General features: G+C 47.5%; 1 protein-coding gene across 4 annotated transcripts; it reads right to left on the bottom strand.

Annotated features, from left to right (window-relative positions):
- Positions 1–69,782: 69,782 nt before the first annotated feature.
- On the bottom strand, positions 69,783–137,873 carry FBXW11 (F-box and WD repeat domain containing 11). Of its 4 annotated transcripts, XM_077786723.1 has the most exons (16): positions 137,783–137,868; positions 129,653–129,732; positions 127,220–127,325; positions 122,200–122,301; positions 104,143–104,205; positions 92,007–92,232; positions 88,649–88,835; positions 87,719–87,809; positions 80,414–80,551; positions 79,776–79,894; positions 78,997–79,246; positions 77,907–78,025; positions 77,296–77,406; positions 76,692–76,770; positions 75,085–75,273; positions 69,783–72,111 (listed from the first exon to the last, which is right to left on the bottom strand). In XM_077786723.1, the coding sequence occupies exons 4-15, from the start codon at positions 122,248–122,250 to the stop codon at positions 75,112–75,114; spliced, it is 1,596 nt and encodes a 531-aa protein (XP_077642849.1). In that variant the 5' UTR covers positions 122,251–122,301; positions 127,220–127,325; positions 129,653–129,732; positions 137,783–137,868; the 3' UTR covers positions 69,783–72,111; positions 75,085–75,111. The 4 variants fall into 4 exon arrangements, with proteins under 4 accessions (XP_077642849.1, XP_021400539.1, XP_021400541.1 ...); XM_021544864.2 differs by lacking the exons at positions 127,220–127,325; positions 129,653–129,732 and having other exon boundaries at positions 137,783–137,873; XM_021544866.2 differs by lacking the exons at positions 122,200–122,301; positions 127,220–127,325.
- Positions 137,874–144,179: the final 6,306 nt, after the last annotated feature.

The following is a 144,179-nucleotide window of genomic DNA, read 5'->3' as shown; positions in this document are numbered from 1 at the left end:
AAAGTCAAGGGACCTGCCCGAGAGATCCAGTTCCTGGGAGTGAAATGGCAAGACGGACGGCGCCAGATTCCCACTGAGGTCATCAACAAGAGCACAGCTATGTCCCCACCAACCAGCAAAAAGGAAACACAAGCTTTCCTAGGTACCATAGGTTTCTGAAGAATGCACATTCCCGAGTATAGCCAGATTGTGAGCCCTCTTTATCTGGTTACCCGAAAGAAGAATGATTTCCACTGGGGCCCTGAGCAGCAACAAGCCTTCACCCAGATCAAGCAGGAGATCACTCATGCTGTAGCCCTTGGCCCAGTCAGGACGGGACCAGAGGTCAAGAATGTGCTCTACTCTGCAGCCGGGAACCATGGGTTGTCCTGGAGCCTTTGGCAGAAAGTGCCTGGGGAGACTCGAGGCCGACCACTGGGATTCTGAAGCCAAAGTTACAGAGGGTCTGAAGCCAACTACACTCCCACAGAGAAGGAAATCTTGGCTGCCTTTGAAGGAGTTCAAGCCGCCTCGGAGGTAATTGGCACAGAAGCACAACTCCTCCTGGCACCCCGACTACCGGTGCTGGGGTGGATGTTTAAAGGAAAGGTTCCTACTACCCACCATGCCACTGACGCCACATGGAGCAAATGGATTGCCCTCATCACTCAGCGCGCCCGTATTGGAAACCTGAATCGCCCTGGGATTTTGGAGATAATTACGAACTGGCCAGAAGGTGAAAACTTTGGTCTCACTGATGATGAGGAGCAGGTACAAGTGACAAGAGCTGAAGAAGCTCCACCATACAACCAACTACCAGCAGAGGAGACCTGCTACGCTCTTTTCACTGACGGTTCCTGTCGCATCGTAGGGATGAACCGGAAGTGGAAAGCAGCCGTATGGAGCCCCACACGCCAAGTTGCACAAGCTACCGAAGGAGAAGGTGGTTCAAGCCAACTCGCTGAACTCAAGGCCGTTCAGCTGGCTCTGGACATTGCTGAAAGGGAGAAGTGGCCAAAGCTCTACCTTTATACTGATTCATGGATGGTAGCCAATGCTCTGTGGGGCTGGCTGGGAAGGTGGAGGAAGGCCAACTGGCAACGTAGAGGAAAGGCAATGTGGGCTGCTGATATATGGAAAGACATTGCCTCTCGGGTGGAAAAGCTAACGGTGAAAGTCCGTCATGTAGATGCCCATGTCCCCAAAAGTCGGGCTAATGAGGAGCACCAAAACAACGAGCAGGTAGATCAGGCAGCAAAAATAGAGGTGTCAAAGATAGACTTAGATTGGCACCATAAGGGGGAGTTGTTCCTGGCTCGATGGGCTCATGATGCCTCAGGTCATCAGGGCAGAGATGCCACCTACAAGTGGGCACGAGACCGAGGGGTGGGTCTAACCATGGACAGTGTTTCCCAGGTTATCCATGACTGTGAGACGTGTGCTGCCATCAAACAGGCCAAGAGAGTGAAGCCCCTATGGTATGGTGGGCAGTGGTCCAAGTACAAGTATGGGGAGGCCTGGCAGATTGACTACATCACACTGCCCCAGACACGCCAAGGCAAGCGCTACGTGCTGACCATGGTAGAAGCCACCACTGGATGGCTGGAGACTTTCCCTGTACCTCATGCCACTGCCCAGAACACCATCTTAGGCTTGGAAAAGCAAGTCCTGTGGAGACACGGCACACCTGAGAGAATTGAGTCTGACAACGGCACCCATTTCAAGAACAGCCTTATCAACACCTGGGCCAGAGAACATGGTATCGAATGGATATATCATATTCCCTATCATGCTCCAGCTGCCGGCAAAGTTGAACGGCGCAACGGACTCCTTAAGACTGCCCTGAAGGCACTTGGTGGGGGAACATTTAGAAACTGGGAAATTAACCTGGCAAAAGCAACCTGGATGGTCAACACCCGAGGGTCTGTCAATCGAGCTGGCCCTGCCCAGTCAGAACCCTTACACACAGTAGATGGAGATAAGGTCCCTGTAGTACATATGAAAGGTATTTTAGGGAAAACTGATTGGATTAATCCCACCTCAGGCAAAGACCAACCCATTCGTGGGATTGTCTTTGCTCAAGGACCTGGTTACACTTGGTGGGTAATGCAGAAAGATGGGGAGACCTGCTGTGTACCACAGGGAAACTTGGTCTTAAGTGAGAACTGGGTGTAAGATTTCATTGTGTGCAGATGGAAATAGAATAAGGGGTGGATAATGTCCTGGTTTGTAAGATAAGCTTGTATTCTATTTGCCATCTGTTGGAGGTTGGGCAGGTTTGTTATCTCTTCCAAGAACAATGGTTTGCTTAAAAGAGGTAATGGTTTGTTAATGGGCCATTGACTGACTCACTGCAGGCCTGGTAACGGTAACACCATCCCATTGTGAGATGCTCCACCCAGATGGGGAAGCCAAGCACTCTTTTATTGTATAAAGGGGTACCTTTTGGGGGACAGAGCAGCTCTCTCTTTGCGGGATTCCCAGAGAAGCAGCTGGAGCATGGTGAGGCGGCGGTGGCGGAGCTCGGAGGCAGCCCCGGCGCAGAGGAAGACCGGCCCAACTGCCACCAGATTCTTCAGAGAAAACTATACCCTTCTAAAGGTCACCACTTCAGCTGCAATTCATCAGCCACTGCAAGAGGAGCAGCTATTATTTCAACCGGACTGCTACCAACACCCTGAATCCTCAGGTTGTGGACTTTATCACTAGTTTTGTTTGTACCGATTGCATTTACTTTTTAAATTGTTATCTAGTTTTCTCCTAGTAAAGAATTGTTAATCCCATTCCCATATCTTTGCCTAAGAGCATTTTAATTTAAAAATCCTAGTAATTCGGAGGGAGGGGGTTTACCTTCTCCATTGCACGGGAGGCTTTTGCCCTCCTTCACAGACTCCAGTCTTGTCAAACCAAGACAGAGAGGATTCTTTCTCAGGGACTGCAGTGACAGGACAAGGGGGAATGGGATCAAACTGCAAGAGTTGGAAGAGATTTGATGATGGGAAGAAGTTCTTTACTGCGAGGGTGCCTGTCCCTGACACAGGGACCAGTGCAGAGAGGCTGTGCATGCCCCATCCCCAGGAACATCCAAGGCCAGGCTGGACAGGCTCCAGAGCAACCTGGTGTGGTGGCAGGTTGCTCAGGTTGAAACCAGATAATCCTTAGGGGCCCTTGCAAGCCAAACCATTCAAGGATTTGATCATTCCATGGTCCCCATCTCCCCATGTGGAGTGGCCCTGAAACTTCTGTGACATCACAGCTCCCAGAGTGTTCCAGGTGGAAGGTCCAGGACCTGGAACGCAGCACAGCAGACACTTCACCTGCGGCCAACGGTCAGAGCCCACTCGCCCTTCGCTCTGCCCGTCGGTGCTGAGCTCTGGCTGCTGCCTGGGCTTTTCCTGCTGCCTGCACTGAAGCCAATCCCAGCAGGATGTGCACTGCTGCCCCAGTGCAGGTACACTGCCAGGCCAGGGACGGGCACCCTGCTTGGGCAGGCTGCAGCCATGTGGGAATGGATGGTGTGGGACAGGAAGCCCACCAAGAGATTGTGCTGCCTCTTGCAGATTGCCATCGACACCGTGGAGGAGATGGAAGTGGACACAGTGCTGGACAGGGAAGAAATGATGGAGGTGGACATGGAAGAGACGGCTGAGGACATGGAAGTTGATGAGGAGGACAACATCGAGGAGATGGAAGTGGATGAGGAGGATGAGGAGGAGCCCATGGTCCTTGGCTGAAGATGGAGCCCCAGGAGCAGGACAAGCCGATGCCTCCCATGCCCTGCCCACAGGCAGAGTGTGTCCCCTGACGCCAGGCTGGGGCTGGGCTGGATGGCCCCGCTCGGGGACACGGTGCCCACAGGGGGCCCTGGATTGTGGAGGCACAAGCAGCACCCCTGGCCTGCCCTGCGCTTGCCTGGGGCCGTGCCAGCCCTGCCAGCCCTGCCAGCCCCTGGGCCCAGCTCCCAGCCCAGCTGGGCCCAGTGCTGGCACCAGAGTCCAGCACTGCTGCTGCTCCATTTCCTCCACGATTGGTGGACATGATGGCCACAGTTGTGACCCCTTTGTAAATATGTTCTGAAGACCCAAGCTTTTCTGTATATACGTTTTGAAGTTTGTTAGGCTATAGGATCCCATGTAAATATGTTTTGAAGATGGTTGCTGTTATAAGGATTGTTACAATAAAACATGTTTGTAAATCCAAGGTTTTGCCGATCTTTGGAGAAGAGATACTGTTAATTTTCAAAAGCTCACTTCTCTTTGCAATTCCTTTGGGCACAGGCAGCGTTTGCGCAGTTGTGGTTTCCAGTTGTTCTGGGTTCCCGGGGCTGGAGGTGCCTGGGGGGGCTGGCACGGCCACCCCAGGGCTGGGGTCCCTGTGCACAGGGGCTCCCACTGACACCACTCCTGGCACTGGGCACTGCTGGGCTTCCTGGGCAGGGACAGGGCAGGGCCCCCAGGAGCAGAGCTGTCCCCAGCAGAGAGGGGGCTCTGACAGCACTGGCCCCTGCAGCAATGCCCCCAGGCAGGCAGGAACCCTTCAGCCACCCTCGCTGCTGCAGCCACGGGGACTCCTGGCCCGAGAGCCGGCATCGGGCCACAGGGATGCAAAATCCACCTTCGTGCCCTGAAGGCCATGGCAGCCTTGGGAACTGTGGCACCTGGATCTGGGGGGCTGCAGGGGCTGGTGTTTAAGGCTTGCAGCCTCCAAAGGCTCCGGGCTTTGCTCCCCAGCCTGCTTTGCACTGCCCTGGGCCCGGATTGCTCCAGAGACAAAAGCCAAGCCAGGGCATCCTCAGCCTTCCCCCACTGCTGCTGCTGCCAGCGGCCACTGGCCCCTGTCCCCTACTCGGGGGCCAGCTGCAGGGGCAGGGCAGGCTGTGCTGGGCAGGGCCGGGGGGCTTTGGGCCCTGTGGCTGCTGCTGCTGGGGGCCAGGAGCCCAACAGGGCCCTGAGCTCAGCCCCTGCCCGGCCAGCTGCCCTCAGAGCCCCACACTGCCCAGGCATCCCCAGCACAGGGGGCTGTGGCTAATCCCACACAATCCTGGCGAGAAATTCCCCACAGGAACTAAACCAAGGGTTCTAGGGCAAAGTCAGCACCCGCTGACATTTAAAGCCCCTTTACAGAGGTGGCTGCAGGGCTGGGGTGATCTCCAGGACCTCTGGCAGTGCCCGGTGCGCAGCTGAGGCTGTGGGGCTGCTCCCAGCGGGACACAGCACCGGGCTCAAGCCAGCCCTCAGCCCTCACAGCTGATGCCAAGGGAGAGGCTCAGAAAGCAACTTCACACCTCTTGCTGCAGATATTTCAAAGCACTAAATGCCATTCAGAGAAGCCACCGTGCCAATTTCCTTTCGGCGTCCAGGCATGAGAAGCCATGAAGGTGCCACTGAATGTGCACTCAGGGCACTTCCACTGCCATCCCAAAGGGATCACAAAGGACAGGGCTCTGCTGTCAGCGCTGCTGAGCTCCTAACCCAGCAACCCAGTCTCAGCAAGAGGCAGTAATTGACTGCACCAGGGACACTGGCCGCTCATAAAAGGCATCAATCCCACAGCCCACCTAACACAAAGCCTGGCATATCTAACTTTTCCTTCTTCTCTCTTCCCTGCCGTCACTTTCCCTATATTCTCTGTCTGGGAGCTTGGCTTTTCTCTCTCCTGTCTGCAGGTTCAGCCGCACGTGTAACCCTGCAGCAACAGCCTGAAATACCAGGGAATGGGAGAGGATCCTTTGTCAGGAACTGCAGTGACAGGACAAGGGGGAATGGGATCAAACTGCAAGAGTTGGAAGAGATTTGATGATGGGAAGAAGTTCTTTACTGCGAGGGTGCCTGTCCCTGACACAGGGACCAGTGCAGAGAGGCTGTGCATGCCCCATCCCCAGGAACATCCAAGGCCAGGCTGGACAGGCTCCAGAGCAACCTGGTGTGGTGGCAGGTTGCTCAGGTTGAAACCAGATAATCCTTAGGGGCCCTTGCAAGCCAAACCATTCAAGGATTTGATCATTCCATGGTCCCCATCTCCCCATGTGGAGTGGCCCTGAAACTTCTGTGACATCACAGCTCCCAGAGTGTTCCAGGTGGAAGGTCCAGGACCTGGAACGCAGCACAGCAGACACTTCACCTGCGGCCAACGGTCAGAGCCCACTCGCCCTTCGCTCTGCCCGTCGGTGCTGAGCTCTGGCTGCTGCCTGGGCTTTTCCTGCTGCCTGCACTGAAGCCAATCCCAGCAGGATGTGCACTGCTGCCCCAGTGCAGGTACACTGCCAGGCCAGGGACGGGCACCCTGCTTGGGCAGGCTGCAGCCATGTGGGAATGGATGGTGTGGGACAGGAAGCCCACCAAGAGATTGTGCTGCCTCTTGCAGATTGCCATCGACACCGTGGAGGAGATGGAAGTGGACACAGTGCTGGACAGGGAAGAAATGATGGACGTGGACATGGAAGAGACGGCTGAGGACATGGAAGTCGATGAGGAGGACAACATCGAGGAGATGGAAGTGGATGAGGAGGATGAGGAGGAGCCCATGGTCCTTGGCTGAAGATGGAGCCCCAGGAGCAGGACAAGCCGATGCCTCCCATGCCCTGCCCACAGGCAGAGTGTGTCCCCTGACGCCAGGCTGGGGCTGGGCTGGATGGCCCCGCTCGGGGACACGGTGCCCACAGGGGGCCCTGGATTGTGCTGGCACAAGCAGCACCCCTGGCCTGCCCTGTGCTTGCCTGGGGCCGTGCCAGCCCTGCCAGCCCTGCCAGCCCCTGGGCCCAGCTCCCAGCCCAGCTGGGCCCAGTGCTGGCACCAGAGTCCAGCACTGCTGCTGCTCCATTTCCTCCACGATTGGTGGACATGATGGCCACAGTTGTGACCCCTTTGTAAATATGTTCTGAAGACCCAAGCTTTTCTGTATATACGTTTTGAAGTTTGTTAGGCTATAGGATCCCATGTAAATATGTTTTGAAGATTGTTGCTGTTATAAGGATTGTTACAATAAAACATGTTTGTAAATCCAAGGTTTTGCCGATCTTTGGAGAAGAGATACTGTTAATTTTCAAAAGCTCACTTCTCTTTGCAATTCCTTTGGGCACAGGCAGCGTTTGCGCAGTTGTGGTTTCCAGTTGTTCTGGGTTCCCGGGGCTGGAGGTGCCTGGGGGGGCTGGCACGGCCACCCCGGGGCTGGGGTCCCTGTGCACAGGGGCTCCCACTGACACCACTCCTGGCACTGGGCACTGCTGGGCTTCCTGGGCAGGGACAGGGCAGGGCCCCCAGGAGCAGAGCTGTCCCCAGCAGAGAGGGGGCTCTGACAGCACTGGCCCCTGCAGCAATGCCCCCAGGCAGGCAGGAACCCTTCAGCCACCCTCGCTGCTGCAGCCACGGGGACTCCTGGCCCGAGAGCCGGCATCGGGCCACAGGGATGCAAAATCCACCTTCGTGCCCTGAAGGCCATGGCAGCCTTGGGAACTGTGGCACCTGGATCTGGGGGGCTGCAGGGGCTGGTGTTTAAGGCTTGCAGCCTCCAAAGGCTCCGGGCTTTGCTCCCCAGCCTGCTTTGCACTGCCCTGGGCCCGGATTGCTCCAGAGACAAAAGCCAAGCCAGGGCATCCTCAGCCTGCCCCCACTGCTGCTGCTGCCAGCGGCCACTGGCCCCTGTCCCCTACTCGGGGGCCAGCTGCAGGGGCAGGGCAGGCTGTGCTGGGCAGGGCCGGGGGGCTTTGGGCCCTGTGGCTGCTGCTGCTGGGGGCCAGGAGCCCAACAGGGCCCCGAGCTCAGCCCCTGCCCGGCCAGCTGCCCTCAGAGCCCCACACTGCCCAGGCATCCCCAGCACAGGGGGCTGTGGCTAATCCCACACAATCCTGGCGAGAAATTCCCCACAGGAACAAAACCAAGGGTTCTAGGGCAAAGTCAGCACCCGCTGACATTTAAAGCCCCTTTACAGAGGTGGCTGCAGGGCTGGGGTGATCTCCAGGACCTCTGGCAGTGCCCCGTGCGCAGCTGAGGCTGTGGGGCTGCTCCCAGCGGGACACAGCACCGGGCTCAAGCCAGCCCTCAGCCCTCACAGCTGATGCCAAGGGAGAGGCTCAGAAAGCAACTTCACACCTCTTGCTGCAGATATTTCAAAGCACTAAATGCCATTCAGAGAAGCCACCGTGCCAATTTCCTTTCGGCGTCCAGGCATGAGAAGCCATGAAGGTGCCACTGAATGTGCACTCAGGGCACTTCCACTGCCATCCCAAAGGGATCACAAAGGACAGGGCTCTGCTGTCAGCGCTGCTGAGCTCCTAACCCAGCAACCCAGTCTCAGCAAGAGGCAGTAATTGACTGCACCAGGGACACTGGCCGCTCATAAAAGGCATCAATCCCACAGCCCACCTAACACAAAGCCTGGCATATCTAACTTTTCCTTCTTCTCTCTTCCCTGCCGTCACTTTCCCTATATTCTCTGTCTGGGAGCTTGGCTTTTCTCTCTCCTGTCTGCAGGTTCAGCCGCACGTGTAACCCTGCAGCAACAGCCTGAAATACCAGGGAATGGGAGAGGATCCTTTGTCAGGAACTGCAGTGACAGGACAAGGGGGAATGGGATCAAACTGCAAGAGTTGGAAGAGATTTGATGATGGGAAGAAGTTCTTTACTGCGAGGGTGCCTGTCCCTGACACAGGGACCAGTGCAGAGAGGCTGTGCATGCCCCATCCCCAGGAACATCCAAGGCCAGGCTGGACAGGCTCCAGAGCAACCTGGTGTGGTGGCAGGTTGCTCAGGTTGAAACCAGATAATCCTTAGGGGCCCTTGCAAGCCAAACTATTCAAGGATTTGATCATTCCATGGTCCCCATCTCTCCATGTGAAGTGGCCCTGAAACTTCTGTGACATCACAGCTCCCAGAGTGTTCCAGGTGGAAGGTCCAGGACCTGGAACGCAGCACAGCAGACACTTCACCTGCGGCCAACGGTCAGAGCCCACTCGCCCTTCGCTCTGCCCGTCGGTGCTGAGCTCTGGCTGCTGCCTGGGCTTTTCCTGCTGCCTGCACTGAAGCCAATCCCAGCAGGATGTGCACTGCTGCCCCAGTGCAGGTACACTGCCAGGCCAGGGACGGACACCCTGCTTGGGCAGGCTGCAGCCATGTGGGAATGGATGGTGTGGGACAGGAAGCCCACCAAGAGATTGTGCTGCCTCTTGCAGACTGCCATCGACACCGTGGAGGAGATGGAAGTGGACACAGTGCTGGACAGGGAAGAAATGATGGACGTGGACATGGAAGAGACGGCTGAGGACATGGAAGTTGATGAGGAGGACAACATCGAGGAGATGGAAGTGGATGAGGAGGATGAGGAGGAGCCCATGGTCCTTGGCTGAAGATGGAGCCCCAGGAGCAGGACAAGCCGATGCCTCCCATGCCCTGCCCACAGGCAGAGTGTGTCCCCTTCGCCGGGCTGGGGCTGGGCTGGATGGCCCCGCTCGGGGACACGGTGCCCACAGGGGGCCCTGGATTGTGGAGGCACAAGCAGCACCCCTGGCCTGCCCTGCGCTTGCCTGGGGCCGTGCCAGCCCTGCCAGCCCTGCCAGCCCCTGGGCCCAGCTCCCAGCCCAGCTGGGCCCAGTGCTGGCACCAGAGTCCAGCACTGCTGCTGCTCCATTTCCTCCACGAGTGGTGGAGATGATGGCCACAGTTGTGACCCCTTTGTAAATATGTTCTGAAGAACCAAGCTTTTCTGTATATACGTTTTGAAGTTTGTTAGGCTATAGGATCCCATGTAAATATGTTTTGAAGATTGTTGCTGTTATAAGGATTGTTACAATAAAACATGTTTGTAAATCCAAGGTTTTGCCGATCTTTGGAGAAGAGATCCTGTTAATTTTCAAAAGCTCACTTCTCTTTGCAATTCCTTTGGGCACAGGCAGCGTTTGCGCAGTTGTGGTTTCCAGTTGTTCTGGGTTCCCGGGGCTGGAGGTGCCTGGGGGGGCTGGCACGGCCACCCCGGGGCTGGGGTCCCTGTGCACAGGGGCTCCCACTGACACCACTCCTGGCACTGGGCACTGCTGGGCTTCCTGGGCAGGGACAGGGCAGGGCCCCCAGGAGCAGAGCTGTCCCCAGCAGAGAGGGGGCTCTGACAGCACTGGCCCCTGCAGCAATGCCCCCAGGCAGGCAGGAACCCTTCAGCCACCCTCGCTGCTGCAGCCACGGGGACTCCTGGCCCGAGAGCCGGCATCGGGCCACAGGGATGCAAAATCCACCTTCGTGCTCTGAAGGCCATGGCAGCCTTGGGAACTGTGGCACCTGGATCTGGGGGGCTGCAGGGGCTGGTGTTTAAGGCTTGCAGCCTCCAAAGGCTCCGGGCTTTGCTCCCCAGCCTGCTTTGCACTGCCCTGGGCCCGGATTGCTCCAGAGACAAAAGCCAAGCCAGGGCATCCTCAGCCTGCCCCCACTGCTGCTGCTGCCAGCGGCCACTGGCCCCTGTCCCCTCCTCGGGGGCCAGCTGCAGGGGCAGGGCAGGCTGTGCTGTGCAGGGCCGGGGGGCTTTGGGCCCTGGGGCTGCTGCTGCTGGGGGCCAGGAGCCCAACAGGGCCCCGAGCTCAGCCCCTGCCCGGCCAGCTGCCCTCAGAGCCCCACACTGCCCAGGCATCCCCAGCACAGGGGGCTGTGGCTAATCCCACGCAATCCTGGCGAGAAATTCCCCACAGGAACTAAACCAAGGGTTCCAGGGCAAAGTCAGCACCCGCTGACATTTAAAGCCCCTTTACAGAGGTGGCTGCAGGGCTGGGGTGATCTCCAGGACCTCTGGCAGTGCCCGGTGCGCAGCTGAGGCTGTGGGGCTGCTCCCAGCGGGACACAGCACCGGGCTCAGGCCAGCCCTCAGCCCCCACAGCTGATGCCAAGGGAGAGGCTCAGAAAGCAACTTCACACCTCTTGCTGCAGATATTTCAAAGCACTAAATGCCATTCAGAGAAGCCACCGTGCCAATTTCCTTTCGGCGTCCAGGCATGAGAAGCCATGAAGGTGCCACTGAATGTGCACTCAGGGCACTCCCACTGCCATCCCAAAGGGATCACAAAGGACAGGGCTCTGCTGTCAGCGCTGCTGAGCTCCTAACCCAGCAACCCAGTCTCAGCAAGAGGCAGTAATTGACTGCACCAGGGACACTGGCCGCTCATAAAAGGCATCAATCCCACAGCCCACCTAACACAAAGCCTGGCATATCTAACTTTTCCTTCTTCTCTCTTCCCTGCCGTCACTTTCCCTATATTCTCTGTCTGGGAGCTTGGCTTTTCTCTCTCCTGTCTGCAGGTTCAGCCGCACGTGTAACCCTGCAGCAACAGCCTGAAATACCAGGGAATGGGAGAGGATCCTTTGTCAGGAACTGCAGTGACAGGACAAGGGGGAATGGGATCAAACTGCAAGAGTTGGAAGAGATTTGATGATGGGAAGAAGTTCTTTACTGCAAGGGTGCCTGTCCCTGACACAGGGACCAGTGCAGAGAGGCTGTGCATGCCCCATCCCCAGGAACATCCAAGGCCAGGCTGGACAGGCTCCAGAGCAACCTGGTGTGGTGGCAGGTTGCTCAGGTTGAAACCAGATAATCCTTAGGGGCCCTTGCAAGCCAAACCATTCAAGGATTTGATCATTCCATGGTCCCCATCTCCCCATGTGGAGTGGCCCTGAAACCTCTGTGACATCACAGCTCCCAGAGTGTTCCAGGTGGAAGGTCCAGGACCTGGAACGCAGCACAGCAGACACTTCACCTGCGGCCAACGGTCAGAGCCCACTCGCCCTTCGCTCTGCCCGTCGGTGCTGAGCTCTGGCTGCTGCCTGGGCTTTTCCTGCTGCCTGCACTGAAGCCAATCCCAGCAGGATGTGCACTGCTGCCCCAGTGCAGGTACACTGCCAGGCCAGGGACGGGCACCCTGCTTGGGCAGGCTGCAGCCATGTGGGAATGGATGGTGTGGGACAGGAAGCCCACCAAGAGATTGTGCTGCCTCTTGCAGATTGCCATCGACACCGTGGAGGAGATGGAAGTGGACACAGTGCTGGACAGGGAAGAAATGATGGACGTGGACATGGAAGAGACGGCTGAGGACATGGAAGTTGATGAGGAGGACAACATCGAGGAGATGGAAGTGGATGAGGAGGATGAGGAGGAGCCCATGGTCCTTGGCTGAAGATGGAGCCCCAGGAGCAGGACAAGCCGATGCCTCCCATGCCCTGCCCACAGGCAGAGTGTGTCCCCTGACGCCAGGCTGGGGCTGGGCTGGATGGCCCCGCTCGGGGACTCGGTGCCCACAGGGGGCCCTGGATTGTGGAGGCACAAGCAGCACCCCTGGCCTGCCCTGCGCTTGCCTGGGGCCGTGCCAGCCCTGCCAGCCCTGCCAGCCCCTGGGCCCAGCTCCCAGCCCAGCTGGGCCCAGTGCTGGCACCAGAGTCCAGCACTGCTGCTGCTCCATTTCCTCCACGAGTGGTGGAGATGATGGCCACAGTTGTGACCCCTTTGTAAATATGTTCTGAAGAACCAAGCTTTTCTGTATATACGTTTTGAAGTTTGTTAGGCTATAGGATCCCATGTAAATATGTTTTGAAGATTGTTGCTGTTATAAGGATTGTTACAATAAAACATGTTTGTAAATCCAAGGTTTTGCCGATCTTTGGAGAAGAGATACTGTTAATTTTCAAAAGCTCACTTCTCTTTGCAATTCCTTTGGGCACAGGCAGCGTTTGCGCAGTTGTGGTTTCCAGTTGTTCTGGGTTCCCGGGGCTGGAGGTGCCTGGGGGGGCTGGCACGGCCACCCCGGGGCTGGGGTCCCTGTGCACAGGGGCTCCCACTGACACCACTCCTGGCACTGGGCACTGCTGGGCTTCCTGGGCAGGGACAGGGCAGGGCCCCCAGGAGCAGAGCTGTCCCCAGCAGAGAGGGGGCTCTGACAGCACTGGCCCCTGCAGCAATGCCCCCAGGCAGGCAGGAACCCTTCAGCCACCCTCGCTGCTGCAGCCACGGGGACTCCTGGCCCGAGAGACGGCATCGGGCCACAGGGATGCAAAATCCACCTTCGTGCCCTGAAGGCCATGGCAGCCTTGGCAACTGTGGCACCTGGATCTGGGGGGCTGCAGGGGCTGGTGTTTAAGGCTTGCAGCCTCCAAAGGCTCTGGGCTTTGCTCCCCAGCCTGCTTTGTACTGCCCTGGGCCCGGATTGCTCCAGAGACAAAAGCCAAGCCAGGGCATCCTCAGCCTGCCCCCACTGCTGCTGCTGCCAGCGGCCACTGGCCCCTGTCCCCTCCTCGGGGGCCAGCTGCAGGGGCAGGGCAGGCTGTGCTGTGCAGGGCCGGGGGGCTTTGGGCCCTGGGGCTGCTGCTGCTGGGGGCCAGGAGCCCAACAGGGCCCCGAGCTCAGCCCCTGCCCGGCCAGCTGCCCTCAGAGCCCCACACTGCCCAGGCATCCCCAGCACAGGGGGCTGTGGCTAATCCCACGCAATCCTGGCGAGAAATTCCCCACAGGAACTAAACCAAGGGTTCCAGGGCAAAGTCAGCACCCGCTGACATTTAAAGCCCCTTTACAGAGGTGGCTGCAGGGCTGGGGTGATCTCCAGGACCTCTGGCAGTGCCCGGTGCGCAGCTGAGGCTGTGGGGCTGCTCCCAGCGGGACACAGCACCGGGCTCAGGCCAGCCCTCAGCCCTCACAGCTGATGCCAAGGGAGAGGCTCAGAAAGCAACTTCACACCTCTTGCTGCAGATATTTCAAAGCACTAAATGCCATTCAGAGAAGCCACCGTGCCAATTTCCTTTCGGCGTCCAGGCATGAGAAGCCATGAAGGTGCCACTGAATGTGCACTCAGGGCACTCCCACTGCCATCCCAAAGGGATCACAAAGGACAGGGCTCTGCTGTCAGCGCTGCTGAGCTCCTAACCCAGCAACCCAGTCTCAGCAAGAGGCAGTAATTGACTGCACCAGGGACACTGGCCGCTCATAAAAGGCATCAATCCCACAGCCCACCTAACACAAAGCCTGGCATATCTAACTTTTCCTTCTTCTCTCTTCCCTGCCGTCACTTTCCCTATATTCTCTGTCTGGGAGCTTGGCTTTTCTCTCTCCTGTCTGCAGGTTCAGCCGCACGTGTAACCCTGCAGGAACAGCCTGAAATAGCAGGGTATGGGAGAGTGTCCTGGTTTGTAAGATAAGCTTGTATTCTATTTGCCATCTGTTGGAGGTTGGGCAGGTTTGTTATCTCTTCCAAGAACAATGGTTTGCTCCGAAGAGGTAATGGTTTGTTAATGGGCCATTGACTGACTCTCTGCAGGGCTGGAAACGGTAACACCATCCCATTGTGAGATGCTCCACCCAGATGGGGAAGCCAAGCACTCTTTTATTGTATAAAGTGGTTCCTTTTGGGGGACAGAGCAGCTCTTGCTTTGCGGGATTCTCAGAGCAGCGGCCGGAGTGCGGTGAGGCGGCGGCGGCGGAGCTCGGAGGCAGCCCCGGCGCAGAGGAAGACCGGCCCAACTGCCACCAGATCTTCAGAGAAAACTATACCCTTCTAAAGATCACCACTTCAGCTGCAATTCATCAGCCACTGCAAGACGAGCAGCTATCATTTCAACCGGACTGCTACCAACACCCTGAATCCTCAGGTTGTGGACTTTATCACTAGTTTTGTTTGTACCGATTGCATTTACTTTTTAAATTGTTATCTAGTTTTCTCCTAGTAAAGAATTGTTACTTCCATTCCCATATCTTTGCCTGAGAGCCTTTTAATTTAAAAATCCTAGTACTTTGGAGGGAGGGGGTTTACCTTCTCCATTGCACGGGAGGCTTTTGCCCTCCTTCACAGACTCCTGTCTTGTCAAACCAAGACAGATTTTGGCGCATCAACGTGGGGCTCAAGGGCATTGAGAGGGAAAAAGGATTAACAGTTCTTAAGTAATTTGTTTTTTGTTTTGTGTAGAAACATCTTAAGCATCAGCATGTGGTCTAGTTTACCTTGGTTTGGGTGGCATGTGCTCTGTGCAGGTGTCTCAGGAAACATCACAGAGGAGAAAACTAGGAAATACATGTCATAAATACACTTATTATGTTAATTAATTTGATTTTTATTAAAGTGTTATTATATATATATGTGTGTGTGCATATATAGTATTCGCAAAGAATAAATTACAGTAAGTGTTGTTTGTGGAGTAAAGCATTCTCTTGGAAAGAGCAGCAAATTCTGACACAGCTTTTCCATCTGAGGATACCAACCAGGCACTTCTCTGAGCAGTTGTGTGCAGAACATATGTGTTATAAATACTGGCACCTTTGTTTTATCCTTTCTGGCTCACTAATGAATGGGATTTTTTTAAGAACTCTGTTTTCAGAGTACAAAATTTCTATCCCTGAAACTCTGCACTGCTGAGCATCCACTGTTTATTTGTACAGTTTTTAGTGTAACTGAGTCACATCAAAAAGGATTCCGGGTTCTGGAATAATTATAAAATACACAGCACATAGTGGCAGGGAAAATGCAGTGAATTAATATAATTATATTCCAGCTATTTTCCATCTACATTTCTTGAAAAAACTGCTATTAAAGACGTGTTTTCTTTCAGTTGTTTTAGCATCTTCCTTGTCCTGGAACCTTACTTAAGATTTCTATTTGCTTTTCCTCATTTTTGTAATGCTGCAGAAACTTGGCCAAAGCACCTTTTAACGTCAGCCAGGTCTGTGTTTTGCAGCTCTGTGTAGCTGCAGCATTTAAAGGCTGTCCAGTATCCCATGGCAACTGCTGAGAGTTATTAGCTGCTCTGCAAAGTTGGTGATTCCCTGTCTAATTGAGGAGAAAGAAGCTGTGAGTTGGGAGCAAAGATGGTTCATTTTATGACCTCTGTCCTTCAAGTGTTCCATAAAATTATCCTGCCACTTCTGGATGCTATAAACTCACTCTGCTTGGATGTGCCTCCAGTTCCCCCTGACCCCAGCACTGCCCTCGAGGGAGGCTCTGTTCCATTTCCTCCCACCCAGCAACCCAAACCCACCCACAGTACCCAAAGCACACAGTGTATAATCACACAGTGACCCTTGTTCCAGTTCTAGGAATAGGACAATAATTCCTGTTAATTACTAGCAATTTCTACATACACTGATTAACTGATTTTTTTCTGTTTACAATTCCTTGGAAGAGATGCACCCTGTGGTGGCAGAGCATAAATGGAACTGAATCCCTGGAGAGCTGCTGGGGTCTTTTTCCCAGAACACAAAGTATCCCCAGAGCAATCCCTGTGCCCCACTCCACATCTTTATCCACCAGAATATTCTTGAGTTGAATGGCCTGAACTGCTCCCTCTCAGTTTGCTCCTCAGATGCTCCATTTGTGTAGCAGGTTTGTCCCTACAAACCCCCCAGCCCCAGACTCCCCTGCCCCTGCACGCTTTGGAGCTCTATTTTCACTCACAATTAACTTTAACAACTTATCACTCATCCACACTGGGCTTAAAGTTTTATGTTTAGTTTTATGTAAAGTTATATTCACTCCCCCCAAGCCAACTCCAGCACCTCTTTAAAGTTCAGCCAATTTTCCTTCATAGGCCATTTTCTAATAAACAGTGCCAGTCTACTGCACTTAATCTGTTCCGCATTTTATCTGATTGGAAGCTTTAGAAGCTCAATTCACCTGTTTTTACATCAGACCTCCTACCACAGATCAAACCCCTCTCTACCCTGAGTGGGTCACAAAATGTCTTCCCAATGTAGAAAATCCAAACAGTCTCTTCAATTTCTTTACTTATTGTTTGCAATAGAACAGTCCCAACATACTAAATAAAGGGAATTTATTTATATTTACAACATACTGACAAGTTTTGTGTAAATGCAGTGCAAACCACATAAAGGTGGCAACCTCATCAAGTCATCAATCTGGATTCCCGCAATCTACCTGCTCTAGGTAAATAGTTTTCCATTTAAAAAAATCATTGCCCCAGAAATCCCTCATTAAACAAGGAATTACCCAGATAGGAATATACCACCCAGCAGTTAATTCTTACTTTTCTACAAGGAAAACATTTCTATTTTCAACAAGGTCTGGGCAAAGTTTGCTGAGTGCCAGTCCTGGCCTGTATCCCAGGACCCTGGGATGCCCTTTGCTCCCGCCTGTGCTGTGGGGAGGAGTCAGAGAGTCCCTGAATCACTGAGGTTGGAAAAGACCTCCAGGACCATAGAGTCCAAGCTGTCCAACCCAAAATCAGGCTCCAGTAAGGAGGGGGTTCACTTGTGCTGTTTGCTCATCTGAAGGCAGAATGCAGGAGGGTCTGAGGAGTGTTCTAGCCATAATGGTGTTTATTTTGAGGAAAAGTTACTGCAGGTGTTTATGTGGGTAATTTTTGTAAAAATGTCTTTTTCAGAGCGCATGGAAAAATACTCTATCAGGCAGAAGAGAAATTCCTCGTGCAGGTATAAATGCTGGGAACCCCATTATTTTAGCAGTGACAGTCCATATGCACCTGCTGACAGCTGATTTGCCTGCACTGCCTGTTCTGGGAGGTACCTGAGCCTCAGGAAGCTGCAGAGGGAGCAGGGATGTGCTCCCTGACTCTCCATCCTACATCTGCATTGCCATCTGCAGCAGCCACGAGCAGCATTCCCACTCCCCTGCCCGCAGATCCCACAGCCTTTGCTGACCACTTGGGGCTGCTCCTCACCCCACAGCTCGCTGGGCTGACCTTCAGGGGCAGGCTGAGAGAAGCAGCCTGAGAGGGAATTTATGACATCACGTTGACAAATCGTAATTGCAGTGTCACAGCCAGCAATGCAGAAATGGAAAGCAGGCTGGGATGGCCATCCCAGAACCATCCCATCCCAGTATCAGCTGGCACAGGCCCAGAATGCCCAGTTTCCCCCTGCTCTCTCCCCTCAAGCCCATCAGCATCACCCGTGGTGAGCAGGTGAACCCAGAGCAGGGCTGAGCCCAGGTCTGAGATTCCTCCCTGGACATCCCTTCCCTGGGTGTACCCTGGAGTTTAAATGTGGCCCAGATGTGACCGGGCACATGGCACGGGCCAAGCCTGCACTCCAAGGTGGCACAGGGCCCCTGGAGAGGGAACGCCAGAAGCCAAGCAAATTCCTGTGCCATGGCAGCACTGCCTGTCATGGGAAGCAAAGCTGTCACCCAGAAAAGCAAAGCCCAGTAAGATTTTGGGATGGAAGAGTGGCTCTGGTCCCAGCACGAGTCTCTACTGCCCTGTCTAGGTCCTCCCTTTGTTCCCAGGCTGTGAGAGCTGACTATGGGCTTTGATACCTCCTGCAGGGTGAAGTTATCCAACAATTATTGAAATCAATTAGCGAGCTTCGTTTCCATTTCAACATCTAGCAGCGTCAGGAGCTTTCCGAGAGTCTGCTTCTTCTCAGGGTCTTTTTCCCCCAGCATGTTCTTAATTATAGCCCATGCTAATTTTAACGAGTTGTCTGCCTTCAGTTCTGCGTGACTGTAATGTTCTCCAGCTGATTTTCAAAAATCAGAAGGTTTTAACTTTTCAAGCTGCCTTTTCAACAAAAACAGCTGCCCACTAAACAGCCTGGCAGCCGGCCCTGCTCTGCAAACTGCAGCACTCTGCATTCCAGGCAGGGGAATTCCTGAGCCCTCTGCACCCCGGGACGGATCCCTGAGCCCTCTGCACCCCGGGATGGATCCAAGCAGGGCTGCCAGAATGCTCCAGGGCATTAACCCCTGCTCTGCTGGACTGCACCACACGAACACACCTGAGCTTCACAGCACTGCGTTTTTCACCTTCCTGGGCTCAGGAGCACGAGAGGCATTGATCCTCAGAGATGACAATTCCCAAAATTGTTTTGAAAGAAAATTTCCCAGGGTTTTCCACTAAGGTTTATAAAAGAGAAATATGCACTTAGAAACTTAATTATTCATAGAATAGTAGAATTAATCAGAGAATGGTTTGGGTTAGAAGGGACCCTAAAACTTATCCCATTCTACCCCCTGCCATGTGCAGGGACACCTCCCACTGTCCCAGGCTGTTCCAAACCCTGTCCAGGCTGCCCTGGGACACTGCCAGGGATCCAGGGGCAGCCACAGCTGCTCTGGGCACCCTGTGCCAGGGCCTCCCCATCTTCCCAGGGGAATTTTTTTTTTTTTTCTAACCTGTAATCTAAACTGACTCTCAGTTTGAACCATGCTCCCCTTGTCCTGCCACTGCAAGCTCTTGTAAATTGTCTCTCCATCCTTACAATGGAGAGAAAGGACCTCAAAAGGGATTTAACCAGAGCTGGAACAGATTTTCTATCTGCAGTCAATTCTTGTCCCTTTGTATAAACACAGAGCAGCCACCAAACTCCTCCTCCTCTGCCATCAGTGCCTCAGACTGATGGGAAGCTCCAGCATTACAAATTAATGAATGATTTATTGGCTTGTCATTATGCATGGCTATAAAACATTAGCATGCCTTAAATAAGTAAAAACATTTTTGCAGCTGCTGCAAATGTTTCATTCCTAGCTGTAAGCTTGGCCCAGAGCACGGGGCCCTGTGCCTCAGTGCCAAATTCACAGTGAAGTAATTAGCACGTTAAAAAACCCACACCTAATGCAGTGCTCTGCAGCCAAGGCTTTCACAGGAACACTGCTGATAGCTACCCACAAACACAAATGTTTCCCAGGCTGCTCCATCCAGACAGGTAACTCTATCCCTCATCCCAAAGGTGTGGAAGAGCAAGGATGAAGTGTTACAGAATGGGAGTGACGTTGGATGTTACAGATGTGTAAAACAGCTGGGCAAATGATGTCATTAAAAATACTTTGCCACCTCTGCTACTTGCTGTTGTTATTAAAAGCAGACATTAAGTTTCTTTACCCGATCATTCTGTGTGAACCTGTTGTGTCAAGTGCTGCAGTCCTTCTGCTCCTAATTACCAGAGATAACCTGCAGCTGCTCCCAAAAACTCCTCCCCAGCTTTGAACTCTCCGTGCTGCAGCACAGATATGCTTTGCTGCTGAAATGCACATTTGTATCTGGAGAGCAGAGCCTTCTGAAGAGCCCAGAGGTGCTCCACTCTAAACCCAAGGTCCATGGAGCATGCATGGACATGGAACATTAAATGGAAACGCAACTATAAACATGGTTTCTTTCCATCTCTGAGTCACAAACACAGAGAAAATTTCCAGGTCAAGTCTTCAGGCTGCTCCATTCCTCATGCAGAAGTCAACCAAACCTCCACTGATCTTCTTGGGACTCCAAAGCCCGTTCCTAAAATCCAACAGGAATATCTCAGTGGCTTTTAAAACACACCTATTAATAAAGAGGAAACCAAGTACATCCTTAGGGGCCTTAAATATTGGCCTTGTCTTAGGTTCCAAGGGTGTCACCTCTCCATTGTAGGATGTCTAAGCTCTCCTGGGAGACCACCAAGATCAGCTTCCCTGTTATTCTCCTAATTGCTGCAGAGTTTTCAGATCAGCTCCCTGTGGCTCAGCCTTAGCAACACATTTGGTGCGTTCAAAAGGGACAAATCAGGTCTGTGTGGAGAATTGAGCCTCCTCTCACAAGTGCATTTTGCTCCTTCTTAATTTAGTCATGACAGTAGCCCAAGACACCCCTGGGAAAGATTGGGATTATTAATTTAGCCAGTGCCTCCTCAGTACCAGCCCATGAGATCCAGTTAACAGGCAGGAGTTCTCTGCTGGGCTCTCTGTCCATACACTCTATATTTTCTTTCCAATAACAACATAGTTCTCCTGGACTGTTGTTAAAGTGGTAAAAAAAAAAAAAACAAAAAAACAAAAAAAAAAAACCCTGAGATATTAGTAAACATGTATAATAGTAGACTATTTTATAATCCTATTAAATTTCAGTAGGTTTTCTCTAACTCCAGCTGGCAGCACTACAACTGTTTTACTCAAGTGTGCAGCAGGAGATGAAGGCAATGAACCAGCCACTCAAGTGTCTCTTTATAATGACTGGCAGCGGACCCAAAACATGCAAAAAAAATGAATGTAATTAGCCAGTGTTGGGACTACTAAAGAATGATCCCACCCAGATGGTAAAAGGAGGGATAAATTGGTGTGTTTACATTTATTAAATAGGCATATTCCCTCTGCTTTGACATTACAGCCAGACTTTAAAAATTCCTACTGGATTTGAGCTCATGGATTCATACAATGTCTTGTAACCACATGGGATCACATCCTTTGCTGCCACACCTCCACCTAGACTGGATGCTAATTTACATCCCACTAAGAGCTGAAGAGGAAAGGACAGGAGTTGCTTGGCTTTAAATGGCCTTTGGAAAAGACGAGAGGTAGAGACATTTCTAGAAAAATGCCAAGAATGGCTTTTTGGTGTTGTTGTTTTCCTCTGTTTTCAGGGAGAAGCCTTTTTAACTTGCAGTTTGTGGTCGGCTGGACAGCAGCACAGCAGCTCCTCTTGTCATGGGAAATAAGTCACTGCTCTTGGAAGGCTGGAGCTGCTGCTGAGCATTCCAATCCAGGAGCATCCTCACTGACAGCCCAGCTCAGAGGGCTGAACTCCTACGTGAAGAGGGAGTGAGAGTCTCCTGGCCTGGTTTGGATAACCTCTGAAACATCCAGATGCTGCTCCAAATCCCCTTGGCCTGGAAACCAGGCTGGCAAACTCTCACAAGCAGTCTGATATTTTTTTCCTCCTTGGCAAGTTTTCCAAAGCTTCCCCGTTTTGGCTGGGATGGCAATCCCACAAGAATGGTCTTCCTCACGTATTCCAGAAGTTTCCTTTCCAGTCCCACCTCAGGCTGGGGTGTGGTGGAGCAGGCGGAAAAGACAAAATATGAGCCCCTGCTTGATCCCACAAGAGCCTGGATGTTCTCCCTGTGTTCCCTGGCTGGAGGCTCAGTCCCTGTAAAGAACAGCCTCTCACAACAAACCTTGCTGGAACTATCCAGTCAAGCATTTATATACATTTATATGCATTTATAGTCTTTCCATCATTAAGGTTTCTGAGACCATTACAACCAAACTGGGTTGTCTTAAAAAGACCATCCTGGGGTTTTAGACTTAAAGGTTCTGATTTTGCCTCTCCCCTCCCTTCAGGGAAAGTCCCACTGCATCCTAAAGATGCCTCCTGCAGTGGTATTTACAGGTGTACATTGCACCCGTGGCTAGAACCTGCAGAGGAGACTAGAGGAGCTTTAAGTCCCTTCCCACCGAGGCCATCCCAAGATTCTGTGATGCACCAGGACCCCATTGCAGCCCCTGGGTTCCTGCAGGATAAACCTGCTGGGGCCACAGGCTGGGTGAAGCACTTCACTGCAAGGAGGGTGTACAAAGCATCCCAAAATATTTCTCCACTCAAATCTGCCTGTGTTCCCTACAGTAATTTTTTGCTTTTTCAAAATTTTGATTCAAAAGCTTCTCACCATGGCACACAAATATCTCAGAGAACTTTTGTTCATACAATAAAATGCAGGGCTTTGTCTCTTTTTTATATGTTTAATTTTTATTATTTTAAGCAGTGAGGACCATTATCATCAGCTCTTCACTCATGCTGGCAATCTGTAATGTGTTCTCATCATATTCACGTTTCTTTTTTGAGTGCCAGAAAAGGCATTCTTCCCACCAACTGAAAAACACACCATGTGTTTCCCTGTGCCTTCGGTAGCATATGAGAACTTGTTAAAAAAAACCTGCCAGCATTAGGGACTCTGATTGCAGAAGTGAAAAGAACTTCTTCAAATTCCTTCTCCATATTTTTCAAATGTGGGAAATTTGGCAAGCCCCAGAAACTGTTCTCAAAACTTCACAGATTTCCTTGCTGACCCCAACAGTTGTTTTTTATCTTTCTGAATTGGCCTTTCAGTTGCTGCAAAGGCATAATTCATGGAGTGATGAGAAAAATTACATCAATTGAGGAATCACTAAAGCAGCACAAGCAAATGAGCAGAGCTTATTTTAGGGGATAGTCCTGTTTATCTCAGAGACTGAATATTTGACATCACCTTTATAAACATTTTATTCCTTCTCTCTGGCTGGCTTAGGACACAAAGCTCAGAGGTTAAGCAGAAATAACTATACTCTGTGAAGGATGCACAGCAATTTAACCAGCACTTCAACATGTGCTTTAACTTTGAACATGTGTTCAAAGCCCCTGATCTCTGTGGGACTGAAGGACACGCTTAAGAGCTTTGCAGAGCAGGGAATGGTTATGGGATTACACATCCATTTAGGGCTGGTGTGTGTGCTCCAGTGCCTCTCAGCACAAACAGCAGATAAAGAGCCCAACAGCTCAAACAATCAAAGTGCTTAAGTTCTGTGTTCAGAAATATTTTCCATAATACCTGGCATTACAGAGAGGATGTAGGTCCTAATCTGTTCTCATTTTTCCTCAGCCATCTGTTGCTTCTTGGATTTACAACTTTTAAAACAGACTGACAAATTAAGGAAATTCCTGTCTAATTAACATTGAGACTTTCAGCCTTATCTGTGGCTTTTCACTGCTGTTAGCACAGGAAAGACATTCCCACTATCTAAATAAGCTAACTTTTCCCAGGCATTGCCGTGTCCTTTGAACATTCATTTTAGACTGCTGAGAGTGGGGGGGAGTTTAACAAGGCACTTTAGAAATCAAGCTGAGCTTCTGTAAGAACACAGGCCATGCCATGGCAGATGGATGGGGATGGGTTGTTGATTTGGGGTTGTTTGTGGGGTTTCTTTCACTGGAAAGGAACACAGGATAACAAAAGATGCATCAGCAGAGCTGTTCTTCTCAGGTACACCGGGAGCAAAAGATGATCCGAAACCAAAGCTGGGTGCAGAGAGCAGAACCCCACAGCTCCTTCACCACCTGGTGTCACCCTCAGGACAGCCAGCTCTCCTCTGGGATTAGGGATTTACTGTCCCAATTCCCTTCCTGCTGCATGAAGCAAACAGGCCAGATCCTTTCCCAGCTCCACTCCCTTCCCTGCACATGCTCCAGCCCCTCGAGGTCTTTCTTGAAGTGAGGGACAAGTTTAGAAGAAAACATTTCCACAAAGTTTCACCTGACTCTATCGAACAACAATTAATATATCTGACTCCGGTTTCTTCACTGTATTCTATTGGCAGAAATATTTAAGGGCATTAAAAACAAGAACACTGCTCTGTGTCCATAGAAAGGGGATTTTTACATTGAAAATTATGTTCTTTATAAACCAAAACATGTTCAATCAGGCATTTTGAATAACCAAATGAAAGCAACTCTAAAGAACTGATAGACAAATACTATTATATAAATCAGTGAGAGAATTGAAATTTACACTTATCTGAAGCAATTAAACATTTCTAATGTATACAGCAGAGAATAAAATGTGGTTTTCACTGCAAGAACAGAGAGTGCACTGAAAAGAATAACAGCAACATTTTCTAAAGTGCCCTCATGACCTTAGAATCAAAACTGATTTTTTGAGTAAAATTATATTTTCCCCACCTCTGTCAACTGAAAAATTAGACTTTGACTCTTAAGTTCAAAACTGGTATTTAATCTGTCCTAAAGTCTCACTGAGAAGTCAGAAGAAAACACTACCTGAATTGTATTAAATGTTTTTCCCTGTACAAAACTGGTGACTAAAGGCAAAGCAGCACAGGCTGGGTTGTTTGTGTCTCCCCCTGACGTGAGCAGCCCTGCAGGGCTCAGCCACAACCTGTGCTGCTCCTGCCTGGGGCACACCAGGACAGGATCCAGCTGGGGCTGGAAATCCCAGCTGGAATGGGATAACCTGGCACTGCTCAGCATCTCTTTCATTTCTGGTCCAAGATCCCACAGAAGGGATTGCCCATGGTTTAATAAAACAATGAAATAGGGCAAAAATTTCACACCTCAGTTATCCTCAAAAAAGAGGAGGGATTTCAAGGGGATTCTCTATATATAGAGAATAAAAATGACAAATCTCCTCTGGCCACATCTCTGCTTAGATTTCTGCCAGATTTGGTCACCCCATGTTAAAGCAGAAAGATAGAAAGAAAAACAGAGTGTCAGAAGGTCTGGTGTGTGTTAAAGGCACTTCACTCAATGAATGGAGCAGCAGGATATGACAGATTTTTATAAGAAACAAATGGAAAATGCTATTTAAAGGAGGGAAGGCAAAGCTGGGCTATTTAAAAGTGCCACAAGGCTAGGAAGGTGCATTTAATGCAGCAGAGACTGGGAGAGGATTCCTGGCAGAGACACAAATTACGGGTGTGGACAAGAAGGTCAGCAAAGGGTAAATGTGCAGGAAACTGCTCGAGACTCCAAACAAACTCCCTGCTGTGGTTTGCTCCTGTTAGTGCTGGTACAATGACAATTTTTCATGAATATTGAGAAAGCAAGTTCACAAATAAGCCCTGAGAGTGTAAAGCAAAGGCAGGAAGGGTTATTTTGGTAACTGTGCTCTGGGACGGTTTGGTTCTCTATGTAAGGAAACACAAGTGTGTGAGAGCTGTCACTCAGCCCAGGAACAACCTGCAGATCCCACTGTGCACACACACTTGGAGTCATTCCTGTGCTGAAGTTCCCTGGCCAAAAAAAAAAAAAAAAAAAATCAATAGAGCCTCTGTAGGCACAAGTTATTTTTTAGATAATTTTGGTGGTATTTCTTTGTACAAAGGGATGGAAGTGTGAGTTTTCCCACACTTTTTTTATTTTTCCAAGTGATCACTTGACCAGTAGTGTAATGAAGCAGTTATTGTTATTTAAACCATGGTAAAGTTGAATATCCCAAGCTGAGACCTCACTACACACTAATGTCTGCTGAGTTTATCTAACAGATACAGAGGGGTCATACAGGGTGGGTGGGGGGAAATTCTGACATGGAAAGAGAGATAAGCCTGGTAACCTGGTTATATCCATTCAGCGCCACACTGGCAATAAATACACAATAAAATAAATACAATAAATAAGACCTGCACATTAAGGGATAAAGGACAGCCCTGGGTATCCACTGAGCTTTCCACTCTTATCTCTCCTGTTAGAGCAGGGACTCACAGGTGGCTGCTGAGTTTTCTCCTTTTGTGCTTTTCCTTGGCAGGTGAAGAACCACATGCTGTTTTCCCCTTGGCTGCTCCCTCTTTACAAATAACACAGGCTCTAAACCAGATAAACTCATGGGTGCACCTGGTGGTGCATGGTCTCTCACCTTCATAAAGTTCTTTGTTGCTCTGAAGAGGTGGAACTTCACTGACCTGCTGCTCACTGCACTTCATCAGAGAACCTTATTAACCTGCTACTTGGCTCTCCTGTTCACCACTCATGGAGTGAAAACAGAAGACTGAGGAGAGTACTTTGCTTTTTATTCAATTTTACTTAGATGGTAATTTCTCCCAAATCATTTATCCAGGCAAACTAACAAGTGCATTGATGGATTTTAAAAAAACCAACCCAACCTCTTGAGGCAGCAGCCCTGCAGGGTCAAGTTCTTCTGCTGCTGCTCACAGGTTGAGGTGAGTGGAGGGTGGCCTGTCCCCATGTCACCATTCCCACCATCAGGAATGATGGTGAGCCCTGGAACACAGCCCCGGGGGTATTCCAGCCAAACTGGCTCTGAGGAGGAAGGCAGCTCAGTTTGTTCCTGAGCTCTTGCCCCGATGGTTTCCAGTGCAGGGTATTTCTGACTCTACTGAACAGCAGAGTCAGGAGCAGCCCACCTCTCAATTGATTTACCGTGAAAAAAGAGTCACGGAGCAGAAAACTAATCAGCTTCTGACTGCAAATGAGGTATCTGGAGAGTCACTGGGAGGAAAATAAAGTAGTTACTACTCCATTTCATGATTATATGTTCAAGGACTCTGGCAAGTGCTGCTTCTGCATTGAAACACAATGTGTTTCCGCTTTTTACTCTCTTTTTTTTAATCTCTCTATATCCTTCTAATTAAGCAAACTTTCACTAAGCAGAGAGAAATTGTATGACACATTAGTTCCAGAAGATGCATCAGTAGTGGCTGCAACTTCTTCATATTAAGCAGATGTTGTTTTTAAAGTTTCCCTCCCTTTTGTCTTCTGTAGCTCCCAGCAGACTCCACTGGCTTTGAGCAATCACCAGACGAGTTCATTTTGCCATTTGCAAAGCACACAGAGGGTGCACTCCACATTCTGGGCAATTAGGAACAGACACACAGCACTGAGCCGTTCCCTCTAGATCGTGTTTGTGCTTTGTATTTTCATCAGCAGCCACACGTCATTCCACGCAGCCCCGGCAGGCTCCCGAAAGGAGCTGGGTCCCTTACAGGAGACAATGTAAGCTTTGGGCTTGATTGGAGCAGGTCGCGCTCTGAAGCCTCCAAACTCACTTCAAAATGCTTCCTGCCTGTGCCAGAAGCTGCTTTTGAAGTGCTGTGCCCAAGCCACAGGCGCTGCGGTGCCAGGATGCTGCAGCAGGAAGCGTGTCAGCAATATTGCCCAAAACCAGGCTGGGCAGAGGCAGGGAGGGTGCGGACGGCCCGGCTCTAGGAGCAGATCGGGGATGGGTCCCATGACATCTATTCAACTGTCGAGATCAAACAAGGCTTTTCTCTTTCATATTTTTGGCCCTGCATGTGAGAGCATGCTGCAATATCGTGCTTTTAAAAGTGGAATGTGCCGGAAATCATATTTGAGAGGTCTGGCATTTACAGTATTTTTACGAAGTTCTCCTTCCCCTTTTGCTTTTCATCTGTTTTCTACAATTTTTTTCAGTATGCTTTTCCTTCTAAATTATTGCTTTATTTTTTCTATTTTTAAAATAAGAAATATTTTCAGAATTTTTAATGTAATGCACATGAAAATTAGCAATGGACAAACCTCAAGCTCTTTAGAGGTCTAATCTGGCTGGGAGAAACATCCAGAAGTTCAGAGGCTTATCCAAAGCTAATCTGAAGATTTCCAAACCACTTCAGTCTAGACAGAGCTATAGGAACCTGCTGGCTCAGGACCCCACTACGGGCTGGGCTTGCCTCTCCCTGGCTGCTCCCTCCTGAGCATCCAGGAGCAACTGTGAACAATTCCCTGCTAACGAGCACACGAGGTGTGCAAACACACCCTTTCCTCCAGGCAAGACCTGGCTCTCGGGACACTGCTCCACAAAACAAACAGATGTTTGGTTCCACTGGAAATGGCTTAAAACATCCGCCAGAGGCATTTGCTTATCAAAAATGCTTTGGCAGATTTAAGCTCCGCAGTGTGATTAAAATTTATCACCCCCCTTCATCTGAATCACAGAATGGTTTGGGCTGGAAGGGACCTTAGAGCTCATCCTGTGCCAGGGCAGGGACACCTCCCACTGTCCCAGGCTGCTCCCAGCCCTGTCCAGCCTGGCCTTGGGCACTGCCAGGGATCCAGGGGCAGCCACAGCTGCTCTGGGCACCTGTGCCAGGGCCTGCCCACCCTGCCAGGGAACAATTCCTAATTCCCAATCTCCCATCCATCCCTGCCCTCTGGCAGTGGGAAGGCATTCCTCGTTGTCCTCACACTCCATCCGTTGTAAGTCATCTCTCTCCATGTTCCTTGTAGCTTCTTCTGGGTGGGGAAGCCAGGCAGGAGGGTGAGGATGAGGAAGGACTCACCTGGAGCGGGCACATACAAGGTGACACAGCTCATAGCTCAAATTCCACAATGATTACGAGGTTTTACTTCAATATTCTGTCCTAGGCAACGTTTACTTCAGAACTCCCTGAGCTAATAGTGCTGAATGTATAAAAACACCTCTGAGAGCTCCTTAGCTGATGAACCTTTAAAATTAGGACCCATTATACCTCAAATAACCTACAGTTAATCACCAGAACTGCATCCAGCAGACATCCCATGGCTGGATTCTGAAATGAGGCCAGAGTTCTCTGAGCTTTGGCAACATTTCTGGTTATGCACTAAAGCACAAGGACCTTTTACCACCTGGATTCAAAGGCTGTCCCAAAGGCTTTGATTAGGATTTTTAGTTAGACTAGGAGAGACAAGGGGCCAAAATGAGAATGTGCTTTTCTTGAGGCTTTCACATTCTCCTCAGTGTTCAGTTATCAACAATGCCCATCAGCCAGCTGCCAGGCCTGTGAGACCAGCAAGACAAAAAGCTCTGCATCTTGCTCCAATAATCCAGAAAAATGCCATATATTGGATTAAACAATAGCCAAACATCTCAAATCTGCTTAAGCAAATGACAAATAAGACCATTCCTGTATTCATTTACATCCATTCAAATTCAGAGGAAAGGGACTGGTACGACAGACTCACAAAATTCTTTTTCATTTCAGAAAAAACCCTATAACTCAGAAGAGCAAAGGGCTGGAATCCAAACCCTTCTACTCATGCTGTCACCCGGAAAGCACATTTCCTCCTTGCTCCTGGCCAAATTCTCTTTATCAAAGAGATTTGCTCAAGCTTTCCTTGGAAAAGAACTCAACCTCTAAAAGAATTTTGGTTGTATTTAGGCAATTTTACCCAAAGAATTTGATACTCGGTGTTAAAAAAGGAGATCCTTGGGCAAATTCAGACATTTGTCCACAGGGAGATAATGAGATGCTGGAAATGGTAAAATTTACTTCAATTATGTTCTGATTATTTAAAAAACAAACAAACAAACCCACAGAGCTCACTACTACTCATTTTACCTTTTTTTCTCCCTTTTCCCTTGGGCCAATGACCTCTTCCAAAACCCAGCCCATACGTCAATTTTCCAAGACAGCTCCAGTGCTGCTGTGTGTGGATTTGCTGCTGGTTTATTCCCTCTCTTGGGAATCAGGAACTGTCTGTCCAGCTCTAATTGTTCTCTGTGCTGTATCAGGGTGAACTTTAGGAACTGCAGAGCTCTCCAGCCCTTCCATCTGCAGGTGGTGCCATGCACAGAACCCCAAGTGTGGCTGCAGAGCTCCCAGGACCGTGTGGGGATTCTCTGACACTCAGACGTTCTGGAAGAGAAACCTCCAACACTGGCCAGAAGCCTAGTGGAATTCACTGAGCGTTTGGGTTGGGTTTTTCTTCTCAGAAAAAGTATTTTAAACATTTTTCATTTTTCCAAATATCGACTCAGCTTCCGTTCTCCTTTTGCTAAGGCTTTTCCTCTGAAGTGGATAACGGCGTTATGTCTGATCCTGAAATTCCAAACTGAATTTGGAATTCCACACCCAGGGCATGGCTTCCCAGAACAGCCACTGGAAGAGCACTTGGCTTTCTCAGGAAGAGGTAATTTGGATGTCTGGGTATGTCTTGGAGCATGTCAGGCAGCAGAACTGCCCGTCCTGCCTGTCCAGCCACACTGGTCCACAGTCCAGGAATCCCTTTCCCAGCTCACTGTGTGGAAATATCAGTGAGAGGATTCCTGCCATGGATGGAGACGTTGCTCCCCATGGAGGAAGGAAGGAATCACCAGTTCCCAAATCCTCAGGCTGCAAACACACCCAGTCCCTGCCTGTGAATGAAACAACTTCCACGGGGTCAAGTCCTCTCCTACTCTGAGTAGTAAAAGCATGAGTCCAAATGCGATGAAAAACAGTGAAAAACATCATTTTATGGATGTTTTTTTTTTTTTTGTGGGATGTGACTCCTCTCCAGCCCCACTTTGCAAGATTCTTCCAGGTGCCTCCTGCTCGCAGCACAGGGTGGCTCTGCCAGGGGCACTGAGGTCACTTGTGCACCAGGGGCAGCTGAGGGAGCTGGGAAGGGGCTCAGCCTGGAGAAAAGGAGACTCAGGGGGGATCTTCTGGCTCTGCACAGCTCCTGACAGGAGGGGACAGCCAGGGGCCTTTTCAGAATACATTGGCAAATAATGGAATAAGACTTGCAGACTCCAAGGAAGTGCTGAATGCAGAGGAAAGGCTTTTGCCTTGTTTTTTGCAGATCTCCAGGGCTGTACTCTCAGATCAGAATTGTGATTTCCATGCACAGTTTTAGGTTTTCTGCCTTTTCCTTTAAAAGAAGAATGATAGCTCTTCCATATCCACTTGAAAATATTCAAACTGACAGAAAAGCAGTTTGAAGAGAGAAAAACAGTGAGATGAGATGAATTAACAGCACCAGAGGTATTCACAACCTCCACAGGTACAAAATACTCTCATACAATCTGTCCATTGTCTTTAAAACTAAACTGGTATCTTATTGATTGATCCCAGATGGAAAAAAGCCCACACTAATCTACATCTGGTACAAGTCTGCTCAACAAAATATTGATGAGGAAGAGCTTTCCCTCTGACTCGAGAGCACAATGAAAGTGTGATTATAAGCAAGGAAATGTGGTACATCCCAGAGAACACATGTTGGGTTTGTGATGGATTGTGTGTGACACTAATCCCCAAACACAGCCATCAGAGCATGGACCAGGCACTGGAGCAGAGCAGGAAAGGAAACGAGGAGAACCTTTCTGGTGCACTGAAATCATAGGCTTTGCACATAATCTTGCAATTTGCTACCTTCTCAAATTCCCCCCACTCCCTTGCCAAGACAAATCAGGGAACATCCATGGAACCAGAGCCCTGCAGCAGAGACCTGGGGTGTTCTCCCTAAATGGGAAATTCACTGAGTCTCTATACTGGCTCTTGAGAACTATGAAGTGGATTCTCTCCAAACTGGAACTCGTCGTTGCATGTCTGAGGTCTATTCCAGCTTCCCAGAGAGGTGCAAGCTGGCTGATTGGTCTCTATAAAGTCAAGGCAGAAATGGAGCACAATGTCCCATGTGAAAAAAAGCTTCATCACAAAATACAAGTTTTGAAGAATGATTTCCAAAGCTGATTTTAATCCACCTTTTGCTGCTGGATTTTGGTATATTCTAATCGTCGCTGATTTAATTATGGTTCTCAAACACTTCAGAGCTGACCTTCCGCCCTCTGCCATTTCTGTCCAGGCCGTTGGAAGACAAGATGTTGTTTTACAAAGAGAAATTCTACAAACAGAATTTTACAAAGAGAGTTTTGCAAAGAGAAAAAGCGATAAGCCACTACTGAAAACGAGAGCTGGCCAGAAAAGCTTTGAGATGAACCTTCCTGGCTCCTGTGAATGAGTTTGGTGGACCCAGCAGTGGGAGAAGCTCTGGTCCCCACCACCCATCCCACACCTCTTGACACTCTAACAGCTCAAAGTGCCAGAGCACACTGGTTCTGCTTACAGGGAAAAGGGGAGGCCCAGAGCCTCTCTCAGCTGGGGAAATTTGGGTTTCCCCAAAGCCCCCCTTCTGCAGAGGACAAAGGGCAGACCTCTAAACAGGAATATTTAGGAATGAAGCTCAGCCCCAAGCAAATCCCTCTGGGTCCCATTGCCTGGAGTTCAGCTGCTCACCTGCTGGGGCTGAAGCCCTCCCTGGGCTTCAGGGCAAATACAGCAAAGTTTGTGTGGCTGTGGTTTTCAACTTGGCATAGAAACCTTCATAAGTGCCACCCTGAACATTCTCAGGAAGAACTGGATCCAAAGCCCCTGGAAATCCACGGGAATCCTGATCTCTGCCCCTGCTTTGGAGCAGACTGTTCCTTTCTAAGAATGGTGCAGGAGCTGAGCCTGGCTCAGGCAGGGCTGGGAGCCCATGCAGAAGAACATTGGCTCAGCAGGGGGAGATGAGCCCAGGGCAATCACAGCCCTCATGTTGCAGGAAAGCAGATAGTTTCCATTGAATTCTGATTTTCTTTTGAAAACTATAGAGCGTTCCAGGGCGCTGGTGAAGCACATCCATTTATATCTGAACTGAAGCACACTGGCTCTCTCCCATGATTTTTTGGGTGAAAGGGGAAACTTGGTGGGTCATAGCAGGGTGATCTCTTTTTAATGTAGTCCTCTGTGCAAAATCCACTCTGACCCACACAAAGGCAGACAGATATTAATTGATAGTATCTTGCCCACATACAAAAATAAAACATCTGTAGTGTTATTATCTCAATGCTGAAACCTTGCGAGTTACCAGGTCTTGTTCAAAGAGACAAAAAGGTATTGCTGGAAATAAAATGCAATCTCAACTCCTGGTCTAAGTGTGTTTAACCTAAGATATACTTTGACTTTTCTTTGAGATCCCACAGTCCCTAATAGAGATGAAGACCATTTGGAGTTCTGTTTTACAAATGAAACTCTTACATTCAGTTGATAAAGGATACACTAAAGCTGTCATGCAGTCACCAAGTCCATATATCCCAAATCCACTTCACCTGACCACACAGGAATGTTTTTGCTGACTTTAGAGTGGGTTTGATGGAACACAAGGAAGGACAATACTTCAGACAGCCCTGAACCTCAGTTTCCAGACCTAAAGAACAGCTTAATGTCAGCCCAGCTCACAGATAGCAACTGAAGCTTTTAATCTATTGCTCATCACGCCTCAGAAGCGTGTTCTGGAGATAAACCTGTCACTAGGAAGGTCTACAGAGGAAGAACTTCACTTTTTCTGAGCCGTGGCCAGCATTTTCCACACATGTGGTATCCAAATGCCCATTTGGAAAGAGCATTCCCTCTCCTGGGGCAGGCACACACATACACCTCATAAAAACAGATTTACAAGTCAAAACAAGCCCCGGCTCGGAATGCAGATCCTTCCCCATGGATGCTGCAGAGCACGAGGTGCTCCCCAGATGTGCCTGGTGCAATAAAATGCACCTTTGCAGGCACCAGGACCAGCTGATTCCATGGAATTTTCTTCCCACCTCTGTGTTCACACGGTGGGGCACAACGTGGCTCCTCCCAAGGGTGATGGGGGCACTGCCTGCTGGGAACTCCTTGTTGCCCCTAATTCCATCTTGTAAGGCAATCCTGGGCTCTGCACACCCAGCTCCCAGGGATGAAAACAGTTCTCACACACCCCAAATCATCACTGAATACAAAGAAAATGGGAACTTTGATTGGAACCCATTTGTAAACTCCCCATTAAATTAACTGAAGGGACAGAATTGTCCCTCATTTGGGCTGGCACTCAGAGCTGGCAAATCTATTATTTGTGAAATAGGAACTATTCTTCACTCCCTCTGTGTCATGTTTGAAAATAATTGTACTTATTTTTCACAAAATGAAGGCAACCCTTTTTAGAAATGCTTTTCTCCAGCTGCCATGGTGCAATTTCTATTTTGATGAGTATTTTTTTCAGTCTGTGGCTCACTCCTCAAGGCTTAACTTCAACTAGAAAATGTTCACAAGTCGTGACTGCTTCAGTCACTGCTTTGACCTCTGACTAACACCTTGCTCCTTGTTCTGGAAAATAATGAATTGCAGGGAACTTTTTTCTAAATACAGATCCTCAGAGGGAGAGCAGCCACCCCTGAAACACGAGCACTAACCAAACACGCCGGCGTAAATTACCTCAGTGGGCAAGCAAGGAAGAGACAAGAGTTGTCAAAACAGAAAGTGAGTTGTAGTAGATTTACTAAGTTTTTCTGCTGTTTAACTAACTCTGCCCTTAGCATAGAGGGGGATATTTTTGGAAAGTCTTATAAAATCCATTCAGCTGTTTGAGGCAGATGAATGTGGAAAAAAAAACCTCACAGCTGTCAACTTTATTTTTCAGATATTTTTCTTTTTTCTTTTTTGGTGCTTGGATAATTCAAAAACGGCTTTGATTTAAAACTCGAAACTTGGCAAGGACAAAATGGTAGCCTTGACTGAAAAATAAGAGCAGTGCTTGAAGTTCTGAAGTAACCAATTTATGGATGTTTAAAGCTGACTCCTGGGCCTGGACAGGACACCAAGGACAATGCTCTGAACCTGGGCAGGTGCAAAGGCAGCCTTGGAAAGGCTTCATTAGAATATGGAGGTGTGAACTCGGAGTGTTCAAAGCAATCCCAGCTATGAAATACATCAAGGGACCACTGAAAAAATAATGTACTGAAATTGGTACCATGGTAAGTCCCACAACGAAATATCAGGGAAAAACAGCATCTCCTTAAAACACCACACTTAATTGTCTTCATCTTTTTATCTCCACTGAAAAACAGACTTAGGTGTGACTGAAAATAAAGTTAATAAACTGACCATGCTGGGAATACATTTTCCCTGGCAGGATGAAGCAATTCCTGGACACCAGTGGCTGCACTGGCTGCTCATTATCAGCTCTCATTTGATTATTTCCAGGGGTCTGTGGGTCTGTGTGCTGACACTATAATGGGATTGTGCGTTGAACATCAAGTTAACATCACATGCATTTTTCTACTTCTCTAAATTATAATTTGCTCAGCATGTACAACCTTTGGTCAGGTACAGCTGATGAACTCTGTTGTTAACAGCAGCCCCTGTGTGCTCAGCACCAGAGGCCACACCCCGAGGGCTGTGCCCGATTCTGGCCCCTCATGGCAAGAAGGACCCTGAGGGGCTGGAGCGTGTCCAGGGCAGGGAACGGAGCTGGGAAGGGGCTGGAGCCCCAGGAGAGGCTGAGGGAGCTGGGAAGGGGCTCAGCCTGGAGCAAAGGAGGCTCAGGGGGACCTTGTGGCTCTGCACAGCTCCTGACAGGAGGGGACAGGGACAGGAGGAGAGGGAACGGCCTCAGGCTGGGCCAGGGCAGGCTCAGGGTGGGCAGCAGCAGGAATTTCCCCATGGAAAGGGGGCTCAGGGATTGGGAGGAGCTGCTCAGGGAGGTTTGGAGTGCCCATCCCTGGAGGTGCCCAGGGAAAGGCTGGAGCTGGCACTGAGTGCCCTGGGCTGGGGACAAGGGACACAACTTGGACTTGATGATCTGGAAGGGATTTTCCAACTTCAGTGATCCTGGGATTCTGTGAACTCCATAGCTCAGATGATGAACTCTGACATCTCAGTGCCTTTTTCCTGAGACAACCCAGTTAATTCATAAACTCACATGAGGGGATGGAGGGTAGGTGTGGGGAGAGGAGTAAACCAAAGCAAAAAATAAATTAAATTAAACCCAAGGTTTTCAGTAGCCAAGAATTAGCAAGGAAAACACCATTTCCCATTTTTTAATTGATGCTTATGCCAAAAGGCCTCAGGTATGCACAATCCCAAACAAAAGTCTTGGGGGAATTTCAGCCTCAGGAAGCAAACTCTCCTGGGCAAAATGTGATTTCCTGGAGTCAGTAGTTCTGTAGTTCTGTTGCAGAATACTGGATGTTAACTTTGTTAAGAAAAAAACATTTTTCAAATGAAAAATGACTTGTTAAACCACTTTTATGCCACTTTTTCGGTAACACAAAATAAAGTAAACAAACCTAAGATGTTAAATAAAATAAAAACCCACTACACCTGCAGAGTTTTACCAGCTCACATTACAAAGTGCTCTCTGAAGTGGTTGGGGAGCTATTTCCATTACAAACAGCAAGTGTGGCTGAAAGTAATTCAAAGAGTCAAATTAGGCAGATTACATCAGAGTGTATTTCCCTGCAGCAGAAGGACTTTTGAAACACCTGCCTGACATATTTCAACCTCTGCGGAGAAATATGACATGGACAGGTTTCAGGAACAGCTACAGCCTGCAGAGAGAGGCTATTTGATGTTTGGTTCCACCAAACAATCCTTAATTAACAAGCCCATTCTGTTTGCAATTTGCAATTTTGTTTTTAAACACAAACCAACAATAATAAGCAGTGACAAGAGGCCAAAAGCTTCACCAGCTGAAATTACAGTAAGGTTTGTACGCTTCGTGTTAAACACTGAACTACTCCGAGCAGTCCCAGCCTTTTGTTGCCTGGGACACAGTTAATTAAATATCTCACCACACAATCAAGTGACAAGATTGAGAGCAACCAAGGGGTCCAGTTTAGCAGTGGAGAGAAGAGCTGAAGGCACATAAATGGATCCAGTGTTGGAGCTGACCCGCCCCAGATGTGTCGTGTCACAGGGTACTTGGCATCTGAAAATTCCAGAAACTGCAGCAATTGCCTTTTCACTTTGCTTCAGTTCTTGGAAAAATGCTGGAACAAATCATTACACAAACATTTGAAGCCAGAGGCAGAGATGACTGATGGCCAACAGGCATTTCTCAAGAGCAAATCATGTCAAGGAGTGCAGCTCCCTCACCACAGACAGGCAGGGACAGCCACTGGGAAGTGCAGCACGTGGAGTCATGCCCCAAATTCTCAAAAGCAGTGGACACACCACAAGGACAGGCATGGGAGGTACCCACTGATTAGAGAATCATGGAATATCCTGAATTGGAAGGGACCCACAGGATTATCAAGCCCAACTCCTGGCCCTGCACTGCCACCCCAACAGTCCCACCCTGAGCATTGTCCAAATGCCCCTTGAATTCTGGCAGCCTTGGAGCTCCTGCAATAATATTTTGATGCTGCCTTTCAGGGTATTTCTTCATCTTGGTGTATATGCAAAGGCTGATCTTCTCTGGGCTGGCCTGCAGTGCAGGGATTTCCATCAGGAGGGGAACCAAACCCTCAAGCAGATGGAAAACACCCATTTTCTCTGGAGGCCAGACCTGTCCCACCCAGGCTGTTACTGTGGGACAGCATCAGTGGCAGTTCAGGACAGGGGGTGGCTGGAGCAGGGACCTCCTGCTTGGTTTGAGAAGAGCAAGGAGAATTTTGGGGGTTGGGAACTCTGTGACATGAGCGAGCTGCTGCTGGGTGTGAGTGGAATGATGGGAGCAGCAGCTTCAGTGAGGAGCACCTTCAGGTGAGCAGGGGAGCAAGGACCTTTCCCTTCATTTGGTGTTAAGAGGTCTGCTGTGAGTGAAGGACACAAATCTCAAGTTGAGCTGAAGTTTATTTCCTACATTTCTTTTTCTTACAAGATCATTTTCCTTCACTTTTTCTCCCCAAACAAATGAGTGTTGTGAAGCATTTCATGCTACTCTTCAAGAGATGCATTTTACCATATCCAAAATAAAACTTCTCACTTGCAAAAGGAGTTGAGGTGCAGTGAATGAAGGCATGGAATTGGTTCAGTATTCTGCTGGATGGAGAACAAGAGCTGCAGGAGGGATCACTCAGCTGTGACAGACACGGTGCCCAAAAAAAAGGACCTTTCCAGGTCTCCTGGCCCCGAGCGATCCCGGATTTCTGGGGCAGAACAAAGCCCGGGGACAGCCCCGAGCTCAGAGAAATGACACATCCAGCAAGGTCGGGGAGAAGGAATGCACCGCGCTTTGGGACCAGGGCGGGACATTCCCAGAGAAAGGCGTGCGAAAGCTCCCCAGGGAGCATCTCCGCTTCCCTGGAGCATCCCCGCTTTCCTGGGAGCATCCCTGCTTCCCTGCGAGCATCTCCACTTCCCTGGGAGCATCCCCGCTCCCCTGGGAGCATCCCTGCTCCCCAGGGAGCATCTCCGCTTCCCTGGAGCATCCCCGCTTTCCTGGGAGCATCCCTGCTTCCCTGCGAGCATCTCCACTTCCCTGGGAGCACCCCTGCTCCCCTGGGAGCATCTCCACTTCCCTGGGAGCATCCCCGCTCCCCTGGAGCATCCCCGCTTCCCTGGGAGCATCCCCGCTTCCCTGGGAGCATCTCCACTTCCCTGGGAGCATCTCCACTTCCCTGGGAGCATCCCCGCTCCCCTGGAGCATCCCCGCTCCCCTGGGAGCATCCCTGCTCCCCAGGGAGCATCTCCGCTTCCCTGGAGCATCCCCGCTCCCCTGGGAGCATCCCCGCTCCCCTGGAGCATCCCCGCTCGCAGCGCCGAGCTCAGAGCCCGGAGCAGCTCCTCTGCTGGGCACAGCCCCGCGCCGGCAGCACGGACTGAGACCCCGGCAGCTCCAGAGCCTTTGGAATGCCGTTCATTGTCCTGGTAATTCCGCTCGGCAGGCCGGAGCAAAGTCTTGTACCTCTTTTTAAAACGACAATGACCCCCATTAGCAGAGCGAGGGCTGCGGCAGTCGTGGCTGAGGGCAGTCACTATCAGCCCCGGGGGAAGAGAAGGTAGATAAGGAAGATAGGTAAGATAACATAGAGACGTTTTTTTCCTCAAACTGCAGCGATTTGCAGTTAATTTTGCTTAAAAACAATTACACAAGAAGCTGTAAAAGGAAGAAAGCCTTGCCTTGGGCCTGCGGCGCAGAGACAGAAAATTATCCAATCGTTGTCACAGCTCTCGTCATAGAACAGAAAAATTGATCAAACCGGCACCATTTTTTTCCCAAAATAATTTCCTGGGCAGTTTGACTAAAAATCCCTGGAAATAACAACGTTAACGCAACTAGTGATATAACTTTCACACCTGATTCCTCTTCAAAAAATACGATCCGTCTTACTTACTTAGTTGCAGAACACTTGAACATGAAAGTTTCTTTTTTCCTTAAAAAAAATTCTATCCAGTGAGGGAAACTCAAGATGCAAGAAAAACAAAGGTGAGCTCGAGGGCAGCACTAAAATAAAGGTCCTTAGCTGAATCACCCGGCTGGCAGCGGCCCAGGGGCGCGGGGCACCCTGAGCTCCCCAGCACCCCCAGCAGCAGCGGCAGCCCCGAATGTCTGTGCTCGGCAGGACGGACCCACACTCACCTGCACAAGCCCTGATCGTCCCCCAGAGACACTTCCCCACCCCGCTGGCCCCTGGCTCCCCTCAGCCCAAGCCCAGGCAGGGCGCTGCAGGGGGATGCTCTGACAGCCCTGAGCCAGGCTTTGCCCTGCCAAGGCTCAGCCTCCTCCTCCTTTGTCCTTCCCTAAACTGCTGCAAAACTCCTCTCTCAGTCCTGGCTGCTGGGGGGGGTGGGTCTTGTTTCTCTTGGGGAATAGCAAGTCAAATGTTGGCTGGTGGAAATCATCAGAGATCCAGCTAAAATCAGGTTTCTGGCTGGTCTCTGTGTCTGCAGGCACACAGGGCGATGTCAGGGACAATGTCCCTTCAAACAGCCAGAAACTGAGCCTACGGCTGAACTAGCATTGGGTGCTAGGAGGGTGCATTACAACAAATCAGCTAAAAAATGGCCCGTAAGCCTTAAATCAGCCTGACAGCCAGGGAGGAAGAGAGTATCCACCACACTTCATATCTAAGAACTGAACTCAAAATTTAATTAAGAGACCAATCTTAAAACTAATCCATAGTCCAGTCCCTAAGGAAAGATGGGCCCGTTGAAGTCAGGCCTCAAGCAATTTGCCCGGGGATAAACAATAAATCAATGTAATTAGATTGTTTCCAAGCTAATTAAATTATTTACAGTTTTCATGTTGAGTTCAAAGTTGCCTGGCTATCCAAATATATCCAGGTAGGCATTATTTTATAAACTTTCCCTTTCTGAAGGAAACATAAATATACATATATAAAAACATCAAGGTTACAGCCCCAGCACTCAAAGCTTAGGAAATGCCAGAATTAAGTTTGCATGGGCAAAAGAAAATATTTTTCTCTTAATTTCATTCCCAGAAATGGTGAAACCATTTTTTGTTGAAGCTTTCCAAACAATTCATCAGAGGCAGACATTCAGCAAGGAAAGTTTCAGCCCAAACAGTTAAAATCTGGCACAGATTTATGCCACTGAAAACTGGGGCTTATAATGGGAAATGTGAGGCAAGCTTAATTACAGGCAGCACTACCAGTAACATTTATAATGTATTTAAGACTAAAATTTCATACTGGTTTTGCTCTGTCTGTTTTTCTAGGAATATTGTACACAAGTATTTTAACCTTCTTATATACCTTTAAATTTCAGACTGTTTGTAAATCTGGGGTCTGTGACAGAATTCCAGTGCAGTTCTTTGCATCAGTCCTCAGAAACAGGAGGCATTGCTTAGTAAAAGAGGTCTCACTTGTCTCATATGAAGTAGGAGAAGCCTTATGTTTTCAAAAGATCCCAGCACCCAAAGTTCAGATTTCTGTGGGCATTTTTGAGTTTCAATCAGCTCTAGAGCTAGTCCAAGGTGATGGGTTGTTTTATTTTGTTTTGTTGTTTTGTGGGTTTTTTGGTTAGTTGGTTGGGTTTTTTGTTTTGTTTTGTTTTTCCCCAAGGCATTGGTTTCCAGGTAAAAGCAAATTATTAATACGGAATTCTCAGCTGATCTGCTCAGTAATTAATACTCAGAATTTCAAAAAGAAAGTAACTAATTTCAAAACAGACAGCTGGACATCCTGATGTCTCAGGATTTGGCATCACATGGAGAGAGATTTTTACAAGGGCCCGGAGTGACAGGACAAGAGAGAATGGCTTCGGACCAAGAGAGAGTTGGGTAAATAGGATATCTGGGAGGAATTGTTCCCTGGCAGGGTGGGCAGGTCCTGGCACAGTGTGCCCAGAGCAGCTGTGGCTGCCCTTGGATCCCTGGAAGTGCCCAAGGCTGGGGTTGGACAAGGAAGAAGCCTGGTTTATTAATTTCCTAAAAGCACAAAATTAAATCTTCTATAAATGACTGTCAAGTGATGTTTTGTTCTCCCAGAAATCCAAATGCCCTTACCAAGTGGCTGAATGAGTTTTTGGCCTAAGCTTATTGAAGCATCCTGAGATGCAGATCTGCTCCCAGTTCTTTACTAATTACAAACTTTGGTTTATTCCTTGCCGTCTTCCAGGTCTCTGCTTCCCATGTTTCAGGTGTAAATACCATCACCCCACTCTCCTGCTCTTTTAGAGAGCCAAGAGGCTCCTGCAGGCAGGCACTGTCTCATTCTGCACGTTGCCTTCCACCACCTGTTCAATGGCTGCGAATCCCAGGGGGATTTCATGGTACTCCTGCTGCAGAAATAAATCCCAGCTCTCTGTGTTCTCAGCTGATTAAATGCTTTCTTTTCACCAAAATTTAAGCCCTATTAATTTTAATTAAGCAGTTCTACTTTATTTGGTTCTTCTTCAGTTTGCCTCTCTGGAAGCAAACCCCTCAAATTTATATGAAATATTCTACCCAGCTGAACACACAGTGACTCCTTTATTTCCCTCAGCAGAGCGCAGTGACATAAAGGAATCCTGTGAGGAAAGGCATCCACGGCAGGAAAAAGAAAGGTTGTTGTAAAGCACTTCTCCAACTTTCCTAAAGGCTTCATATTTGTGCCTTATAACCCGGGAGGTTTGTTCCACAGGGGCCATGCCAGCGAGGCAGCGCTGCAGCGAGGAGCCCGCAGTGACACAACGTCTTGATGGTGTTTGCACACAATGTCCTCCATCCATCACCCCTGCTGGGGGTGATGCATAAAGCTGCTCACAGCTGGCCATTGTGGAGCACTGAGGGTGCCCTCAGCACATGAACACCTGGGGGATTTGTTCAGGACTGCTGCTGAGGTTGTTTGTGCTTTGCAGCATCCTCCTTATTTTCACCCGTGTGGAAGAGTTTTGTTTACAGCAGCAAAGTCCACCTGGTGTCTGCCCAAACCAGAGCGAGCCACTGTGATCAGGAGCATCTCCTGCAGTTCACTGCAGGCATGAAAATTGCCCCAGAGCTGTAGCTGACAGCGGGGGCTCAGTTCCAGCAGGAGAAGGAGCATGTGCTGTGCTTCAGAGGAGTGAAAACCCTCCAGTTGTATGAAAAATTACAGAAAACATCCACATTTCTTTGGGTTATTTGTGCCACCATGGGCTGATATTACAGAAGTGCAATTCATCCCAGGAAAGAGGCAGAGCCACTCTGATAGCCTGGCAAGAGCTGCAGCCAAGGTGTCTCTAACACAGAGTATTTAATTTCATTTCATTTCATTTCATTTCTAGCACCAAGATATTAGACACGTTCTTACTACCCTTCCAGCTTGTGTTTTTATACATAAGAGAGACACATATGGATCTTTCTTTGGTTGATGGACATATCCATTACCCTCCCTCCTAAAAATCTGTGTTAATCCTATTTTTACTGCAGAACCTTAGTCCATTTTTTTTTTTTTTCCCCTCAAAGCCCTGCTCTGAAAATTCAAGTAGTGGTCATTTCTCCCTACCTGTATTCCAGGGAAAGTTTCTGAAGGAATGAGACTTGACACAGCTTTAGGCAAACAAGAGCTGTAGCACCTAATTTTGTCAAAATGTCCAGAGGGGTCTTACAATATTCAATTGGAATGAAGAATTTTTACAGTATTATCGTTGATATCTGGTGTACAAATACACGCAGATTTCTTCAGAATTTTCTTGTGCATGGTGGGGTAACAATGTCTTAAATCAGATCTCCTTCTGTGTAGTGCTTCAGTGACAACAGTTTCTTATGGCCACAGTTCAATACAAGATTCAACATCCCTGAACAGGAAAGGCTCTGCAGAAAACTTTATTGCGATCCTGAACTACCCAAAATACACCAGCATGGCATTGAGAGTAAGTCAGACAAAACTCTGGATGATCAAGGCATAGAAGAAAGTGCCAAACCTGCATTTTTCCCTCAGGAGCACCAAGGCTGGCTGCCAGCATCGAGGATGTGGCAGTGGGGCTGCAGCAGAGCAGTGACAATGGAATAAGCAGAGGGGACGTGGGGCCCTGGCTGATGCCAGGTGAACAAATGTGGGTCAGGAGCTCCCTGGAGCCAGGAGGGACATCCCTGTCCTGGGGACACCGGGGCAGGGCAGGGATTGTCCCGCTCTGCTCTGGGTTGGAGTGGTCTCACCGTGAGTTCTGAGACAGTTTCGGGTGCCACAGCATCAGCGAGCCAGAGCTGCTCCAGGGTGTCCAGAGGAGGGGCCGGGGCTGGGGAAGGCTCTGCGGCCCCACCCGGGCAGGGCTGAGGGCACCGGGCTGGTTCAGCTGCAGCAGAGGAGCCGAGGGCAGAGCTCAGGGAAGGAGGGAACGGCTGCAGGGGGAGCTTTGGGATGGACACCAGGGAAAGGTTCTTCCTCCAGAGGTGCTGGCACTGCCCAGGCTCCCCAGGGAATGGGCACGGCCCGAGGCTGCCAGAGCTCCAGGAGCCTTTGGGCACAGGGATGCACAGGGGGACTGCTGGGGGGTCTGGGCAGGGCCAGGGGCTGGACTGGATGATCCTGGTGGGTCCCTTCAGCTCAGGGTATTCCATGATTCTCAGAAGTTTTGCCTCCACTGCCTGATCATGTTGCAGTGGTGCAGCCCTTGCATTCCCATTGCTGAACACGAGTCTGGGGCTGCACCCTGGTTTCTGGGGAACTCTGTAAATGCGGAGCAATTTAGGAGTGTTAACCTGAACCTCACATCTGCCAACAATTACATTTTCTCACTGAAGCACAAAAGAATTCTGCTTATTTGTATTATGCTATAAATGCAACATGGCCCCGGAGCCCCGGGCAGGGCTGAGCCCAGGAGCTGCCCCTGCCCAGGAGGCAGAACTCCTGCCCTGGCAGTGCCAGCCCTGAGCAGAGGGTGCAGAGGCTGTGGCTGTCCCTGCTGGGGCCATTGCAGAGCTGTGAGCACAGCCTGAGTGCCCTGAGCTCTGGGATGGCCCTGCTGGAGCAGGGAGGTGCCACCAGGTGAGCCAACCTGACCCATTTTGTGATTCTGGGATCCTGTAAAGCTCAGAAACCACGAGAGCCTTTCAGAGTCAGAATCACTCTGGAGGCACTCAAGGATGGGTAATTCTGCTGTGGGAATGAAACACGCCTTCCTCCTCAGGCAGAGCAGCAGTGCTGGCCAAAAATCCCAGCCAGTGTGCCACAGCCACAGAGCTGGTGGTTAGGAAGGAGCTTTTAAATGGTTTTGAGAGACATGGAAAATGACACAATTAGAGAACTGTATATTCCTTATGCAAATATTTTTCATATGCCCTCCCATGCCGGGAGGCATTTGATTTTAGGTTTGCTTTCTTAGGGAAACAAAGTTTAAGCAACCACAAAGTCTGCTTGCTCCACCCAACAACCTGTGTCATTCATTGCTACATCTCTATCACATTTATTTCAAAGTGGCTGTCCTGCAAAAGTCAGGCACGAGGCCTGACAGGAAGGAGAGATTATTTTTGTGACAGAGGGAAGAAGTCACAGTGCAGCCTTTATTACATCCCACTCACAGACCATTTTGACAAAGCAGAAATTCCAGCACTTGGAAAGAAATCCTTAGTGACCTGGGTTGGATAACTGCTCTACATGGAGCCCCATGCAATAAGGACAGGGGAGGAGAGGCAGACTCATTGCTTGCCCTCTCCTTCCTCTTTTGGGAAAGCAGCTGGCAGCAGCAGCCAGAGAGGTTGTGGCAGCCAAAAGATGCAAACAGCAGAGCAGAACCCCCCAAACCCTGCAGGAGTCAGCGTTAAACAATACAACCTGCAGCTGGGAGATGCATTTCTGCACCCACACAAGGCAGCACTGTGACCCCATTCATACAGCCCTGAAGGATGGGTGACATCCAGAGGGACCTGGACAAGCTCCAGGCGTGACCCAAGTGAACCTCATGAGCTTTAACAACACCCAGTGCTGGCGCTCCCCTGGGTGGGGACAGCCCTGGGGTCAGTCCCGGCTGGGATGAGCACTGGGGCAGCGCTGGGAGAAGGACCTGGGGGTGCTGGGGGTGGGAGCTGGACCTGCCCCAGCACTCAGAACCCCCCGAGCCCAGGGCTGATCCCACAGCAGGGCTGGGGGGATTCTGCCCCTGTGCTCAGGTGAGCCCCCAGCTGCAGAGCTGCCCCAGCCCTGGCCCAGCACAGGAGGAGCTGGAGCTGCTGGAGCCAGGCCCGAGGAGGCTCCAGGATGAGCAGAGGATGGAGCAGCTCTGCTGGCAGGAAAGGCTGGCACAGCTGGGATTGTTCACCTGGAGAGGAGAAGCTTTGGGCTGAGCTCAGGGTGGCCTTGCAGGGCCTGGAGGAGCCACAGGAAACCTGGAGAGAGAGAATGGACAAGGGATGGAGGGACAGGACACAGGGAACGGCTCCCAGTGCCAGAAGGCAGGGATGGATGGGATATTGGGAATTAGGAATTGTTCCCTGGGAGGGTGGGCAGCCCTGGCACAGGTGCCCAGAGCAGCTGTGGCTGCCCCTGGATCCCTGGCAGTGCCCAAGGCCAGGCTGGACAGTGGGGCTGGAGCAGCCTGGGACAGTGGGAGGTGTCCCTGCCGTGGCAGGGGTGGGATGGGGTGGGCTTTAAGGACTTCTCTAACCCCATCTACTCTATCATTTCATTCTCCTATGACTCTATGATTCCATTACTATTACACACTCCTGGAAGACTGGTGTCCTCACAGGAGCTCATCAGCAAAGGACTCTTTATCACAGAACCCTCCGAGTCCAGCAGGAATTGCCCTGCCCTGGTACCAGAGGGAAGGTGAAGGAATTAGCCTCACTACCCTCCCCTCCTTGCAGCAGACAGGGCAGGACTGAACCCTCAGTGTGAGCCTGCTGTGTGACAATACAGGGAATCACAAGAACATGTGCTGAAGGAGCACAGTCATGTCATTGGCACGTTCCAGACATGAGCAAAGCAAGACATGGACTGTGAGATTAAATTACAAAGGTGTCAAATTCGTGGCAGGCATAAAGGCAACAAGGCAGAAATTGTTGGTAAGATGGAGAAAAGAAACATTATATCAGAAAATATTTTTTTTTAAGAGCAGCTAGAACAGGTTTCTAAAAACAGCAGGTTTTGAGGTGGAAGCTGAGAGTGGCTGAAACACCTGAAGTACAGACAGGGCACTGCATTGTATGTAAAACATGACAGCAAAGAGAAAATTAAGGCAGGCCTTGGATCTGCTTATTCCATAAGTAGAAGGCCAGAGAATGTTCTGGGCTTCCTTCTTGAAGACAATGCAAACACAGCAATGAAGACTGGTGGGCTTCCACCAGGGTAGGCACAGGAATGGCTGTGATGCCACCCTGGCACCAGAACAAGGAAATAAAAAACCAAGACAGGGAAGCACTGTCTGAGAGGAGAATGGAGGAGGAAAGGAAGGTGTGTGCATTTCTATAAAACAGAATCTCAATTAGGTCTAACCAGGCAGATGCTCTTACACACAAATTGGATAATGATGTTAAATCTTCATAAAATCCTAATTTGCTATCACCAAGTACAAGACAGCAGCTTTACAAGCCCCAGTGGACACAGAGAGTGGGGAAGCTCTGGGGTTACACAGCTCCAACAGACACACTCGGATCCTCAGAGCAGGCTCCTGTCCATGCCAGCCCTGAGTGAAGGGAAGGTTCCTCAGGACAGCCTGGGGCAGGGCTGGACAGGTCCCCACACTCCTCCTGGGGATGTCCCTGGCCACTCCCTCCTGGCACTGCTCTGCTTGGGAAAAAACTGGGCATTTTCAGAATAGCTGCTGCCCTACACTTTGACATTCAGACTCTTTGTTTCCTCTCTAGTTTGAGGCAGCTCTCCCAGACTCACAGAAAGCCTCACTGGAACAGAGGAAGGGCTGTGGTTTGGCATGAGGTGCTGTCTGATGATTACAAGACTATTATTGTCCCCAAAACTCAAAGTTGCTTAATTATCTTCTATCATTTGCCAGTATTTTGTGTTTGAGCTTCTGTTTTGATGAAGCCACTGTCCCTCTAAGAGACCATTGGTTTTCCTTCAAAACACTAAAAACACTAAGCAGAATGGCCTGATGCCCATAGAGAGGCAAAGGTCTTTTATCAGCTGCGAGGCTGGGTTCTTTCCCTCTTGCCCCCTCTCCATCTGACCTTTCCTTTTGGTTCCCCAGGGAAGGTCAGAGCACTGCCTGTTCTCCCCAGCACCCACCTGGAAGAAGGAAGCAGCAAAGGCATCCAACCCAGGCAGGGTTTTCCCCCAGGCAAGAGCAGGGTGTGATGACTGATGTGTTTCATAATTCAAATCCAGCTCCAAGAGATCCGATGAAACTGTGAGAACTGGAATAGTGGAAGGAATGAGTATCACAGAGGATCCGATAGAGGAGTTTTGGACTGGTTACTCACAGTGATAAGGACCAGGAGCTTCACTAGAAGACAAATTCATCCCAGTTGTGCAATGTTTTTGCTGCTGTGGACCAGGAGCAATTTGCAGTGGGCAGTACCTGAAACATGAATGCAGCTGCTTCAGCCTGGTGTAACATGAGACGGAGCTTTGAATCTTTATGAACACAGAGAAACAGCTGCAGAAGTTAAAACTCACAGCAATCCCACTCCGAAAGTCTTTGGCCCAAAAAGGAGTTTATAAACTCACAGGCTTTGTGCATCATTTGTTCTACATGCTTTCCTGGTCTGCTGCTTCCCAGCACACACAGCAGCACATCCAGGCACGTCAGGAAGGGCAGATTTAACAAAAGGATTCAACCTGCCAGCACTTCAGACATTCCCTGACACAGCAGGTGGCCCTTCAAAGCACCTGCAGGTTATTTGTCACAGACATAACCTAGGAGGTCCAACTGACAAATTAGGGGAGTGCCAAGCACAGAATCCCATCAGAAAGCAGCCAGACCCCATCATGACAAAGCACATCAGTGCAGAGCAGGTCCAGCTGCCAGGGGAGCCCCTGGGCACCCTGCCCTGGAGCTGGGAGGGGGCTCAGGGTGGTGCCCACTGCCAGTGCCCTCCTGGTGCTCTGCTGCCAGCTGCTGCCAGCAAAGCAGTCGTTCCTTGGCTCAGTGAAAAAGCACATTTCCTAAATTGGAGACTGGGCTTCGAAGAGCAGAAAATGTGTGTGAATCCTTTGGGAAAGGAAAGGCAGAGAGCCTGACTGGGATCCTGCATCATGCTGCCAGAGCCTCCCTGATGAAGGCTGGCATCAGGATTTCAGGGTCCAGCACGGCCAATTCTGAATTAGTCTGAGCAACACTTTGTGGTTTGAAGGAAACCTGTGGGCTCGGGGGTCTGTGCCAGTGAGGGACTGCAGCCTGGGAGGTGCAGCTTGGCCCCAGCACTGGCTGCTCCTCCTGCTCCTCCACACGACATGAGGGCTCCTACTCACTCTTCCAGAGAAGCCACAGAGAACATTGTGTGTCTGGTCCATTTACTTCTAAGAGAAATTTATCACTGCCCTTTCCAGTCATTATCAAAGTCTGGATTTAAACGTCAAGAGTGGCACAGTCATTTTTACTGCTTAGAATATTTGGAGCTACTCTCAGCTTTGCCTAAGTCAATACCTTGCAGTGGTTGGTCTGTTCTGGCCTTTCCCCCCACACTGTGCTGGTCACTGGGTCTTTTACCAAGCACTTGCTTCAAGCAATTGGATTTTAGGTGTTGGGAAAAATTCAAAAGAGCAGCTCCAGAGGGCACATTTCCTAGGTCAGAGCTCTGAGAAGTGTTACAGAGACCTCCTGACACTGAAACACTTTCAGGCAGTTGGGAACAGGCTTAATTTGGGTAATTGAGTCTGACATGGCTGTGAGTGAACAGGGCTGAAATCCACTTTAGAGTCCCTAGAACAAGAAGATAAGTCAAATCTACCACTTGAAAATTATTTCTTTCATATCTTTCATTGGCAATACCATTAACTCCTAGTTAATGGGGTAGCAGCTGCAAAATGTCCAGGTCACAGCTGCAATTTGGGGAAACAGGCAGGAGTTTAATTTGTTACCAAACAAGCTGAGGCTCTGAGCTGTTGTTCCCTTCGGCAGCGTATTCCCACACCAGAAAATCCCTGAGAGCATCCAGCAGGGACTGTGGCTCCTGGAGCTGGCTCTGAGGCAAGGGGAATTCAGCACATGGAATGAGACAAACTGCCTTTAATTAACGAATTGTCTTTAATTAACAAATTGCCTTTAATTAAGCCCCAGCATGACATGAAAGGGCATTTTTTCAAGGCACCCAAAAGAAGCTGGGTGTCACACTCCTATGGAAAAACCAAAGTACTTAGTAGTGAACTCCTCCCTGGCACTGTGGAGGAGCAGAGTAGACCCACAGCACCCAAAGGGAGGCATCCTGAGCTTCTGAGCATCAAGTTTTTCAGATGCCTGCTTTGACTTTGACACAGATGCCTTTGACAAGAGCATCTCCTGCTCATGGTGCTCCTCCAAGGGTCACTTTGAGGTAAAGACTTACCCATCAGGGATTCAGGACTTTCTGCTCCATCGGACACCCCAAGCAGCCCTGTGTCCATTATTCATCCCATTGCCAGAGACACCATTTGTCCAGATACAAGAGAAAATTTTGAAAAGGATATAAAATCAAATCCCACAGTGAAGGCTGAGCAGAGTATACCCCTCTGTGCTGCAGCCCTAATGACAAAGTTAGGTAACAGGAGCATGAGTTATGAATATTTTTTCATGTAGTTTTAACCCAAAGATCCCAAATCCACACCAATCAGCAATTTAATTGGTAAGAATGTGGTGTCATTGCAGCTCATTTGAAATTATAATACATTTTGATCTTAAAACTAAAAAAAAAAAAATTCCAGTTTATCCCATACCAAAAGACTCTGTGTGAGATGCCAAATATTTTTCTCCTGTTTTTCTTTGGCAGGGAAATTAAGAATTTCATTATAATTCATCTATCCTTACAACTCTGAAGTTGCATGGTTTCATTACCTCACAGATCTTCTAAATTCCTGTAGCCCACAAAGAGCTTCATCATCTCTCTGTTTAATTACAAATTACCTTCACTTACACCAAAAATCTCTCACGGATTGGATGCAGACTGTCTGACAGAACAGTTTGATTATTTTCTGTGCCCTCTTTTTGAGGCTCTCCATCTCTTCCAGAGCCCTGAGTGAAACAAGATGCTTAAATTCCTTTCCCTTCCATGCTTTCACTCACAGAACGGCTCCTGATTTGGTGTAGAAAGAAGGATGCACTCAGACTCATCACAGACTGCAGTGCAGGCAGCCCTGTGCCTGGAGTGCACCTTTCTGAGGAAGACAATGCACAGTGTGAAGTGACAGGATTTGTTAAAAATATGTTTTATTAACAAACAATGGACAGTTCCTCTGACCAAGCAGGCTCTCACTCTCCTGCAGGCCACCACACCTGAAACCAGAAAAGCAGTCTTCAAAATCCCTCCCACGTTGCACCTGAGCTGCTGGACACATGAGAGATAAAAAGAAGTAAAAAGAACTGGTCTGCTTTAGCAGAGTGATGCTCAAAGGTGTTTTCCCTGTCTGTTGCTCCATGAATAATTAACTGGCTTCATTCACTTTTCATTCTAGGCAAGGAGAGATGAGAGCTCTGCAAGCCTCCTGCTGGCACTGAACCGTGGCAGAGGATGTCAGGGAAGATTTGATCCTGCTTGGGAATGCTCTGCCCATGGTGTTTGGTTCCTCACCCTGCAGGAAGCAGCTGTCCCAAATGTCCCCTCTGTCCTGGAGAATGGCACAGAGCATGGGGACAGCAGCGTGACAGGAGGTATGGCTCTCGTTAGCTGTGCCTGCATTAAAATTAACCTCTGCCAGCCCTTATAGGAACTCAAGTCAGGAACTAACAAGGTAAGATCCCATGTTCCTTAAATATTAAATATATATAATATTTTTTAAATTAAACATTATTAATATTATCAATAAATAAACAAATACTTAAATTCCAAACAGTTTTAAGGTTCTGTGTTAGATAGATCTGCACAAATGTGAGTCAGGAGCTCCCTGGAGCCAGGAGGGACATCCCTGTCCTGGGGAAACTGGGGCAGGGCAGGGATTGTCCCGCTCTGCTCTGGGTTGGAGTGGTCTCACCGTGAGTTCTGAGACAGTTTCGGGTGCCACAGCATCAGCGAGCCAGAGCTGCTCCAGGGTGTCCAGAGGAGGGGCCGGGGCTGGGGAAGGCTCTGCAGCCCCACCCGGGCAGGGCTGAGGGCACCGGGCTGGTTCAGCTGCAGCAGAGGAGCCGAGGGCAGAGCTCAGGGAAGGAGGGAACGGCTGCAGGGGGAGCTTTGGGATGGACACCAGGGAAAGGCTCTTCCCCCAGAGGTGCTGGCACTGCCCAGGCTCCCCAGGGAATGGGCACGGCCCGAGGCTGCCAGAGCTCCAGGAGCCTTTGGGCACAGGGATGCACAGGGGGACTGCTGGGGGGTCTGGGCAGGGACAGGGGCTGGATGATCCTGGTGGGTTCCTTTCAGCTCAGGATATTCCATGACTCTATTACATATTTTGAGATTAAAAAAAAAAAATAAGGGAGTTGTTGTGGAAAATTTACAGTGAGACAGGATCAGAAACAAATCCAGAACAACCAAAAAGCCAAGGTAGATGTCAAATTGGACAAGATTCTGGGTTATATTTATAAGACGTGTTTACCTTTCCAGCTGACCACTTCTCCCTAAGGCAGATTTGCACCTGGAAGGGACATCTTGAAGATAACACAAACAAGAGCCGAAAGAACATGGACAATCGACTGACGTCATAATTTGGATGATCTTTTCCAAGCGCGAGCTGAGCTGGAGCGGAGGGCAGAGGGTTCCGTGCGGCGCAGGGAGCAGCGCGGGCAGTGGGAGCCGGGCGGGTGCGATCGGCCGGGCTGCGGAGACCCCAACGCGCCCGGGCCGCAGCCCGCCCGAGCTAAACAAGGGGCGGAATCTGGGCCCCGGGCTCGCTGCAGCCGAGTGCGAGAGGTGCCAAACACCTGAATGTCCGTATGTGGGGCTTGCTATTTGGGGGAGAAAAAAAACACCCAGACAATAAAAACAATTTTACTGCCAAATAAGTGTCCCCGACGCTTTCCTATAGAGAAACAATGACATCCAGTGGCGAGTCCATTCATCACAGGGATTTACGTGAGCCCAAGCTCGGGAAATCCCGTCTCATACTTGTCCCAAGGAGGGGTTCCATTGCTGTACCCATTACCCATGTGCTCTTCCAGCCCTGGCAGACTTTAACATTGTCCTTTGTCACCCTTGCTCCAAGTATGACACAAGAACAGATGAGAGGCCGAATTGCAAGAGGAAAAAAGAAGCTTTAATACAAAGAATTCTCTGGTTTATATAGATACAGTACATAAAAACATCTTTCTCACACACTGTCCTTGATAAAAACAGAAAAAAAAGGTTGAAAAACACCACCTGCAGATTGTTCATACTAACAAGTTATCACATTCCTGCAACTCCCTAAAAATTCTCACAAGCCACTGTGAGAAATGATAGTTGTTTCTCTCTCCCTGACCAGGTTGTCATCCACAGTCCTTGCTGCCTGATAATCTTAAAAATGAACCTGCCAGCACAAGGTTCCCTTCAGAGGAGCGGGTGCTGGTTACCTGTTGTGTTATCAGGAGGCTAGATAGAGGACAATTTGAATTTTTGATGTATAAGCTCTTGAGATAAAAACACCCACCTGGTCGACATTTCCATCCATCAATGATGGATTCCTGACTGGATTTTGTCAGGTAAGTACTTTCAAAAATCCCATCAGACACCCAAAGTCAACGTTGATGTCTGAACAGTCCCGAGACTGCTCAGCTGTTTCTGTGAAAGCCACATAAAAATCTAGGCTAGGTCAGGTCCTGAGGAAAAACCAGTTGAGTGAAATGCTGTAAAAGTCCTCAATGAGGGCTGATTCTTCTCTCTGAATCCCAGAGCCCCAGGGTGGGAGAGGCTGAGGGGCCACAGGGCTCACCTGGTGGCACCTCCCTGCTCCAGCAGGGCCATCCCAGAGCTCAGGGCACTCAGGCTGTGCTCACAGCTCTGCAATGGCCCCAGCAGGGACAGCCACAGCCTCTGCACCCTCTGCTCAGGGCTGGCACTGCCAGGGCAGGAGTTCTGCCTCCTGGGCAGGGGCAGCTCCTGGGCTCAGCCCTGCCCGGGGCTCCGGGGCCATCGCTGGGGCTGGAGCAGAGCCTGGGGCTGCTCTGAGTGCTGCACACAGGGACAGACTGGGACAGGCTGGGACAGACTGGGACACAGGGACAGACTGGGACAGACTGGGACAGACTGGGACACAGGGACAGATTTGGACACAGGGACAGACTGGGACACACAGGGACACAGGGACAGACTGGGGACACACAGGGACAGCCAGGGCTGAGGCCCCTCTCTCTGGGCTCCTCTCCAGGCTGAGCAGCCCCAGCTCCCTCAGCCTTTCCTGGGCACGGAGATGCTCCAGGCCCTTGCTCAGCTCCAGGAGCTCCTGGCCCTGCTGTGCTGAGGGGCCCAATTCATTTAAAACCTTCTCAGACAAATCACACCAAGGGAAAACTGCTTAGAGGAACACAAGTCTCAGACGCGATGGCATTTCTGTTAAATCAAGCTGTTTGTACCAGTTCTTGTCTTTGCCTTTGGGGATCAGGCAAAGATAAGAACTTCTAAGTAGTCCAGTTAAATGGTCCATGATAAAATAATTTCCGTTTCATTTTTTGCTAAATGACCCCTTGCTCTAACATTAGGGACAGAAGTTAACTTGAGGAGTGGATTAGTTTTCGCAGTACCTTTCCTAAACACCTCACTCACATACTCTCCAACCCTTTCTTCTTCCAAGCTAAACAATTCTCACTTTTGCACTCTATCCTCAGATGTAAACCCCACCCAGTCTTCCAACCATCTCATGACATGCTTTTGGTGGACTTCCAAACCAGAGAGGTTTCCAAACTGAACCTCCAAATATTTGAGGTTTCCCCATCTCTGCACAGCCCTTTCCAAGAGCACACTCCCATTGATCCTGGAGGCAGCCCGGGATCCAAATAAATTGGAACGCCGGCAGGAACAAGTCTGGCTGCTTTTTAATGAGCAAATATGCTCTTGGGAAGTATCCTGCAGTGATGGGCAAACCTCAAACACATCGGAGCTTCTGCTTATAGAGCTCTTTGATGTGGAAGGCCCAGGCAGTGGCAAACCCTGCTGGCTCTGCATGCCCAGGAGGGAGCGGGCACCACGCTGGGCAGAGCAGCTCCCTGCACACCCGTGGGGCTGGATGGAGCAGGGCGAAGGTTCAGCAAGGAAAGAACATTTCACTACCAAGAATCAAAGAGAAAAGAGCCCAGAAGTCTGCAATTCAAGTTAACAAGCACCCCTCCCGCCCCACAAAGTCCCAGTTGCATCTCAGAGCCAGGCCTAGGGCTGCTCTCAGAGCTGCAGCTGCAGAGCTCCCTGGCCAAGCCAGGCTCGGATGATGATGAAGCTTTAACTGCTGACTGTTCCACTGTGACAGGGAAATCAGGCTCTGCTGGGATGCAAAGATTTACATTTTTATTTGCATTTTTATTAATTGAAGCATTTTTTTAAATCTGCATTTTTATTAATCAAAGTTAAAATACTTGAACTGTGAAAGAACAAAGTTTGCTATTGGTACACGTCACAGTTCATCTGCCCTGGGAACAATTAACAAACAAATTCATTCAAGTCTCAGCTTCAGGGCCAGTTTTTTATTTCCAGCTGCAGACTCCACTGTCTACCCTAGCCAAGCCCTGTTGTAGGTAGGGGGTGAGCAATGCTGTAGAGAACTCTGTAACCAAGCTGGGCTAAGGCACAGAGCAAGGGCCTCTCTCAGTGTGTGCCTGCCACCCTCTGCCTCTTCCCAAAATCCTGCACATGAGGGCACAGGGTATTTCCATCCAGGGAGAGAACTTTTCCATTTTGCTGATGGGAGTTATGGAACAAAGACCATTTTTTGTGCTATAAACAGTATTTAAACTTCAGGACTTACTCTTCTCTAAGTCACTTACTTGTTTGTTGTGCTGGACAACTCCACGGGACACCAGGCACTTGCTGCTTGGCTTCCCCCAGGCTCCTCATCTGCTTTCTTTACATCCCTCTCCCCAATTACTTCTACATCAGAGGTTCAGCACATCATCAAAGCACTGTTGAAGACACGTTTATGTAAAAATGAAACTCCCTCTTGCTTTTTTCCTGCCCAAGCAGTGCCAGCATTGCTGCTCCCCGGTGCCAGACCCTGTACTGGGCAGTCCTGAGCCAGCAGAGTGTGACAGGTCAGAGCAGGGCATGTACCTGCAGCCCTGGAAAGGAGGGGAGAGAGTCCTAAACCTGTCAGAGTCACCCCACACCAGTGTGAGCCACAGCGCTCATTGTGATGTCCAACTGAGCAAGATCTTATTTCCAATTTTAATATTCAAGAGGATTTTTTTGTTTGGCCTGGCTGGGCCAGAGCTCCGTTGGCAGCTGCCTGTGGGTGGAAGGCTGCTCTGTCAGGAGCTCAGGCTGGCACCCAGCAGCCAGGTGCTGATTCCCAAGGAGCTCTCCTTCCCAGGGAGGTGTGGGCATGTGTTGATTCTCTTCTCTCTGCTCCACCATCAGGTCCAGGAGCCACCAGGAGGAACTTGCAGGTCATGGCTCTGCTCCCATGCTCCACAGGCTCTTGCAAACTTTCTATTTTCTATCTGTGCTCCTACTCAGGTTAAACAGAGGTCACAACCAGCCCTAAAACCTCCCAGGTATCAGCAATTTTATTTTTCATCTGATACCCCATGTAATAGGGAAAGCTGTGCAAATAGTCTGGAGAAAGTCAGACTTGAATCAAAGTGAACCTTTCCCTGTAAGGTTTGAAAATATTCCTTTAACTTATTGCTATCAATAAGAGCTTTAGATTGTCTCTTCATCTCTGGTCTCTGTCCAGGGGGGCTGCAGTACAAAGCAGAAGAAACACTGTGCTGACACGTGCCCCTGCACCTTGGACATCCTTCCCTCGGAGCAGCAGCAGCCCTGAAGAGCTCTGAGCAGCTCAAGACTGGAAGAACTCGTGAGAGGGGGAGGCTGTACCCTGTCTTCCAAGCTCTGGAGGATATGGGAATCTTTCCAGTGTCAGCCACTGCCCCAGTTAGAAAGTTCACAGCACGTCCACAAGAGACCTTAATAAACCCCACTAAACCTGACCCAGCCTTTGGACCCAGCGGAGCTGGGACATGAAAACCCCAAAGTGCATCAGGGAGGTGAGACTGGATCAGCCCTGAGCTCACACACTGACCTCATTGTTGTTGTCTTAGGCCTTCTTCCTCCTCCTGCCCAAAGTTACTCCAGCTGCTCGTCCAGTGTTTCCTGATCCTGCATGTATTTATTTTAAACAAAAGGGAAGGATGGAGTAGCTGCTATGAGTGCTAAGAGGTCTCAGTCCTTTCTTGCTTGTCAGCCTGTACCTGTCTTTCCTCACACCCTTCAGATTCTCCCTCGTGTGTTTCCGTGTGTGGCTCCTCTTCCCTTTAGGGCTTTCTCAGATCTGAGCTCCTTCACCCTTCCTTGTGCCATCCCTTAGTCAAACCCTCAGTGTTTGCTTTCTTATGAATTATTCCCCCCATTTCTTTTCCAATTCTTTTGTGTCTCTCATGTGATTTTTTCATGGCTACTCAATCCCCACAATGCCTCTGTACCTCCCATCCATTTGGGAGGCACACAGCTGAACACAACATCCCAAATCCCATGCTGACAGTGCCATTTCAGCAAAAAAGCCTAATTATCTGTTTACTATCTCATTTGCTGTCTCCCATAACTCCCAGATCATGTCTAACAACACTGCTTCCCAAATCCCAGTTTGATTAAGTATTTGCAGTTTCCTTTAGACATATTAGCTGCATTTTTCTAAGCTGAATCATGTTTATTTTCTTCTTATTATAGCACTGATCTCTTGAGGCTTCTTTTGTACAAGTGGATGGAAAGATTTCTTTTTTTTCCCTTATTATTGCACAAGAGGATTTTGTGTCTTTGGATGTGTCATAATAAAATGGTTTTGGTAGCAGCAAACCTAATTCCTGTTGTTATTAAACTATAACACAATTCAAGAGAACTTAGTCATTGTGGAACAACAGTGAGCACCACATCTACCTGCAGGAAGTGCTGAACTCAGAGGAAGTGGGCTGGAGAAGACAAGGAGGAAGGCTTTACAGGCTGAGTAAGACATTAAATTCAGCTTCTCTTAATAAATTAGCTGAGAAAATAAATAAACCACTAATCACTAACAGCTACTTTTTTTTCTGTAACTCAAAAATTTTTTCAGTGATTCCCTTTTCTACTGTTGAAGGACAGCAAAAAGCATGGGAGGATAAACTTGATTCTTAGTTGTATATATAAATTTTCTGCTGAAAAATATAACCTAAGCTTAGGCTCAGCATGGGGGTAGAATTGGTCCTATGGAACTGCTGGGGCACTTGGCCTATAAAGAGTTTGCTCATTTCTTGACTTCTTTGTGGTCAATATTTTTGTGTGTAAAGATGGGCTTTGAAGGACTCACAGCCAGTTAAGGACCATTTTGTATTTTCTCCACATCCAAAGCTCAGCTTCCCTGTCAGGCATTCCTCCTGCCATTTCAATTACCTGCTTGTGAAATCAGAGCTGGCTGAGGGGGGAATGGTGCCCTTGGCCGGGGCTGGGGCAGCTCTCTACTCGTGGACTGTCCCAGTCCCACACTGGAATCCCAGTCTGGAATTAAAACTCTCTATCTGAGGATAATCCCAAACCAACCCAACCACTGGTCCCCTCCAGAACACACCTGGCAGAGGCAGGGAGAGCACCCACAGCTTGTTCAGAGAATGGAGGGTTGGGTTCAGAGCTGAAGGAAGAGAGAGGGCAGAATGCAAATTCCCACAGGCAAAAGCCTTTTGGTGGGGGTTTAGGCCAGGCCCTTTGCACCTCCCTCCTTCCAGAGCCTGGTCAGGTCACACAGCTCCACTGAGGAAGGTGGCAGGGCTTACACCTCATTTCCTCTGGATTTACAGGATCTCTTGGCAGCTGGATGTGCTCATGCACAGAACCCAGCAAGCGTCCTCAGGTTCTCTGCAGCCTGTGCCAGAGCCTCACACTCCAAGAGTCAAGGATTCCTTACCAACCCATGGTCCCACACCCTGAGCAGGATGTGCCAGGAAAGGAGGAGCAAGGGAGAGAAGAAAGTGGGAGAAATTAGCTGGGCCCAGGGAAGTGAAGTGGATCAGGAGCAAAGAAAGTCAATAAACTGAGAAAGGAATCAAAGGAGAGAGAGAGAGAGAGAGAGATAAAAATCCTCCCTTCACAGTTTATAGCAACAAGTCCTGGGAGAGCTCTGGGAGTCTGCACCCCTTGGAAACAAAGCCATCAACAGTGCAGACCTGGAAAGGCATACCCACTGCTGGGCTTGAACAGCAAGGATCCAGGAAATATTAAATTCATCTGCTGTGGAGAGAATGTTTTATCAATAACCAAAAACCCACTTGATTTATTCTCTAGACACTGGGCCCAGCCCCAGCCACTGAGCTGTCCTATCTAATGTGGTCAGACAACTTCTAGGGAACCAACCTTGTCTTGCCATTACTCACAGTGTTTGCTTTTCCCCTACTGACTTACTCATCTGATTCCTCCCTTCTTATTATGGCTCTGGTTGGGTTGATAGCTCATAATTTATCCTCCAGGCTGAGGCTTTCATGCCTTTGTCAGTAACTTGAGCCAGGGAAGTGAGTTATTCTTCCCTTTCTGTGTTTCTCTGTCTCAGCCCTGCTCCAGCTGGGAGTTTACCTGGCCGTGGAACACACAAACTCTGCAGCACAGGAGAGATTCCCAGCAGTCCCAGTTACCCTGGGTGTCCGGACACGGCTCTGGATGAGTTTTTTGCTGGATGGCAGGTGATTAATTAGAGCCTGCAGTGACACAGCACCATTAGTGCCCAAGTGCTTCCCAAACCAGAAATTCACCCACTCCAGTTGTCCTGATTAACGTGAAACCAAAGGCATCCCTGGGGCAGAGCAGGCACGCAGGAGGCACTTCCCCTGCACAGTGGGCTGTGTCTCAGGCTTTGAGCCCAGCCCAGCCCCTTCCCCTCCTCTGGTGCTGGTCCAGGGCAGCCCACGCTCTGCTGCTGTGTGGACAGAATGCAGAGTATGGGGACACTCATTCCACAGAGGACATGGATTAAACCCACTCCTGCCAAGAACCCAAATTGTCTTTCTTCACACAGGTACCCACAGCATGGCTCTTCTCCATCCTCGTGGGCAGGAATTCCAAAGCAGCCACACTTCTTGCTCCCAGGCACAGGGATGGGGTGAGAGAAGGTAAAGAAATTCCATGGGGCAAAAATACCCCTTGCATTCCATCCCATCCCATCCCATCCCATCCCATCCCATCCCATCCCATCCCATCCCATCCCAATCTTTGCATTCTTCATCTCCAAAAAAGAGCTTCCATGACAGATGAGGGTGAGGATTTTCTCCGTAGAATTTAGGACATTCTCTGCATCTTCCACTATCAGGAGTTCAGGATATTGTCATTACCTGGAACAGCCAGTTCTTGTCTAGGTAACATCAGGAGAAAAACCCAAGGATTAATTTGGGGAAGGAATCCTCAGGTGGCCACTTGAGATACATTAAATTTCTTCCCAGAAGCAGTCAAATTTTGAGCTCACTTGCCAGTTTTTTCAATGACCAAAGCCTTAAAACACAAAACCCAAACCCAAAGCACCTCTCCCTTGCAGAAGAGAGAAACAGATGAAGGAATTTGAGCAAGCCTCAGCACTGTGGGCAAAGCCTGAGCTGGCCCATTAAAATGCACTTCAGCTGCTCCCCAAAGGCCCTGCTGCTGTTTGGGGTTGGAGCAGCCCTTCCCAAAGGGATGTTTGACAGCTGCCAAGGGCGGCTCCTGCTCCTGCTCAGTGAAGGGATGATTGTCCTGCCCTGCAGTGGGAAGCCTGGGACATGCAAGGCACATTAACACAATATTTATTATTATTATTATTATTATTATTATTATTATTGTTGTTGTTGTTGTTGTTGTTGTTGTTGTTGTTGTTGTTGTTGTTGTTGTTATGTGCTACTACTGTTATTTCACTGGCCCTTTGCCTTCCTCTCTGCCAAGCACAGGAGCAGGAGAATTCCTGACCATCTCCAGCCCTGCCTTTAGTCAAGCCTTGTCTTTAGCACTGCAGGCCTTCAGAAAGAATTTTTTCCCATCATCTCAGTTCACAGAGCCACAGACCACGTTTCTTTACTTGGTATTAACTTCAAAGTATTCCTCCTTTTAAAATACAAATCAATGTTATTTGTGAAATGAGTGTTTTGAACTTGGATCCAATATTTTTTATGAAATAAAAAAGAAAAGAAAAAGAAATTTTGTGTTGTTTTTTAACTGGAAGGAATCCAAACTATCCACAGCTTTTATAAACCAATTTCCTTATAAGTCACAACATTTATTGCCAAAAAAATATTATTTTAACTTCATTAGTGCAATATAGCAGTGACATCTAGTGGAAGGTGGGACTGGCAGGATCTGGGAATGGATCCAGGTCAGGGATTGTTGTTATTCCATTGTTGAGAGTCACTGGAATCTGGACAAGCTTCCATAGAGCTTACCAGAATTAGAAAATTCTGATAATATAATGCAAATAAACTCTAAGACTGGAAAATCCAATCAGGTAACGGCCATGGGTGATTTCTTCGGCTCACCAATGTAAGGTAAAATTCCTGACTTTCTTCATCCTGGTGGAAATACTGTTCACATTACAGAGCTCCTTCACCAAGAACTACAGAAACAATTATTCTCAACGTTCTACATCAAAATTCAGTCTAAGGCTATTTACAGACCATGTCTCCCAAATGCCCCTGGATCCCTGGCAGTGCCCAAGGCCAGGCTGGAGGGAACTTGGAGCAGCCTGGGACAGTGGGAGGGGCACCTGTCCTGGGCAGGGGTGGGACTGGATGATCTTTAAGGGTCCTTCCAGCCCAAACCATTCTATGATTCTAGTCTAACCTTTCCACGTAGAAGACCTGTTTGACCAAAAAAAAACACCAAAAAACCCCCCAAAAACAAAACCAAAACAAACAAACAAAAACACAAAAAGGCTCTGAGAAGAATATGTGAATAATTGTTTTATTTTGCTTTGGACACTCCAGCTACGCACAGAAAAGGAGATTAAATTTGGGGAAACTCATTTTATAGAAGCACATCAGCCTGTGCTGGGCTGGCTGCAGCTTAGATGAAGCCCCAGATTGTTCCATAGCCACAGAAACCTTCCAGCAGCTTTGTGGAGAAGGCTGTGCTGCGTTCTGGCTGTGCAGGTGTGTGCCTGGGCTGGGGCTGTGCATGGTTTATTATGAAAGGATTTACTTTTCCATGTGCAGCAGTGACAGCACCCAGAGGAAGGCAGGGCTGGGAGCACCTGGCAGAATATTTATTTGTGCTGCATCTGCACTTGGTGTCCCCGTGCCAGCACTGCTGCTCTGCTCTCCCTGCTCGGCATTATTGGGGGGTGCTAACAATAAGTGGAACAATAAGTGGTCCAGGCTTCAGAACTGAGCCAGATTTTCCAGGCTGGCAGGGAAGCTGCAGCCTCCTTCCACGGGTGCCAGGCCAAGGAAACAAAAGCTCAGCCCCACATCTGCCTGCAGCACCTCCATGGAGCCAACCCTCCCTGCCAGGGCAGCCTCAGCCCTGCCTGGGGCTGAAGGAGGGCAGCAATGGGGCTGTGCTGGGCACAGGGCTGGGCTGTGCTAGACACAGGGCTGGGCACAGGGCTAGGCTGTGCTGGGCACAGGGATGGCACAGGGCTGGCACAGGGCTGGCACAGGGCTGGACTGTGCTAGGCACAGGGCTGGGCTGTGCTGGGCACAGGGCTGGCACAGGGCTGGCACAGGGCTGGGCTGTGCTGGGCACAGGGCTGGCACAGGGCTGGCACAGGGCTGGGCTGTGCTGGGCTGCCAGAGGGGCCAGCTCCAGGCTGGCAGAGCAGCTCCCCCAGGGCAGCACTCCCTGGGAAGGGATGAGTCAGAGCAGCGGCTTCAGGGAGACTTCAAACATTCCAGCAGGTCTGGCAGGAATATTTATACACCTGCATGTTCAAATGTGCTCCATTTTTTCACTTTATAAATACGTAGGAGCCCGCTGAACACTGGCCCAGCAGAGCCGAGCGTGCTCCCTTGCTTTGATGAACCAGCTGTTTTTCTGGCCTGTTCACATAAACATATTTGTGTGTGTTGATTTTGCAGTTTATTGGGGAAATGAAGCAGATGCCAGGTCGTATGTGCATTTTTGCTCTGTATAGAACTGCCACGAGAACATTCCCCTAGCCCAGTTCCTGTTTGTTTTGCAGGAAGGGAAGCAGCACAGAGAAGGCTCAGGAAGGGCATTGCTGATGGTTTTTAACCAAACAGGTGCAGAATCAGCTTCCACAGGTGAGATGTTGCAGTGGCTCTGTGTGCAGACCCAAGTCTCCAGCCAGGACAAGGATGCAGCCTGGGCTGTAAGATCCCCCATACCCATTCCTTTGGGTCTGGCTTCCACACCCCATTTCCATGTGCAACCTGGCTCTGGCATTCCAGCTTCAGCCCAGGCTTTTCACAGGGGCTGTGTCAGCCCTTTGTGGTACCAAAATGCCATTTTTGTGGACGTGTGAATCCAGAACCCACCTGCTCCTCTGCTGTGTGGGAACAGCCAACACACCCTCCCTGCCTGGAGCTGGGACAGGAGCTAATACAACTCCACATCTCCCCCAGCCCTGGAATCACAAAGGGATGGCATGGAACTGAAAAAGGAAAACATTTCCATATCTACCATGGCCTCTCTGCAGTCCTGTAACCTGCTGAGAGCTGGGCTTTAAGCTCCTGCACTGGCCACTGCCTCTGAAATCTGACCTGGTCTGGGGGCATTGCCTCCCATTCCAGTTCAAACCCGTCCCAGAGGTGCCCAGCCCTTCCCTGGGCAGGGACGGGCCAGAGCAGCACCAGCCCCACGTGGCTGAGGAGCTCAGCGAGGAGAATTCCCAGCCCCAGCCCGGCCAGCCCCGCTGCCTCTGGGCTGGGTTATTGGGAATGGGGCTGGATTGGTGCCCAGCTCTTCTCAGGGCTGGAGAAAGCAACAGGTGACCAGGAACTGCCTCAGAATAAACTGAATTAAAGCTTGCCTTGGGTTTGTGTTGCCCCTGCCCTCGACCCCTGGTCCTGTGGCCCACAGGAATTCCGTGCTCTCCTCACACCACCCCACAGCCCTGGCTGAGGAAAAGGACACACGTCCAGCCCATGAGATTCCTGAAAGTGCTGATTTTCCTAAAAAAGATCCTCTGGATGCCTGTTGTGCCTGCAGGAGCTGGGAGGGAGTGTGGCCCGGCGTGTTTGGGTTGTGCCACAGGGGACAAGTGAAACACTCAGCACTGGGCTGAGGAGCTGCCAGGAGGTCACAGAGCAGTGCAGGGAGTGAGTCTCGCCAGCTCTCCCATGAATGTGTGCTGGCTCTGGAATTCCTGCTGGAAGTCCAAGTGGCAACTTGAATTTCCTCATTTCACTGCTCTTCAGTTCTCCAGTCATGGAGAGGAAAAGCAAAACAAGAGAAGAGCACCCAAGGTACATCACTAATCACCTCAGAAAATAGCCAAGGGCAAGTCATGGCAGATAATTCACCTGCACGCTGAGAAGGAGCTCACTGGGCTGTGGTGTTCAGCCAGTTCTGGCCAGCAGACTCCCAGAAATGAGTGTTTGCAGGAAATCACCCACAGAAAAAAACTCAGGATTTGTTACTGGTGTCTTTTCCAGCTCTGTTATTTGCCTAATATGGCAAAACGTGTTCAGGACGAAGCAGGAGGTGCAAACAAATCGTGCTATGCTCACCAAAAATCCAGCTGGGTGTGAGGATTGGAAACAGGAAGGTTGTGTGGAGACTTCACAGCCCCTGCCAGGGGCTGAAGGGGCTGCAGGGAACCTGGAGAGGGACAATTCATCAGTAACTGGAGTAGCAGGACAAGGGGGAATGGGTTCAAACTGAAAGAGAGTAGGTTGGGATTTTTGAGGAAGAAATTCCCCCATGAGGGTGGGCAGGCCTGGCACAGGTGCCCAGAGCAGCTGTGGCTGCCCCTGGGTCCCTGGCAGTGCCCCAGGCCAGGTTGGACAGGATTTGGAGCAGCCTGGGATGGTGGGAGGTGTCCCTGGCACTGCCATGCTTCCTCCCACAGCAATCAGGGAGCTGCTGGTGGAAGGACAATGGTTTTCTTCGGGATGAACAGGCACAGGCACACCCCACCCTGTGCCAGAGAGGCTGCAAGGTCAGAGCAGAGAAGCAGGAACCCCCAGCAGGAGACTGCAGCTGCAGCACAGGCTCTCCCTTTGTTTTACCAACAAACACAGACATCCCTCAGCCCCAGGGTCCAGCCCAGCATTCTGCTGAAGCATGTGTTTGCCTGAAAAAAAGATTTTCATATGGGAGCACAACCACTTCCACAACAGCTTTTTCCAAGTCCTGCTTGTAATTAATTTCCTGGATGTGACATCACCGAGTTCTGGGGTCCTATCCCAGCCTGGCAGGCCAGGAGCTGCACCAAGGACTTGGCAGATGCCACAGCTGGCCCAGCTGTGTGAGCCCTGTGGCTGTGCCCAGCCCTGGGAGCTGCTCCCTGTTTCCCTGAGCCCTCCCAAGGCTTGGGAAGATGCACCAGGGCTGTGGCAGATCCCTGAGGATCTCACTGCTCCATCCTCTCTGTTTGTCGCCCCCTCAGATCCGGACAATTTGCCCTTCCTCAGCAAATTTAAAAAATTCTGTTGTGTAAAGGATCAAGGACCAAGAGCTTTTCCCTCCGCACACCTGCCCAGGCTTGCCCTCCAGTTTTCATTTGCATTTGAGCTTCTCCTGGGTGAATTTGTCAAATTTTGCCAGGTTTTGACAGCAGCAGCACAAAGGGACCAACTCAGATGGAGGCAATGTGGGGGCACTGGTAGAAAGCATCAGATTTGCTTTAAATCTGCAGTTGAAACCCTCAGTAATTCCAGCCTGGGCTGGTCCCTCCAAAGGAAAACCTTGAGCAGTAACTCAGAGGGCATGGATCCAGCTCAGCTGGAAGAGCTTTAATGTCCCTTCCAACACAAACCATTCTGGGATTCTGTGAGGGTGCCTCCTCTCTTTTTTGGCCTTACCTGTTCAGAAAAATCTGGTCATTCAGGCACAAACACTTCTTTCTTTTAAACTCTGTTCCTCCAGCAGATGCAGACTCAGCATTTATTACATTTTCAAGATACCACATCACGAGTCTTTCTAAAACAAAATATTTGGAATCCATAGCTTTACCAAGATAGACCAAAAAAATCAAGCTAAGCCCAGGCTGGAATGACCTCACCACCTGAAGCCATGTAGACCAACATGGCAAAACACCAGGAAGCCTTGGGAGGGTGGTAAAATTAAATTTTTCCCAAACAAAACATTTTTATTAATTTGATAACCACCAGCATTTTATTTTGACATCAAGATCCCAGTGTAGATAATGGGAAATGGCAGCTTTCTGTTAAAAGGTTTTTTTTACAGCACCATTCAAAGGGCTTAGAAGCATTTGCTCCATTTATTTTGGAGAATTTCACCTACAAGCAGCTCTATATGTTATGTGTTTTAAAAAATATTTCCATATGCTAAAGGAATGCAACTGGTTGCCAAGGAAAGTGGCTGTTACAGCAGCAGGCTGGGGCTGTTTTTCAAGGAAAAACTGCTGCAGAAACGAGGTATCCACAGAGGTGCACTAAAGCAACACTAACTGCGGTGACCTTGAGATGACCTAGACCTCCTCATATTACAAAAATGAAAAGAGAGTTAGAAAACCTGAGGCCAATTAGGCTTTTTTTTTTTTTTTTTTTTCCTGGAGACATGATGAAATTTCCTGAAACAAAAACTTTAGCAAATTCTATAAAATACTTCTAGCTTTGGTGGAAAAATAAATTATTGCCTTTTTATCTCCTCATTCCTGAGGCACAGAACTGGCCTACTTCTGTTTGTGCAGATGGACTGCAGGGAAAACACCCAGAGAAGGGCCAAGTGGTGAGATTCTTGGCACAAGCAATTAAGTGTGAAGTTATTCTCAGGGCTGCCTATTTGTTATTGCAGGAGGAATCATTAAGATTATATGGAAAGATATTGTCTGGGAAAAAGTGTGAAGTCAGGATTATGTGTCCCGAGATGTGATTTAGGAGCAGAGCACCGGCCGTGCCCGCGGGGAGCAGCGCCCGGGCGGCTCCGGGCTCGGCCTGGGGCAGCGCCTCGCCCCGGGACCCCGGAGGGGCCGGACAGGGAATGCCCCGGAGCCGCCCGGAGCTGCCGAGGGGCCGCGGGGAGCAGCCCGGACGAGGGCAGGAGCCGCCCGGGCCGGGCCGGCCCCGCCAGGCGCTGCTGCGGCCGGGACCGAGCGGACCGGCCCCCCGCGGCCGCGGCGCTCACGGGCGGCCCCGGCTGCGTGTCCCCCTCTCTGAACCCGGGGCTCCACGTGCGGAGCCCGGAGCGATTTCCTCTCCCACCCAAGGGAAGGGAAAGGTTTGGGGCCGCTCCTTGCGCCTCTCTCCGAACAGCCCCGCTCCGGGGGCGGGTTTGTGGCCAAACCAGATGCTGCTGCTTCGGACCTTCCCTAGAGCGGCTCCAGCCCCGGGGCAGCCGCTGGGACCGGGGCCAGGGCTGGGAGCCAGCCGGGTCCAAGGGTGCCCGGGGGCTGTGGGAAGGAGCCAGCGGGATGTCCCAGCGGGATGTCCCAGCGGGATGTCCCTCCCAGCGTCCAAAGCAGCCCCGGCACTGGGAGGCACCGAGGAGTCTGCAGAGCACTCCCAGTGCCTTTTCCCACTCAACCCACCGCCGAGGAGCTGCAGGGTGGGGACTGCAGGACCTGCAGAGCTCATCAGGGGCGAGAGAGACCTGCGAGAGCATCGGGGTCATCCGCGGGCGCGGAGCCTCCCTGTGCTGATACAGAAATCCCACGGACCATCCCTGAATTCCTCTGCCACGGGGGATGACCCGGCCGGGGGCTGCTCCGGCCTCAGCCGCGAGCAGGCGCTGGGAAAGACGAGACGGGAGGGACGGTGGTCCCTGCAAACCTTCCCAAAGGCAGGCGGAACCAATTAGAGTTCTCAATTACCGCTCCCAATTAGCGCTCCCGCAGCGCTGCTGGCGCTCAGGGAAGGCAGCGGGGCCTTTCCTAAGGGAAGACCAAAGCTGCTCATCTCTGGTCCCCGGCTGGATACACCCAGCTCTTGTGCAGAGATGTACAAAGGCCAAGGAAAATTTTGTGGGATCTCTCTTTGGTCCAGTCGCGATTTTGATTTGTTAAATTACTGTTTACAATATTTTTTAGAAAATAATCTCATTACTAAAACAAAACAAAAATCTACTAAGGACAAAACCTACCTGTTTCAGTGAGTGCTCACAGATTTTAGTGGGCGTGTGCCACGTGTTTGGTGACGATAGAAACACCCAGGGAGACTGAGCGAGCTCAGCCAGCCTAAACCAGAAAGGCTTTGACTCACTGCAGTCCCTCATTCTGCTACAGTGCCCAGAGGTGTTCCAAGAGGATGTTACCTACAGGCTTGGATAATCACCGCTGATTTTTGTTATTTCCTGCCCTGAATTCTGTTTTGCTGCAGAACAGTTTTGGAGAGGGCAGGAGCTCTGCTGTGGAGCACCCACTGCTCAGAACAGTTAGGTCCTGGTGTGTGGTTGATTAACAAGTGGCTCGAGTTCTGTTTCAGCACCACAGAGCATTGCACAAATGTGTTTAAAGTGTCCAGGGAAAAGCTGGAGCTTGGAGAAGCCAACAGCGGCTCCGTCCCCCCACCCTGCAGCAGAAGCTGGGGATGTGGGGCAGGGCAGCCCCAAATCCTGTCACCATGACAGAGCTGGGGCTGTGCTCAGCACTGTGCCACAGAGAGCCCACACAGACACCACAAGAGCCGGGGTGCCAGAGCAGCTCCCATGGGAGTGTTTCCCACCGCAGGGATGGGCACAGCTGGGTCTGACAGCACAGCCCAGTGTGGGGAGCAGAAAAGGACTTTTCAAAAGGTCCTTTCCCCTTTTCCCCCCCTTCATCTCCCCGTGTGGGCAGCAGGGCTGGGGGGATTCTGCCCCTGTGCTCAGGTGAGCCCCCAGCTGCAGAGCTGCCCCAGCCCTGGCCCAGCACAGGAGGAGCTGGAGCTGCTGGAGCCAGGCCAGAGGAGGCTCCAGGATGAGCAGAGGATGGAGCAGCTCTGCTGGCAGGAAAGGCTGGCACAGCTGGCATTGTTCACCTGGAGAGGAGAAGCTTTGGGCTGAGCTCAGGGTGGCCTTGCAGGGCCTGGAGGAGCCACAGGAAACCTGGAGAGAGAGAGAATGGACAAGGGATGGAGGGACAGGACACAGGGAACGGCTCCCAGTGCCAGAGGGCAGGGATGGATGGGATATTGGGAATTAGGAATTGTTCCCTGGCAGGGTGGGCAGGCTCTGGCACAGGGTGCCCAGAGCAGCTGTGGCTGCTTCTGGATCCCTGGCAGTGCCCAAGGCCAGGCTGGATGGAGTTTTCCCTCTGGAATTGCTCTGCTCTAACCTCATCCACAGCAGTTTGGGAAGGGCTTGGCAGGAGACGCTGGGCCTGAGTGAGACCCCAGTGCCTGTGGGGGTCCCTGGAGCCCAGCCCTGCCCTGCTTGCCCACCCTCCCAGGGCACTGCCCAGCCCCACGGGCACTTCATGCTCAGGACAGTGTGTGGCTGCCACCCTCTGATGGGAGGGGAGAGTCCAAAGGGGCCTCAAGTCCCCCCAGAATGGGTTGGAGCACCCAGGGGAGCAGGGAATTAACTACCAGCTGTGAAAGGCTGCAAGGGGAAACCCACAAAACAACCAAACCCAAAGGCCACCCAGGTGAGCTGGAATGTTAAAGCCTCACCTCAAGGTTTACACTACAGATCCATCCCAGAGCTTTTGTGGCTTATTTGGATAATGATATCCAGCAAGGCCTTCAGAACTCTGCCATGAGCTCAGCCAGGCTGTGCTTCCACAGAGCACTCCTGGCACCAAACAGGGGGGATTGGACTCACTCAGCTCCAGGGGCAGCCTCAGCCTGACAGCAGCAACGCTGCTTCCAACACTCCTATCCAGAATCAAGAGTGGGACAAGGGGAACAAGAAATCATCTGCACTGGAGTCATTCCTGAGGCCTGGATTTGCCAATGCTGAGCCAGAACTGCTCGTATTTTTAGCAGAGTTTATGTCACCTCCAAAACCTTTTCAGGTCAGTGTCTCCCAGAGACACCCATCAAACCCAACATTGAACAAGTCACTGCACAGCAGCTAAGGAAAGCCCAAGGCAAAGCTTTTAGTGAGTCAGAGCAAGCCTTGGAAGACTTTGCACAGCTCAAGGCATGGAGGTTGCTTCAACAACACAGGAGATGGGTAGTATTTAAAAAAATCTATCTGCATTCTTGGTAAAGTAAGAAAAATTCCTGGTGATGTTCCTGCAGAGGCACTGGGGTTCAGACCTCTGTGATGGGTGAATGAGCTCAGCTCTAGGTCTCACTGTTCCTCCCAGTTTGTGCCCAAGAAAGGGAAGGGTGGAACAGCAGCTGCCACCCCCTGTGCCAGTGCAGAAGCTGGGCAGTGGCAGATGGGTTTGGGCTCCACACGCCCTGTGCCTTCCACTGGGGTTGGGCTGGCAGGGCATTTACTGGGCAGGGATCCCCCTGAGCCAGGCTGCTCCAATCCATCCTTAACTCACACCCAAACTCTCCTGAGGTGACATCACTCATCCATTAATGTGACAAATTAAGTTCAAACTTTTTTTTATTAAGCACATTCCACAGTACAAAGCTTTAGATCATGAACAATATCTGTACAATTTAACAGTTTCAAGAAGCTGTTCATACACCAACTTTCCAAACAGGTAATTGGCAAACATAATTACAAGTTAGAATTAGACTATCCCAGTGCTTTGAAACATTAATATCGCAGTAATGTACAGTTGCTCAATTATGGTTAGCAAAACAAAGTCCAGAGTGCAGCCAGGATCACTACCATGAATCCCAGGAGTCAAGTTCCTTGGGTGCCAATCACAAAAGTCCACTGTTATGTTACACAAAGCACAAAGAAGTTTAGACTGCATGTCCAAATACCATTATCTCCCAAGGAAAAACAGGAATTTAAATCTTACACATGCATTTTTAATAAAAGGACTCCGCTCTTCAGAAACAAAGAACCTTTTTCTTCAGGGCTGCAACAGATCTCTGTTTTTTAAACAGTTTAATAGTAAAGCTGTTAGATGAGAGGGGTAAAGTAAGACACTTGCACGAACTACTGTCAAGCTTACCAAAAAGTGACCTCATGGACGCTCAGGAGCGAGTTTGCTCTTCTTGACTTCATCACATTTGCTCATCTGGATGAATAAATAGCTGGAGTAACAGGGAGGTGGGGAGGGGAGGCCCTGCAGTGACCCTGGGAGGGGCTGGGCTGGTGACACCTCGAGCTCCCTCGCTCCCCTCAGCACCACCCACCCCGGGACTGCACAGGGCAAGGCAACAACCCCAGAGCCAGGAGCTGCTGCCAGCACAGAACTGCCCAGACGGACACAGACAGGGAATGGCAGCAGCCCGTGCCAGCCGTGCCCTCCCCGCACGGCCGGGCCGCGCCGTGGGCACAGAGCAGCCACGGGGCCGCCCCAGACAGAAAATCCATTTTGCGTTGCTCCAGTCTCCTCCTGGCCCGAGGACAACGGGGGTTTGTGTGGCCACACAGATGAGAGGGGACAATGCCAGAACTGAAGAAGCAGCTATGAAGGCTCCCTAACAAAAGCATGGAGGAGCCAAGACACGGCAGCCAATCCTCCTGGGAAACCAGCACGGAATGGGCACAGGAAGCAGAGCGGTGACTGGAACGAGCTCCTCTCACTGTCAGGAAGTGTCACAAATCAAACATAAATAATGGAACTTTGGCCCATGGTATCTTCTCCACTGAGCAGCCAAACTAATGCTACCGAGGACATCAACGGGGGCTGTGAGGCCCCACTGGTGTCAGAGACACACAGCTGCAAATCCCGCGGCACAAAAATATAGAATACAGAACATAAATTAAACAGTTTTTAATTTTTAAAAAGTTTAGAAATTACATTTTAAAATATGCAGTTCCCATTAAAAAAAAAAACCAAAAAATAACAAAAACAAAAACCCAACTAATGAATACTGAAAACCTCCTTTTGCAGAGACAGTGTCTAGGTAATCATATTACCACCAGTGCCAGGGGTTGGGACATCCTGCTGCCAAGTGCCACCACGCTGAGTGTTAGTGTGTAGTGTCAGGACACCCTGAGGCTGGCACCAGAGGCTCTGCTGTATGTACAAGGTATCTACATGCTTACACAGTATCCGAGATGAGGGAAGCACACAGGGAAGGAGGGGGACTACAGCGAACATCAGGAAGCGCAGGACGGCGAGTACAGAGCACAGGGCAAAGGAAAAGACAGTGCTATACAACTAGTTCAGATAACCTAGCCTGAATTACAGGGAATCTTTAATTTAAAAGAAATTATTGGTGCATAAACAAGTAAACTGTAATCCAAAAATATTACTGAGCAACTCAGAAATATTTCTAAGAGTCCAACGTACACCTATGGAACAGAACGGGCTCTGAACCTGCCATGGGGAACGCCTAGAGGACAGTGGTGACTGGAAAGCAAAGCTCTGTACATTCTGGGCATGTGTTTGGCACCCAAATTTCACTGGAGAATGTTTTTGTTTTCTTTAAAGTCAGACAAAAGTGCAAAGCAATATAAATTAGGCCAAGTCCTTTCTTGACTTCTGATTTATATCTGAAAAACAAGCCATCAGAGTTCAGTTTCTACGGACAATTTACATGTGAAGCTTTGGATTTCTCACAGCAGGGAAGGATAGGCTTCTGAAACTCATCTACTCCAAGTCAGTGAATTTGTAGCAAATTCAAAGACGACCACTGAGAGCAGGAAAGATTAAGAAATTTAGATATAGAATTGTGCTGCTTTGCATCTACACAGCATCTAGAACCAATTCTGACTTTAGCTGTCAATCATCTTCAGGCATGTAGTAGCCAAAAATCCAGTAGTTCAAGACTGTGGAACCCTGAAAAAAGAAGACAAATGAAGTGAGAGGAGAACACAGCAAGCAGCTTCCCCAGGTGCTCAGGCCCACAGCACCCTTTGCATCCAGGCTAAGAGGCGAAGGGCAGAGCACGTGCAGGAGGTGACACTCGTGCAGGACAGCCAGGGCTGCTGGCCAGGAACTGCCCAGCACAGCCCTTCCTGCAGGGGAGCTGCCCCAGGGCTCTGCGCTGGGCTCTGAGCCCCAGAGCAGCAAGAGCCAGGCTCTGCACGGCTCTGGGCCTTGGCAGGACCCACAGGCTGCTTCCCCTCATGCAGCCACAGTCCAGCCCTGGTGAGCTCAGCCCCCTGAACCCACCCAAAAATGGCCAGGGGATCCTTCTTCCTTCCTCACACTGCAGAGGAAGAGCTCTGCACAGGAGGCAAGTTCAGCTGCTTTAATATATGAGCAGCTTTTAGGAAAACAGACAAAACCCTTAAATACTTTGATAATCCTATTTCCAGCCTGGTGGCTCTGTTATCAGCTTGGAGGCAGTGTAAGGTCTGAGTGTAATTAAATCTGAGATTTGATTTTACCTGCCACTTCCCAAAACCACCTTTAATGGACTAGGGAGAACTTCCCTCTTCTGATATGACATTCCCATGAAAGGTTAAAACATCCTTAGGCACTTGCCCTCTACTTCCCTTCCCTTAGCCAAAGGCCTAATGCTTAATACCAGAATATTAGACTATCATATGGTAACAATTTTTATCATGTTACAATAAACAACAGGAATTCAACAGAAGGCAATAAAACTCTCACAGCCAACTGCCAGGACTGTCAAAATTGATCCACTTTGAAGAGCCTCACATTGCAAACCTGTAAAAATGTGTGCAGGGCTACTTCAAAACTCACAAGACTGCGATGTTTGAAAGCTTATAAAATTGTTTCATTAAATGTCATGATGAAATATTAGCTGTTTGACCATAATTTTATGTAGATTTAGGGCTTTTGGATTCTGAAGTCAGACAAACCTGTCAAAAAGTGACATCACAGCATCTCTGCAGTAGAGGAAAAAACTGTTAAGGGACTGCCATTACCAACACCAGAACCTGGGGACTGTGTGGTCCCAGCTGTGCCTCCTGGGCTAGGCAGACTGAGCTGTGCTCAACTGCCAAGTGTGCAGGATGTGAGCAGCAGAACTCCCTGCCAAAAGCATCTCCCACTGCCCTGGCAAACCCCAAGGATGGAGCCGTGTGTGCCACGTGGCCAAGTGACACCAGGACACTGCTGCTCAAGGAATGACAGGAATTTTAAACCCTCATTTCTTGACCTGAGGGAGCAGCTGGAGCTGGGCCAGGGCAGGGCCAGGCTGGATTCTGGGAGAAGTTTCTTCCCCCAGAGGTGCTGGCACTGCCCAGGCTCCCCAGGGAATGGGCACGGCCTGAGGCTGCCAGAGCTCCAGGAGCCTTTGGGCACCAGGGATGCACAGGGGGATTGCTGGGAGGCCTGGGCAGGGCCAGGAGCTGGAGTGATGATGCTGCTGGGTCCCTTCCAGCTCAGCATAGTCCACGATTCTGTTTCTTTTGTGCTTAAGACACACTATATGTGGCTTTTAAAGAACTATGCCCAATCTGTAATTTAAAAACATATTTTGTCCATCTCAAATGATCATTTTAGTTAACAGAAGCAAGCACTGATGCAGGACTGGAAGGCAGATGGAGACTGTTTATAAAATGCAGCCTTTCCAGGTGTCCCTGTCCTGCCGCAGGTAGACAGCCAGTCCATGAGTTTCACTAAGCTACCCCTGCAGCAGGGTTCTTAAAACCTTCTGTGAAGGGAAGGTTTAGCTGGGATTCTGCACATGGCCCATGTTTACTGCATTAGAGCTCATCCTTATTCCAGAGTCTAAGTACAGGAATGCTGAGAGGCAGCTCAGCCTGGCAATGGCCAGCTGCTGGCTCAGACCCTGCAGAGCAATGTGCCAACAGATCTCAGTGTCAGATCCAGAGAGGATGCTGCCCTGGTGGTTTTAAAAGGAGTGGAGTAGCAGGGAAGGCAGCTAACCCTTCCTGACGTGAAAGAAAACTCATCTTAGCAGGAGCACCTCTAAGTGTGTCTGCACAAGGGAAGGGATTTTCCAGCCAGACACAGGTCCTGCAGGAGTCCAAAAACCAGAGGAGTACATTGCTAGAGCAGGGACAAATGTATCCAGAGAGATAATGAAAATCCGTTCCTACAGGAAGGCTTTCCACACCATGTTTAAACAAAGTACTCATATCTACTTCAAATAAAGGAAATCCTTCCTGTTGGGACAATGTCACTGCCAGCCCCTCTTGCTGTGGTATCTCCATTCCTTGGAAGCACTGGCAGAGCCTGCTGTGCTTTGGAAGGCAGTGCCTGTGTTTCCAAGCCCCAGCACTCACAGGCAGGTGTAGTTTGAAGTGCAGTTGTTGGCAGAGAGGAGAATCCACATTCCCAACAAAGGGCTTTGAGCACTGACAGCAGTGACTGGGAAAGGGAACCAAACTCCAGCAAGTTTTGTGCTCTGCTTCAGACAGCTCGGAGCTGTGCTGGTGAGCTCTGAGAGCTCTCCCTGCCACTTGTGCTCCTCACAGAGCCAATGTTCCTGCCCCAGGCTCAGATCCCTGCAGAGGCCCTGCACTGCTCCATGCACAGCTCCCCACAGCCAGCAGGTACAAGGAGAGCTCCCACTTCATGGGACACCTGGAATGTCTGTGCCATACACCACAGCTCCTCAATTCCCAGCCATGCTGTGAATACATGACAACTCTAACATGCCTGAGCACCCAGTTATAACCATGAGGGTTTACAGAAGGGGGAAGCCAAAAACACATGCTGGAGCATGACCACACAAAGACTAGAGAGTGAAAGAAGTGGCATAAAAAGGTTTTATTTTCTTAAAGAAAACCTCAGCTTGTTTGACTAAAGCAAGCTGCAGGCAAAAGGAACGTTTCAGACATTTCCCAGGCCAAGCCAACGAGGAAGCCTTACCTTCTGAGGGCAGTAAAGTGCAGACTGTTATCTGGAGATGTAGGTGTATGTTCTAGATGGAGAGCGGGTCTCGTTCTGGGCACTCAGTGGCACATTTAAGAAATCCCAAATCAGAATTGTATCGTCATGGGAACTACTAATGATCTGGAATTCATCAAACTGGAGCCTAAAGACACGTCCTGAATGTTCCTGTGGGCAAAAGAGACAAGCAGTCAGCAAGGCAAGAGGGAAACACGGCAGTGCACTGGTATCACACAGGGATCTGGACACACAAGGTATGTTCAAACTCTGCTATGCTGACTAGAAAACCTTCATAATTACACAGAGATGGATGAAAAGCTGCTTTTACATGTTAATTATTTACAGAAAACACATGGCTCCCAAATCTAGTGTGGTACCCTGAGCCTCCCTCAGTGGGCCCAGCACAGCCACAGGCTGAGATTATTCCAGATGGAAGATGTCTGTCCACCAAGGAGCAGCAATTTTGGCCCCTGGCTGGCACTGATGCTCTGCTAGGGCTCCTTCTCCTGCAGAATTCTCTGCTGATTCTGTTTTTGTGCAGCCCCAAACAGCACATCACAGCTCCACCCTGGTGAGAGGATCCTCAAGCAGCAGCAGCCAGGAATTCAAACACTGCCATGAGAAGGGCAGCAGATGCTCCAGCAGCAACAAATCTCAAAGTGGCACAAGAAACCCAGAAAAGGCTCTCCCTTTAGTCCAGCTTATCCATGTTCATTAAATTTAAAGTGAGGACTCTGCCTTGGAGAACTAACCCAAGCTGGCAGAGTAATCCCAAACTCCAACCTGAGCTACAGGATACCCACAGAACATAGAAAAAATGAATTTTTCACTAAAACTAAATAAAAGAATAGTTAAAGCTCATCTCAATACCAAGACTACTGAAGAGAAAGAAAAAGGAGAAGCATTTCCAGGCACATAAGCACTTCTCCAGGTGTTGGAAAGCCCAAGCACATGCATCACCTACAGTCAAGGACTCTGAGTTGCTATGGGCTTGTCAAACTGACTCCTGAAGTAAAGCTCCACACACATTTGGGTGGAAAGAACAAGGAATTCATTCCTCCATCTATTTTTAATTAAGTCTGCTGTCATAAGCCAAAGCCCTCATTACAAAGAAAAATATACCTTAAGCAACTTAAGCCTTAAATGTGACTATCCCCTGAAGGGCTGAGAGTTCCTGTGGCAATCTGTTGGACTCGGCTTCCATTCTCCCTTCCCAGCTCTTCCTTCCAAAGTGGAGGGTTAGGAAAAAAGTTTGAGAAAGGCTCACAAAATTCTTGCCCCTTTTTTAATAAGAGGAAATTTAAGAGCAGCCCTACAGTGGTATTAGGGAAACACACCAATAACCAAAGTGATTTGATACAGTATCATGACAATTTCTTTTTCTTTTAAGAGTATCTGAGAATCTCAAACCAGAAAAATTTGATCTTTCATTTAAGCTCAGATGCAAATCATTCAGGATATGACAATCAATTTTTCTTCATTCTTAAGCACTCTAGACTTCATAAACCATCCTGATATTCCCACCTATCCCAGAATAATGCACTAAAACACCCCTGACTACTCCAAATTAATTAATTTTTACTTACCACTAACGTACGCAAGCATAACGTACTTGCTGGGGCACGAGGGTCAAGAGCAGCTTGCAAGTCCCAAACTTTAATTTTTCTAAAAGTAAGAGAAGAAAGTCATTACGAAAACATAGAAAATAACATCCAAAGCCCCAGAAAGCTTGGCAGGTTTTCCCTACAGCTACTGCCTCAGGATCAAGCACATTGTGAGAAATACTAATGCTCAAGCTTGTAAGAGCCAGGTAGTTTTGTGTTTCTTTGCAGCAGCCATTCCAGTGATGGCTGTGACAGACAATCTGACAATGCACACACAGACCCCACTGCAATGTGGGAATGAAGCTGGGCCCACCAACCCCAGGCAGACACTGAGTCCAAATAAAAGGCTACAGCCAAACCCAGTTCCAGAATTGTTTTCTGTAACTCTCCAGGCAGAGAAAGAAATAGAGAATTTGGATATGGCTGTAACTGCCATGAATCCACAGTGCACTGCAGACACTGAGCAAGCCAGAGGTGCTCTGGATAAGTCCTGCCATGAGCCCCACAGAAATGGTCTGCAGACTCCTGAGAGCCCCACAAGAGAAAGGCTAAATTTTGGGAACTTGGGAACTGCTTTCAGACCTACCCATCGTAGGCTCCACTAACAATCCTCTTGTTGTCAAACCTGATGCATCGAACCAGCTCTTCATGGCCTTCTAATACTCTTAAACAGGCACCACATTCAATGTCCCAGAGCCTGGGAGAACACAGGAGAAAGGCTTAAGCACAGCCTGGTTTGCTGTGGGAGGTATGTAATTTGCTTAAAAAAAGTGTCATTCAGAGCAGCTGCAGGACACAATATCAAAATTACGGTAATCATTCAAAATCACATGCAAGTAAAGCTCAGATATGTGCTATTCTGGGAAATTATAACAGTTTTTTCTGTTCCCTGTAAGCCATTGATTAGAAATTCAGAAAATGTACTGAACAGGGAGCAATGTCTTCCCCATCTCTCCCAGCAGATGACAAGGTGATACAGCTGTAGGTAAGAGGTTTTGTTCACTCTGAAACCTCAGTGTCCCACTCTTCCATGGGATTGTGAAACATTTACTCCCACACTGAGGTAAGGCCCGTTCATAAACCACCAGCTCCAACGGCAAGCCATGCCAAGGGAGTTTTGCAGCACCAGAGTTGAGGGAAATGCTGTTTTCAGGACAGAAGGCCCCTGTAGCCACGGCAGCAGCTGGTGGCACCCACCTGATGGTGTTGTCCGAGGAGCCGCTGACCACGAGGCGGTCCCGGTACTGCAGGCACGCGATGCCGCGCTTGTGCCCGTTCAGCGTCCGCACAAACTCGCACGTGCTGGTGCTCCACACCTGGGGACACGGGACAAACTCCCTGAGAGCTGCACCAAACAGGCTCCTGCATGCACCACAAACCACTAGCAATTCACAGACAGAGGCTGACAGAGGACTGAAAACCCACAGAGCATCTTCAGAGGCAAAGAGCAGGACCTGGGCACCAGTGGGGATCCAGCAGGGACAGAGCCACAGGTACTGCTATGGCACTGAGAAGAGCTGGGGATTGTATCTAAAATATTTTCAGGTGGCAGAGACTGCTCCAAATGATTTCAAAACCTTGATTACACTTCCTAAGTTAAAAATTATTTTAAGAACTGGAGTTAGCAAACACAAAACCCTCACACTTTTTTACCAAAGAAATTATTACAAAGTTATTAGTAAGAGAAATGGCCTCTAAGCTTGGTCTTAACCTTAAAGGATTCAATCAACTTTGCCCATTTTTAATGAACTGTAATTGAAATTGTAACACAGAGTATAAAGTGGCTCATTTTCCAACAGAGTGCAGCAGGATCTCTGGCAGAGATTTGGACATGAACTGCCAAGAACTTCTTGGCCCAGGCTAAGGCAGCTCTGGTTCACAGAGGGCAGGATGGAAATGCCTTTGTTATATTAGTGCACTCTGGTAACTGAAATTTTCTGGCATGTAACAGCCTTTGAATCCAGCCTCTGAATCCTTCAAACATGGCACAGCCTGGCTGAGCTGCTGGGTAGGAAGGTGAGGTGAGGAAAGGCACTGCTGAGGAATTTCATGTCTGGACAGAACTGCCAAGTGAAATTAAAAATACCACTGGAAAAAGGCACAGGATGTGCCACATTTAACAGAGCAATTGATCTCGAGACAAAGTTCAAACAGCAAATGGGCTTTGCTTTTCCATGAAAATATTCCAGTGCAGTTGTGTGCCCAAAGTCACCAAGAGGCAGCAAGAGGAGGACATTGCTCACTGAGAGACACCAGAAAGGTCCTGGAGCAGAGCTCTGCCACTGACCTTGATGGTCCTGTCCCCCGAGGCTGACACAATGTACTTGTCATCAAAGTCCACCACGTTGACAGCAGCGCGGTGTCCCACCAGGACACGGCGCAGGGTGATGTCCGTGGGGGAGGCCATGTCCCACACGGCGATGGACCTGTCCTTGGAGCACGTCACCATCAACCCATTGCTGAACCTCAGATGGAGCACGGCCTCGTTGTGGTGGATCAACGTGTTCAGAACTTCCCCTGTGTTCACATCCCAGACTCTGCAGGAGAGAGGAGCATTATCTCAAGGGAAGCAATGGCTCCGCGGGGTGAGAACAGGCACAGGCCTCCTGGTCTCCAAGGGAAAGCTCTGGCTGGCTCACCCATGGCAGCAAGCTAGGAAGATGGGTGCTGGAAGTGTCCTCACTGCCAGTAGAACTGCAAGTCAGGCAGCGCTCCATATGTACTGAACACCCTCTCAACTAGAGTCACAACTACAATGTGTCAGAGGGCACTAAAAGAAACCCTAACTTAAGAAATTACCGCATAAGTGGCCATCAGCCACTTCAAAACTTCAGGATATGCCTTGAATCCCTGAGGTCATATTCCTTCAAAATTCCTAATGCTAAAAGAACAAAACAGATTTTGAAGAAAAGTTATTTAATATGATCCTTTGCCAAGTATGAGTATCTTGCTTCTGGAATCCAATATCACATTAATCTTAGGGATGTTTTCTGATATTTAGAGATTATTGAAAATATTCCCAGCCCTGATACTCAAATTATTTTTGTACAAGAACTTAATGCTCACCTCACTGTAGAATCTGAAGATCCAGTTACAATAACTCTTTCATCATACTGCAGACAAAGAACTGAGCCAGTATGTCCCGTCAATACTTTCAAACATTCTAAGCTTGTTTTGTCCCAAATCTGTTAGAAACAAGGATAAATGGCCTATCAACATCAAGAACGTGGATCTGACCCTTGATCATTGTCACAGTTCTGAAGAAAGGAGGAAAACCAGACCCCATGAGGTCTGTCCCATCAGTGGTCCTTGTCCTTCCCTTTAACTTTAGGAAGTCTTGATGTTAAGTTTTCGAGAGAACAGTGAAATAACCAAGCACCATGTGATCACATCCTGTCCAGCCAAAGAAGTGCCAGGGAGGATGAGCATGGAAGCAAAGTCCTGGCAGTGAAACAGCTACAGCCAAGGCCAGTGGCACAGAGACCTCCTCCCTTCTGAGGGAACCCTGATTTCAGAGCAATCTTTATAGTTAATGGACGTGATCCCTGGCAGTGCCCCAGCTTCCAGAGCTGAGGGCAGGTGAGGACTTTGCCAGGCTCAGACGTACATCCCATCCTCACCAACCAGACACTGTCCCATGGAGAGACACCAAAAAGCACAGGCAGCTTCCTCACAGCAGGGAAAAGACAAAGGGAAGTGCTCACCTTAATGGAGTTATCTCGTAGGCCACTGATGATCTTCTCATCATCATACTGTAAACAGTAGACCCCTTTGCTGTTCTCAGAGCGGCACTGGATCCTTTGCAAGTTGTGCCTTCCACACCTCCAGTTGGATTCTATAGTCTGACCAGAAGGCAAAAACAGGAGTTGGATGTCAGGCTGCAACAGGACTGTCCCACACCCCCCAGCTTCCCGCTTTTACACGCATCATCCTTGAATCTGAAGGACATAAAACAAATCTCTTCTCCTACACCCAATAAAGACACACAAACCACAATGAATTACCATTAGCACTTCTGTAATTTGTTGTGACAAAAGCTGTGTTTATCAAGGAAATCATGGTCAACCAGTGTTCATGAGAATTTCGCAAGGAGCCATTAGAGAGATACCTTCCAGAACCATTTCCCCCCACATTTATGTTACCAACTAACAAAAGCTGTAAAGATGAGACCAGGAGCTCACATGGTGCCTTGTCTAGCCTCACCTGGGTGACCAACATTACAGAACTGCTGATTCCAACACATGGGTGAAGGGATTTCCTTCCCCTACCCAGCCACATCACCCATTAATTGTATGTACACACCTTGGAAAGAGGTGTTGAGATATGAAACTCTCCTGAAAGTACCTAAAATCCTGATAAAAATAAAGCTCAATAGGAACTGTAAGGTTTCAAATAACCCAAACTTGCTTTCCTCCCCCCACTTGAAATCTGTGTAATTCTCAACATTTTCATTCTGAGAGGCATTTTTAAGGAGAGACCTGACATGCCTTAAAAAGCTGCTGTTTCACAGCAGAACCAGCATGATTTTCAGGTCTTAATCAGCTTTACCCCTTGCTGTAAAATCAATGCTAGATTCAAAGAAATCTAGGGTTTTGGACAGGAAGATCCTAACACAATCAAAAGAGAATATGTGCCCAGAACTCCAGGACAACACCTGCAGCACCTGGGCAGGCTGGGATGCTTTCATCAGAATAGGCCATCTGTTTAGCTATTTCCCTGGAATTTCCCCAAATTCTGCATGGAAACCTGGGGAGAAGCTGACAGACTAGCAGTTTGTTTGGAAAAGTATATTTATATGTAATCCTAACTTCCAAAGCAGTAGCAGGCACCTCTGCAGCTCCTCCAAAATTAAAACTGACTGAACCCTCAGTAAAGACAGAAGTGGAGTGTGACTGTGACATCCCAATTCTAGGAAAACATGTCTGCTTCAAGGGAAAACTGACTTTCCACTTTGTCTTCCACTTGTTTGCTCCTTAATTTATCTCCCATTATGGAATTTGGAGAGAATTATACCCAGTCCTAATACAAACCTGATGTGCCCCAGGAATTTGTCTAAATCACAGAGATGAAGAAATGCTTCTAGAGGAGCAGCTGACAGATCACTCACCCCATCATTCCTTTCCAATTTGGTGTGGAAACCACTGAACAGCATAGTGAGGGTGTCAGTTTGGGATCAGCTCTCCTGGCCAGCCAGTGCCCTGCTGATTGGCACACTGTGAGCTGGGCCTAAAGCTGACACTGCTCTGGAGAGATCAGCCCAGCTCATCTCCTTGCTCAGCATGCAATGCAGGGCTGGAGGGGGAAGGACAGGCAATACCCAAGCTTTATCTTATCTGAGCTAGGAGGGCACAACCGCAGCTCATCAACTCCTCTAACCCTCAGAAACAGGAGAGGATTGCAGGCATCGGCAGCAGGAGCCAATATGATTATAGATCTGAAGGCAGGAGATTTAAATATGCAATAGTAACACTGGAGGCACAGGAGATAAGGTATCAGAGATCGCAGTCAGCCAATTTAAATAGTTTTAGAAACTATTTATGTTCAGATACTCAGTTCTGAATAGTCTTAAAGGGGGAGCTTCCCCAAAGCCCTGTTGTTGGAAAGGTCTGCACTAAGCTTGCACCAAACATGTGCCAGAGGAGTTGTCAATGCTCTGTGAGCACTCCCACACTTCAGCTTCCTGTGCCAGCCACTCCCAACAGCTCCAGAACACACTGGGAACCCCCCAGATCAGAAATGCTACTGGCCACAGCTCCCAAAACAGAGCAGCATCCAGTGGAAGTTTGCTCACCAGGCACTGAGGACACGAGCTGGCCCAATTCTAACAGGTTCACTATAGGAAGCTTCTTCAGCTGTTCCCCATAAGAAAATGCTGGCTTCAGATAAAGGAAACTAAAGTCTTGTGTACCTCTATGAGGGCAGTAAGGCACATTCAAGTGCACATTTCAGTTCTACGAGGAGCTGTCATTCCATGTAGCCATTATGTGGTGTGGCTACTGTGGGAAAACAGTGCCTGTTTTTTGAGAACTTGTAAAATCCCCTCACACTGCTTTAATTCTTGGGATGCTGGGAAAGCAGCCATGACACACAGAATGTACAGCAGCACTTCCCTGGGCAGTGGAGTGAAAACAGATGTACACATCCAGAGAAATAACATTTGGGATGACTGAACAGACTGAGTGGGTGGGCAACTGGAGGACCCTCTGAGAGGAACATGGTTAATGAAGAACTGGCAACCACATGAAAGCTTTTGCTACAGGGAATTTCTGGTCATTGCTCCATGGTGCAGGGAGTGAAAGTCTTCATCTGCACTCTCCTGCCAGGAGAGATCCTAACTGGATACACCGAGCAGGGATGACAGCAGGTATGAGGGGTGTCTATGGCTCTTACTCAGGGCTGAAGAATCCCACAGTTTATTTGTGTATTTTATGGTTCCAGACCAACACCCAGACATCCAAAACCCACTACTGTATTTTCTACAGATGCCCTCAAAAATCTTCTCTGCCTCTGAACTCGGGTTTCCCCAGTAAAAGGCAGAACAGTCTCCTGAGTTCACACCCACAGTTTCTCACACTCTCCTAAAAGGTCACCAGAGCAACAGCAGCGAGGAGCTCACAAATGCTGCACAACCAACTAAATCTGGACATACAAAGGAAAGATCAAGCATTTGCCACAGCAGGAGAGACATTTGGCAGCTGAAGTAGTGCACAAATGGATTGAAAGAAAAAAAGACATTTATTGAGTAAAGTACAAACAGAAAATAGTCCAAGATGTAGAGGTATAGCCAAGCCTTGACCATGCCAGAATATATTCACTGGTGCAAAGATGCACAGTGAAAAAAATGCAATTCATGTGCATTAACAGCTGGAACATTAACTATACATCGGAAGTGTTAAGGATAATCTACTAGGAACAGGGGGTTTTTTACCATTGGATAATATACACTGTGTTCAGCTTCTTGGCTAACAATTGCATTTTTATCCTTGTGAATGTTATTGCAGAGTAAGTGGGTTTATCTTAATCCCATAAACCAAGGAGTTTCTGTTCCCTCTGAATGCACAATTCTCCTGCAGGACAAGTGAGGCAGGAAAAAGCAAAAGGAACATCCACATTTGTTACGTATGTAGGGATTTCTCCTGACGCATTAGGCCATGAAAATCCAACCCTTTGTTCTTCTCATGCTTTCCTCAAAGGGAAAAAGGAAAATCCCTCCTGACCATAGCAGAGGGAAGGCACAAGTAAATGAACTAGTGTCACCAGGGTAGAGAGGGCTTAATAATTAAGTCATGTATAATTAAGAGGGTCTGATAAGCAAAGACCCCCCAGGTCCCCTTCCAAGACTGCTCCCCAGCCCCTTTCTGTTAAAAAGCAGGAGTGCTGTGGGGCAAAGGGAAGCAAAGGAGCCAAGCCAGGGCCCCACCCCGTGGCCAGAACAGCTGAAGGGGGAGTTCTGCCCTGCTCAGAGGAGAGAGCTGCAATCTGTGCCATGCACCACAAAAACTTGGTCCCTCCTGCTCCAAAGCCTCCCTTCTCCTTGGCCAGCTTCATTTTTAAGAAATGCTTTTTGGAAAGTGCCTGTGGAATAGAGATTTCAAAGGCTGACTGAAAAAACTTCTAGGCATATAATGTTGACCAGATTCTCCCCACACACGCACATGAAATTTCTCCAGCATCATAATTAAAGCAGTACTAAACAAACCCATTTCCCTCAGAAATTATAGCCTGTAATCTTCATAAACAACCAAGTCCCAGTGCTGGCAAGGACTTAGGGCAAGAACTGACTTCTTCCCCTTTTCAAATTGTCCCAAAGCTTTAAAATTTCAATTCCAGTCCTAAAACCTGAAGTCTTCCAGAAATCAGAAGACTACAGCATGTTTATCTGATGGCCTGGCACCACATCTTTCTAAAGAATCACATCTTTTTTCTTCAGAAAAACCACATTTTTATTCTCATCTTAATTAGGTGGACTCAAGTCTCCAGGGAAACGAACTGAGGGCACTCACCATGTGCCTCAAGATAAGGAGAACATTTATTAAATAAAAGTCTTCTCAACTCATCACCAGAAATAGATACTTGTGCTAATCCTGAGGGGACAACACAACAGTTGGCCAAGCTTCACAAATAATATGGAAAAATTCCAGGGACTTGGGGTTCTGGAGTCAGCAGGATTAAACCTCCCAGCCTGGCACTGTGCCTGAGGACAGGGCCCCATGGCAATGGCCACCCTGCTCCAGCCAGGGGCTCTCCACAAACAAGGTCTCACACCAAGTCCAGTTTTCTAGGATAAACCCCCAAAGCCAAACCCAAAAAGGTTTTCCCTTTTAAAAAAGCTCCTAGAGAACCCTGGCAGTTCAACATGTGACTTGGAGATGTTTGGAGGGACTGAACTACCTCTTGTGAAATAAAACCTAATTAAATATTTGGCTTCACAGTGGAGGTGGGGAGTAACCATCTCTTTCCAAGAATTTGGTTTCTGATCAGTAAATGTCCTCTTATTTTCAAATGAAATGACTTCAGAAGTGACATTAATTTCCTAAAATGTGTTTGGCATGAAGAAAACAGACACTGGCACCACCACATTTCTGGACAGGCAAAGGAAGCTCCCTCTGTCAAACCCCTGCCTGTGTTACCTTCAGCTCCCACCGCTCTGGCTGCATGAACTTTTGACCCACAATGCAAGTAGAGCCCAAGGGAAAGAAATCAAATTTGCTGTTTATCATTCCTCATTTTTCCTTCCAATTGTTAATTCAGGTTTGGGATTATTTTTCAAATTCTGACAGAAAGCACATTCTGCTTTGAGCTCATCTCTGCCCACAACCCAATTTAGCATCAGCTGCAGTAAATTCCTAACTCTTACCCTTGGAAACAATCTAGCAGGATTTGGTCAATCTTTGTGGTAAAATACCAAATGACAAGATTTTTGTGCTACATCAAATATATTTAACTGTATCCATCTTTTGGATTTGTTTTTAACAACAGGTATGTAATTCTATACGTGCTAATATGGCTCCCTAAACTCTGACCCTCTGACAGACACAGGAAGATCTCATTAAAGATCCAGGCAAATATTTGAAGAAAAAACATTTTGGTATTCAGAGATAAAAAATTCTTCATCACATCTAAATGAAAGTCTTATTTAAGAGCTTCTACACATTGCTGTGAAACATGGAAGAATGGAGAAAGTACAAAACTGTGGAAGAGCAACAAAAACAGGAAGAGAAGGAAAAAGTTAATCTTAAAGCTAAATTTGGTTGTTATTGGTACTCGCTCTTTACATTTTGAACAGTGTTAAAAGTTTCTTTTGACAGCCCTTTAGGGAAGCAATTTGTGAAAAGTACTTTAAAGGGTGATTTATTTGAAAAATTCTAATAGACTTCTGGAAGTGGAAGAATTATTGGGCCCTTGACTATCAGCACAAACACCAACCCCACTCCAGGTCAAAGACCTGGGAAACAGGAATATTTCAGAGGGCTTGAGGGAATAGGCAAACAGGGGAAAATCTGCTGTGGCAGAAACACTCATTGCTACAATACATTTTTAAATCCTACTCTTTTCCCAGTCTTAGCTATTCAGCCTGACAATTTTTTATATTTATTATTGATATTGGGGATGAAAGAAGCACAAGGGGTTTGGGGTTTTCCTACTTGCTTCATCCTAGCAAGAAGTATTCAGTTCAGGAGCTTTGTTTCTGTGCACAGGAAAGCAAATCTACAGCAACTGAAGAACCAAACCATTAAAGAGCAGATTGGGATAATTCAAAAGCCCTCAGAACACCTTCAAGGAGTCCTTCCATCTCTAATAACAACAGTGCCTACACAAATGGTCCATTTATACAAATGAGTTTCAGAAGAATAACATTGTTACAGTAATGCCAAACGGTTTTAGTGTTCTATGCAAACATTTTCATGCTGCTTTTTGCCCATTTTCTTTATAGAACTAGGCCAGAATTGTGCAGAAAGCAAGAAAATATCACACTAAAAGCTCTTAATCCCACAGACTTCTTATCAAGTGCAACATCACTCTCATTCCCTACAGGGAAAATACATCTCCCCTCCAATAACTAAGTGGATCATTCAGTTCACAGGTAAATACCAAGTTTGGTCATATTTTGCCTAGGGTGTATTTCATACTCAGTTCTTTATCTTTAAATGTCTATAAATGATGTAGCAAGGTTTATAAAAAGGTATCTGGAAAATACATTTTGGCTTCCAGGAGAACCATTTTACAGCTGGGTTCAGAGTTGAGGATAATTTTGTTTCCTGAGTGCCAAGCAGCACAAATTGCCATTTGCCATTCCACACAGTGATTCCATTAGTTCACATCTGTCTTGAACATCAAAACACATTTCCCCACTAATGAATTTCAGACCAATAATTTCCAATTCTGAAATAAATCCATGACAGTCTGTGGTGCAACTTCAGAGCTTTGTGGTGAGTACAGCAAACAGAGCAAGACACATTTTTTCCTGCTGGCAGAACACTGCGATGATCCTGATTTATCAGAAATATTTCAAAACCACCAAGGCAAGCCCAGCTCTGTAAACCTCAAAACAAGATAAGCAAAATTTTATATCTGAAGCTTCTTTACCACTGATGCCCCAGTGGGTTCATCATCATAAAAGTGATGATTGTTCCCATCAAACCACTGGAGAGAGGAAAAATCCCCTATGAGGACCAAAGCTGTATTTATAACAGTCACTGCTTTAGAAGTGATAAGTTGCATTTTAAATAATTGGTGTTTAAGGCATGAACCTCAGATCACCTTCTAAGTGAGTGTATCACCAATATATTGAATATTGAGCAATACATGGAATTATCTTAGAGTAGTGTGTCCTAAACCTGCTATTTTATTAAAATCCATAGTCTCAGAAGAGTTCCAAAAGTCTTTAAATGCAAAAACCAATGCACCTGCTGTGCCAAGGAGCTGCTGAGGCTGTTTTTTACATCATACCAAGAGCAACAGTGAAACCCATTATCTGTCCTGCAGACAGGACAGATCAGAACACCTACCTCTATATCCTGGATTATCTTTGGGTATAAGGACCTGTAAAACGAATTGGGGGGCCCATCTGTTGGTCTGTTTTTAAACAGGTACTGATCCCTAGAAAGAAGGAGAAACACAGTTTTCAATGTAGCACAAAGAATCCAAACTTCATAGGAATGCAAAGCCTGCCCAGAACAAACCCTCAGCACATATTCTTAGGAATACCTGCAAGAATTTTTAGTATCACTATTACAACCCTTGTGACTTTGCAATTTGACAAATATTTAGAATGTGCAAGGTTAAAAAGGTAACAAGTGCTTTCCAGTTCTGATTTCCTGCTCCACAAGGTTTCATCCTTGTGCCATCCCCTTGCTCTGTACATGCCTTTGCTTAGGCACACCACTAGAGAGCATAGGGAAACAGGTTTCTGAGGCAGAACAGCTCTCCAGAAACTTGGGAAGGACAAGAAAACTCCATTGTAACAAACAGCAAGGGTTTTCTCTTTGAGAGGCTTCTGCAGCCCAAGCTGCTATTTTATACTTTAAGCAAAAACAAAACAAAACAAAAACAAAACCACCACACGAACAAAACAAAACAAAAATCCAAAACCAAACCAAACAAAAAAAAAGTCCAATTGGAAATACTTCACTTGAGAAAGAGCCCTGCAATTGTGTTGTCACTATTTTTTGTGAGCTGATGGAACTGATAGTTCTCCTCACAATATAGAAATTCCAAATTTGCACAGACTCAAGCAAGAAAAAATGGCAAGAGACATGGGAGCACAAAAGGATGGGGAGAAAGGCAGAGCCGAAAGGGGAGCTGGCAGCTTTGGCCTCCAGCCCCAGCAGAGATCAGGATCTCAGCAATCCCCATTTACTGAAAGCTTCTCTTTGGGCAGAGCTGGCTGGGAGGGATGTGTGCAGCAGGCCAGGCAGCAGGGGAGCTCAGGCACTTACCAACCCCTCCTCTCCGAGAGCCCCTTCCAGAGCGGGTCTGTGCGTACCATCCTCTCAATGAGCTTCTTCCACAGCATCCCCTCCGAGATGACTCTCTGCCACTCCTTACACACCAGCTCTGCTGCACACAAGGATCTGGCATCGAGATAGGAAAGGATGTTTTCTGCTATGTGATCTAAGCCTTGCTCTACAAAGAAATGAAGAGCAGTCAGTGAGTGCACAGAAAGAACCAAACCAGCTTTGCAAGACACTGAGAATCCAGAGCTTTGGGGCATGGCAGTAACATGAGAACGCTGCTATTGGAGAGGCACCAGTGAGTGCACACAGAGACACCAAAATATGTCCAAGGATTTATGTCTTTCCTGCCTGTTGGACCATCCTTCTGCCCTGCAGGGAGAATCAGCACAACAGGGCAGCAAAAGCAGCATGGAGAGGCCCAGGGAGGGGATTCTCCTCTGCACTCTTCTCTCCTGAAATCCCGGAGCAGGGATCACAGCTCTGGTGTTCCCAACACAAGGACATGGAACTGTTGGAGCAAGTCCAGAGAAGGCCATGGAGCTGCTACAGGGGCTAGAGCAGCTCCCCTATGGAGCCAGGCTGGGAGAGCTGGGAATGTTTAGCCTGGAGAAGGGAAGGTTGTGTGGAGACATCAGAGCCCCTGCCAGTGTCTGAAAGGGCTACAAGAAGGTTCCTCTGCATCAGGAACTGGAGTGCCAGGACAAGAGAGAATGGCTTCCCTGTCAGAAGGCAGGGTTAGATGGGATATTGGAGAGCAATTATTCCTTGTGGAAAAGTCCCTGCTAAGTCTGCTCCTTATTTGAAAGGACCTGCCATTTTGCTTTCCATAAAACTCCCCTGAACCTGAGATGTTGAATAACTTAATTTTCATGAGTAACATACACTTCTTGGCCAAGCATGAAAAACATCTTTCAAACCAGGAGATGACGACCTTTTTAATTTTCCACTTTATCTCATGACAGCCCACTTTAGGCTTCAAATAGTCCTGACAAATCAAAGGAACTACTGTTATTTTTTTAGAGCATGAAGAAAGTATATTCATACAGTCCTCCACTGCACACTGAATTTCACATGGCCTTCATAAAAATGAACAGCAGCAGAAAGCAGAAACTAATACATGTGAGTCTTACTCATTTATTGATTTATTCTACATAATTTAGATAACTATAATAAGTCTAGTAGCCCTGTCCTTCGTGTCTGTGCTTTAGACCTGATACTATTATGTTAATTAGGGTAAATAGTTGACATTTCTTTTGGATGTAGCAATTTAAACCTGTGAGCTTCTGCTAGCAGTAAAAATCTCAAGAATAGATTTTATATCAGATAACATGCAGGACTAAGCTTAAGACACATTAAGGCCTGAAATAGCTGCATATCCCTATTTTACATTAAATGACAGGGATTTGTTTTAGAAAATTTCTGAAATAGGTACTAAAACCTTTCCATTTTTTGAAATAAAATGAATTTGACATCTATTGGTAGACTTTTCAAAGGAAAGTATGACACCCTTCCCTTAAGCCTCTACAGAGTCTTTGCAGTTTACAGAAAATGGTGAAAAAGAGCTGTTGTTGATTAGAGGGAGCAGCTGAAGGTTTGGTTGAGTTTCAATAATAAATTCAAACAATTAAAATTCACAAGGATTTCAAAGGTCTGTGTATAAATATCACTTTGTACGAAAATAAAACCCAAATGTGGGATGTCAACTCTCTAAATGTGATCAACATTAGATACAAAACAGTCACTTAGATCATACCACGGTTACCACTCTGTTACTAAAAACAAGGGAAGTCAGATTCCATCAACTCTTTCTCCATTTCTCCTACATTCTCACAGGTGTAAAATTCATCAGGACAGTGAGCAAAAACTACTCCTGTTTACAACAAAAGAATTCGACTTCTTCAAGGCAAGCAAAGTCATCTTTTAAAAATGCACCATCCTGAGTTGGAAGGGGCCCACAAGGATCATCAACTCCAACTCCTGGCCCTACATAGCATGACCCCAGAAATCCCTTTATATTCCTGAGAGGGGTCCTCCAGTTCTCCTTTTATGTGACTGCAGCCCAACACAGGATTGATTTCCATCAGCTGGGATTAAGTTCCTGGGTAAATTTAGATAGATGTTCTTTGCATGCCACAGCACCTTCAAGGAAGGCTGAATATGGGAACAATTCCCAGTATTTACACTGGGGACAAGTAACAGAAGTTGTAAAGATGTATTTTGGCATATACAAATGCGGTGTAAACAAGTGTCACCTTAAAAAGCTCCCAAAATTTTCTTAAGCAGAAATATATAACATGAAAGATCTGTATAATTCTGTATCAGCCTTGAGGTATAAAAGCAAAGAAAGTAAAATTTTCGTTGAAGATCAGACTTGCACATGAAGGGTCTGGAGAGTCAGTCCTAGGAGGAGCAGCTGATTTGGAATTTTAGGATTTAAGCTTTTAGGTTTTGCATGTCCTCTTCCACCCTCAGTGTTCAGAACTGTCCTGGCATTCCTGGGACAAACCCACAAGCTGCTCACACACTGCAGCGTGAAGCCGTGCCAGTGGGCTGCCAGGGGTACACAAAACACACTGACCACTTAGCCAGGCTGACTTCCCACTCTGCAAACAATGTCCACACTTTCCCCTTCCCAAGAGTCATATGAATCTTGCTGCCCCCAGCAGCAAGAATCCAGAGATACAATTTCTTCCAAAAATTAATTGAAAAATAAATACAACTTTACCACCAGATAACAACCTAGGGATTCTATATATCCACTATTGCTGCTCTGCATTTTTGTAAAAAAAAAATCATAGAGCAAGTGTAAAAACAGATTTCCTATCTGAACATATCTACACAGGCAGACACCTGTGGGTGTCAGAAGAGGTTGTGAGTAACTGAAAACAGGAATCAGGGCTGGACAACACAATAAAAATCCACAAGTGTTTTTGCTCTCAGGTCAGCAACAAGATTAGACAAACTAGATGCACTCATCTAAGCAAAAACTCAGAACAACATTAACATGTAAAAGTTCCTAAACTAAAATGTCTCTGCAGTAGCATTTGCTGTATGAAAAAGGAGTTCAGACCAAAGCTTGCACATACACAACTTCTGTGACAACTCAGTTCCAATTCCAGCACAAATTCTTTGGGATACACCAGTCCAACTGTTTTAACGTGGAACAACACTGGCATCCAGTGGCCAACTCAATTAATCACAGAAGGCATTTGGCCACCCTGCTGCCCTTCTCTGCAGCAGGGAGCAGCACTGGCTCTCCAAGGGACAACGGGAATGCAGAGGATGCTGCCAAGGGGCTGCACAGCCCAGAGCAGCCCCGTGCTCCCTGCCCCGGGTTTACCTGGCAGCGCAGTGATGAAGTCCCGCTGTAACATGGGCTTCAGGTAGGAGTTAATATGTCCATGCTGATAGTGACACATCCGGGAAATGAGGTGTTCCACAAATTCCACTTGATCTGATTCAGACCACTGGTCAAAGTATTTTATACACAAGTCTTTTTCCTTTTCGTAGTTTCCTTCCGATGGTCTTTTTCTTGAGACAATCACAGATGAAGTTCCATTACTTATCTGGGGTTGGAAAAGGAACATTACTTATATATTAGTATATCTTTAAATACTGGTATTTATATATAAAGTATAGGAACAGCTTAATAAAATCTCTCTCAAGGAAGAACATGTAAGAAGATGCAAAGAAATAATCACAACTAAATTTTAAAACACATTATTCAAGCAATTAGTTACATCAGATGAAATTCAAAGACTTTTCAAAGTCTTTCACAGACTTTGCTCCTAAATTACTTCTTACACTGAAAGTCTTGAATTCTTCCTTTACACCTCTTACCACTTAAAATATAAGGGATATACATTTGCCAGCTCAAAGCAGTGGTTTCTGGGCACATTGCAATTTGTCTCCACAAATGTTTTGCTCAGATTCTGGCAGTTAAAATAAGAATTTGAGACCCTCATGTCAGTGTTGCACTGATTGTCCATAAATAAAAACTGAGAATCAAAGGCTTGGTTTGTTTCTGCAGAGCAGCTCCTGTTAATGTTTGGGATGTGCACATGAATGAAATATAAATTTTAAGGAATTTAGAGATTTTAGAAGAGCTAAGATTTTAGTTAGAGATAAGCCTTATTAGAGTTAATTACAATAAATTAATAGGCCCTGATAAAGTTAAGAGTTTGTAGTTAACTAATAATTGATTGCTTGTCAACACAATGTTTAGTTAGCTGGGTTTATAATGAAGAATACACAAACTGACAAATAGCTTTTAGGAACATAAGACAATTGTGGGGCTCCTCTGTTCTGAAACCAACTGAGGACAAGGAATGGGAGTTCTACCAAGAGTTCATTTGTCATATTTGCATTGAAAAGGTAGAAAGGTCACAATGAGGAAGACTTCATTTACTTCCTCATTTTGGGACCCCTCCCCATGAAAGGGACACCGACCCATTTTAAGGAGCAAACTACACATGCTGAATAGCTTTTGAAATTATTAGCCTATAAAGTGAGGAATGGGATGTACCAAAATGATGAACATGTATTTGTATTTTGGGTATTCAATACTTGTATGGATAAAAGGGCTCTGTAATCACTTGGAAGGGGAGGTGTGGATTTGGGAGCTATCCCCCACACCGCCCAGTCTCACAGTAAACATACCTTTCTAACTTTAAACTGTTAGAGAGTTTTTGTCTGTCACAGTTGGATATCGGTACTAGATCAATATCCATATTTTTTTAATAAATCATTTTGGCAACCACAGCAGGACTCTGCTCTCTCTGGCCGTGGGGTCAGTGGGGTTCCGGGACCCCTCTGGGCACCCACCAGAAATTTCTGGGAAGAGAGATCCTGTGATCCCATTGACTACCCGGGGAAAGACCAGAACCTGTTGGAACTAGGGACAAGAGGTATGGTTGTATTTGGCGAAAGGTACCTTGTTATATAAGCAGTTCATAAGACACGAGAGACGTCTCGTATCCGAGGTTTGGTAACCCGTGTCCCGGAGTGGGGACCCAGGAGTTTGGTGGTCTGTGGCTCCGAGAGGAGACGGTGGCAACAGAGGTTTAGCAATCTGTGTCTCATAGTGGAGACAGCAGCTGTGGTGCTGTGGATTTGGACTGGAGCAGGGCTGGCTCTGGTTTCAGCTTGTAAATTAAAGGTGCACTTTAGTAATCCATAATTTGGGTGGCTAGTCTGGATTTTTGGGATGTGAATAGTCCCGCTGTGACAATTTGGGTTGTGGCCTCAAGTGCTGTATGTGTGTGTATTGTAACCAGATCCGTGTTTCTTTGATAAGTTTGTGATTTCGTGTTTGGGTATTGTATTTGTTGTGGTTTGTATTGTGAGCATTATAATTGGTGTGATTTGGTGTGTGTTATTAATTTTTTGTAAGTGTTTTTAGGAGTTTTGTGAGCTTAAAGTTGTAAGAGGTTTGTGAAATTGCTGTTTGCTTTGCAGAGAAACACTGACTTTTTGGGAAAGCGGACTGATTTAAAGTATTTGCATTGTGCTTAGATTGTGTGTGAGCCTAGACAGCATGTGCTTTTGGCTGTAAAAAATTTATATGATATGTTGATGGATGAAAAGGCTTTGTGAGTTAAATTTGCTTGTTTTATAGTTAGAGGGTGAAGTGAAAAGCCTTAACTATTCCTGAGATAGTCCTGGTGATTAGGAGGTTATTTGTTTCCCGGGTAACTAGAGGGGAATCCAGCCTTTGTAGCCTCGGGATACATTTTATAACTGCCTGGAAAACCCCAAGTTTAGAGAGTATTTGTTGGTAGCTTACCACCGCTCCTCCACTTCTTGTGGAGGGATTTGTGCCGTGCTTCGGCTGAAGTTTGTGTGATTTTAACAAGACCTTATTAAAACTTTTGTTGAATGTGTTTGGGGTAGTGAAAAAACCCCTGGCTTTTTTTTTTTTTGTGAGCATAAGCTATTAGCGTTTAGAGTCAGGTCCTCCCGAGAAAAGAGAAACATGGTTTTGCAGCGGTGAATACGCAGCTGAACTCTGTGTTTTGTAACATTTTTCATCAAAGGGTGAGAGAAATTTGGTCAGCAATCTGAAAAGCTTCGGAACGGGTTATAGCAGTGATTTACACAGCTTTCAGTGCAGCGTGGAGTTGTAAAATTTCTGTCGAAACTCGACTGATACTTTGCAAGATTCCCATTTGTCCTTTGTTTACAGCAGGACAGGAGATACGCTTGGCTCTCAGCTGAACACCTGCTACAGTGTATGAAAAGTTGCTTACAGTTGTTAAACGAATTTTAACAGTAATATACCCAGAGCAAAACATAGCAGAGGATTTGATTTAATGGGTGATTAATAACCTGCAATTTAAATAGAGTACTTAACAATTTAATGAGTTTTTTTTTCCCTTTTCCTTTTGTATAACAAGCTTTTCCTTAACAGCTGCTGCTCTGAACCCTTTCAGAAGGACTGCTAAACTTTTTTAGAGAAAAGAAGAAAATTATTTAACAAGTTGCTTTATCCCTTTTGTTTGCTAGCATAGCTATATGACCAGGACCGGGAGACACAGGAACCAAGAGCCTGGTTCAGGGGTATTCCCCTGCCCAAATAAAGATTGCTGTTGTAATCTGTGGATTGTGTTTCAGAATGCAGTTTGTCACGACCCATGGGTCCAAAAACGGTACAGGTGGCTAATACCTAAGACTGGAATTTTTGCTTTCTGTCGTACAAAGGAACAAGAGGCTACCCAGAAAGTTATACGAATTTTGTTGGCAACTAACTGGTCAAGAGGTCCCTGGTAGCAGTAAAATATTTGAATATTGGAAAACAGTTTCAGGAACCTTGAAGAAACCAGTGGAAATTCTTAAGAGTTGAGTGTGGCCAGCATATTTTTGTACCAGATGAATACCAGGTAAAGCTGAGAAACTGGGATAAGATCAAAAGACATTTTGAAAAGAAAAATCCTAAACATGGGGGCAAATGAGAGCAAAGAGATTCCCAGAGGAACCCCTTTAGGTGTATCTTAACACACTGGAAAGTGCTGCTGGGCTATGGTGGTAGCGAAACTAAAAGGGAACTTGTCAAATTTTTTACGCAGTGGTGGCCACTCTATAGACTGGATGAGGGGGTTGAAATGGCCAGCAAATGGTACTTTAGACTATGAGACTTTATTACAGTTAATATTTTTCCTTAGGCGTGAACAAAAGTGGCAAGAAGTAACTTATGCTGGTATGTTTTTCAGTCTTCAAAATCACCCTGAGTGGCAAAGAGATTGTGGGATTAGGCCACCGTCTGATCCACTGGTACTGTCTCTTGGAAAGGATAATAAAGCTAACAAGGAAAAGCTCAAACGGTGTTGTAGCACATGTTCAATAAATCAAAGATGCTCACACCCAAGTAAAGTGTATCCAACAGAGATCTTAAAACAAGAGACAGTAGAGGCACTTTTACCACCGCCTAGAAACCACGGAGGGGGGTAGAGGAGAGGGTGGGGGAACGAAGGAACCCTCACCAACTTTCAGCCTCCCCTAACCTATCCTCTGGTTCATCTGCACTGGGAAAAGCAGTAATTGAAGTAGGGGTTTCCCCACCAACTCCTAGATCAGGGGAACCCTCGAGGTTTTATCCACCATTGCCCAGTAGTGATAGTGAATGGGATGAATCTGAACCAAGTCCCAAGTCTTCCCCACAGGGTCCAATAGCATCAAGGACCAGAAGGCAAACCAGAATGAACCCACCCCCAAAAGCAACTGGAAAGCAAACTTTCAAAAGAGTCATACAAGCACCCTTAAGGCAAGCTATAGCCTCTGACAAGGAGCCAAGGATAATTAAGGTCCCCTTTTTTTCAATGGATTTGGTGGCTTGGGAAAAGACTGCTAAGGATTATCGAAATGACCCGACAGGCGCTGCCAAAAGGTTAAAGTTCATTTAAGGAGCATTTACCTGACTGGGCAGACATGCAGTTACTACTTGATGCTTTAACAGACACAGAGAAGCAGTTGGTTTTAAAGGTATCCAAGGACTTAGCTGAGGATGCTTGTGTATCAACACAAGAGGATATTAAAGATGTATTTCCTCTTCAGGACCTGATGTGGGATCCCAATGAACCTGATGAATTAGCACAGCTTAAGAGATATCAAGACTTTATAGTGAAAGGACTAAAACGAGCAATTCCTAAAACTATAAACTGGTCAGCTTCATATGCTGTTAAACAAGGTCCCTCTCAACACCCTCTGAATTTTTAGATCACCTGCGGGATGTAATGTGATATAACACCCTGGACCCTGAATCAGAGGAAGGAATACAACAACTAATACATTTGGTTTTAGGACAATCCACAGGCGGGAACTTCAGAAGATCCAGGGCCCAAATTGCCGAGACTTGGAGACTCTATTGGATGAAGCATGGAGAGTCTTTAGTAACCGGGAGTTAGGATATAAACAAGGGATGAAGAAATTAGTGGCAGGAAGAAGGAAAGGAGAAACGTGAGCAAGACCCACCAAGACAAGGACCACCCCGACTGGGAAAAGATCAGTGTGCATTTTGCAGGAAATTTGGACACTGGAAGAACCAGTGCCCAGAATGAAGAAGGGGTGATGAACAGAGAAAAAGCGATCGAGGGGGAGAACAGGTGGTTGCTCATGCAAGGGAGGACTGAGGAGGACCGGAGGGCCCTACCCTAGGGGACTCTCTGGTTATAGTTAAACTAGGGAATAAAGAAAAGGAAGTGGAATTTTTAGTGGACACAGGGGCAACATTTTCAGTGTTGAATAGGGCCCTAATACCTCTAACAAATTATTATGTTATGGTAAAGGGGGCTACTGGTTAATCTGAAAGAGCGTATTCTTGCAAACCATTAAAGTATAAATTGGGGAAAGCAATGGGAAAATCACTAGTTTTTATATATGCCTAATGCTCCATCTGCACTTCTGGGCAGCAATCTGCTAGAGCAGCTGGATGCAAGATAATATTTAAAAATGGAGAAATTAGCTTGGAGGTAAAGGACCAACAATATGTGGAGTTGTTAAGCCCAATGTTAATAACCAAAGAAATTGAGACTGTAAAGTGAAGAAGAGAAAAACTTCAAGAAAATAATAGATCAAATATTCCCTGGGGCATGGGCTTCTAATATACCAGGGCGAGCAAAGAATGTATTACCTATACAAATCAAGCTTAAGGAAGAGAAACGAGCAGTGAGGGTTAAACAATACCCCCTGAAGAAAGAAGACAGAGATTAGCCCAATTATAGAAATTTTTTTGCAAATAGGACTGTTAAAAGAGTGTCAATCTGATTTTAATACTCCCATTATGCCAGTAAAGAAGCCTGATGAGTCATACAGGTTAGTAAAGATCTAAGGGCTGTTAACAGAGTAACTGAAGACTTGTATCCAGTAGTTGCTAACCCTTACACCTTGTTAACTCATTTAACACCTGAACTAACCTGGTTTACAGTTTTAGATTTAAAGGATGTTTTCCTTTGCCTCCCTCTCCACAAAGCCAGCCAGAAAATTTTTACATTTGAATTGGAGAACCCCAAAACTGGATGGAGGAACCAGCTCTCACAGTGTGTATTACCACAGGGATACAAGAACTCTCCTAACTATATTTGGGGAACAGCTTGCCAAGGATTTAGAATCTTGGAAACCTCCAGCAGGAGGACAGTTGCTCCAGTACGTGGATGACCTCCTGATAGCCACCCAGACCCAGGAAACATGCGTGGAGTGGACGGTAAGCCTCCTAAACTTTTTGGGCCTGCAGGGGTATCGAGTGTCCCAGAAGAAAGCCCAGATGGTGAGGCAAACAGTCATTTACCTGGGTTATGAAGTGAGCGCTGGACAAAGGACCTTGGGCAAGCATCGCAAAGAAGCAATATGTCAGACCCCGAGACCTCAGACAGTGAAAGAACTGAGAACCTTTTAGGCATGACGGGGTGGTGCAGACTATGGATTTATAACTGTGGGTTACTTGTTAAACCTCTGTATGCGTTGATCATGGAAGGGAGCAGAAATCTTCAGTGGACAAAAGAAGCAACCCAAGCCTTTGACCAACTAAAGAAGGCCCTCATGTCAGCTCCAGCTTTAGGACTTCCAGATATGAGTAAACCATTCTTCCTGTTTTCCCACAAAAAACAAGGGACCACCTTGGGAATACTAGCACAGAACTTAGGCCCGTACCGGAGAGCAGTGGCTTATCTCTCCAAACAGCTGGATACAGCAGCTAAGGGATGGCCAGGGTGTCCCAGAGCTGTTGCAGCAGTGGCAGTGAACATCCAAGAAGCACACAAATTCACCCTAGGTCAGAAGATGACTGTGCTAGTATCCCACACAGTGTCTGCAGTCCTTGAGGCAAAAGGCGGGCATTGGCTCTCTCCAAAGAGGTTCCTGAAGTACCAAGCTATACTAGTCGAATAGGATGATGTTGAAATTGTGGTAACTAACATTGTGAATCCAGCTTCCTTTCTCAGCAGGAGTATGGGAGAACCAGTGATCCATGACTGTCTGGAGACCATTGAGGCCACCTACTCCAGCTGCCTGGATCTGAAGGACATCCCACTCGAAGGTGCTGAGACTTGGTTTACTGATGGAAGCAGCTATGTCATCAGTGGAAAAAGGCACACGGGGTATGTGGTTACCACAAGCAGAGAGGTAACGGAGCCTGGACCCTTATCAGCAAACACCTCTGCACAGAAGGCTGAAATAATCGCCTGAACTCGAGCCTTAGAGTTGGTAAAAGGAAGAGAGATTAACATTTACACGGACTCAAGGTATGCATTCGGGGTGGTTCACGTACATGGAGCCATTTGGAAAGAGATAAAACTGTTGAATTCGCAAGGGAAGAATAGTAAACATGCACAAGAGATACTGAGACTACTAGATGCAGTGCAACTGCCTGAGAAGGTAGCCATCATGCACATCAAAGCACACCAAAAGGTGAGCTCTGAACTGGAAGAAGGGAACATACTGGCGGACAGAGAGGCAAAAGATGCAACCAAAGGTGAGGTATTTGAGGAGACAGTGGAAGCAACATTGATCCCAGATGGAAAGGTTTCTATTGAAGATAAGCCAGTGTACAATAAAAAGGATAAGAAACTTATTAAGGCAGAAAAAACAAATTATAATCAAGAAGGATGGGCTGTAACAGAGGAAGGGAGACTTGTAGTGCCTTCCTATTTGTTGTGGTCAGTAGTGCAAAAAGAACATGAAAAAACACACTGGGGAGTAGATGCCCTGTACAGCCATCTGAAAGGAAAAATTATAGCTAGGAAATTACAGGGCACAATAATACAAGTAACTCGTCAGTGTAGCCTTTGCCTCTGAAAACTAATCCTAAAAACATCCCAAGGGCTAAAGTTGGACAAACTGGGAAAGATTGCGGACCTGGGCAGCAGTGGCAAATCGATTTCACAGAATTACCCAGGAAGGGGGGATAACCTTATCTCCTGGTATTGACTGATACCTTTTCAGGTTGACCAGAAGCTTTTTCTACTAGGACAGCTAAAGCACGAGAGGTAACCAAAGCACTGTTGCAAGAAATAATACCAAGGGTTGGAGTTCCAGCCACCATATCCTCAGATAGAGGGCCGCATTTTATCTCCAAAATTGTGCAACAAATTAGCCATCACCTGGCGATAGACTGGGAGCTACATACCCCATATCATCCTCAATCGAGTGGCCAAGTGGAAAAGATGAATCATTTGATTAAACAACAAATTGTGAGATTGGGACAAGAGGCAAACCTACCTTGGCCCCAAGCTCTCCCATTAGCATTATTGCAAATTAGGACAAAACCAAGGACAAAAGAAAAATTGAGCCCCTTTGAAATATTATATGGGAGACCATATGCAGTTCAAGAAGGAACCATACTGACACACGTAAGGGAAGAAACCCTACATAAGTATATGGTAGCCCGAAATAAACAATTGAGGGAAATTGAAAAATATGTGGCTGGAGCTCAAACCAGAGAATTAGATGGACCAGTACACGATGTACAATCTGGGGATTATGTATATGTTAAGTCTTTTGCAGAAAAAAGCCTGGAACCACAGTGGGAAGGACCCTACCAGGTGCTCCTCACTGCCTTTACTGCAATCAAGATCAAAGAACAGAAGGCCTGGATTCTTCACTCCTGAGTGAATAAAGTCCCTGAGGGAGTCTGGAAAGTGACACCAGGTGACAATGAGCTGAGGTTGAAGCTCACCCGCAACAGCGAATAAATGGACCTATAGAAATTATGGACATGATGGAGAAGGTTGTAACTATTATAGCCACTGCCATAGTTTTAACAGGAGCCAATGCAATACCACACAAGTACAACGTAACTCGAATATACCGGTGCCAAGGAAGGGCCTATGATCCCCACTCTCGTAGGGCCTTAAATGAGATTATAAAGGTTACAAATGCACGTTTGTGGGAAGGGAGAAATGTTTGGGGATGTAACTATGCATTTGTGCAGGATGGGTTCCATGAGGCTTACCAATCACCCATGAAACTCATTCGGATTAACCCTGAATGCTGTGACAAATGTTTGAGTAAATGTCCTGAATTTAGATTAAAACTAGAGGGATGTGCAATAAGAGGGTATGATCTTGACTTTAATATCACTCAAGCATAATATCATAAGAACAGGACTAGAACTACCCCACCAACACAAAAGAAAGCTGTTACTCCCCCAAGGCCAGTTATCCCAGAAATAGAAGAGCAGCCTATAGCTCCTACGATTACTAGAATTGGGCCATATACTATTAAGAAAACAGGAATCCAAAGACTGATGGTCAATCCGGAATGGTCTCTGAAGTGAGTAGAAATGGGAATACAGGTAAATGCTTCAGATATCCAGCCAGAGTGGGTCCCATTTCTCAGAAATTCTTTCATGGACTAGGCCACTTGGCTTCAAAAACGAATGTCCTCTAACTTTAGGAGTAAAAAGGATCTCACTGGGCTGCTAGGGACTGGACTAGGAATGCTAAATACCATAGATTCAGAAGTATTGATGAATAAATTAACAACACTCAAGAATGACTTGGTTAAATTACAGCGACCTCTACAATCTTTGCTACTAGCACTGGGTGACAACCGTTGGCAGTTATCCAAAGTATCACCAGGGTGGGAGAACACCAAAGAGCAAGACCATGAATTAATAATTAATGCATTAGGCACAGCTAGCGAAAACATTTCACTAGCTCTTGGGTGTACTCAAGCACAACTATGGATGCAGTCAGTAGCGGCTGCAGTGCTCAGGGAAGGCGGGGAGGGAATATTCCCTGCTGAGCTCCGTAGAATTGTTTGGGATAGTGCATCTGATATAGAAAGGGAACTGCAAGCTTGGTGGACTTTGGTCAATTTAACTTATAACCCTATGACAAGTAAAGTAACAGCCTTTGTCTTAACAATACATAATGCATCAGTGAGCCTAATTCATCCTATAGTGCCCCTGGGATTAAACCATGAGGGGACTGTGTTATATCCTTCTGAACATAGAACATGGGCACGAGAAATTAGAGGAAAGTGGCAAACCATCAACCTAGAGCCCTGTTCTATGAGGAGGCAACTGGGGTACATATGTGAGGGGACATTAGAAAGTAATAAAGACATGTTTGGATACAGATCAAAGCATTTGCCACTTTGAAATGTATTCAGACAATGAAACAACTTTGCTTGTATATATAGGACAAGGTTGTGTCTGTCTCAGAACAGCATGCCCCACCATAATGATAGACAACCTAAGCATGAATGAGACTCAGTTCTATCTATGTGTCTGTAACTTTGTCAAAATTGAGGGATGTGACTTCTCATATCAGGCACCTGTAGTATAACACCAGTATATAAAAGCTAATTTAATTACTGTACAAGAAATAGTGCCTGTGCCCATAGGAAAGAATTTGACTTTAATTGCTCAGTTGTTAAAACATCAGGAACTGAGAGAAATTTTGAAAGGGATTAGAGATGCAGGGAAAAAAGATTTTAATCACTATACACCATGACACAGAAACCATCAAAGAAGTTTTTAAGCTATTTGAGGAACACTTGTCTCATCACTGGTGGGATGTGCTCTTTGGGTGGTCACCAACAGCAACCAGCATACTTAATACTTTTAATTCATCCTATCATTGTGTTGCTTATTTTAGTTAGTATAAGCTTAATTTTGTTTGAGGTGATACTTGTTTGGAATTGGAAAATTATAAGATGAATGACGGCCCTAACTTCATTATCAAAAGCATATGGTTTAGTCTTGAGAGACACTAGACATATGTCTTGGGCAGATGAAGAAAAATCTATATATTGAGTAAAAGAATTTATTCATTGCAAAGAAGAAGTGGGGAATTAAACAAATGTTAAGGAATTTTGAGATTTTAGAAGAGCTAAGATTTTAGTTAGAGATAAGCCTTATTAGAGTTAATTACAATAAATTAATAGGCCCTGATAACGTTAAGAGTTTGTAGTTAACTAATAATTGATTGCTTGTCAACACAATGTTTAGTTAGCTGGGTTTATAATGAAGAATACACAAACTGACAAATAGCTTTTAGGAACATAAGACAATTGTGGGGCTCCTCTGTTCTGAAACCAATTGAAGACAAGGAATGGGAGTTCTACCAAGAGTTCATTTGTCATATTTGCATTGAAAAGGTAGAAAGGTCACAATGAGGAAGACTTCATTTACTTCCTCATTTTGGGACCCCTCCCCATGAAAGGGACACCGACCCATTTTAAGGAGCAAACTACACATGCTGAATAGCTTTTGAAATTATTAGCCTATAAAGTGAGGAATGGGATGTACCAAAATGATGAACATGTATTTGTATTTTGGGTATTCAATACTTGTATGGATAAAAGGGCTCTGTAATCACTTGGAAGGGGAGGTGTGGATTTGGGAGCTATCCCACACACTGCCTAGTGTCGAATAAACATACACTTTCTAACTTTAAACTGTTAGAGAGTTTTTGTCCGTCACAGTTTGATATTGGTATTAGATCAATATCCATATTTTTTTAATAAATAATGAACAACTCATTAAAATCCTAGGAGCTTCAGCTGCACATCAGGATGGCTCAGAACACCCCGGCAGGCATCACTGATAACTACTGAGCACAGCCTCAGTGATGCCAGCTCCTCTAAGCCCCCAGAAGCCAAGTGGCTGCTGGGGAGCAATTGGCACCTCCAAAATATTCCCAAACTTCTTCAAAGCAAGTGGGTTGTGAGTCCTTGCCATGTTGAACTTTTTAAACAACAGTCACATGCTCAGAAATATAAATTAACTTTATTCCCAAGGATGCTTTGACAGAACATTGCCCTTCCAAGGTCAGCACAAACTATAAAATCTGAGCAAACCTGGCAATTTCCTGAGGATTATCCACTGGCATCATCCTTCACTCAAAGGCTGTGCTAACTTTAGGAGGATACAGCCAACGACATCCAAGGATGATTATGCAGACCTGAGATTTGGACATTTCTCAAAAGCAGGAACATACAAAATCCTGGCACATCTCCTTCTACATCCATGTTAGTCCTACCTGCCACAAGGTATTTTTCTTTGGAGACTCATCTTCATTCTGATCCTCCATTACTGACGTGTTCTAGAAAAAAAGAACAAATACTACTTCAGCTTTTTACTCTGTGACAATTTCCTGCTCTACAAGCATTACGAAAAAGCAAATCAATTGAACAGATATAATTCATTTTCCCAGTGAATGGAATACTCAAAGAATTCTGGCCACAAAACCTGAGTATTATAAATAAATTCCCCTTTTAACTGACATGTTTATCAATTCCATTTACTGTAAAGATAACTCCCCAACCCCGCTTCAATTTCCTTTGACAGGTTTTCATGCAGCCTTTCAATGCTCTTCTCACTGGGAAATAAATTCACTTTCATCCTACTCAAGCCAAAGCAATTAAACCTGTCAATGTATTCAACCAGCACTTGCTGCCAAAGTTAAATTGCATACAGCTAGGCACAAAAAAAAAAAAAATCACTATACACTACTTAAATACAACAGAATATGTTTTTTTCCCATCTCCCGGAATAGGGATCATTCTCTGCAGAACATCTCTGCAATTCACTGCCCAGGCTGTGTCTACAACCCTTGGCAGTCACCCCTGCCCTTATTGCAGAATTGCTCCTTACTACTGCTCACATCAGAATTGCTCCTTACTACTTCTTCCCTCCCCTTCCTTCACCAACAAAAGGAAGTATTTCTATAAACCTTCAGCTGCAAATGTTTCTCTGAGCTCACTTCTGTCTCCCAAAATCATTCCCTCCTTTCTGGCCCTGTTGTTGATGAGCTGCTCCCTTTTGCTGTCCATGGCACACCCACCATCTCCTCCTCCCTGCTCCCAAGTCCCTCATTCCCAGGCAGTTCCAGCTTCCCCCAGCCCTGCCCTCCCCAATCCCATGCCCAGGAGACTGGCAGAGGGTTAGCAGGACAAACTGAGTGCCCTCAAACACCATCTGTATTTATTTCAGGCTTCTTCCCTTCTGTCTCAACAGGAAAAAGGGGCTCAGGTAACACATATCATGGAGTAAATCACACAATTCCCTTACTCCTGCCATCTTGGATTATGGGTAACTCCTTAGAAACTACATCCACCCGCACTCAAAACACAATTCAATCTCAAAAGCAGTAATCTCCTCCTCTTTCTTCTGTAAGGACATGCTGGACAAACCCAGAGAACCTGGAAAATGGACAGTATCCCGTCTATAGCAACCCTTCCTCCCCTGCCCTTCTGCCTTGGTTCAAGCTTACCCTGAGCCCTCCCTGAAGGTGTGGAAAACACGTGGCACATGGGCTTTGGATGACAGGATAAGAACTGCCACCACAGGTGATGGAAAGACCCAACTACCTGGTTATGACACACATGACAATGACACGTACAAGCCCAGGAGGTAACTGGAGGGGAATCCAGAAAGGGAGGAGATGTTTAGGGTGACTTCACAAGAACTTGAATTTTAGTGTTTCTGGATGTCCAAAGAACAGACACCCACACCTTCCATGGTTTTTGAAGCCATAGTCTCTGCAGGGCCATCCCAGTTATTTACAAGTCCTAACCAGCCCCTCTCACTGGGGCACAAACCAGTGCAAGGGATGTTCTCCACCAGCAGGGAACACACAGCAGCCCTCACTGACTGGGACCCAGCCAGCCCACACCAGTTACACCATTCTGGAAAGCAAACATGCCACCAGGGAACTGTGCAGGGTGTCTTTGATTTTATTTTATTTCAATATGAATATGTAGAAATACTTGTTAGAGTGATTATATGTTGTTAACTGTGCATCCAATTAGTGTGTCCTTAAACAAGTAAGGAACATCTCATGTCCTTTGGCAGCTGAAGGCTAAATAAACCCATGGATCCTGGGAGCTATGAGCAAGAAACACTGAGAATATCAAACAGGTGCCTTAGGTCAGCAAATTCAGGAGAAATCCCACATTTTATCCATCTATCCCTCCTAACTTTCCTTCAGCAGGCTATGGTGGGACTCTGCCATTGCATTTCTCCCTATATCAGCAAATATCTCGGAGATCTTTGCCAGCTTTCCCAGGGATGAAGACTAAGAACTGCCTCCTAAACAGGATGTCATTCTAGGAACATGCAATAAACTACAGCATAGCAGCACTGTGACAGAATGCAGGGACACAAATGTCACCAAAACCATCAGACTTTCAACCAGCAGATAGCAAAGTGAGTTTCTCTCTGTGCTGTGCCCCACCTCAATTCCACTGTGCCTCCACTGCTGCCCCGGGAAAGAACTGGGCAGCAGGCTTTGGGGAGAGGCTACAGCCTTGGAATGTCACAGGACCACAGAATCATTAAGGTTGGAAAAGACCACAAGGACCATCAAGTCCAGGCTGTGCCTGATGCCCACTTTGTCCCCAGCCCAGAGCACTGAGTGCCACCTCCAGGTGTTCCTTGGACACCTCCAGGGATGGGGACTCCAAATACACTGCTGCCCATAGACACTCCCATGTCCCATCACCATCTGAGCCACAACTGTGGGGGCAGATAATAGAGCTTGATTCTTAGGCTGGAAATAAATACGGTATTCAAATATTTCACCAGGAAGTTGACAGCTGCATTCATTTAATGGCATCTACTGCTACAGCTTCTTGTGTTCTCTTCTTTTCTCATCCTGACTCATTCCACACTTTCTTACTGTATTTTAGAGCTTTCAAACCCTTCATCCTTTCCCTTTCTGCTCCCAAATACATATTTTGTTTTCCCTATGATATCGTCTCTTCCTAATAAATTTGCTCTGCTTCTCTCTTAAAACACTTCATTTTGGGATCACTCCGCCCATCACACTCATCCTCATTCAGACTCCAATCTCTCTATCCAGCACTTAAGCCTACTAATTGGAGACCAGGAGGTGATGGGTCAATCCTGCCTGGTTGGGTGGAAGAAGCAATTAGACAGTTCTGATCTGTCCTGTCCATTCCCAGCACTTGGCAGAAGAAGGATTTCAGAATTCCTGACAGCTGGTGTCACCAGTCCTGGCTCCTGGGCTCCAGCCCTTGTGCAAGAACACCGATAAGCATCTCCAAGTCCAGCTCTTCCCTCCCTTCAGTGGTATCTCTTGCTCACCCCACCCACCTCCACACTACAGCCGGTTTCCCAGGTGGCTTTGAAGTGGCATCACCTCGGAATTCACCCCAATTCCCTGCAGCTCTGCTGCTGAACAACTCCAAGGCCTGATGGAAGTACGGACATCTCATCCTAGTGATCCCAGCAAGGCCGAGCTGCCCTTGCAAACATTCTCCAGATGTGATTCCGACCTCTGCAAGAGCCTTGCAGCTTCTCACAGTGCAAGCAGGGCTTCTAAATATTGTCAATTCATCTTGTTTATAGGTTAATTTTTTCCAGGAATTCCTGTGAAGTTGCTCATGGCTCTTGCAAAAGTAGAATGATTATTTCCAACCAGCTGTCATTCCTTAATTAGTCAGCCTGGAGTAAGTGCTCTCCATCCCTACTGGGAACGGCAGTGATGGCCAAGAGATAACAATGGGTCCAAGCTGGGATGTTTTATTATTGCCTCACAGTTGTTAAAACCCAAGTGAATCGAGTTACACTGAGCAAAGCCCCAGCCTCTATTTCCACTGATTAGAAACCAGAAATGGCAGTAAAATTCACACATTGCTCCACAAGCTGAGCAAGTTTAAAAGCTCATTTCCTGGAGATTTATATCCCACATTCCTTGCTTAGTCCCACAGAAACTTCAGGCTTTCCTTAGTCTTTCTGCTCCACAAAACCTCCAGTTTCTGGGATTTCTATGGGGTGCAGAAAACCATGGCAAAAATAGGTTCACAAGTTACTCAGAGAGAAAGAGGTACTGACAAGCCTAATTACCTTGGGGATTATGAAAAGCTACTGAAATGGAAACAACTATGGGCAATCCCCAAAGGCAAAGATATTGTAGGTATTCTAATACTCCATAAATCATTGTTTCAATTAAGATCCTTGGATACCAGGTAGTAACTGATGTCTCAACTACAGCAGTTCCATAGATGTGAGGTTGTGAGGGACAAAGGCATTCCATGTTTTCCTGCAGGTGAGTGGCACTGCAAGGCTCCCCTCCCTCAGCAGGTGCAGGAAAAGCTGCACCTTTTCCAGCAGAAATCCATCAAACCTGGACAGGCTGCTCCAGATTTCCAGCAGGCTGCTCTTAGCCTGGGTTTGCACTGGGCTCCAGGAGTTGGGAGTGCCTGAGTCACTTAATTCCCAGGCAGGGGAACAGCCCGATGCAGCTTTGTTCTGAAGCCACTGTGAGCTCCAGTATCAGGAGAGCAATTAGGGAAGTGATAGCAGGAAATCCTGGGAACTGGGGCACGACACACGAGTTTCAGCACCGAGCAAAGTTCACAACACTGCTAAATTTCTCTGATGATAATAAAGCTTTCCCTGACAAATAAAGGATTCACAGGCTACAGAGGATGGATGGACAAAACAAGACAACAGTTGTGTTATCTTGAAAAAAAGCAGTCTCATATTTGAGCTTTAATGAAAGGGAAAGGAAGTAAGAACTTCTATGTCTCACTGCCCTTGAAACTGCACTGGGAATTCCCATCTCAGTTAAAGACCCAGCTAAGTCTTCAACAGTCTAACTTGTCACAAGATTCCTGCTCTCTGGAAAAAGAACACCAGGAAATTTCAGTTAAAGTTATGAAATAAGTAAACCCAATTAAACCAATTCAGCTATACAGGTTCTCATGTCTTTAACAAACCACATCTGACTTTGAAGAAGCTGAAGAACCAATACAAAATAACTAATACATACTTGGATACCTCAGAGTCAAACTCTGCAGGTCGAGTACACGGCACTGGAGCTTCAACCCCCTCCTGAACCCAGCTCTGCCACATGAGCACTGCTGGAGGTCCCACATTTCCCAGGGCAAGTGAGGAATCTGCCAACCTCTGGGACAGCTGGAGCCAGCAGCAAGGGAGGAAGCTGGACTGCCATCTGCACTAGCTAAAAGTAATGAGCACTTGCCCCTCATGGCTTCCTGCTTTTAAAAGAGCCACAAACTGCCAAACACTTCAGAGCATTTCCAAATGAAAGCCTCTCCCTGGGGAGAAATGGGCAGCATTTGCTAACCCAGGAATCTGTTAAACAATGTTCATTAACAACATCTTGATACTTGATCAGGGATAAGAGGGGATTTTCCTCTTCTAACTATGGAGAGGCTCTTAGTAAAAATGTCCTAGAGCACAAATATGAAATTAAGTTGGAGAACCCCTAACCTAGATGGCACAAGATGGGAATGAACCTCTCTCACAGCAAGGACTAAATCCCTTCCTTCTCACCCTCCTCAAGATCTGTCTGTGAAGAAATGCAAAACTCCTGATGTCCCCAAGTTCCATTGGCCTCCTTGGCCCCCAGGGACAGTTGGTTGTCCACCAAACAAGAAGGTTCACTCTGCTGACCATGGCCATGTCTATATTTGAGGTCTGTATTAGTAATTGCTTGCTTCAGCTTAAACTGAACTATTTATGTAAGCGCTGGGAATCTGCACAAATTAGGCTGAACATGCTTCAATTCTTACCTAGCTTGCTGCTCTCCCTGCTGCCAGGTTTTATTTTAGTGCAGCTATTGCTGGAAGTTCAAACAAAAATATACTTAAAATACTTAAAGAGTCTACCAAGAGCCAACAGCTGAAGGCAAAATTAGAAAAAAACCCTCGTAACTGAAAATAGGGCATCAATTTTTATTTGGCCTCTGACTAACCACCAAAAAGTTTAAAAGAAGATATGCTGAATTCACCACCACAGCTCCCCAGGTTGTGTTTCAAACTGCTTCAAACTCTAAAGTTTGACCACAAGTTATAGATGGTAAGATTTTAGAACATACCTAATGCTCTTCCATACCCCAGTTTGACACCTCTCAAGGGTTTGTTTTGCAGGAATTTTTGGCCAGAGTAGTAAGTTTCCCAAAACTAGAATTGCTTGCTCTTGCCTCTGCTCAGAAAAGGAGAATCTCAAGCCATACCTCATCTAAATGTTCCACAACAGTTATTTCTGCAGGTTCCAAAGATGACAAGCAGTCACTAAGCAGATCACTTTGCTTAATCACCAATGCTTTGATGATTGGCAATTCGTACCACTATGTTAACTTTGTTTCAAGAGTATCAGTCCTCACCTTAAACTCATTATAAATTAACTTGCTGATCTTGTGTGTATATATATATATATATATATATATATATGCATAAAACTGTGTATCTCTGAGTATTCAGTATGTCTGACTTCACATGGAACTAATAAAATCATGTAAATAATCTCCCTCCATGTTTCTAGTCAGTTCTCCCTTCAGCTCATGGAAGGCCAGAATTAGATCTCCACAAAGCCTTCCCTTCTCCAGGCTGAACAATCCAAATTTCCTCAGCCTTTCCTCATGGGAGAAGTGCTCCGTTGCTCTGATCACCCTGGTGGCCCTCAGAAGTCAGGTCAGTGTGGACAGTACCCAGACTCATAACATAACTTGTTTTTAAACTGAAATTACACATGAAAATGCTCAGCAGCTCAGGATTACTTTTCTGATCCAATGAAACACTAAGCAAGGACTCCAACTGCACCAGTGAGCCTTTGGTGATGGCACATCCTCTTACCAGGAGTTTCATACACCAGTTTGTGTGTCCAAACTGCAGTATGAGCCTGCCTGGCAGGGCAAGAATTTAATCCTTACCCCAGCCTATGAAGGGCCACAGATGATGGAGAACCATAACAGCAAAATCACTCTGGGGCTTTTAGAATTTCTGAAATAATGTATTACACATTCTCAGAAAGATTTACATCAAAAACATTGACTGACTGTTAGTTAAATGTAGGTTGTTATAAGAAACAAAACAATTGCACTTCTGTCCAAGTTCAGAGCTATTTTCCAGCATGCCTCCATTGCCACGCAGCAAGCTGATGTAACCAGAAAAACAATGTAGTTACTGCAATCCCAAGAGACATCCAGTGGGGGTTTGGTTTGGTTTTGTTGGGTTTTAAATATGCAGTAACTGGTTAGCTCTTAAGGGCAGCCTTACCTCAACAGGTACTGCAGGATCACATTAACAACACCTTCCTCACAGAACTGTTTCAAAGACACCCTAAACTCTCGTTTAATGTTCCGAGTGTCTGGAGTAGAGAGTCAGTAACCCAAACATGCCTGTACCCATCCTATAAAAACACGTTGTATTTACAAGGACAATGAGCAGGGAATTGTGTAATTGTAGCAATTTGATGACTCATCCCTGCACCACTCCAGCACCAAAGCAAGGCCTGCAAAACTCGCACACGGTGCAAACCCTTGTGCTGGCTGGAAAACCAGAGCCCAAACACAGAGAAATCACCGTCTGTCCACCTGCCCTCAGACAGAGAGGCAGCAGAAATGGCAAAAGCAGTTGGCACTTCAGCCAGGGCTGGGGGTTAAGGTGTCCACATCTCAGCTTGTGCTGCTGGGGGAAGAATTGTAATCAATAATAATCAATTAAAAAAAAAAAAACAACCCAAAACAAAAAAAAACCCTCCTCTCCCAGCTTGCGCAAGAGCAGCCAGCAGTAAGAGGAGCCAAGGCTCCCTGCAAGGCCTCAGCTGAGGCTCACCCAGATGAAAACTGGATTCATTTTCCCACCCCTGCCCAGCCCAACAGGAGCTTTAATTCCACCTTCAGCCTAGAATGGTGTTTGTTTTCCAGGTGTCTCAGTTTGTGCCTTTCACTCTCCAGTCACTCAGCTTTCCTTGGTAGACACTGATGTGTGCAGGAATCCCAATCCACTCCTGCCAGAGCAGCAAATCTCAATATTCAAACTGTGTACCAAAGCAGCCATCAGGCTTATCACTGATATCACTGATAACAGTTGCAGTCACTTGCCTAAAACATCTCACACTTAACTTTCACTATCCTAACAGGCCAAATAACTCAAAAGATAAATCCTTTCTGCATGTGAATAACTAACAGTAAAATGTTTAAAGCAGAAACAAGGCCCTGACAAACGTTTGGGCTGTAGGAAGGTACACAGATGTCAGGGGCAAGGTGTTAGCTTGCTTTTTCAATTGATATTTTTAAATTAAGAGAAATTACCACAAGTTCTCAGCTACAATTATTAGCAGTAGTTTTGTACTAATGGTTCATCTGTTTTCCACATAACCTTATTTAGGTAGAATCTGCACTTTCAATCTTAATCCATCCCAAATAGAATAGTTTTTCCTCTGTACTTTTAAAACTCAGGGCAAACTTCAAACCATGTCCCTTACACAGCAAACTCACTAAAAGTTCCAAACGAAAAGCAGAGCTTAAGTTTTTAAAGCTTTGACTACACCATGTTACACACTTGCTCAGAACATCTGCACTTGTAACTGTATCAAAAGCTACCCTAAATAACTGGATTTTGTTAGGCAGTTAGGAGGATTAGGTATGCCAAGCTTTTGGGATTTTTTTTTAATATAATGAAAACATTAAGTTGTATTTACTACCTTAGAAACTGTCTCAGTGTCTAGTAAAGAGCTGCTTTACTTTTTATTTCCTGTATTAAAAAAGTATCCAAAAAAGAAAATTTGAAGGGAAAATACTGGTTTAAGATTATCAGTGCTTTTCTTCCTTTTAGAGCAGATGCAAAGAGACCTCTTCAGATCCACTCATCTCATCATTTACAGGACTTGTAAAAGGAAAACAAACTATTTAAAGTTGCATTTGAGTGCTGACTGCTCAGATTAGCACAGCTGACAGAGGGTTGAGCACAGAACAGCAGCTGAATTCCAGGGCTTCAGGAGCAGCCAAGACACCCCAGAGGCAGCTGATGCATCCCTGCAACACCCAACTGCTCCATCAGCACTGCTGCTCCACAGCCCAGAACCTGCCACGTTCCCTTCTACAAGCTCTGCCATTCCCATGGAGCAGCCTTTCCAAAACCCAGGGGCTGTGTGGACACCCCCAGGCCACAGAGTAAGGCAAAATCAAATTCCAAAAGCTCCAAAAGCTGGACATTTTTCTCTGTGCCACATTCATGAGTAAACAAGGCAGAAGACAGCACTCTGCCCCACAAAATTAATAAGTGTTAACAGTATTCCAGATTAAAGGTAGGACATGTAACATCTGGGAAGCAAGTTTCAGGCTAAGCTAGTAATTAGATCAGTTCAAATTCATCAAAAATAAATTAGCCTCTGTTAAGATTAACTACACATTTGCAACTTGGCTGCCTGGTACAAAGTTAAAATACTTCAAAGGTTATTCCCGGTTTCCCAGAGGGACTTTAGGTTCAGATCTCTCCTGATGTTTCCATATCAAACTAAAGGGAGTTATCTCAAATTGCCAGCACAAAGCACAACCTTCAGCACGAGGGGCTTGAGGAGCTGTGAGAGGGAGGGGACACTCAAGGGCCTCAGACACTGCAAAACTTTAAGCGGGTTTTGAATAGGCGTCTATAAAAACTTTTACAGTAAAAGCTACACAAAGGTTACTCAAAGCCACTGAACAGTCTGAAATACTAAACCTGCAGTAACTCTCAATTATTCATCTTTTGCAAAATAGAAGGTATTTGCACACAAAAGAAATACAGGAAAAGCAGCCACCACAGTGAAAATTCAATACAACTGCAGCCTAGAACTAGTGAGCTACTCCAAGGAAGAGTCCTGTCCTCCAGAAATGTAGAGCAGTGTATTCCACACTTGGCAGCACATGGAAGTCTATCAATCTTAACAACTCCTCAGGAAATTCTAATCACTCATTAATTGTCTGAAACACAAGCTTTTGTTTATGCACAGATTCAAGCATCCAGAACATGGAGAAAACCTTATCTCCACAAGGGCTGCAGCATAACTGCAGCTAAAGGAAAAGGCCTTCAGTAACACAAGTTGTAAAAAAATACTCAATTTTTAAAAAATATCCAGCCAGCCATGCCTGGGGTTAGGCACTCTGCACTTGAGTGCTGATTTTATCTGGATTTTCAAAGGCACGTGCAATTGCATAATTTTGATTTCACGTGATTTATATAATGGATGGTAAATGTTCCTGAACTGGAAGGTCAGCACCACTTCTCCCTCTACAACTTCAAGATCCAGTTGATGAATACAACAGCACCTCACTGTAAGACTCTTCAGAACAGGATTTGAGAACAGCAGGAACAGTTGCCCCACATCTCAGGTTCCTAGGTTGGGAAGATTATTTTCAATCCACACCACATCATCAGTGCCTGGAGTCACAGCACAGCTTCTTGTGTGAGAGAAAGGTAGCGGAGCTATGGCACAGGGCGAACCAAAGCCAGGACCAGATGACATGCTGTGCACCCCAACACCAGCCCTGTGCCTGTGGCAGTGCCAGCAGAATCCCTTCCCTAGGGCCTGGACAGGATAGCACTGGAGAAGGAAAGCTGCTGGCCCTCGCTTCTGAACCCAGGGACAGTCCCAGAAAGTCCAGCTCTGCTTCCTGGGACAGACCCACCATCTCAAGGAGCTTTGGGAAGGGTAACTCTGGAACCAGCAAGGCTGAAATAGAATTTCACAGATACTTCAGGACAACACAAATCAGTTACAGCACTGCTCTTCGAGGGCAAAAACATCACCTCAAACTTCTCAGGAATCCCAAATCCACTTGGGAGCAGTGGAAGACCATCCTGCACCACAAAGCCAAACCTTTCCACAGTGAGGTTTGGATACAGGACCATTTTGCCACAGAAATATTACACAGAGGAGTAAAAAGCTCACTATAGTTCCTTCTTTCTCTGCTGTAGCACTTCCTCCAGCCCTGCCAGATGGGGATTGGTACCATTTGCTCCCCTGCTGCATCTGTAGCCAGCTGTGCTATCCTGGACTCTTGATGCCTCCATTGATGTAATTGCATTCTCCCACCATTTCAAAGGATCACAAGAAACCAACCATCTATTTAAGACTCTTAAATGTTAGTCCTGAAGGCCTACAAAACAACTCATCAGATACAAATCATGAAGGCTCAGGGAAAGCTGGGAATGGGCAGCCTACTAAGCACCCAGAGTCTGTCCTGGAAAGGGTAAGTGTCCTTTTGATGGTGACTCAGAGTGGCACCATCAGTATCCGCAAGACCATCAACACTGGTACTCACACAGCCGCTGAATTCCCCTAAGCAAGGGACCCACCCTCCTGCCAGGGGGGCCTGATGAGGAGTCTGAAGTGCAAAGATATTGCACAAATGTAGTTTCAACCTTGGTGGGAAATATTTGATTATATATTTCTGTTTCCTAGAAAATTCCTCTGTGGCAAAGAGACAAGACCTGCAAGGAAGAGGACTGTCACACACACTCAGAACATATTGCCTTGCATCTCCTCCTCTCCTTGGGCAGATTTCCCTCCTCCATCCCTCCCAGCACGAGCATGGCACTGCCAGAAGGCAGGCAGGGAGCAAGGCACGTTTCCTAACACATTTCTTTCCACCATAACAGGATCACTGAGAGAAAAAAATCCTCTCTTCCACAGGAGGCTGAGCAAGCATGAACATGAGGCTGTGGCTAACAGCATCCCTTCTGCAGACACTTCAGAAGAGCCATCAGCAGTAACAGCTCCTGCCCACCACTTGTGAAATCTCTCAGGCTTAGTGGGACTGTAGTGCTTTCTGAGGGACACAATTAATGTCTGACATTGCACTCACTGCTGCAGCTCTGAGCAACAAGCACCAGATTCGCCGAGGCAAGGTCCAGGACCTTGTGGCGATCCATGAACTCACCATTGAGGACCTGCCTGTAAGGAACAAAGTTCCTAGTGCCCCCGGGAGACAGGGCCTCCTTCCTGGTTCCCATGGCAACACTGGAACAGTTGCTGGTTCTAGTTAAGTACCGATATTGAAATGTTAAATAGCTAATTGATCTGTTTGTTTTCTCTAAACCACCTGGAGAATCACCTACTCTCCACCCAAGCTGCCATTCTAGGACTAAGATGCAAATAGGGAAACCTGTGGAACCATGGGAGCGTGTTTTGGAGGAGAAGGACACCCCTAAATGGAGAACTAAACACAGTATAGAGGGGGCTGGACAGGTACGATACGCTGGCTGAGGAAGAGGAAAACACATGCTCCGACCGACGTTTGACCTGTCACCATAGCCTCCGAAAGACTGGAGCGGGCTGTGGGAAGCAGGAACGAAGAGGCAGATTTTCCTGGTGTTAACAGGAGGAAAGGAGAGGGGACAGCTGCTGCTGGGACTTCAGCAATAGACTCTGCAGCCTCCTCACCCTTCAGCTACCTGAAAAAGCTACAACGGTGGGGGTGAGCTCCGTGTCGGGCCCCCTGCCCAGCTGATCTTTTTAATAAAGAGCTGAACATTAATACAGGCATAAGCCCTGTTTATTTCACTGCCCAGTGTAGAGTGGACAGACTGGAATCTCTGAATGGAACGGGAGAGAAACACTAACAAAAAAACAAAAAAAAAAAAAAAATAGGCAAGCTAGCAAGTCACCCAAAGGAGTAAGGAGTGGATCTCTAAGCTCCCGTGACTTCTGCCGTGCACAGAAGCCCCTCCTGCAGCAGCAGTTTAGTGCCGTATGGCAGAGGGACTCATTTCACCACTTCCACCTCATCTGGCTCATAAAGATCAGTGATTAAGTCAATTACTGACTTCTGAATACTGGCAACTTCTGAAGAGAAGACCACCATGAGAGAACTCCCCACCAAGAGGAGCAGGCTCCTGAAAGGGGTCACTCTTCTGTTCAAGCACACTTGGCAGCCTGGGGATGAAATGTATGACAACAAAGCCCAGAAAAAGCACTCCTGTATCAGGTTGTTTGTAGCAGCAAAACTCTTTCCCCACAAGCAGAAAGGTCAGTGCTTGGCAGTACCCAAATGGTGCCAGCCAGGGGAGGCCACCACAGGTGACCCCAACCTGCCACGAGGTTTCACGGGCTGCTCCCCTCTCTTGCTGATCACAGGGGATACAGCTGGAATCCTCACCCCCCTTTTGCTGATCACAGGGAATACAGCTGGAATCCTCAGCAGGAGCCATAGCCAGCTCCAAGTGACAGATGCACGTCATGTCCCAGGCAAATCAGGAACCAAAACTCACAGATATTTAATCCATTTTGCTGGTTCTAACACATCAGGGACACACTTCTGCTCCTCAGCTGAGGAAAGCAAAGAGCAGAGCTCTGGCTCAGAGCTCAGTCCTGGGATTCATTCCAGTGAATAACAACTCACTTCCATTTCCAAACAAACACTAGGAACTGACCCAAGACAGAGAAGGTCCCTTCTTGCCCCTAAGAATGAACAGGCTCAGTCAAAAACTAAAGTTATAAAGCCCAAAGCACTTGGATATACAAAGGACACCAGAGAAGTGCTTATGAGAACCTTTCCCTTTGGAGAATAAACCATGCTTGGAAAAAGTAATTCCTGCATTTCACATTTCCCCATCCTCTTGGACAGAGGTGTCTGGATCCAGCACCAAGCCACAGCTGGCCACACAACCAGGAAGCAGCACAAGAAGCTGCTGTGACTGTAAGGGATGCCCAGACTGTACCCAGGGTGCTCATCCCTGGGATGCTCTCCAAAGGAAACAGGCTGGGATATGGTGGAGACAACGAGGATGGCCAAGCACTGAAGCACCAGGGGGAGTAAAATGCAGTGCTACCCTTTGCAAATGCCTGCAGTATGTGCAACTGCCACCAAACTGAGCTGTTGGATCAGGCCTCGAAATCCATAACACCCACACTGAGAACTAAAAAAGAAACGTTATTACAAGAAACTGCTGAAAACAAACTCCAAACTGGTGTTACTTTTCACCGAGAAGAGACTCCAGAAACACACTGGAAAGCACCACTACTGATTACCAGAGGGAAAACTGGCCATTTTTACCTCGGATTTAGGGACTGGGGAATCCAGGCCATCCCCCTGCCCACATTGCCTCCAGACCCACCATGGGTAGTTTTAATTGCTTCTACACCGCTGGCCTTGGTTTGAAAGCTCTGTGTCTCTGAAAAGTCTGTTTAAACACAGGGAACAAGCACAAATATTTCAGATATTGGAGAGAACATTCTGTTCTTTTAAAGAAAAGGAATAATGCATTTCTTTTTAATGGAGCTGTTGGACTGTTTCCAAAAAGAAGTGGTAACAGTTCCACTGTTTTGAGGCAAAATACCAGAAAACATGTCAAAGAGGTATTTTTAAATGACTTCAGACCCAACAGAAGCAGTAAAGCAGTTGTCTGGTTATGATAACTCATTTCAGCAGCTGCAGGGAGTAACATTTCCAAGGGGATGCAGGCTCCAGAGCTACAAGCCACTCATCATCTCCCATTTGATTTCATGCTCTGGAGGAGAAGGTTTGAGCAGAGCCCATCTCCAGCACTCTGTGGTTTTAAGAAAACTGCATTGTGTCTGTGCCTGAATTTGTACTGGGAAAAGAGGATGAAGAAGTTTTCATGTTCAATTCTTAGCTTTCAACTACAAGTTTGAAAAACTACACTTTCTCTTGTTGTGTTTCCCTCTGGTATCAGAAGCATCAACAGAAACTCAAAATTAGTAAAGAGAAATAAACAGAAGCTTAAGCAAGTTAATGCTAAATTGTAACACCAATAAATAAAAATATAATCTTCCTTCTGGAAACTTCTGTGTTTAAACGGAAAGAAGGGAAATTTATGTTCAATACCCAGCCAAGAGCACTGAGTGCCACCTCTGGGGATGGGGACTCCATGAAAAGGAAAATGTAGATCCAGGGGCACCTCTGGAGCTGGACACCCCACTGGGCAGAAGCCACGGATGAAGGACAGGAAAGCCTTGGGATGGATGCAACCCCTCCCAAGCCTCCAGAGTACTTGGGAGAACGGCCTTGGAGGAGTCAGGGGAGACTCAAGTCTGAAAAAGCCACTGCATGAATTTAAGATCTGGCCTGTGGAGAAACAAGCTAAGATCTCTCACTGGCAGCTCGGGAAGCGAGACATTTCTTGTTCCTGCAGTGAATGCATTCTGAGAAAGCTTCCAGGCCACCCAGCCCACGTGTGAACACAGAGGCAGAGGAGCAGGGCACTGCATGCAATTCAGCTGAAAACTTCATGCACAGATGGAAAGATGTAGGAAAGAATAATTTCTAAGAACCCCAAAGATCTTGGGAGGGTGTAAATAAGCACAGCAAAATCTAAGCAGAGTTTTAAAAGAGAGATAAAATTATTTTTGTAAAAATAGAAGTGGAAGAAAAGTGTAACTGAAGACAGGGAAGAAACTTGGTGGGGCAGTATTTGGTTACTGGGATTTTCATTATATCTCTCTAATAATTCATTTCCAAAGACTTATTTCATCACCTCCTACATTACGCAATAATTCAAAGTGATGCCTGGGCTCTTATCTTCTGTCGCTTAATGAACAGTGCTCACATCACACTGGAGATGTTTACTCACAGAGCCCAGAACCCTGCCTGTCTCTGCCTGGCAGCCCTGCTGGAGCCACTTCCCAAATAAAGCACCACAAAACACACTCAAAACCCTGCCGTGCTCCAAGGATGAAGCCATGGAAGGTGCTGTATCCACAGGGTTGCATCACACACCTGCTAACAGAACCAGTTTCTCTAAAGACCTGAACAACAATTTTAGTTTTTATTTTGCAGACAAGTCCATATCAAAGCAAATGAAAGCAGGAACTATTGGATATCAGTGTGTTCATGTAAAAAACATCATTAAAGGTAACTAAGCAGTTAAAAATAAGGTCTTGTAGCAGTTTCAGGTATTATTAACTGCATTTAATACATACTTCTCCATGCAACAGAAACAAGTGTTAAGTGTCAGCGAATTAATTTCCTAACAGCATCAAACCAAAAGCCAGAGTAATGAGAAGAAATCTCAAGTACCACAAATAGGAATTAATATGTTTTGATAAATTACCTGTTTCTCTTCTGCATTCACTAACACCTCACAGAATGCAGAAAGCAAATATTTCTCCAGTAAACTGCAGGCACTATGAGGGTATTTTACTGCATGAAGGAAAGCACAGAATACACACCCAGACTGAGAACTGGAACACCTCTCCCAATTCATGGGCAGAGGGGCTTGCTGAAATGCTACAGCTTGATTCTAAAGAGCCTTGTTAGGTTTGATGATTGTTAACAACCTCACAGAAAGGCAGAGCTAACCTAATCCCTGCTTACTTCCTTTGGGTGGATGGCAGGTGACTGCTGAAGCCTAAAGGTTTGAAAAAGCGCCAGGAATGGGTTCCTGAGGCTTCCTGAAGAGATTCTCCAAAGCTCCAGAGTGAAGACTGTGCTTCTCCCTTTCTGGCCTGCTCTGGTTACTCTACGCACACCACACACAACAGACACAATCCCGAAAACTCCTGAGAATCACCAAGAGCTTCTGTATTTCCCTTCCAGCACTTCCTATTAATCATTTCACCCTAAATGAATGTGTGCTACAGAAGCAAGAGCTCCTGCTACCTGTGTTCCCACCTGATTTCTGTGTGGGCTTAGAGTTCAGGAAACAATGAAGGGAAAGTCATAGTGCCAAAAATAATAAATGGAGAAAGCAGCTGGTACCACTTTTGCTTCCAAGTTCCCCTTCAGAATCACTGAGTCACACACCCTTAAACGGAGAAAAGGAGAACCTTTTTTTTTTTTTTTTTTTTTAAATAATCCTTCACAGACACTTCCAAAAGTCTCAAAGCCTCTTCTGGCTGAAGTTCTACAGAAACAATCAAATCTTAATAAAAAGAAAAAGTCTTTATTTTGGCACAGTATTTCACTGAACCATGGAATATCCTGAGCTGGAAGGGACCCAGAAGCATCACCTAAGCCCAACCCCTGGCCCTGCAGACACCCCAACAATTCCACCCTGTCAAAATTAGAAGTAGCTTGCAAATACTGCTAAGACAGACACCAAACCTCTGGGACTCTGCCCTGGCATGAGTAGGCACTCTGCCATAAGCATTATTTGGCCATGAGACTGTTCATTTCTATAAAACTGAATTATCCATCTATAAGTTTGTCTTGGACATGAGTTTTTGTCCTTTCTTTGAAAACTATTTCAAAATTGTAAACATAAAGCATTCTAATGATAAAATAGATTTGTATTTTAACAAAAATTTTGGAGGAATTTCTGGTTCTGAAATTCAGATTTGCTGAATTTCAAGTGATCACATTTTGCAGGTGAGAAGAGAGGTTTTGAAATAGTTGCTTATTCTCTAAGGTAAGACACTGATGTTCTCCAGTGGCTGACCTCAAATGGAGTGACACAAAACTCAATTGTTCATTTTCATTTGCAAAAAGCAATTTCTTTTAACTACTCATTTTATACACATGAAAGACTTGAACCACTGAATAATGCTCTTATGCAAACAGACTAACCTTAAATGATCCTTGCTTTCTGCTAAAAAATGTTACATTCGGAAACACTTTGGGAAGTGCCACAGTTACTACGCACGTTCAGCATTTTCCTTCCAAGGTGAATACCCTGGAAAAACTTGTTAACTGGTCCCAAAACCTCCCTTTTTATCATTCTCAATCCCTCCCAAACCAATGAAGCAGCAATTCCCCATCTATAAGTTATGCAAGGTTAGCTCCAACTGCTTACTAGAAGAAAAACAACAGACAACTTAGGGTTTAGTGGTTTTCTATGCAGACCAACCCCCCTACCCCCATCCCTTGTTCTTCACTTCTTAGAAGTTAAAAACCTGAGTTAACAGGGCAACCCAAAGACCCCAGGACTCCATGCTCACTATTCTGAATTCAAACACGTGCAAAGTCTAAGGTAAGGCTACACCCACACCCAAACTTAGGAGCAAATAAAAAGCTTATCCTTTCTAAATTAAATCACACAAACATCACAGGTTGGTCAGTTCACTGCAATTTAAGAGAAATGGCAAAGCTCATTATGTTATTTTTAAGTTAAACGAGAAAGCAAAACGTAGCAGGCAACATGCAGAACTATGCTACTGGTATCACAATGTCAGTATACAGGCAATAAAAGACAACAACTCCCCCCCAGCCTTACTACACAGAAAGCCCTTGAAGAGTCACTCCTACAATGCAGTTAAGTAGAAGATTTCAGAAAAGGATGCACAAAAAACATTTAGCAGACTAAACAATTTGATTAAACAGAGTCCTGAGAGTTTAACACAAGTTCAACAGCATAACATTTACAACAAGAAAGAAGAAAGGCACCTGGAGACATCTGACACTGGGCATGCTCTGCAGGCATCTCAGTGCGCACATGCTCTCTACCAGGTTGGAGCAGCCTAGCCACAAAGACCTTGGCACAGAACACTGCAGGGTGACAAAAAGGAAGGAAGAGAAGAAGCAGTTAGATGCCACAACAAATCACTCAAGGCAGGCAACTCATTAGTATGTTAACGTGGGTACTTATCGATGTTATTTCTACATTCATCACAGTTACTGGCCAGGGGTAAAATAACCACTGAAGATCCTGTGCAGCAATCAGGACAAGCCATCCCTCTAGCCTGAGCTCCTTTTCCCCCTCTGTAACCTTGTGGCTTTAGTGCCCAGCTGGACGTTTTAACTGACTCCCAGCAGGAGAGTTTTAGTTCACCCACACTGCTGCCCACAGCAGAGCTTCTGGGGCAGAGGCCTCACCCAGCAACCCAGTCTGGCCAAAATCTCTGCCCAGCTGTAGCCTGCACAGTCCCGCTGGGGACAGGAGGCCAGGAGCTGCCACTGGGGTGGCAAGGCTTTAGAATCCACCTGGAGGAGATTTAGGAATTAAGGTCTGGCACTTCCCTGTGTCTCAGCTTTCTCAAACAAACTGTGGTTCTTTATTCTGCACTGGGACAAACAACCTGACAATGGGAGCACATTTTAGAGAAGAACCACGCTTAGCTAAGTTCAAATTGCATGACCAAGTTTTGCTTAATCAAGGAATCCTAATGAACTGCAGAAAAATGCTGGAATTATAGTTGAAGATATCCTAAAGCCAAATCATCCCCTGGCTATATTTACTACTCATCCTGCCACCCGAACTTAACTACCAAATTCCCCACTGCTGACATGAGTAATTAGGAAAAGTTTGGAGATCCCTTTTGTTTCTTTTCTGAAGCTGAAGAAATTTGATACAGACAGACTCCCCAGAACTTCTGTAGCTCCCCAATATTATTTCCCAGTTCCTTTTAAGGACAGAGCAGTACATACACCAGATAAATTTAGGGAAAAGGATTCAATTCCTCAGCATCAAGCAGTGCACAAACCCAGCTGCAATATTTGGCACAGACTGAGCTTTCACTATTTTTCACACAGACTTCCAATTTAGTTACAACAGACAGCAAAACTTTAAAAGAAAAGCCCCACACAGGTCAAAGATGAAAGTGGAATAACTGGAGGTGAAGCCATATGGAAAGCAGTTTGTGCCAGGATCGAGGAGGGGGAGAGAGCCCAGAGCACCTGAAGGGTAAAAAACTTTTTTGTTTTTTCATATCTTAAGACTAAAACAAAAGGAACACCAATATTTTCATCTCCATGCTAAGGAGAGAAATTACAGCAAAACCAGCACAAGAATGCCCCTAGCAGCACCAAAACACATTGAAATTCCCTCTTACCCAGCAGGAAGGTGCTGATTCCACAGGCATGTCCTTGCCTGTGGCAAGGGAAGGCAAGAGTGGGAGCATGAATCTTATGGACAAGGGTAAAAATAGCCATATCTATGTTTTATTGTATTATTCTTTAATAGTAAAACAAACCCATAGTTTTCAATTACTAAAAGTTTTTTAAATTTTATTTAATGTTTAGAGAAATGGGATTTAGCTATAAATTACTCCACTATATCTGTCATTACTTTGCATTACTTAACTTTGACATGTCCTCACACTAACACTGGAGATTTAGTTCCCAGGACACTTCTAAGACAGTCAATAAATGACAACAGGGAAACTACCTTAACTTCAAGAAGACACCAAAAAAAAAGAGGTTTTCGTATTTTCAAAAGAGATGGGATGTACTGTTAAAACCCATTTACTGAAGATACATACTTTTATAGGTCTGTTTTTAAAAAATACGTGTATAATTCAAGAAATTCCCCTTCCAATCTGTTTCACTATTTGTTCCTATTTAGGACAATATCTTCATGGCTGTTCTTCAACACTGAACCAGCAAAATTCAGGGTATTTCTGCAGGTGTTGATTAAAACCCAAAAACATTTTTAAACACAGAGGCCTGATTTAAAAAAAAAAAAAAAAAAAAGTAATTTTGTTCACATGACTTAACAAAAGTCATTGATAATAAACACAGCAAACTCCTCTCCTGAGATGTTCAGATCTGGCGTAAAAAGCCGTGCATAATGTTTATAATTAATTGGCACTTGTAGATGTCTACAAATTATAAGCTAAAAATCACTGGTTTATTTGTTATTATGTGGGGGAGTCTAGGAGCTACTCTAGCTACATAAACTGAATTTTAAGAGAAAATTGCTTAAGAGAAAAATGGGTAACTTGATAACATTAAAAAAAATTTAATTCATAATGCATTAGACACCGAAGCCATTTCCATGCCAAGGTCAAGCTGCACAAAATCCTTTTCACAGCATTACGAAACCCTGCATGAAAGGCTTTACAAAAACTCCCTGGACACTCAGCTGCAGCATTGCTATTGCACAATGCTACAAATATGGTGTCCCACTTCACACCGAAACAGGAACGTGCAAATATCTGTGTGCCTCCCTGACATGTTATTGCTTGACCCTGTCATGAATAAAAGCTTATCAATGTTCCAAAGGTTTCACCTTGCACTGGTCCTTCTTTTGCCACGAGCCCAGGGAGGTGCAGCACCATTTAATAAAGCCTGGGAAGGGGAAAATGCCAGTGGCCAATGGGCACAGAATTAATGAGAACACAGATCAGGTTAAGGTAAGGCCTAAACTGAAATTTGGCCTAAACTCAGATTTTAAGGAATAAGGTAATTAGCAATGCAGAACTTTAACTGCCTCACATTCTGAGGGCTGTGGATCACCTGGAGGTCCTCTTTGCAGAGCTGAGAGGGGCTTTGAGCCCCAGGCCAAGGAGGGAACAGGCAAAGAAATTCATTCTGAGCCTTTATAAGCTTTGTGCTTGCAAATATTCATACTCTAATTTTATTATTAGATGATTGATGCTAATTCCATACACAAAGAACTGCTTTGGTGGTCTAGCCCCAGGAATTATATTTCAAGCTTTATGTTTCAATTTTAAATCTCAAATTTAAGCAGCCTATACAAAATGCTACATTCCCAGAGAAACATGTAAATCCTCAGTAAAAAGGGAATATGCTTCAATGTCTTTAAAACTCAAATGTTAAAAACTTCTTATATTAATAGCAAAGCACACAACACTGTGCATCCAATAAACCAACTTTGTAGCTGGGAACTTTTAGGATGGAGGTATTAAAAAAACACCCTCTCAGGCCCTGAACTATCCAAAGTTTTCCTTTTTCTGCTTACAGGTTACAACATGGCTTGGTTAAAGCAGTGTAACATGCCCAGAGCATCTGATACTGTCACACAGTATTCCTCACACTTTTGTATCCCTTAAAAGCCCTCACACATTTATTAAAGCCCATTAAATTGCTCAAGAAATGCTTATAGCCTGTATTTCTGATAAAATTAGAACACCTTTGCAACCCAGACATGGCAATATTGCAATGTCACAACCAAGAATGACAGCATTTATATAACCCAGACTTATGCTGCAAGTTTTATAAAATATTAAAATTATGACCTCAGAACTTTTTGCTCAATTAATTTTATTTATACAAGATAATTTAAGGAGTCCAAATTTATTGGTGTGTTTACAGCTTGGGATATTCTGGTCTTAAGGCAAAAATATGCAGAAAAGGTACAATCAAATAACCTCAACCTTCACTGTCAATTTTTTTCACACTTAGCTATAAGAAACTCACATGCTATTCAAAACTGGTGATTTCCTGGTTAGTTTACTTTGATTTAGGCCTGGATGAACACAATTGCTATTTATTTCCACCAACACTTAAATTAAATTTATCAGAATTAAGATAATTTTATGGGCAAGTGGTGCTAATTAAACCCCTCTCCATGGCTGGGAGTTCAGTTTAATGCAGCCCAAGAGGTGCTCTGAAAAGCCAGCTTGGATTTGAGGGCAGTCTGGCAGTCTGGGAAAGCCTTATGCTCCCACCTCCAACTTAATGGCAAGTTCAGATCTCCTTAAAAATCAGCATTAACCACACCAAGACATAAAAAATATGAGCAGTAACACTGTTTCAGGGTCTTCATTATTATTTTACACTCGGCAGGAACAGCAGCCAACTCCAGCTCCCGGTTTGCAGGCTGGGATTTCCTCCAGATCTGACCTGGTGCTTTTCCTGTTCAGGCTTCAAACAGTGCCAAGCAGAGCAGTGGTGAAGCCCTGGGCTGGGAATGAGTGTGCACAGGTGAGAAAGCAGAACATCCAAGGGTGTGTGTGAACACTGGGTGGGACATGCAGGCAGTGGTGACATAAGCTTCCCCAGGGACAGCCCGGCTGGCAGGGGATGGTCCCCGCACGTCCCTGGAGGCACAGACACGAGTGCCTGACCAACAGGAGCACTCTGGGTCCTCCTGCTGCCACCCCAGAGCCAGGCTGTGCCCGGGAGATGCCCTGTGCCCACGTGCTCCACACGAGTCTGTTGGAATCGGTGCCATCACATCACTACTTTTCCCATGGACAAATGCAACCCCACTGGGCCTGGGGGATTCGGAAGGCTGTTGGAGCACCATCCATACAACACGTTTCCACATTCCAGGGAGTTTTACATGTGCAATCTGGCAATCTGCTTCAGCTTCAGAAGAACTGGACTCCCAGGTCAACAAAGTTGTTTTAGCTGTAATTTACTCTTGCATTTATTTCTGTCCTTCCATAAGCTACAAATGCAAAAACAAATTTCTCATAAATAAATACTCACAGAGTGGAAAACTCACTTTAATTTGTGAAAAATTTTTGACTCTTCTTTTATTGTTATCAGATCTTAAAAAAATAGGTAACCAATAGCTGAGTCACAGTGCCATTAGGAAAATCAATTTAGCCAAATCATTGCCATTCACAATAAAAATTGCTCAATGGAACAACCTTCCAACAGCCATTCGAGATCTTCATATAAGCTCTTGCATTTGGGGAAAAACATTAAGTGAGGAATCAGGAAATTTAAAGCAAGACAAGGGAAAAGAATTGATCAGAGAAATTCTCCTTATTACCACAGTGATGCTCTAGATAGGACACTGAATTCACAGGAGGCTGACGGATAACGCTGTCCCACTCTGCTCCTGAAGATCAAAGCGTGTTTGCTACACACAGTCAATGCTACAAAAGAATATGGGTTCAGTGGAGAGAAGATTAAATGCTTTATTTGAATAGAATAACCATCTTACTCCATTATAATTTATTAATCACGGTAAGACTCGTGAGATGCAGCAAGCTCATTTTCAAGAAAATACAAAGGACTGTGAAAAAATACGAAGATGTTTGCATAAGTCACTCTGAACATTAACTGAAATAATCTCAATTTTCCAAAATACACAGCATTTAGACTAACCCTTGCTTCCTTCATGTACATATAGCCCAAGTCCTGCACTTGTGTGATACACCTTTCAGCACTAACATCCCCTGTGTTACACTAAAAAGGCCCTTTCTAAAGCAAAGCACTTTCTTCTGCTCTCCTGCAGCAGAACAGGGACTTAGAGACATCTTCAGCCAGCAGCTCCGGACAAATCCTGAGAGGGCAACACAGACCCAACAGTGCAAATCACACAGAAGAAACTTGCAAGGGCGTCAAACACAGGAAAGAAACGTGGCTGAACCTTGTCTAATATGTTAAAAGCTGTCTCAGACCCTTAGGTTTTCAAGGCTGAGGCCTAACAGAGCTAACAATAAATCCTACAACAGCCAAGGCAGGGTGGAAACACTTGACAAGTTCCGATGCCTGTGGAGGTTGGGCTGCCAGGAACAAACCCAGGGCTCCCAGGCAGGGTTGCACACCCCAGGCTGCACAGGAACACTGCCACAGCCATGAGAGCTGCCTCACCTTGCACTTTCTGAACTGTAACATTCAAAACACAGGCAAGAGCAAAGTCTCCAACCTGCTCAGCTCTACTGCTGTAGGGCTAGCTGATATTTCCAAAAGTTAAGCAATATTAAATAACATTGAGGATCTTGATCAGCAAGTGCACTCATTTATGTTTCCTCTTTTTTTCCTTGCTCAGTGTATTTTAAATTATTTCCTGTTTTCAGTTTTCATCACTAAAGTTAGCTTCTGCCTCCCTGTTCTCTCATTTTAGAAAAAGGCACACCCTGAACAGCAAATATTCCACAGAAAGATATTATTTTACAGTTTTAACTTCAAAGTGAGTCTGATGGCTGTGTGGAACAAATTCAATTTGATACTAGATGAGAATACAAGAAATGTGTCAGTCTAAGGTTAGTAAGTATTTCCCTTAGATTCTCTCTCTGGTTTATTTAAGAGTCACACTAAAACAGACTTCTCCACCCTAACCAAATAAAATTCAACCACTCAAAAAATCAAACCAGGAAACAACAGCACCCTTTCCACAAGTAATTTATTATAAATGTACTTATCAATTAAATTCAAATATAACTTCGTCACAAAATACCACACCAGCAAAACAAACGCAGAATTAAAACCATGCATGAGATCAACAGCATCTACAGAGTTTCTACTACAGGAGGTTAAATACTGAGGCCTCACCATTCACTGCAGTAACTGCCTACAAAGGAGAACATACAAAGGCTGAACATTACTGCTGTTATTGTTTACAGGAATCCAGGTACATTGTTTCACAGTGACTTTAGAAATATGTTGTCAAGTCCATCAAAGCACCAACTTACAGTAAAGCTGGGCACTGGGAGGTGCAGCTCTCCCATTCACACCAGATACAATACTGAACTTACTAATTTTATTTTCCTGACAGCCAGGGACCCAGCTTGCCTTCCTGAGGCACACAAACACTTTCCAAACCCATCTTCAAGACAAAGTGTCGTAGCCTTCTGCAGGCATCCCAAACCTCAGAGGAATGTGACTCCAAGTACAATGGCTCTCCCCTACTCTGAAATAAACCCAGTGTCACTGTGAGGCTCCTCCTGCCACTCCTGCCCTACACCTGTCCCATAACAGCTGGGCCAAAACTTCACACTGACAGCTCAGAAGGGTTTGGGACACTGACTCCTAGTGCTGCCCACAACAGAATTTCAAATCGCATTTCAGCAGTAAAAACTATAGGAAATTGTCCTAGGAATAACCAGAGAAGTTCTCTCCAGTTCTGATGGACCCATCAGAGGACAGGGACTGAACTCAGAGCTGGCACCTCCCTGAACTCCATGGGGAGCCCAAGGCAGTCACTAGCAAGACTGCTCTCCCCTTCCAAAAGCAGGTTGCGGCAGCCAATGTGCCCGTTCCTGCACACACAGAAGTTCACCTCGTGCTCCCAGGCCTGTGCTCCACAGCACACTGGCAATTCCCTCCAGTATCTCCTGGCCATGCCCTGTCTGATTCAGCTCTGATTCCCTGTGCCCTAACACTTGGGGGACATGAAGCAGTTAAAGCGAGGGATTGAATGTGCGGACAAACTCATCTAAGCAGAAGCAGCAAGATATAGTACAGGGTGACTTCTTACCTGAAACTTTGTTTCTGGGCTTCAGATCCACCAATCCAGAATGAAAGGGGATTCGAATGGGTTTTCCTTCTCAGACTTGTCTGTTAAAAGAGAGCAGCCAATCATCTTCAGCTTGGTGTATCTACTTCTTTCTTGAACGAAATCCCAATTACTGCTAATGCTGTTAGAGACAAGGCAGCCCAGGCACCTGCCCAGCCCGGGACCGACTACGTTAGTGGGGTTGTCGGATTGGTGGATCTAAGACAGAGAAACGCATTTACAGACAAGAAATTGCTCCTTCCCTTACCCTGGGTCACCCAAACAAGTGTCTTGGGGTACAGCTCGTTTTGCTAAGATTAAGGAAGATCAGAAGAAGCTACAACACAAATAACAAAGCGAGTCCTGAAGCTTCAACCACCAGCTCACACTTTGCAGGCCTGCTCCAGGAACACAGGTTTGCACAACAGCTCGATGCAGTTCTCCTGGGCTGCAACATCCTCTAAAGTACTTTACTTCAATGATTTCCCTGTTTCTCCAAGCTCAAAATGACCTCATTTGCCTTACACGTCTGCAGCACAAAGATGGAGTTGTCAAGACACTCCTGATCAAAACAACAGCACTGTATTCAGTACATTTGCAGTACTGCTGTGTCTCTGGAAAACAATCTAGAGCCAGAAGAGAGTAAGATTCTGTACACTTCTCCTAAGACAAGAAACTGTCACCTCTTGCTAAGCAGGGAGATAAACTGCCTCCAGCAAGTCCTGCCCACAGCACAGTGAGAGTGTGACTACTTTAAAGCAGCTAGAAAGTGACACCTCAGAGAAGATGTGGTCTGCAGAAAACACACACTCCACATGCAACAGAAAGCTCAGTCTACAGAGACCAAACCACGCAACTTCCACCAAGAGCTCCAGAAACTTTGGGCCATGGCCTACAGTTTCCCCTACCAGCAGTGAGAACACAATGCTGCTACACCCCCAGAGGAAAGCATCACCACCCCTCTCATCCTCTCTGATCTGCAGCCCCTCCAGAGAGCTGAACATCAGCCTCCACTGCTGTGGCCCACATTTCAATCTCCAGCCACTAACAGAAGGGTGGAAAAACTGCCACAATTTCCAGCTGTGCCAAGAAACCATTTCCATGAGAACAGGACTGTCCCTGACTGCCCACAGCTCCTCAAAGAAAGGAGCATCTTCATGGCGGGGTGATTTCCTGCTTTCCAGCCACTGGCAAAGGCAGTCAATCCCAGGGCAGCGTTTCAAGGACAAAGCAGCGCTGTAGGCCCAGTACCATGTCCAATGCATGATTTTTAAGGCTGCTAAGGAAAGTGCTAGGATGTCAAGGCATATGACTCAGAATTTTCGGAATACAACACAGCTCAGCAAGAAGCCAGCTATCAAATTATATAAATGTACAGATTTGCCAAGTCACTGCAGAGCCAGCAGGGTGCTGGAAGGAGAGGCACTTCTTCAGGAAGCCAAACCTCAACATTATTTGCAAGTGTAAGAGCTCAGGTCTGATTTTTGTCTCCAGAAGGACTGGTGTGCTGGAGACAGCATGAATAACAAGTTTCCCTGGCTAGTCCTCCCCTGCCCCAAGAGAATTGCCAACAAGATTCTCCATCAAGTCCAAGCTGGAGCTTACTAAGTTTTGCAAATTCCGAGTATAGATTTTCAAAGAGATTTAGGTGCTTTTATCTGAAAACCAGAAATTGGCTCCACTGCAAAGGTTGGAAGACTTCAGAACAGCCCCATCATGCAAACCATCCTGAAATACACGAGCTCACACCTCTCAAAAAGGCAAACAGTTTACATTGGCACATCTTTTATACCAAAACTCCACATTCAAGAACTCCTCAACAGAATGAAACTCAGAGCAAACTTGTAACACTGAACATACATATATATAAATATAGTGATTCTCCTCTTCTCCTCTAAGTCAACAAGTAAACCAAAATTCTGAAGTGTTGCCACCAGCTTGAAGTTGACCCAAAAAGCTTTTTTTGTCCTTTTATCCAGAAAACACACCACTCCCTATTCCTAGCAAGTAGGTCCCTACCTACATCTTACAAATTTCCATCTGTATTCATCCAACAAAGGGGCCCAGGAAGCCAAACTCCTCTTTGATCCCACACAAAACTGTTAATTTCCTGGGGTGGAAGTACAAGGATGCAAGTCCTGCGGGGATGTGGATTAACAAAGCACCAAAGAAACGACATGCCTTGAAATGTTCCCATTGTTAATTTAGCCTGTATGAGAAGCAAATTAAGTTTTCAGAAAGAGTCAGTGCTTTTCGTTGTTAAAACATCAATGGCATTGCATTATTTTTGCATTATCTGCTCTCGGTCATGCATTGCTCGTATTGGGAAATGTGTGGAAGTGGTATAGGAAAACGGGGTAGGCTGTCAGATGTCACACCACTGAGTTCATAAATACATCAATAAACTGGGGAAGGAAGGGAATTTCCAGAAAAAGTGGATTTTCTGTGAATAATGATGCCATAAAAATCAAATCACGAAATCAGATTATGTAACAACATAAATAGTGGCATCCGTACAAAGAAGACGTCGCCCAACGAAAAAGCTAGAAGGCAAGAATTGTTACCCATCAGCATTAATTTAAACAACTCAGTCAATATTCTCATTTCCCTTCAATTCATTTTCTGCCCTGCAACAGAAAAATTCCCTCTCATAGAGCAGCCCTCTCATAAGCACAGTCTCTTGTTCTCTCCCACACATCATTGCTCTCGCATTGGCACATTTGCTGCAACATCCATTTCATCTGAAAGCCATCAGCAATCTCCCTGAGCACACTGCTGCACAAGCACTCCGAGCTGCCCAGGGACGGGCAACTGGAAATGCCAAAGCACCAGCGACCTCTAAATTGCAAGGCAATAAACCCAGCACATCCAGACACACACGACAAGTTGATTTAACAAGCAGCAGAGGTGTTTTAGAAAACATGAAATGAAATGAAAAGGTACATCCATCCTTCAAACAACATTCCCAGGTCTCTCCGAGGGTACAGCTTGTAACAAGGCGGGCTGTTTTGCTGTGATGCTGCTCACAACACTCCTCAGTGACCCAAATCTCAGCAGTGCTCAAAGCTCTGTATCCTGAGGGACACAGACAGCACTGTCTGACACGCAGCAAAGGCAGATGGGCTTTTCAAAGCAGCAACCCCAGAGCACTTCAGAGAGGACAGCTGCACCCACAGCAGCTGCCTGCAGAGACAGGATCTCGATCCACACGGGCACCTGGACAGGGATTTACTCCAGGAGCTCCTGGCCCCCAGGCAGAGCTCTGGGGCCAAAAGCTGCCTGGTCACACTCACCCAGAGGAGCCCTGCACATGTTCCAGGCTGCAGGGAACTTCCTCTGCTGCACCTCACTAGCTCAGCACCAGGCAGAGCTTGGAGAACTCTGTCATGTCAGAAAATGTACCTGCATTGTGAGGTGAGAAATCTCTGAGTCTGGAATGAGATATAAAATGCCTCTGGTGAAACACCAGAGCTCAGTCTCCCCAAGGATTGGTAACTTCCTTTCATTAAGAACCAATTTAGTTTCAGAAGTTCCCCCACAACTGGCACATCTGCAGCTTTCTTTCACCTGAATAATCTGATGGCTACTGCCACCATCATCACAAACCTCAGATAACTTTGCACACTTCTGTATCTTTATAGCCTCCTTCCCTCTGCCATCTCATTTCCCCAGTCAGGCCATTGCTTCCGCTAACCCTTCCCAAAAGATAAAGGGTTCCACACTCCTTTGTCCACCTCCCTCCTTTCACCACTCCACTGGTTCTAAGTGCAGTTGCCTTGCTCTAATTCATGTTCTTAAGCTCTTCCTTCCCATTTTCTGCACTGCTGCCAAAGTCACAGCAATGTCTTCTATTCAGATTTGTTTCCCTCCTGTGCAAGGCACTCTCTGAAACGGGACTATCATTCTCAGAACCTGGCAGCAGCACACACCTCACATCCCCTGCCCCAAGGCTCATCCCAAGGCTGTGCCTTCCTCAAAATCCATCCATCCCACCACCACCTCTTTAGCTGTTTGCTCCAGCCATTGCATTTTTCCCCATGTATGAAACCCTGCATGCTTCACTGTCCAACATGCAGCTCTCAACTCTGTTCATTTAGCTGCTGATTAAAAAAAAGATACCAGCAAAGCAAACAGATCGTTATCCTGCTGAAGAAAGCATATCAAGGTTACACACAGGTTTACAAATGCCTTACTAACACTCCATCTACTCCAAGGCTTCAATTAAGAACCAGTCAAATTTCAGCTAGAACAGTACTCCTTTGTTTCAGCTGCAAAGATGATCATTGCCTGTATCTGTGTCGCTACAAAAGTCAACTCTTTGAAGGATTCCTCCAAGAGCATGTGAAAAAAAAATCCCACAAATCCAACTGCCTGCTTGGTTTGCAATGACTGACACAGGGAAGAAAAAAGCCAGAGCACTATAGCCCTACTGAGCTATATATACAGCAGCTGTATTTTAGCTTCCAAGCAGAATGTTGGGACTTATTTTGCACTTTGAGCTTTAAATAGTTTAGGGGCACAACCATGTCCAGTTGCAGTAACCCAAGGAACTTCAGTACCCCTGGAGTGATTTACAGCAGGAGCTGCTGCTGCTCAGGGAGGCCTGTGTGAAACACTTCCGTCTCAGACTGGTACCTCTGAACTGAACACCCCCACCTCAAATCAAAGTCCTGCCAGAAGAAACAGATTTTTGGCAAGATATTCAATTATAATTCCTCATTTATTATTTACCGAGGTACTTAAACACTGGACACTTTTAGGAGAGCCAGAGAGAACCATTCTAGACATTGAAGGCCATGTGTTAGGAAGATTATTTCCATACATATAACTTCAAGATACAAATGATAGCAGTGTGAATAACTCCTTGCCCATTTTATTCCCAGGCATGGCCTTTTCCAAACCTTTTCATGCTCCTACCACAGAGCACTGAACCCTGAATTTAACCTGCCAGCACAGAGACCTGTGTTTGTTGAGCAGCTTGGGCAGCAAGGCCACAGTGAAACATGAGGGGCATAAGCTCAGTGAGTGGGAGAATTTCCACACAGCTGGATTCCTGCTCAGGAGCCATGGTGGGTACGGGAGCCTGGGAGCAGCAGATTTATTTTGTTATGCCATCCACATCTCACAGTGCACAGCTCACCAATAAATGTATAAAAGGCCTCCCAAACTACGTGCCACACTGATGTATTCTGTTACAACAACCTAAGCAGCTAACCCCCTCACACTGTGAAAGCTGCTGGTAACACTAAATAACAATTATGGAAAGCTTCCTGGGAAAATTAAGAACAGGCTTTTAGCACATATTGAAGGTAAATGCAAATCACAGGGTTGATGCAACTGAACACAGATTTTATACACAACTCTGATCTGCAGGTAACAAAACTTATTTCACAAAGCATTGCAGTTGGTTCTTCAAAAGAGCAAAAAGGTCACAGTTATCTAATTTCACTGAGAAAACCAAAACCAGGGGCAGAACGAGCCCTTTCAATGAGTGGTCCTCCATCTGTTCTGGATTACCTCCTCACTCCTCAGCCGCCTGCTGACACCCAGCATTTCCCTGAGCCCACGACTGAACCAGCCCCAGCCCTGCCAGACACAGGGAGCCTCAGCCTGGGCAAACCAGTCAGTCCCAGCTAACCTCGGGGGTATCCCACCCATACAGGTGGGCACCACCTGCACGTGGAAGCTGTGAATGGCATCACTCAATGCTCATCCCCCTGGGAATGACTAAGGACAGCATCCACAGAAGCAGCACACAGCACGGGAAGAGTTCAGCTGATCTGAGGGACACAGTGGCTTGGGAATACTCACTAAAACTTCACACAGCAAATCAAAGTTGTCACTCTGAAACTTTGAAATATTTATCTGAGATTCCAGCCTTAAAAATAGAACAGTATTATTTCCATGACTGATTTTCCTTTAAATAAATGCAAATGATCAATCCGGGAAGGCACAGTTCAGGGCTAGAGCAGCATGTTCTGAAACTTATATGCAATTAACATGTTGACACATAACCTCTTGTTTATCAGCCCCTCAGAATTACAGTGTATTTGCTCCTCAGAACTTTCAGATCACACATTTGCTCCTGTATTTACTACAGATTCATCCCTGGCACTGGAAGGAAGCAATGCACCAAACCCCATCTCCCTGATCAAGAAGAGGTATCAAACATCTTTTAGGAATGTGGAACACTCTTAAAAAGAGCAGCATCCCCCCAAGTCTGCCAGGCAGGGAAGATCCTGGGTTTGGGATGTTTCCCACAGCACCAACTCCCACGTTTCCAGATCACAAAGAAATTCCCAACAGGGAACTCAGCCCAAACAGCTTCTGCCCTGTGGATTCAAACCAATCTCCTGGCGAATCTCCCCTTCTGCACCACATCAGAAGGCAAAACCTCCACATCTGCATTTAGGAGTGATTTTCAATGCTTTTAGGGAAACATCTCCACTCAAACATAAGTGATCTTGTGCAAGCCTCCACTAAGGTTAACATTAAATTCAACTACATTGTAAACCATTTATACATTGTATACCATCTTCTCCTGGCAACCACAGAATTAATTGTTCATCTCACTCAATTTTTATATTTATCAGTTTCTTATGAAAGAGAGAAAAGTGTATGTCTAAAACCTCCTACTACATACTAAAACTCCTATTAACCCCACAGATATTTGCACGGATTAGCACATTTCCCGGCTCCAGCAAGTGGAGGATACAACACTCATCAGCAAAAGTCCCATTTGCTTCCTCCTGATACAACCTGGCCGCAAAGAGGAGAGACTAAAATGGGAGAGCACTTGCGAAAACATGGAAAAGCGGTTTTTGAAAGTTGAGGGAGCCAAACCTTCCAGCTCCAAATGCTACCTGAGCAACTCACAGAACTCAAAGCAGAGGAGTGTTGGTGACTGTTCCACGGAAGGAAAAAACCAGAGCCCAATTCCCAGGAATTTAGGAGGCATCTCTCAGGGTGGCTGGCCCTGAGCTGGATCCCCACAAAGCTGCCAAGCCTTGTCCTCCCTGCTAAGGGCACTGATGGCTCTGATGCCCCCCAGGGCAAGTGTGAGACCACAGCACCAGGGGAGGAGGCTCCCTAGGAACAGCTTTTAAGCCCCTGCCCTCAGTGACCAGTAACATTAATGAAAGATACACAAAGGCTTTCTACGTTCCTCTTTTTCTTTCTCATTTTATTTCTGCTTTTTGAGACCAGATAGCACACTTGAAGAAAGTTCGTATTTTCTGGATCAGGTAGTTTAGCAACAACTCAACTCGCTAAAAAACACATTTATGTCTCCACTGAACCCAGCTCACCTTCAGAGTGCATTAAAGGGAAATTATTTGCATTTTGCCCCTCAGTTCTGGAGAACTGTATGAAATTCTGTATGTGAGAGCAAATTACACTTAGGAGAAAAAGCAATTATGCTTCTAACAAATAAATTAGAAGATATTTACCGACTACTATTCTCTCCCTACTCCTAATTTAATTTTATTCACGCCTAATGCAGTAAAACGAGGAGTCTCCATTTGCCTATAGAGATCTAATTTGCTTATAGTAAAAAAAAAAAAATTCAGCACCTCTTTCTACTGCTCCCACCTGGATGCCTCTCCACTAACGCGAAATTAGCGGTGTAAGCGTTAATTAGGAGTATAACCAATACACCAATTAGGTCTCGTTAGGTAATTCCGAGTGTGCTGGACCGGAGCTGCAGCACCGGTGCTGCCCCGGCCCGGGGCCCCGAGGCTCCCCGGCGGGGTCTGATCCGCCCCCGGGGGCGCGGAGGGCTCCGGCCGGCCCGGGGAGGGGCTGGAGCCGGAGCCGTCCCGCCCGGGGCATTTCGCTTTCGGTTCGTGCCCCGGCCGGGCCCTGCCTCCCGCCAGGTTCATTGTAGTTATTTATTTATTTCCAATGAAACGCAGGCGCTCGTGGCGCCCCGGGCGGGCCGCGGGAGCGCGGCGGAGGCGGGAGCGAGCGGATCGCCCCGCGGGGCCGGCACGGGCCCGGCACAGCCCCGCGGAGGCGGCGCCGGACCCCGCGGGCCGGGCGCGCCGGCGGGGCCTGAGCCGGGGGGGGCGAGAGGGCCCGGGAGGGTGTGCGCGGGGGCCGGGGGCGACTCACCATGAGCTCGATGGTCTTGTCCTCGATGACCGAGTCGGGCTCCATCGCGGCGGCCGCTCCGCTCCGCCCGCCCGCCCGGCCCGGCCCCGCCGCCGCCCCGCGCCCGCCAGGCCCCGCCGCGGCCCGCCCGCCCCCGCCGCGCGCCCGCGCACGCGCGCTGCGCCCGCCGTGACGTCACGGCGCTCGCGGAAGGGGCGTGGCCCCGACGCGCCTGGCCCCGCCCCCGGGGCGGCTCCGCGCTGACCATTGGGCACGGGCGGCGCGCGGGGGATGCCGGGAGGGGAGGGGCGGGGCCGGGGCGCGGCGTGAGGGGCCCGCAGGGGAGCGGGAAAGGGAGCGGGAACGGGAATGGGAGCGGGAAACGGAGCGGGGAAACGGGAACGGGAAAGGGGAACGGGAGCGGAAATGGGAGCGGGAAAGGGAATGGGAAAGGGGAACGGGAACGGGAGCGGGAAACGGAGCGGGGAAACGGGAACGGGAAAGGGGAACGGGAGCGGAAATGGGAGCGGGAAAGGGAATGGGAAAGGGGAACGGGAACGGGAGCGGGAAACGGAGCGGGGAAACGGGAACGGGAAAGGGGAACGGGAGCGGAAATGGGAGCGAGAAAGGGAATGGGAAAGGGGAACGGGAACAGGAAAGGGGAACGGGAGCGGGAAAGGGAACGGGAAAGGGGAACGGGAGCGGAAATGGGAGCGGGAAAGGGAACGGGAAAGGGGAACGGGAACGGGAGCGGGAAACGGAGCGGGGAAACGGGAAAGGGAAAGGGGAACGGGAGCGGGAAAGGGAACGGGAAAGGGGAACGGGAGCGGAAATGGGAGCGGGAAAGGGAACGGGAAAGGGGAACGGGAGCGGGAACGGGAGCGGAAATGGGAGCGGGAAAGGGAACGGGAAAGGGGAACGGGAACAGGAAAGGGGAACGGGAACGGGAATGGAAATGGGAAGAGGAAAGGGGGGCGGGAATAGGAATGGGAACAGGAAAAGGGAGAGAAAACGGGAGCGGGAAAGGGAATGGGAACGGGAGCGGGAATGGAAGAAGAACGGGAACGGGAATGGAGCAGCAGCGGCGGGCAGCGCCTCCGAGGGACGGCAGAGGGCCGGGGCCTGTCCCGCGCTGCCGGGGTCGATCCGTGTGGGAAGGGCCAGGGCGGGCTTGGTGCTGGATGCTGGGGGACGGAAAGCTTGGAAAGCGCCCGGGAGACTCGCCTCCATCGCTCCCTCCGTGCCTGGCACAGGTGCCCAGAGCGGCTGGGGCTGCCCTGGGTCCGGCAGTGCCCAAGGCCAGGCTGGACGGGGCTGGGAGCAGTGGGAGGTGTCCCTGCCATGGCAGGGGTGGGATGGGATGGGCTTTAAGGCCCCTTCCAGCCCAAACCATTCTGGGATTCTGTGGGCTCTGCACGTTGTACTGTCTGCTTCATAAACAGTTCAGTTTAATAAATCCTAATCTGTGCCTTAGGCCTGGTCTTGCTGGCACCACTGGGCATTTCCACGCAGCTGACCTCAACCCTTGGCAATGAGCAACTTATTCAGCCTTTAGGGTGTAGATCCTGCTGGCAAGCTGCCTCTGCCACAGGAGCCCCGGAGCATCCAGCAGCCGTCCAGAGCTCAGGTGCTTTGGGGACCAAGGCCACTCAGGCTGCCCTCTGACCGGCAGCAGGGACCAAGTGCAGCCGTAGGCATTGGAAATTGGATGCAAATCTGTCCTAAGCAGCAGCGTGCTGTGACAGCACAGCATTGGGCTTGCTGTGAAAATGGACCTGGAACTCCCTGCTAAGCATTTTTGTCTGTTACCTGTTCAAATCTCTGCCAAATGTAGAAGAGATGGAGGATGAACAAATGGAAATGGTGCAAAGTCCTTTCTTACTGACAGCTCACCTGCTCCACAGGACATTGGCATCAGCAGAAATGTCCTTCATCCACTCAAAATGACTTAGAACAATACTTACCGTGAGGTCTAAACCCTTTCTAGAGCATTTAAAAGGTAAAGCAAGAGCTGCAAATGGCCCTCCCTCCCTGCTTCTGCTCACAGCCTGGGGACGACAAATGGCTGTGCCCCAAAAGCTGCCCCATTTCCATCTATGGGGACAAAGCCAAACCCAGAGATGCCCCTGCCCCAAAGTGAGGCCACCCACAGCAGCACTGCCCCTCACCCTGATGCCCCATTGCCATGGAAAATCCACCCTTTCCTGCCCAAACCTGCCCCCCCTGGCAGCTGAGTTGGATCCTTCCCCCCCTTCCCATCACAACCCCTAAGGAAGGACTTGCAGGTGGAATTAGACCCATTGTGTAACACCCCCACACAGGTGTCACTGAGAAAGGTGGGACAAAATCCAGCTCCATTCTGTCCCTGCGATCAGCCATTGGTTCTGGACATCAACCAAGGCAGCAGAGATTTGTTTGGGACACCAAAGTAAAAAATCAGCATGTCTCAGTCTAAATATACCCAGGGCAGGGGTTTGCTGACAGCACAGCAATCCTGGTGCTTTCCAAAGCACAACCTGGTGTTCTGAGTATGGGAAGGATTCCCAGGGCAAAGAGAAAAAAGAGAGGGAAAATCTTCCATTAATTTGCACAAAGGGTAAATAAATGTTGCCATCACAGCAGCTCCAAGGGTTCCTGCACCACAGCAATGCATGTTGCACAGCAGGATGGGTCTCATTCTGGCAGGAGGAGTCAGATGGAAATGGAGTTCCTGTAATCTGCTCTTAATGGTGTGGTAAAAGCAATTCCTATGATGTGAGAGAAGGAGAAATACATAGAAATTAATTAAGGAAAGCATCATAAAAACATCAAATGTTTTGCCTTTAGTGTGGAACACCGAGGAAAGCAGGAGTGGGGATATCAATCTCTGTACCTGTAAATTAAAATTGTTTCTGACCAACTGACAACTTAAAACTTCATGAGGACTGAGCAACATGTTCAAGGCATAATAAGATTAAAAAACAGGTTTTGATAAATTTATTCTGAGATAGAAACTCACTGGGAAAGAGTCAGTCCCAGGAGGAGCAGCTGAGGGAGCTGGGAAGGGACTGGAGCCCCAGGAGAGGCTGAGGGAGCTGGGAAGGGGCTCAGCCTGGAGCAAAGGAGGCTCAGGGGGACCTTGTGGCTCTGCACAGCTCCTGACAGGAGGGGACAGCCGGGGGGTCGGGCTCTGCCCCAGGGAACAGGGACAGGAGGAGAGGGAACGGCCTCAGGCTGGGCCAGGGCAGGCTCAGGGTGGGCAGCAGCAGGAATTTCCCCATGGAAAGGGGGCTCAGGGATTGGGAGGAGCTGCTCAGGGAGGTTTGGAGTGCCCATCCCTGGAGGTGTCCAGGGAACACCTGGAGCTGGCACTGAGTGCTCTGGGCTGGGGACAAGATGGGCGTTGGCCGTGGCTTGGACTCAGTCTTGGAGGTCTTTTCCTCCCTAAATGTTTCCATGAGTCAAGCACAATATTCCCATGCCTACCTGGCTGCAGCAATTTGAGGAGCAGTCTCTGGGTGTGCCCTGCTCAGACAAGGCTGTACCACTGTGTGACAGATCTGTGTCATACATCTGCACAGCTGCCACGCAGGGTCACAGCTGCTAATTAGTGCTAATTAGGCCCCTGTTCAGGTGGAGGCACAGCAGAGAGTTGGGGCAGCTCCGTCCCAGAGAACTTGCTCTGCCAGTTTTCCTGTGAGGATGAGGATGGCGGGGGGGAGGTGGAAGGGAAAGTCCCAGCACCACCAACCCGGAGATATCTCCATTTTGTGCAACAGGGCAGGGATTCCTTGAGGGCCACCTCAGCCTTGCTGTATCAAAGCAAAAGTAATCCTGTGCTTAGAAAAACCCTGGAAACCTCCATCCCCCTGGGCTGACTCCACTGGAACTCAGCCAATGGTTCAGTCCATGTTCTCTGTCCACTCATTGTCCCAGGGAAGGATTTGCTCCCTGGTCATCTCCACCACAATTCCCACACCGGCTCTGTCTGTGTCTCACATGTCCTGGCACCACCACAGCACTCCTGGGGCAGGATTTTGGGAGTGACACCACTGCATTTTGTCTCACTACATCTTTTCTGGATAATGAGCTGAACTATTTCTCTTGACATCCTCCCACACTGGGCTGTTCTGGAGCTGGCCAAGTTCCCTGGCAGCTGCACAGCCCAGACAAGCCCAGTGTCACCAGGGTCCTTCCAGGAGCAATTGCCTCTCTGACCTCCACAGGCTGGCAGCAGAGCAACTCAGGGCGACCTGGAGATCCCAGGAGCTGATTTGAAGGTTCCCTACTCCAAGCAAGTCCTGGAGCCTAAGCAGGGAGCCAAAGCAGCCACCTGGGCTTCTCCAGGCACATGGCAGGGCACAGCCAGGCAGGAAAACTCAGCTGTTGGGATCCCTTAGCTGGGGAGGAGTTTGTGCCGATGTGGGAACCTGGTGGCCAAACAGGTGAAGCAGCTTCTCAGGAAACTCCTGCCCTGGAACTGAAAAGGAGAAACTGGTGAGCAAGAGCTTTTGTCTCACAGCTCTGGAGGTGGCTGGGTGGAAGGGGAGAGTCCCACACAAGGGACATTCACCTGGACTTACAGAGGTCCTTCAGCAGCTCCTGCCTCCATCCCAGCTGTCCAAGAGTTGCCATGTCCAGGGTGGGCCCTGTGGTGGCTTTGGGGAGAGCAGAGCTGCACACAGGGCACAGCCACAGGGCTGCAGCTATGGCAGAGCCAATGGGGACACCTGGGGACACAGAGGGAAGGGGGGAGAACTGACCCCAAAAGGGGCACAGTGAGATGAGCAAGGAGCCCAGAGCCACCTCACCATAGCAGTGACCATGGGACACCAGCACAGAGGGGCAGGCAGGTGGCTGTGGCAGAGCTCTGGCAGGGCTGTGGCAGGGCTGTGGCAGGGCAGTGGCCTGGCTGTGACAGGGCTGTGACAGGGCTGTGAGAGGTCAGACGTTGCTGCCTTCTCACAGCCCAGGCAGGGCTGGGGCTCCCCCACCTCATCCATTCCCAGCTCAGCCCTGCAGCAGCTCCAGGTCACCTCCTCATCCCGCAGGCAGGACCTGCCCTTTGGTTTATTTAAGCACTGACAGCGATTCAAAAGTGTTGGAAGAGCAGTTTTTCACCACTGACTAAAAATAGCGGAGTGAAATTCCAGAGCTGCCTCCAGCGCCACCGGCCGGGCCCGGCTGCCCGGGACAATGGCATTTGTAGCCCACGAGTGACAACAGCACAGGCGGGGCTCCAGCTCCCGAAATAACAACTCAGAAAGGGCAAATTCTGGCTTTAATTACAGCCAGACAAAAAGGAGCATTTCAGAAGAGCATTATCGGAATATCTGAGCACGCAGTGCCAGCTGGAAACCGAGCAGGGAATGCAGAGGGAGCAGGGTGGCCTCACCACACAGACACCCCAAATTTCAGGTATTCCCGAGGGGAGGAGGCACTCACAGCTGGAGCTTTCAGAAAAGCTGAAGCCTTTGGCACAAGGCAAAAAACCTTCAGGCAGCCAGAAGGAGCTGATGATCCATGACAAGGAGCCTCCAGCCCCACATCCAAACCCAGGAGCACACAGGGATAGGGCCTCTCCATCGTGCACAGAAGCAACTCCATGTGACATCCTGGAAGTGACTCTTTTTCTCTCAGTTCCAGATAACCAAGATTAGATCCCTTCTGTGAAAACAGTCATTCTCCAGCAGAAAACCACCAATCCTGCCCAGCTTCTAATCCCAAACCTGCTGGAAGTGCCCAAACATGGCCCCATCAAACTCCCTTCCCAATTCCAGCAGCAATCCCATGTGCTGGAGGCAGTTGACACTCCTGGACGGGAACCCTGCCAGGTGATGCCTACCTGGACAGGGCAGGGAAAATCCACCTGATGCTCTGCAATATTCAATGTGAAAAAAGGCATTTTTGGATACAGAGCAACCTGAGTGCATCTGGAACAAAAGCCAGGCCACAACAGAGCTGCTTTCTGAAGGTGAAAGGGACCCAGTGACCTGATCCTGGCAGCTGAAAAGAAGTTTCACCATGTCTCTCTCCAGGGGCCTCATCCTTCCATGGGGGAGGAGCTGCTGGGAGAATTCCAGGTGCCAGGCACTGAGGGGACCCAGCACACACAGCCACCCAGACACAGCTGTGCTCTCACTGAAACGTGCAGGGGAAGAGCCAGGAACCAGCCAAGCTCCATGGGGAAAGCAGCTTCCAAGCAGGCTGTGACAGCAGAGGAGAACTCTGGGCATCTCTCCACAGCAGCCATGCCTCGCTGCTTCCTCTTGGGATTGCACAACTGGAGAGCAGAAACCAGACTTGGTGCTGCCAGTAAAGGGTCAACGGAGAAATATTTGGGATTTTATTAAGCAATACACACTCATGTGCCTGGCTGCACCAAGTGGGGAGACTGCAGAACAGTTCTCTGCAGGCAGGAGCTTCCCCTGACCACCAA

This window comes from Lonchura striata, chromosome 15 (assembly GCF_046129695.1).
Source record: "Lonchura striata isolate bLonStr1 chromosome 15, bLonStr1.mat, whole genome shotgun sequence".
Lineage (NCBI taxonomy): Eukaryota > Metazoa > Chordata > Aves > Passeriformes > Estrildidae > Lonchura > Lonchura striata.
This window is presented reverse-complemented; position numbering and strand designations above follow the sequence as displayed.

Excerpts from the sequence above, each read along its gene's own strand:
- FBXW11 (XM_021544864.2), bottom strand. The coding sequence starts at position 137,827 with ATGGAGCCCGACTCGGTCATCGAGGACAAGACCATCGAGCTCATG. Across the intron at positions 92,233-104,142 it reads AGAAAAATACCTTGTGGCAG|ATAAGTAATGGAACTTCATC; the intron begins GTAGGACTAACA and ends TTCCAACCCCAG. Across the intron at positions 88,836-92,006 it reads CTTCATCACTGCGCTGCCAG|AGCAAGGCTTAGATCACATA; the intron begins GTAAACCCGGGG and ends ATTTCTTTGTAG.